This window comes from Lagopus muta, chromosome Z (genome assembly GCF_023343835.1).
Source record: "Lagopus muta isolate bLagMut1 chromosome Z, bLagMut1 primary, whole genome shotgun sequence".
In the NCBI taxonomy this organism is placed as follows: Eukaryota; Metazoa; Chordata; class Aves; order Galliformes; family Phasianidae; genus Lagopus; species Lagopus muta.
The window spans coordinates 27,530,184-27,672,616 of NC_064472.1; the positions used below are offsets into that span (position 1 = coordinate 27,530,184).

Below are 142,433 nucleotides of genomic sequence, written 5' to 3' on the forward strand. Positions count from 1 at the left end.
TACATTTCTTCCATGACAGTAGTATATTGATACCCTTCTTTACTAAACTCTGAATGTAAGCATGCCATTCCTTGCTGTTTCTTTGCATTAGTTATTTTTGTTTAGCTTTTTCTTTGGCTTTTTAACATGACAGTATGCCAGCTTTCCTTTCAAGCAGTCTTTTTAAATTTATTTATTTATTGATTTAATTATTTAATTAAACTAAAATGAAAATTATACTTCCTTTCTACCACTAGGCTTCCTTTTTTTTCTTTTTATTTTAATTTTTATTTTTAATTACATCTGCCTGATGGTGACAGAAGTAGACAAATTACTGCAAGTGTTCAAGACACTGGAAAAATAAGGCAATAAGATTAGGGTCAGTAGTGTCAGTGTAATGATATAAACTAATCTTTTGTTCTGTACTCTCTTTCTACCTGTTGGTACTCTTGTCATTTTTTTTTTTTTCCTTTCTCATTTAATTTACTAATTAATCTTCATGTTTGAAAATCAGAATCATCACTTTTATGAACAGATATTGAAGACCTTACTATAAAGTTCCCCACAGGGAACTGAGTCCCAATACAGTATGGACCAGTCATGCTTACGAGCTACAGGGTGCAGAAGACCATCACATAGAAATGAACACTTCTGGTATAAACCCCAGTGGCAAATCTTGAGAACCATTTCTATACTCCCCAGCCTCCATTTTCTCACCAGGAATACATGGCAGAACATTTCACCTGGCTATTTAACTAGAAGCTATCCCCAGAGACAGAGATGCCAGCTTTCCACCGGCCGCAGCGCAACACCCCCAGACACTTCTGCACGGAGACGCGGAGACTCCTCCGTCCGGGACGGTTCCAGGCACAGTGCTCCTCCCGCGGAACAAGCTCTCCTCTGCCGCGGGGGCCGGCTTGCCCGCCTCTTTGCCCTTCTCGCTGGGACGGAGGCTTCACTCTGCGCTGCGGGGTCAGAGAGGGACAGCGCTACAGACAGCGACCCCGCGGACTAAGCGAAAGGACCCGGCTCTCTGCTCTTCCTTCCCCGAGCCCTAAGCCGGCAGGAAGGCGCTGCGCCCGGGGCAGCACAGCGGGAACACCACGCCGCAGCCTAGCCGAACGGGCGGGGGGCGGCAGGGAAGACAGGGAAGGGGGCGGGAAGCAGCGTGGGCGGACCGTGGGCGGGCCGCGGGCCGGACTCCACTGTTGCCAGGTGAGCGCCCCGTCTCCGCCTCCCCGCTGTAAGCGCGGAGAAGGGCGGTTCGGCTCCGAACGGCGCGCCCCAGGCCCGGCGACCCTATCACTGCCACCACCATGGTGAAGGCAGGCAGGAAGGGATGCGGCTGCCTGGGCTTCCTGAGGAAGAACTGGCTCCTGCTCAGCACGCTGGTCGCCGTGCTGCTGGGTAAGTGAGGGAGCGAGAGGGGGAGCGCGGTGCCTTCGCCCTCCGCCCGGCCCTGCCTGGAACAAGCCAGACCGGAGCTCGAGCAGTGCCAGCGAGGAGCGCTCCGCGGCAGAGGGGTTGGACAGTGTGCGGTGTGGGGCGGCGACCCCCCGGCTCTCTTCACGGCCGGCGCTGATGGTTCTAACTGCAGGCACGGAATCGACCGCCCTCCCTTGGCGACGAGGTGCCGGGCGGGCTGAGGTGCGGTGCGCAGCCGGGGCGCAGTGTAGCTGTGCCTATGGAGAATAGGTCTGCAGTGACAGGGCGCCGCGGCGGCAGGCTGGGCCTGGTTCCCGTGCATCCATCTTCATAAAGTCTGGTGATTAGCAGGGTAAAACTGTATAGGGAAAACCCACGAGAGCACTACACCGACGGGAAAAATGGGAACTGTTTGTGCTGGGTTGCTGTGGGTGTCCTCAGCAGGCCTATGATGGGCTAAGCCTTGGGCTGCCTTTGTGTAGCTAGTGATAGAAGGCATGCTGGCCTTGCGAGCACGGTTGTGAGTGGCCTGTCAAAGAAAGCTGAAGGCCTGTGAATGGGGACTGCCCATGATGAGCTAGCTGGACTCATGGAATATAGCTGGGTTGACAATGCCTTCAGTTTGATACAGGTAGGAGCCTCACTGTAATTGGGGCTGCTGCAGGAAAGCATTATAACAGCTGCATGATGGTCTGAGGGGCCAGAAAAGCTTGGCAGTGGCACACAGTTCACAGTGAGGTTCTCTGGGATGTCCTTTTAAACATAGAGTTACTCTTCAGCTTGCTGGCAAGTTTCTGAAGGTGCTTTCTGATCAGTAGATGGGCAAAAGGGCACAGTTAATCTGACAAAAAAAATGACTAGGACAGAGACACGTTTTCTTATGGTGTAAGCTATATGCCTTCTTTGTTACTTTCTGGTGATTGTTTTTATGCTAAGCAAGGAGACCTTCCTTTACATAATTGCTTCTGTAGAGAAGGACTGCTTTAGATGCTTCATTAATGGCACTTGGTGGCTTTGGATGCTTCTCTTTCAGGTGATGTTTCTGCTGATTAGGGTTCTGTCTGGAACGTATTAATTTCTGAGTATGTTTGTTAAGGAGAGAATTATTGTTTAGGAATTCCACTCAGCCATTTATAAGCTATGATCAGAGGTGTATGTCTATGTATATAAGTGTTTTCCTCCACACATTTAGTATTCAAAAGACCTCCATTTATTTTCGCCTCTTCAGTGAGCGGAAGGATATCCGTAAGTTCTGAATACGAAGCACAAAGGGATTACATTGGAAATCTGTAACAAGTGGAGATGTCTATGTGTGTGCTTTTGTGTGCAATCACCTTTTCATATGCACTAGCCAGGTACTCTTTTGTAAGCTTACATGCTTACTTCCCAGTTAGTAGACTGGAAAGTAGACAAAATTTGCCTCTCACCCTCTTCAGTGGGTATGGGTAGAGTACCAAGCTGAGTACCACAGAGCCCAGTAATGTGGTAGCTCTGGCAGTAGTTTGCTTCTAATCCCACTAAGCTAATACCCAATGGACGTTTGTCTTGAGATAATGATGGGCATCCAAATTCATAATGTGTCTTTGAACATTTTAACTGCTACACCATAATTACAGTTCAGAACTCAGGGGAGCTTTATGATGTGGCAGAGTAAGTTTCTATAAAAATTCTTTGTCTTCTGGATCAAATTGCAGTGAGGTATATATTTGTGTATTTTCAGTATTTCTAGAACATGAAATAAGTTAAATCCTTACAAGGATGGCTTAGTTGCATTACATGTCACCTTTTACAGCTTCGGGGTTTATAATACACTCAGAGTCCACAAACACTTTCTAATTACATACTTGTGCTTTCTAAATATACATTGGGAAATTGCTCTGAGATTTATTGATCAGTGTAATTTGGAGCAACTACATTCATAGGCAGAAGAGTATAACTTACTGTTTTGGAAGCAGAAAATACATTCAGACTTTCCAAAAAAATTTGCATCAGTGAGAACTAGAAATACCAGACATACCATATTGCATAAGTGTAATGCAAAAGCTATCCAACTGTACTGCAAAGTGTCTGATAGTCCAGCACTTTGATGACATCATGCTCAGCATCCTAACAAGGTCTGTCTGTCCTTGCTAGTAGCTTTCCTATGTTGAAAAATTTTTCTGGTTACTTTTTGTCCTCATCTCTGAAGAGGCAGAGACCTCTCCTAACTCCAAGCAGTTATTCCTTTAGGAATAGTTACATTGTAATTACACTTGACACGTTTTACTGGATGCCTGCTATTTGTGTTTTTGAAAATACTGGACTTCATTTTACAAAGCTATCTGCAGGGGAAAATGATTTAAAATCTGTACAGAAAATATCTTAGCAGTGTCACATCTTTTTGGTGAAAGCACCTAAATACATTACTCAAAGAAAATACCACTTGAGATTTGATTGCATATTTCTCTTACCTCAGTAGAAATTCTGTTTCAGATCAACAAATTAAATCATGAGGGCCTTTGAAGTCATGTTTGGAGTTTGAAATTGACTGAATTTCAGATTCATGACTAATTCTGAGACTACCGTAATTCAGAGATTTGTATAATTTCAGTGAGAGATCTGCCTGAGTACTGGATCTCAGATATTCATTCGTGCTTAGTACAGAGTTGAGGTATGCATTGGATCCTCTTTATTGACTGGTGACTCAGGGATGAAGGTTGGGCTCACTTGCACTTTTTCTGTCTTAACCTTCTCTACGTGTCAGAAGGAGAGGTGCAGCAGAGTAGCAGCCTCATGTAGCTAACTGGAAAGGAGAGATGTCTTAATGTCTTTTTGTTCTATTGGCCTTACTGAAGCTAAGGCTATTGGGCTCATGAAAGCAATTTACAAGTCAGATTGCTTCAAGGCTTCCTCTAACAAATAAAGTTATATTGTTTCCAAATTATACAATCAAATCAGTGAAAAACATAAATATCACTGAAATTCACTCATTCTGAAACAGGTTTCTGAAAAATGATTGAAAAGGCACAGTTTAAGACACACTTCATAAGTTTCTCATCTATTTTTTTTTATTTTCACTTTGTTTCCAAGAGGTCACTGCTGAAGCACCACCAAACCAGTCATAATAAATAAATAAATAAATTAATAAATAAATAAATAAATAAATACAAGTTTGACATGTGAATATTGATTCATTAGTCTGTGGGACGTAGCCTAGAAGCGTGTATTGCTGAGTATTTTTCACCAGAACAGGATTATTTATTTGTTTGCTTGTTTTTGTCTATTTATTTATTGAGAAGATGGAAGTGTTGGGTACAGTAGAATTAAGCACTGAGTTGCAGCAGCACGCCGCTGCCATGTGGAGGTAACTGGATGGCACGGCTGGGAAGAGCGGAGGCGGGAGAGCCGGGAGCTGTCCAAGGTAGCTCACGTCTTCGGAAAGGGACGTCCGCTGAACGGGTGAAACTCAGAGCTGCAGAAATTAGGAAACGGGACGCGGTGGCGTTAGGCAGAGATGAAGTGATTGAAAGAGGGAGGAGGTCGGTGGACATCACCGAATATCTGCTTTTACATCTTTCAAAAAGCGGGGAAGCTTAGTCAGTGTTTGCAGCTCAGACTCCTTTGTGTAATTCCCATACTGGAAGATTGTGACAAGCGTCACACCTCATTTCTGCCTGCATTTAAGAGAGACTGAGATATATGTAGGTCTGATTTGTAACATAAGCAATGCAGAAAATGTGAGTGGTGTCACTATGCCTTTTTTCAGCACTTGATGGCACAGCCTCCACCTCTTACATCTCTGTATCACCCTAACATATGCCATTTTTTTTCTCATTTTAATTAAAATGATTATATTATCTTACAGTAATGAGTTGTAGCATCTCCCTACAGTAATATTTTTTTATCATTAAAATGTCTCTGTTAAATAAATAAACAACACTGGTGTATTTACACTGTAGCTAGATGGGATAGGCTTTCTTTGTAATCAGATGCAAAGGAATGTAGCAATTACTTTTAAAAACATTTTTAGTCCATTTAAAAGTCATCTGTGTCTGCATATATTAGTATTACTGGATGCTCATGAAAGTGAAGACAAGAACAGAATAATTAGTAACATATCACTCTGTTGATGATGTCTTGCACATGGAATGCTGTTCTAAGTGCAGAGACCATGCTGTATTCCTCAGGGGAAGAAGTTTCATGTACAAATGTGGCCTGGGAGCTCTGAACCTCATCAACCTATAGAATCTTTCAGTCTCTCTCAGTAAGCTCCTTCTGTCTCTTAACACAGGTGTAATTTAAACATAACAACCCCATTGTGAAAACAGAGTAATGTTTTGCTCATTTCATTTCCATCTCCTCATACCTTTACCAAAAACAAAACAAAACAAACAACAACAACAAAAAACCAAAAAAACCCAACAAAAACAAACAAACAAAAAACTGATAAACAAAAAAGAGGTGTGTTGTGTCAGGTTGGGCTTTCTACTGTACTGTTTCTCTCTGCTTACACTATGCAGTGTATTAAAAAGAAGCAGATTAACTAATTCAAGTTGCTCTAGCAAAGACAGATCTCTTTTGTCCATAGCAGAAAAGTGTAAATTAAGGAAATATACTGAAGCAAAGTAATTACTATCTTGTAGTTTTCTGACAAGTGTAGATGTAGAATTTGAATCTTTAAACAAAGGAAGCTTTGAAAGGAGTGAACTTCTGGTCAGTTTGCAGTCTACAGAGCTCCGAAGTTGATTAAGCTAATAAAGTAAGTGAAATATGCCTTTATATTTGAGGAAATAACACCACTACTAATACCTACAAATGATTTCTTGTTTCTGATTTCCCAATACCATTTATGGAAAAATGCTACCATTTAATTACAGGAATATTTTTTTTTGTGTTCTATTTACATCTTTACAAAATTTAAGAACAATGTTTCATAATATACCTCATGAACCGGCAATGTTGAGGTTACTCACAAACACTATTTTGTACTATTGCAAATCTATTTCTTTTACAGAAGACAAATTTAATGGAATGCCTGCTTTTTTCCTGCTATTTTACTGTCTAACTCTTGTTTCAAGTATTGTCCATTCCACAAGAACCCGATAGCATGTCAGAAGATTAAATGTGACTCATGATGACAATTTCACAGAATCACAGAATCACCCAGGTTGGAAGGGACCCCAAGGATCATGTAGTTCCAACCCCCCTGCCTAGCAGGGCCACCAAACATACACATTCAGATCAGGTTGCCCAGGACCCCGTCCAACCTGGCCTTGAACACGTCCAAGGACGGGGCATCCACAACCTCCCTGGGCAGCCCGTTCCAGGGCCTAACCACTCTCCTAGTAAGGAACTTCCCCCTAACATCCAACCTAAATCTTCCCTCCTTCAACTTAAAACCATTTCCCCTAGTCCTGCTGTTGTCAGCCCTTTTGAAGAGTTTACTCCCCTCCTGGGTGTAGGTTCCCTTCAGGTATTGATAGGCTGCAATGAGGTCACCCCACAGCCTTCTCTTCTCCAGGCTGAACAAGCCCAACTCCCTCAGCCTGTCCTCATAGGGGAGGTGCTCCAGCCCCCTGATCATCTTAGTCGCCCTCCTCTGGACCCTTTCCAAAATCTCAATGTCTTTCTTGTACTGAGGGCTCCACACCTGGACACAGTACTCCAGATGGGGCCTCACAAGAGCCAAGTAGAGAGGGACAATCACCTCCCTGTCCCTGCTGGCCACCCCTCTCCTGATGGAGCCCAGGATCCCATTTGCCTTTCGAGCTGCCAGAGCGCACTGCTGGCTCATATTCAGTCTCTCGTCCATCAGGACCCCCAGGTCCTTCTCTGCCGAGCTGCTCTCAAGGACCACTCCTCCCAGCCTGTACAGGTACCTGGGGTTCTTCCGGCCCAAATGCAAAACCTTGCACTTTGCCGTGTTGAACCTCATCAGGTTCACCCGAGCCCAGCCCTCCAGCCTGTCGAGGTCCCTCTGAATGGCATCCCTTCCTTCCACCGTATCAACCGCACCACTCAGCTTGGTGTCGTCAGCAAACTTGCTGAGGGTGCACTCAATTCCCTCATCGATGTCATTAATAAAGATGTTAAAGAGCACCGGTCCCAAGACAGACCCTTGGGGGACACCACTTGTTACCGGCCTCCACCTGGACATAGAGCCATTGACCACCACCCTCTGTCTGTGGCCTTTCAACTTAAATTCAATTAAAATTATTAATTTCAATTTAAAATTCAATTTCCATGAATTTTAAATAATCCAGCCCTAATTATTTTCACAATATATTTCAAAGTAGCCATTTCTCATTTCTTTAATGCTTTCAGAATAACAACCAACCTGGCCCTGCATAATATGAACTAACTTTTTAGATCATATCTCTGATATCTCAATACTTCAGTGTCTTCATGAATTTCTGAATAGTGATATTTCTGAATGTCGCTTTCTCTCTTTAGTACTGCTAAGTAGCCTTTCCAGCTATTTAGTTTGAATTATGACAGTCAGAACCATTCCACTGCCTTTCCAGTAAGAGAATAAGTAGAATGCTCAGTCCTATTTACTGCTGTAGCAGGAGAGATAGAGTGAGGAATTTATAATATTAGGATAGTAAATACTGTAATTAACTTCACATATTTAGTGAGTCACCAAGTTGGTTGAAAAGTTATGAAATAGCTAAATTATATTTCTATTCTAGCCTCATTGTCTCAAGAGGATTAAGGACTAATCAAGACAAGGAGCCCGGGACCACTATAACAGCAGAAGTCAATAGGGAGACTAAAGGAGAATGCTTCAAAGGAAATGAAAAGTTATCCTCCAGAAAGGTGACAAGGTGGGCTGCCCAGCTGAAGTGCCTGTAGGTTAATGCATGCAGCTTGGGAAACAGACAGGAGGAACTGTAGGCCATTGTGCTAATTGAAATCTCCCAATGTTGCTGTCACTGAGACCTGGTGGGATGATTCCTGTAACTGTAGAGTGGCTGTTGATGGGCACAAGCTGTTCAGAAGGGCGGGTCAGGAAGGAGGAATAGCTGTTACCTCTACATCGAGAAAGAAATAGAATTTGAAGAGCCCTCAAGAGTGGCCACAAAAAAGTTAAAAGCTTATGAGTGAGAGTTAAAAACCAAGGCAATGAAAGCTTGTGGTTAGTAGAGACTACAGGCCACCTGATCAAGTGGAACCTGCTGGTGAAGCCTTCTTTCTCCAGCTACAGCAGGCATTGAGTTTGCAGGCTCTTGTCCTTCTGGGGGACTTCAAACACCTTTACATCTGCTGGAAAAGTACCACAGTGAGTTACAGGCAATATAGAAGGATCTTAGAATGCACTAAGGATATTTTAATGAGACAAGCAATAGACAACCCCACTAGTGGGATGTGTAAATGAACCTGCTGCTCACCAACTCAACTGAACTTCTTGTTTACATCAAGAGTGGAGATTGCCTGGGTTGTAGCGATTGTGCAATGATCACTTCTTATTTGAAATTATGCTCCTGAGGGAAACGGGACAGGCAAAGAGTAAAATCAGGATGCTAAATCTTAAGAAAGCCAACTTCTGTCCCTTCAGGGAGTTAGTCAACAAAGCCCCTTGGAAAACTGTTCTCAAGGACAGGAGAGCAGAGCAGAGCTGGCAGATCTTTAAGGAAAATCTGTAGTGCACAATAGCTCTCCAACACAGGTGTAGGAGGTCAGGAAAGGCATGGCTGAAGTGGTCAAACTGGAGTGCAAGAAGAAAATGCATAGGCAGTGAAAGCATGGACAGGTACCCCTGGAGGACTACAGGAATGTTTCTAGGCTGTGTAGGGATGGTGTCAGGAAAGCCCAACTAGAACTGGACTTGGCAAGTCCAGTTCAGTCCATTCAGAGGGACCTCGACAGGCTGGAAAGCTGGGCTTGGGTGAACCTAATGAGGCTCAACACGGCAAAGTGCAAGGTTTTGCATTTGGGCCGGAAGAACCCCAGGCACCTGTACAGGCTGGGAGGAGTGGTCCTTGAGAGCAGCTCGGCAGAGAAGGACCTGGGGGTCCTGATGGACGAGGGACTGAACATGAGCCAGCAGTGCGCTCTGGCAGCTCGAAAGGCAAATGGGATCCTGGGCTCCATCAGGAGAGGGGTGGCCAGCAGGGACAGGGAGGTGATTGTCCCTCTCTACTTGGCTCTTGTGAAGCCCCATCTGGAGTACTGTGTCCAGGTGTGGAGCCCTCAGTACAAGAAAGACATTGAGATTTTGGAAAGGGTCCAGAGGAGGGCGACTAAGATGATCAGGGGGCTGGAGCACCTCCCCTATGAGGACAGGCTGAGGGAGTTGGGCTTGTTCAGCCTGGAGAAGAGAAGGCTGCGGGGTGACCTCATTGCAGCCTATCAATACCTGAAGGGAACCTACACCCAGGAGGGGAGTAAACTCTTCAAAAGGGCTGACAACAGCAGGACTAGGGGAAATGGTTTTAAGTTGAAGGAGGGAAGATTTAGGTTGGATGTTAGGGGGAAGTTCCTTACTAGGAGAGTGGTTAGGCCCTGGAACGGGCTGCCCAGGGAGGTTGTGGATGCCCCGTCCTTGGACGTGTTCAAGGCCAGGTTGGATGGGGTCCTGGGCAACCTGATCTAAATGTGGATATTTGGTGGCCCTGCTAGGCAGGGGGGTTGGAACTACATGATCCTTGAGGTCCCTTCCAACCCGGGTGATTCTGTGATTCTGGGATTGGCAAGAGGAGTGAAGAAGAACATGAAAGAGTTCTGCAGGTACAGCAAACAGAAAAGGAAAATCTGAGAAGTCATACCTGGCAACTGTGGACTAGGGGAAAGCTGAGTTACTCAACAACTTCTTTGCTTAGTCTTCCCTCTGTAAGTGAAGATCATGTTCACAACTGCCTTAGGAACTATACTGAGGTAAATGGAGACTTTCTGGTTATCATAGTGCTTTACAGTTTTGTGGGAACACTGATTCTGTAGAAATGTAGTCACTTGATAGCTAGTCTTCTGTGATTTAATTTTCCTTTTCCTGGTTGAATGAAATAGCCTCAAAATAAACGTATTTGGTTTGACTAATGTTGTGGTGACTCCTTTGTAGGTCTGCAGTGGAGGGTCTTGTCAATGTAATCATTGGCCTGAACTCAGGTTCCTGTGGAAAAGAAAATGGAGGTTTCATTACTTTGCTAGGAAGGTTTGTAGAGACCTTGCTACCTGCTGTGAATAGTGGAGGGCGGGGTGCGCCACAGTAGAGAAGCTGGTTATTCCCCTCTGGCAAGTACTTCATCTACTTCATTCCTTAAAGTCCATCATAGAGATTTACTGTCCACCTGAACTTTCCTTACTCTGTAGTCAGATTACATTGTGTCATTTGCATGAAGGAATTTACAGCTGCTGCACCCAAAGCAGGTTAATTAGCAAGAAGACCCAGTGGAGTCTCACCACAGCTGAGGAATGAGCATACCTTCCTCCAATACTTTCCTACAAAATACTTTTCAGTAGATCAAAGTCTCATTTTGGAACTGTATTCTTCTAGAAGGTTTTCTGAGAGGACTTTTCCTTACATGTATTTCTAATTAAGCTGATAGCCTTGGCAACAGCAATATTTGGAGAGTGAAGATTTGTTGCCATGCTATTAAGACTCAGCTACTCTGAAATATACCTCAGTAGTTGCCTTTACTTTTCTAAGAATATTTTTTTGTCAGTCAACATCGCTATGTTTATTAGAGTGTTAGTTGTAAAGTAAAATGTGAAACAGCAAACTGCATGAAATTATAAAAAGTTAAAAGTAATCAAAAGAGAGCTGAATCAATAGATTTATGGTAATATTCTCCATTTTGAAATTATGGAGTTTGCACTGTGTACTCTCTTGTAGGTAAGAAATAGCTGGTAATATTATAGAAACTCTATAGAGCAGAAACAAAATGCATGTTACAAAATATTTGTGAAGGATTCAGACTGCAAATATATTGCCTGCATGGACTACAACTTGATGTACTTATATTGAATTTTTTGTACTGTGTATGAAATCAAATCAGTGAACTTTCTTTGCAAGCTTTGCTGTCATGAGTCATCAGCTATAAAGATAACCCAATTAAGACACAGCAGTGTGATATAATTAATTGTATTTTTGTTTGTCCTTTGAACAGCAAAACTGAAAATATTAAAAGGTTAATCATTTTCTTGATAACATAATCCATGTTGCTTCAGAACAATTAAGTAATATAAGAATCACCCCATTATACTTGTCTGCATTTTTTTTTTTCAATGCCATTATCAGAGTTAAATACCCATAATTCCTCCACTACCTTATCAGTACTGGGCAGAATCACCAACTCTGCTAAAATGAGTTCCTACATGCCAGAATTACATCAAAACAGAAAAGAGTAGAACTGTGTCTTTGTTATGAAATGACCAGCATGGTTTCACCGAGGACAAGTCCTGCCTGACCAACCTAGCAGTCTTCTGTGGTGGTGTAACTGTATCAGTTGACAACAGGAGAGCCACTGATGTAATCTCTTTGGATTTCAACTAAGGCTTTTGGTATAGTCCCCCATAACATCCTTCTCTCTGCATCCAGATATGGACTCAGTAAAGGAGAGACATGGTCCTGTTGTAGTGTGTCCAGAGAAGGGCCACAAAAATGATCTAAGGGATGGAACACCTCTTGTACAAGAACAGGCTGAGAGAGTTGGGACAGTTCAGCCTGGAAAAGAGAAGGCTTCAGGGAGGTTTGATAGTGGCCTTTCCTTCTCTAGAGGGGAGCATTAAGGAAGAAGTGGTCAGGGTCTGTTATGGTAGGACACAGAGATCTTTTTGTAATTTTTTAATTTTTTTTTTAAAGGGTGATTTAAATTGAACATAAGGGGAAAAAAAATTGCAAGAAGGATAATGAAGCACTGGAATAAGTTTTTGAGAGAGGTGGTGAATGCCCCATCCTTGGATACTTGGAGATTCAATATCAGGCTGTACAGGACTTTAAACTACTAAATCTAGCTATGGATGTCCCTGTTCATTGTAGGGGAGTTGGTTTACATGACTTTTGAAAGTCTCTTCCATCTCAAATGATTCTATGGTTTTATGACTCTATATTTTTCAGAGAGGAGCATGGTGTTATTCAGAGTAGGTCATTTACAAAATGACTAGTTGTTCTCCAGTAATACATACTGAATTTGTTTTTCTTATCTTCTTATGGTTCATTCCTAAGGAACCTTCCCATAATAAACATAGTAGTAAAGATTGCTTGCATTTTCTGTGGAGTCAGCCCGGGTTGGTGGAGTGATAACTCCCTGCCAATTAACATTATGCAACCCTATGTCACAGTTGTCATCAATGAATGCAAATAACATTTTAGAGAATTTTAGGGAGTCCTGTTGATTACTAGGTATGTCTTTGTATGAGCATCACTTATTTCTTTCTAAGTTGCAAGTTGTTTGACCTGTTAGAGAAAGTAAATCCAAAAAGTGTTGCGTTGACTTGCTCTCTGAGGTATAATTATATTGTGAAGATTATCTAACCCACAATGAAAATTATATAAAGCAGTTGACTGTAGTCACTTTATACTGCAAGTCCTGGTCAGTTTTAATTACTTCAGCGGTTCTGAGCTTCTGGATGCAAGATATGACTTGCATCAACCCCACATTTTTATGCAGGAATACCCTCAGGATCTAACTATCACTGTCTGTAATGCAGAAAAAAACTGCAAATAGTCTCTACTTTTGGTTGCTCAGGTGGCTCCTGAGAGGACAGCACATTCTGACAAGTTTACTGTAACTGTAATAAAATCTGTGACATTCCCTATGTGTGCTAGTACAAATAAGCCCAGAGATGATTAATTATTATTATTATTTTTTTTATTAAATCACAGAATCACAGAATGGCCCAGGTTGGAAGGGACCTCAAGGATCATGAATCTCCACCCCTCCCCCCCCCCCCCCCCCCCACTACAGACAGGGCCACCAACCTCCCCATTTAATACTAAACCAGGTTGCCCAGGGTCTCTTCCAACCTGGCCTCAAATACCTCCAGAGACGGTATATTTCTTTTATTATTCATTTCCAAATCTTTGTAAAGAGTTGCAGCATGCTACTTAAAGAGAAACATTGTACTTCTGTAGTTGTTCCAGTGCAAATAATACGTATTTTTCCTTACAGAAAGTTTCAGAAGCAACAGCAGTATGGAAAAAGACATACTTTGGTGGTAATAAATGGCTTTTCACCTGGTGTCCAAATTCACAGAGTTAGATTGCAGATAAGCAGAACATATGACTTACTGATCTTCCAAGATACTTTTTACCAGATTATCACTCACTGACTGATGGTCAGCCAGTCCCCAGGCGTAGGCAGCCTCTGCAGCCAGCTACCCATTTCATTGTTCGCCATGACACCACCATGGTGCAGAATATTGCTTTGGTCAGTTTAGGTCAGCTGTCCTGGTTCGGCCTCCTTCCAGCAACTTGTGCACATCCAGCCCCCTACTGGTAGGAGGGTGTAAGAAGCTGAAAAGTCCTTCGCTATGTTTAAGTAAAAGTTGCTCTGCAGTAACTAAAAGATTGTGTGTTATCAGTATTGTTCTCATCCTATGTCCAAAATGCAGCATCATACCAGCTGCTAGGAAGGGAATTGACTGTCGCAGTTGAAAACGGGACACTGAGTATCACAACAGGAAAATGATGTACTATGCTTTAGAAATAAGAAGTAAATTATTCCATAAATGTAAAAGAGAAAAACAGAAAGAAAGGAAAAATCTTAGCAAAGAGTAGAGATGTTGCCTGCTGCAGGGTGTTTTGTGGTTGTTAGAACTGATTACATGTATAAGAATTATCTTCACAAACAGTGGACTATGACATTCTACCAGACTTTCATTGTAACTTGCTCAGGGCTGCTATAATTGAAATACATTTCTGCTGGCTCAAACTTTTTTTGTGTGTGTTATAGTTCCTAGGAAAAAAATTCGAGTGACTTGATTATTGAGATGAAGATCAGAAAGTTCTATACTCATCTGATTCCAGAATGTAAACAAATCTACTTCCTGACCCATCTCTTGTTACTATCACCAAAAAAAGTTTCTTCCTTTATTCTCATGCTAAATGGGAATAACAGATGACAGATGTCAGTTCCACTTAAAGGGTTAGCTACATTTTACAATACTTTGTCATCCTACACAAGTTAGCATGAATATCATTGCTGCTGCATCTAATAAAATAGCAGCATTAAAAATGAAGTGAGAGCAATAATGCAATTTGGAGGGTTTTTTTTTTTTTTTTTTTTTTTAGGAAGTCTGTTCTGTGTTACTGCCATTAGGTAAATAATACCCTGTCCAAAAATATACAAATACAGATACAAATATAAGCAAAAGAGCTTCAAAAAATCCTGCAATAATTTTGAGAGGGTGTGAAATGGTAATGGTTTCATAGTGAAATCCAAAGAAGTAGAAAAGAGGACTCTGAAGAATGAGAATGAGGGTAAAACTTTCTGTCTTTTAGTAATCCTGATAAATGATCAAACTTTCCAGCTAGTGAAACATAATTGTTGCTGCTTGTAAGGAAGGAATCATAATTAGAAAATGATCTGGTCACACTAGCTCAGAGTAATACTCCCAGCTGAAAGAAAGGAACAGAACATGCTGCCTCTTTAAATTTTCTTTCGAAGTGCAGTGGATCACAAATAATTTCCTTCTTTGATCCTGCTCAGAAACATGCAGGATCTCCCCCGAAGACACACACAATTTAGTTATCTGTGTTATTGCTGGAACACCTTCTATATATATATGTATAGATATACAGATATATATGTATATATATCTGCTCAGGGCTGGTGATATTCCTGTCTTCAGAGAAACACTTCTGTTGAGGGCATAGTTCTGACTCCTTTTGGCTAGATTTTCCTGTTTCTGTCATGAACAATGTATTGTGGATGTCCATCTTTGTTACTCTTTGAGGAATATGTCTAGCTTCAGGGGTCTTTATGTGTCATCATCTTGGCAGGATCAGAGCAGGAGTGGAGGAGTCTGGCGTTAGAATGAGGCTGGTACAGTTATGTCTGTGATCTTGTTATGGGGCATGGAAATCTTGTTTAGAGATATGCAAAATCTCTAAACAAGCATGTTTAAACCTCTAAATCTCTAAACAAAATCTTTAAACAAGCATCTCTTGCATGCTTCAGAAATACAGTAACATCTGTGCAGCAGCCTTTTAAGGCAGTATCTTGTATGTAAGGAGGAATGCTCTATACCCTATTATAAAATGGAATTGCACAACTTTTAGCAATTATATTGTCTAGTATTGCTGCAATTTAAGCATATGCCTGCCAATCATATGAACAGTCTGAAGACACAGAGAATGCTTATATGCTTATGTTCAGCTATTTACATTGGTATTTGCAGGATGAAAACCTTAGCAACTTCAATATGTGTGATCATTTACAAGCTGACTAATCTTACTTGGGCCTATCTCAAAGTTGACTAGTTGTTTTCAATACAGTGAACACAGTTTAGCCTCCAGGTGTAGAGATCATTGTGTCTTATCTGACAAAGGGCATTTATGTAATATTGCAAACATCTTCAAGACTATTAAGATGTTGCAAGGACTTTAAATTGTCTGTGTTTTCTGACACAGATAAAACCTACATCAGAGATCTTAATAGTTGTTTAGAGCAGCATCTTTGCTTGGAAAGGCTAACATTTTTGTTTTCTTTCTCCTTATTAACATTAGAGAGTTGATAGGAGTTTGTAATCTTCCTCTATTTTCCTTCAACTCGTTTCTGCAAGTGCAAGTGCAGAGAAAAGATGGCTCATAGTCTTTTTTCTGCTATCGGAGGCAAATTCTGTGAAAGTAGTTGACTTTTTTTTTTGTCAACTAACCTACAGACAGCAGAAAAAAGGAAAAAATCTTTAAGGAGGAATTTTTCAAAAATTCCCACTTTCCAGGTTAAAATGTTAATTATTTTCTTCTCTGATAGATTATTTGATATGGGATCCCTGTCTATTTTCTTTAGTACTAATAATGCAGACCGGGTTATCTACGGATTTGCCTAGATCTATTTCTGGCAAATGATCCTATAAGACTATTTACTCTATGCCAGCTTCTAGTGTAATGTCTAATTTAAATGCCTCGTTTAGCATTAAAATAAAACCAAGGGAAGAGGTTTGTTTGGCTTAGGCACTAGCAGTGTTACTAGGGCTCTGCAAGTTTACATGAGTCAATGAGGCTGGTGAAGGTAGGTTGAAAGTACTTAAGCTTTTGTGCTGCAAAATACACATCATTGATGTCATTAAAATAAAAAGGGACTGTAAACAATTACATTAACTTCAGTGAAACTGTTAATAACTTTGTTAAAGTTATTATATGAATAAAATCTTTCAGCACTCAGTGAGTAGTGAAAGCTTGTAAGTGACTTTTTTACTCGCTGAATCATCATGTTAGAAATTGGGTCTCTTAATATTCAGTTTACCCAGGACTATAGCATTTCAAAGTTCATATGTGATACTGATGTTTCCTTAAAAAAAAGACCTCTTAGCCTCACCTCTGTGTTGAGAAGATCATGAAGCAGATCCTCCTGGAAGTTATACTAAGGAACATGGAAAGAAGAAGGTTATGCAGGATAACTTGGCTTCACCAAGGGCAGGTCCTGCCTGTCTAACCTATAGCTTTTTTATGATGGTTTAACTTCATCAGTGTACAAAGGAAGAGCCACTGATGTCGTATATCTGGTCTTTGATACAGCTCCCTGTAATGTCTTTCTCTCTAAATTGGAAATATATTAATCCGCAGATTACACCAAGCTGTGTGGTACAGTTGACATGCCTCAGGGTTGAGAAGCCATCCAGGGAGACCTAGACAGTCTCAAGCAGTGCACCCAGGTGAACCTCATGAGGTTCAACAAAGACAAGAGCAAGGTCTTGCACATAGGCTGTGGCAACCAGTTCTATCAGTACAAGTTAGGGGACAAAAGGTTGGAGCAAAGCCCTGTCAAAAAAGACTTTAGGCTACTGATGGATGACAGGCTGGACATGAGCCAGCAATGTGCCCTCACAGCCCAGAATGCCAACTGTATACTGGGCTACATCAAAAGAAGTACAGTCAGCAGGTCAAGAGTAGTGATCCTGCCTCTCTACTCTGTGCTGGTAAGATCTCACCTGAAGTACTGTGTACTCAGTACAGGAGAAACTTGGAGCTGTGGAGCACATCCAGAGGAGGATCGCAAAAATGACCCAAGAATGAAACATCTCCCCTGTGAGAACAGATTGAGAGAGCTGGAGCTGGTTAGCTTGGAGAAGGCTCTGGGGAGACCTGATAGTGGCCTTTGAGTGTCCAGTGGAAGGGGACAGACTCTTTAGCTGTCTCTCTTATGATAGGACAAGGGAAATGGTTTCAAACTAAGTGAGGGAGGGTTTAGATTGGATATAAGGAAAGACAATACATTAAGGGTGATGAGACACTGGAACAGGTAGCTCAGAGATATGATGGATGCTTCATCCTTGAAGACATTCAAAGTCATGCTGAACAGGGCTCTGAGCAACCTGATCTGTGTAGATGTCCCTGTTCACTGCAGGGGAGTTGGACTAGATAACATTTAAAGGTTCCTTCCAGCTCAAATTATTCAGTGATTCTATGATTCTACTGATTGTAGTAATAGTTTGGTATTTCATAGATTGATCGTGCAGACAAATGAGTGTAAAATATGCTTAATGGTATTTTCATTGATTAATTTCTTGGAAATAACTAAATCAATTTAGTCATTATAGTCACACTTTTCTGATTATGTAGAGAGTCAATTACTGAAAGTGTTGCTGCTGAGTAGGTATATTTTCACCAATATTCAGTATATTTTATTCAGTATATTTTATCACTTCATTTCTTAAATGTGCAGTAAGAATGTATGTATAATACTATTTTTTAATGCTAGTTAAGGATTTTTGAGAACTGGAGAGAGCAGGTAGAGTGTCCGTGCTGAACTGAACTGATAATCAGAAGTGCAATCAAGGTTTTTCCAAAGATGCATCTAAAAAGTCATCCAACTTCACAATTATATGTATTTATTATTGTTACTGTAATCAATATATAGCACAAAAAAGGAATGACCAAAAGAAATGTCTCCAGTTTGCTTTAGAAGTTTCACCACAGCTGTAAAAATATGTCTATTCCTACCCTTTTTTGTTTTCTTTTACATTTCTTTCCTTTTCCCCATGAGTCTCTTATAAATTACTGCTAAATTTTGTCATGTTTTATGTGTTTTTTAGGTATTGGAGTTGGCATGCTGGTACGAGAATATGGCAAGCTGTCTAACCTGGATAAATTCTACTTTTCCTTTCCTGGGGAGGTGCTGATGAGAATGCTCAAACTTATCATTCTGCCATTAATCATATCAAGTATGATCACAGGTATGATTGGAAATGGGCTGTTAGTATATGGCATTATCACTGTGGCTTAGCTTTTCTTTCTCAATTAAATTATCTTTAAAAATAATTCAGTGGAACTACATAATGAAAACTACAGATGTATACATTTAGATTAGGCTTATTAATAATGAAAGTGAATTTGGAAAGGTTATCACTATTATTTGATAATTAAGTTAATAAAAACTATGAAGTAATAAATTCCAGGTTTATAGATTCTTCCTGTTTTCAGGAATGGGTTAAATGGTTGCAGACTGTAAGCTCAAAACTGCATATTTTCAGGTACAGGGTTAACTATTATAAGCTGTCTCATGTCATCATTTCATAAGGAGATGTGATCTCATACTTTATGGTCATAGAAAGAGTAGATTTCTCACCTTACTTTTTCTACTCTCTACAAACTTTCATGAAGGACCTTGCGTGAGATCTGGCATTTACTGAATCCCTCTGTATGTCAATTAAATTCATTAAAAAAAAAAAAAATCTGTTTGATATGGATGGCTCAAAGATGTTTTTGGGGAAATGCAAGAGAACAGAAATTTGCTCTCTTGGAAGTAGCAAGCAAGCTTTTGTCATAGTAAAATTTGCTAACAACTCATCCATTAGGAAATATTTCGAAAGATCTGAAGGAGCAAACTGAAAGTGAAGAGACAGAAATGTATGTCAAATAAACTTTCAGGCAAAAAAGTAAAGAAAGTCAAACAAACGTATCTGTATTCTTCAAATCTTTACTGAGGGAGCAAAGGTTGTGACTATTTTCTTTTAGCTTACTGCAGTGACTCAGGACATGTTTATCACTACCATGTTGTCTTTTGTCTCTCCAAGAACTGAATTTATTGCTAAAGCAAGATGCACACTTTCAAAAACTACTTATAAGATAAAAGAACCAGTGGAATGAAAAACTAAAGGAAGATTCAAGATGCGTCTTCATCTACACTTGTAAACAAGGCAGACAACACTAACAACAACACTAACCTCATTAGTGTTAACAGCACAGTCTGCTTTTGGCTGTGAACTTCCCAGGGAGTAAGAGAAAGTATTATCCTCAAAAGTAGCCTCACTATTATTGAATAAACACTGAATGTACAAGGATAGCACCTCACACTACATGCTGACTGCCTTTGGTGGGGCCAGAGGTCATCTGATTATGACCATTTCTTCAGGATCAGCACGTTATGCAGGCAGGAGAGTGTATGCTTTCAGAGCTCTGTTAGGTGTGTATCTGATGATCACAGCTGTACACTTGTACCAGTGTACAAGTTCGTATGCTTAGTGACAGCTGTTTAGTGCCCAAAACATATGAAGCTACTGCAGTAAATTAGTGACAGTAACGAAGTCTTCTCTGCACACATTTGTAGTTCATAAACTAAAGGGATGAAAGGTAGCTTACCAGGAGAGCAGCTTGAAGGTTACCAAGATATGTAGTTGCAGCAATCTGAAAGAGTGCACATAGATGCAATTGCAGCTGGCCATTTTGTGCATACTTCTAACTAGACCATGTAGCTGGGTCCTAGAAAGGCACCTAGAACGTTTTGATGCCTATAAAAGCAGGAATATATTTTGTGAATGTATGTTATGCCAAAATATAGGATTTTGGTGAGTAGTAACATTTTTTCAGAAGGTGTTATTGAAAATACAGTCTGTAGTTTTCTTTTTGAAAATTAGAATGTCTTTGTCTGTCAGTGTTAATCCTGAAAAGTGTCACCTTATACATATGCTTTTAGGACAGTGAATTGTCTACCAATCCATTTGTATATAGTGATGTAACTCATTTTGCACAGCAAAGGCGTTTATTGTGGAAATTACTCCTTGATATTCCAGAAATTTCTGCAGTTTTTAGTATCAATAATTTGTTAGGGGGAATTCCTGTGTTAGTGAAAAAAGCTCTCACTGGTTCTCAGTTAGAGCAAGAGCACAGTCAGGCTCTTTCCAAACTGAAGACAAAATTCTCCCTCTTGTGGTTAAATGGAAGGCTGTACAGAATGTGATTTTCATTCACAAACTGTTCCTCAGAATGTAAAGGATGGAAAGCATTATTTAATATTTATTTTACATGTACAGTTTGAAATTTGCAGAATTTTTTTCTACTTACTTGCATTGGAGGCTGAATTGTAGCCTTATAAAGAACTAGCATAAACACTAAACATTTGTTTGTTTGGAAACATTTTAAAGGAAAGCTTAATAGATCTTTTATTTGAGGACGCGAAACTCTGAGTGGTGGTATGCTCTTTTAAGTTAGTGTGGCTTAGAGACCAATTTGTAATAATTGACTTATGTAAGTTATTTTAATGGATGGCAGATACAGGTTTAATTTATTTTGACCATTAGCCCACACTAGTAATTCAGTCCAAAATATGTAGTCTTATTGAATCTCCCTTAGATTGCTGTCCCTCAAATTCACTAGTAGTATAATGATAGTATAGTACACCATTCATGTGAAGGAATAATTTGCATTTTCTATTTCCTTCTGTAGTGGCAAGACAAGATTCTAAATGAAGAGCCTAACACATTACTCAAGACAACTGCTATAATATACAGAACTATGCTTGTGCTGAGCATGATACCCAGCAATCCAGATCAGCTTATTTGAAGTACTGCTTTAAAAGAAGAAATGATTATTTGGAAAGTACCTATTTTTAGGTGCCCTTTAGGAAGAAGGAAAGAGGGGGAAATCTTCAACTTGCTTACTGGGAGTTTTGGGGCTTCAATCTAATTAGTCTAGACTCCTTAACTACTGGGAAGAGAATCTTGATTATAACTGATTGAAGATTATCTTGAAGAGGTGGTTTGTTCTTTTCCTTTGCTCACAATTGTACAGTTTTGTACCTTGGATCTACTTTTGGGAAGTTACCAGTTTGCTTTATCACAGTGCTGCTTAGTTTTGTGAAGGAAGACAAAATGTACTAAATAGGAGACAAAAGAGTTGGAATGCAGTGAGAAAAATCAGAGCATTAACAGGATTGTTCCACAATCTTAATAATTGCAGTTAAAATGCACAGTGGATCCCATAAGGTTTTTCTCAGAAATAGACCTGCCAGCTCCATTGGGTATAAAATGTCACGGATTTAAAATACTTTGAAGGAATGTAGGAGCAGGAATGGTAGGGGAAGAAAGCAATTTTCTTTTGGTATCATCATTCTTGGATGACGATTACCCCAGAAGTTTGCATTCATACTATTCTAGGAGGTGCAGCTATTGAGGGATGCTCTTCTACTAAGGCATTATTAACACACCTATGCTTTACCAGCAAACTGACTACTTTCCACCCACTGGGGAAGCTCTGATCTAGCTTAATATACTCAGAAACTGCCTGTTGAAATATCTCTGTTCTCTTCAGTTTCCTGTCTGTTTTTTGAAAGCCACAAGAATATTGATAAAATAGACACCATGACTTAGGCAGATAACTCACTTTGATACAAAGGGACACCAGGCAAAGGATAAAAGGTGTTGCACTACTGTTAATGAATTTTACTTTCAGTTGTACTGAGGGATGCGTGATGTCCTGTCCTCCTTGTTCATGTGCAGTCATTGAAGCAGGGAGGACTGCAGAGTCATGTGCTATTAAAGGACAAAGCTTTGTGCCCATTGCCTTTGGATTAGATCTGTAACAATTATCTACTCCTTTCCCATCACTATCATTGACCTTGCTGAGACAGCTTCTGTATTACTTAAGGCTTTAAGTTATGGTGACAAAACTATGATATATACTTAAGACACATGGAGCATGGTAACCACCAACTCTCAAGGGCAAAGAGCCCCAGCATAGCAGCCATTTTGTGGCACTGGCAGCCATTGCCTTCAGTCCTAGCTGTACCACTGTGGGGCTGCAAGTGGCTTCAGCGTGTGTGAATGTGAAGTGAGTCAGTATCTTCAGCTCTTCTGTTCTGGTGCTTAACAATTCCACTGTAAAACAAATTACCTTCATTTTTTAACTCCACTTCTGTATGTGTGGACATGATGATCAATTAAAGAATGTTTATGGTTTTTTTTTTTTTTTTTTTAAATGAGAGTCTGGAAAGTAAAGCTTGTTCACCTATGCCTTTTACCTGCAGTACTTTCAGAGTAATTCAAGTAGTTTCAGTACTCTTGAGTTTTCTGTATTTGTGGTATATGTATTTCACCTACAACACTGCAGCGGCTCTGTTTGCTGCATTTATGAACTGAACCTGATTTCTTATATGAATCTTGCTACTCTGTCCAGCCTGGCAGATTGATATGTTATCTTCACTCCTTATAGGCTTCTATTATATTCTGCTTGAGGAACATTATATCTCCTGAAAAGGCATTAACTTGAGTTTATATAAAATCTTTCTTTCTAGATGAAAATTAAGTTTTTCCTACAAGTGATACTGCTTGCAAATAAGAGGAATGGAAAGCAGTACTGATACCTTCCTTCTTGTGCATGTAGTACAATCAGATCTTTAGCAAATGATCATAATACAATACTGCAATTTTGATTTTGCCAGCTGCTCACAGATTGGCACAGCAGTCCCTTAACAAAGATGCCTAGGGTCAGAAATATTTCTGAACATCTTACCTGAACTGTTCCTTTTTATAATTATTTCATTCCTTTAATTGCCATAAACTATCAATACTCTATTTATTTTCCCCCTTTCTATTTGATGATTAGAAAGTTCATAACAACTTTTTCAAATCCTTGAATCATCCAGGATGCCCCATTTCAGTACCTGGACAATTCTTTGTAACTGTCACTGTATTCCATGCTTTGCTCTGTCTCTTGAGAACAAAAAAATACGTGCTTCTTCAGTGCCTTTTCGAAGTCAGAAGACGAATATTAATCTTGCTAATCCAGTGGTAGTTTCATTAGGTCATATAAGTAGGAAATAAAAAAATTCTGTTTCTGAATGTCTTTGTGGCATTTAAATAGCACTAACAGATGCTTATTCATTACCTACACACATTTGCTGCCCTTCCTCCTCCTCAGCCACTGACTTGCAAGATCACAGAATCACAGAATTGTAGGGGTTGGAAGGGACCTCCAGAGATCATCGAGTCCAACCCCCTGCCAAAGCAGGTTCCCTACAGCAGGTTGCACAGGTAGGCATCCAGGCAAGACTTGAACATCTCCAGAGAAGGAGACTCCACCACCTCCCTGGGCAGCCTGTTCCAGTGCTCCGTCGCCCTCACCATAAAGAAGTTCTTGCGCACATTTGTGTGGAACTTCCTATGCTGCAGCTTATGTCCGTTTCCCCTTGTCCTGTCTCCACTCACCACTGAAAAGAGACTGGCCTCACCACTATGGCCCCCATACCTCAGATATTTATAAACCTGGATTAGATCCCCTCTCAGTTGTCTTTTCTCAAGGCTAAATAGACCCTGTTCACTTAGCCTTTCTTCATAGGGGAGACGCTGCAGGCCCTTCACCATTTTTGTGGCCCTCCACTGGACTCTTTCCAAGAGGCCCCTTTTTTTTTTTTACTGGGGAGCCCAGAACTGGACACAGTACTCCAGATGAGGCCTTACCAGGGCAGAGTAGAGGGGGAGGATCACCTCCTTCAACCTGCTGGACATGCTCTTTTTAATGCACCCCAGGATGTCCAGCTGATTTATTAAGAAATTCTTGTATTACAATTATGCATCAGTACTAAGGGAAAAAATTACACTCTTAAGAAAAGAAAGAGATTAATTGTGTTTCTGTCAAGTTTATTAAAAGGGTAATTGCTACAAGCTGTCAAACAAGTGATTTTCCTTTCCAATAAATTTCAACAGACAGCAAAACTTCTGCTGTAGAGGGACTGGTAGAATAGAAATGGGAGACTTCTGGTAACAAACACGAAGACAGAGGTGGTAGGTCACCAAAAATTTCATTTGAGAAATTGCATACTACAGAATCTGGGTTTCTATTTGCCATGGATTCCTTGGTGATGAATGGTGAGAACTATCCTCTTAATGAGAATTAGCTATATATGTCATATTTTATTTGTGTCTAGTAGAAGACTAGGCACAAAGAAAAACACAAATCTATGGGGCTGGATGATGTGAGTTCCAGGGTCCTGAAGAGACTGGCTAATGTGATTGTCAAGCCACTTTCCATCATATTTGAAAAGTCATGACAAAGTCCCTGGTGACTGGAAAAAGGAAAACATCATTCCTATTTTAAAAAAATCGAGAAAGGAAGACCTGGAGAACTACAGGCTGAAGAGCTGCATGTCTGTATCTGGAAAGATCATTGAACAGACCCTTCTGGAAGCTATGTTAAGGCATGTGACAGATGAGGGGAAGTGATCTGAGACTGTCAGCACAGCTTTGCCAGGGGCAGATCATGCCTAACCCATCTGGTGGCCTTCTACAATGGAATGACAGCATATGTGGACAAAAAAAGGGTAACTGGTATAGTCTACCTGAACTTGTGCAAGGCTTTTGACATGGTCCCACACCACATCCTTATCTGTGGATTGGAGAGAAATGGATTTGAAGGGTGAACTATTTGACAGATAAATAATTACTTGAATGGTCATAGTCAGAGAGTTGTGGGTAACAACTATACACTGCGGTAGAGGCTGTTCTGAATGGTTTCTCTCAGAGGTTTGCTTTGGGACCAGAACTCTTTAACATCTTTACAGATGATATAGGCAGTGAAATTGATTGCACTGTCAGCAAGTTTGCTTACGACAATAAGCCGAGTGGTACAGTTGATACTATGGATGGAAGGGATCATTTCTAGTCGGACATGGACAGGCTTGAGAAATGAGCCCATTGGAACGTAGTGAGATCCAAGGAGACCAAGTACAAGGTGTTGTACTTGGGCCAAGGCAGTCCCAGGTGTGTATGCAGGCTGGGAAGAGAACTCCTTGAGAGCAGTCCTGTGAAGAAGGACATGGAGTTCTGGTGGACCATAAGGTTGACATGAGCCAGCAGTGTGTGAAAGGCCAACAGTATCTTGGGCTGCATCAAAAAAGGGGTGGCCAGCAGCCCAAGGAAGTTGATTGTCCCCATCTACTCTGTCCTTACAAGGTGCTATCTGTAGTACTGTGTCCATGTCTGAGGCCCCCAAGCAAGAATGATGTGGAACAGTTTCAGTGGGGTGAGAGGAGGTCCACAAGGATAATCAGAGGTCTTGAGCACCTCTCTTATGAAAAAAGGTCAAGGAAGCTGGAGTCATTCCATTTGCAAAAGAGAAGGCCTCAGGGAGACCTCATTGCAGCTTTCTAGTACTTGAAGGGAGCTGTCATGGTTTTCCTTAAGTATTCCATATTATGGCATTCTGCAGTGAACTAATGGAAAGGGGCAACTGCTGAGGGAAAACTACAGTTCTCAAAGTGCTCTGGTCCTTCCTACTTTGTTTCCATGAGGTAGATACAAAGTGACAGTCATGTAAGGATATCCCTTTTTGCTCCCCACCTCTGAATTTGCAGCGCAGGTGTCACTCATTTTCCTGCTTGTTTCATCTATTACTCTTGATTCCTTTTATATCGTATGATCTCACATTTCTTTACCATTTTTAGTATAATAGTGTTCTCTTTATCTCTGTCTAGCAGCATCTCCCCCTTCTCACTTCTCTGCTGGCTTCCTTGTGGGGAGAAGTGGGTGGAGAGAGTTAGGGGGCTAAGTTCTTGTTGCATGACAAAGAAAAAGAATTCAACCTGTGACTGTTATTGGTACCCAATGTGGGATATGATAGCAATGAAGATAATAGATTTGATCAGAGCATACCGTGATTTTGAACAGAAATCTTCATACTAAGCCAACTTGCTACTAATAGCTAAAAATAGCAAAAATAGGATTTTTCTCCTATTCAGCATAGTCTTTTAAGGAATTGCACACATCATGCTTCACACTGTGTTACTTAAAACCTATTGGAGCTTTTCTTAAGAAGATCACTCTATTTTTTTGGGGCTGTATATTTATACATATATATATGACAGCTTAAGAGAACTGATGGTGACACCCATCTGGTGTTTGTGTGCTATGTAGCACAGTTAAGCATTAAAAATTACACTCCCAAGAGTTAACATTTTAACTTCCTCCACTACCTTTTCAGTGAGTTTGCCAATGGAACAAGAGATATTTAAACCTGTTTTCAATTTTTACTCTTCTCACATTTTTCCTTTTCTCCCCCTTGAAATTTTCATACAGTTCTAGACTGTCCAAACTGGCATAACGATATTGTCATGTTTCCTGAATGCGTTCCTCCATATCAGTATTGGTCACAGATCTTCCCCACAGCTGAATAATACTGAGTGGCAGTGGATATGGAGGAATCAGGGAGAAAACTTAGAGAAGTGGGCATCCTGAAAATTGAGGCAAGTATTTAAGAGAGGATTATTGTAGCTCTGGCAAATCTAGGGAGGCACAAAATATGTGGGGCCTAGCTTATGCCTACTGAGCCCTATTGAACACTTAACAAGGGAAAGAGAGTGTCTCTGAACTTGCAATGGAGAAAAAACCTGTCCTGGTGTCGCCTCTATAGGAGAAAGAAAGTTGCAGTAAAGGTCATCTTGTCTGTAATGAAAAGAGGAAAAAGAAAGAGGAGACAGAAGTAGAGGAAGAGGAAGGGAATGGACCAATAAAAAAAAAAAAATTGTAAAAACACTGGCAAAACATCATCTGAAACACAGAAGGATGAGGAAGAGATGACAATGATCCAAATTCTAAGCCTGAATATCATGGTTTGGACTTGTTCAGCCTGGTTTTGTGACAAGGGTGAGAAGGGACCCATGGATCCATGCTCTGTGGAAATGTGAGGGGAAAAGGAAGAGGTAGGGAGATGTGCCTGTATGAGAAAGAACAGCAGCAGCAAGCTAAAGGGAGAAAAAATTCATTTACTAAATATAGTAACGGAATGTGAAATAATACAGTATAATACAATATAATTGAAATTGAAGCTAATAAATAAAATGCCAGAGTTTCCAAAACTGAAGTCTTTACTCTAATGCTGTTGGTGAAAGCCAGGGAGCAAATAGAGACGTCTCATGACTTCTAGTCCATTTTATCATTCTGTCTGAATGGAAAACAGAACTGGAAGAATGAAGTCTTCTAGGAGTTATAGTTCATTCTTCTCTTCTGTGACCATGCAACTGGATATATTGACAATCCATGGAACTTCAGGAATAACTGTTTAACTCCAACCACACTGCATGTTGTCGTGATGTGGAATACTGATGAAAAACCATAAAACCATGACGCTGACTGAGACTTAAGATATGTAACAAGATTTTAGCCGATATCCAAACGATCGCCGCTACAAAAAGCCCTCGAGAGGGCAGCGACACGTCGCTGCCCACCTAAGGCACTGCGGAGGAGGTAGTACAGCTCTCTCCCAGGCTGTCTTAACGTGGTGCTTTTGTAAGGTACCCCTGTCTGCACTCCCCTGCAAGGAGTCCTGTTATTGCTATTGGTGGTAAGTGCCAGGGCACTAAGCAAACCCGGCAATAGTGTGAGGGTAGGGGGCAGCAGGGCAGGGCTGATCACTTGCACCCGTATAGGACTTTCTTGTTGAGTTAGTGAGCCTGCTGGTAGCCATGGGTGCACCCCGGCAGAAGGCTTCAAACACAAAAACTGTGAGGAGCCATGCAGAGGTCCCAAGCACGCACAGCAGAAAGACAGTAGCCAAGAAGGCGGTCCAGAGCCAGACTGAGGTCTGGTGCATGCATAGAGAGGAGAACAAGGGTATGAAGTGTGTGGCGACTCAGACAGAGATAACATCACGAGATGCCAGTGTGCAGGTCACTGGCTGTGAGGAGTGCCACAGCCTGGCCTTTGCAGTGCCACAGGAAGAAGGCAGCACTTGTACAAGGTGCGAGCAATTGAATGACTTGCTCAGCCTTGTGATTAGCCTGAAGGAGGAAGTGGAGAGGCTGAGGACTATAAAAGAGTGTGAGAGGGAGATTGACTGGTGGTGTCAGTCCCTCTCAACCTCAGGTTCTCGGCACACAGACGAGGCTCCTCACGGAGCACGTCAGCCCCTGCCACCTTACAAACACCTGGTAAAGGAGAACCAGCCAGCTGACAGCGTTTCAGCGAGCCCCCTGTCCTCTCTTCCCCCTAACAGCAATTTGAGAAGGGAGGAGGAGTGGAAACGGGTACCTGCTCGGCGGAGGGGGCATCCCCCATCCCGACCATCCCCAGCTCCCCAGGTGCCTCTGCGTAACAGGTTTGAGGCCCTGGAAGTTGAGGGGGGGATGAGTGAGAGTGCGGAGACAGGTTCACCCGTGAGGTTGCCTCAGGCGAAGCGGTCGCCCCCAACCCTCAAGACTGCTTCTACCCGTAAGGACAGGAGGATGATTGTCATAGGCGACTCCCTTCTGCAAGGAACAGAAGGCCCTATATGCCGGCCCGACCCTACCCGCAGAGAGGTGTGCTGCCTTCCTGGAGCACGGGTCAGGGACATTTCAAAGAAAATTCCTGGGTTGATTCGGCCTTCAGATTATTACCCGCTTTTAATAATTCAGGCTGGCGGCGAGGAAGTTGATAAGGAAAGCCTGAGGTCTATCAAGAAAGACTTCAGGGGAATGGGGCGAATACTTGAAGGAGCTGGGGTGCAGGTGGTCTTTTCTTCTATGCCCGTGGTGTCAGGGAAAGGTACAGGGAGGATCCAAAATACCCAACTCTTCAATAGATGGCTTAAGAGCTGGTGCAGGCGCAAGAATTTCAGCTTTTTTGACCATGGGGCAATTTACACTGCACCTGGCATGATGGCTGCTGATGCATGCAGCCTGTCCCCGAGGGGTAAGAGGATCTTAGCTGAAGAATTAGCGGGACTCATTGACAGGTCTTTAAACTAGGAATGAAGGGGGAAGGGGACAAAATAAGGGCTACTGGAGTTGAATGGGTCATTCAAGGGCTTATACCAAACTCCATGGACAATGATGGCAGAGTGCATAGGGAAGGACTAGGGCAGGGGGATGCTGGGGATGCTGCTGTTCTAGGGGATCCTAGATCCCTTATAAAGGTGGCGAGACGGATAGCCCGGCTGAAGTGCCTTTATACCAACGCACGCAGCCTGAGTAACAAGCAGGAGGAACTGGAAACTGTGATGCACTCGGGAAGTTATGACCTTGTTGCTATCACAGAAACATGGTGGGATGACTCCCACAATTGGGATACTGCCATCGACGGCTATAGACTCTTTAGGAGAGATAGGCGAGGTAGGAGGGGTGGGGAAGTTGCTCTCTATGTCAGAGATTGGATAAACTGTGAGGAGCTCCCTACGAGAAGCAGTCAGGAACAGGTTGAGAGCCTGTGGGTTAGGATTAGAGATGGGACAAATATAGGTCAGCTGGTGTTAGGGGTATACTACAGACCACCTGATCAAGGGGAGGCTGTTGACGAGGCTTTCTTGCTCCAGATGCGTGAGATGTCTGGCTCACAGGCTATTGTCCTGGTGGGGGACTTCAACCATCCGGACATCTGCTGGGAAAACCACACGGCGAGCTGCAAGAGCTCCAGAAGGCTCTTGGAATCCATTGATGATAGCTTTCTGGTTCAGGTATTGGACAGACCGACCAGAGGCGAAGCGTTGCTGGACCTGCTGCTCACCAACGCCGAGGAGATCATCAAAGGCGTCAAGGTTGGAGGCTGCCTGGGCTCCAGCAACCACGCCCTGGTTGAGTTTGTGATCTCAAGCAATGTGGGCCTGGCAAAGAGCAGGACCAGGACACTGAACTTCAGAAGAGCAGACTTCAAGCTACTCAATGGATTGCTGGCCAAGATCCCCTGGCGCGCTGCCCTCAAAGACAAGGATGTTGAGGAGAGCTGGCGGCTCTTCAAAGATGCCCTCCTGGAAGCACAAGAGGTCTCCATTCCTCTGAATAAGAAAGTGGGCAGGCGAGGTAGGAAACCGGCATGGCTCAGCAAGGACCTGCTGAGAGAACTGAGGGTGAAGAAAGGGGTGTACAAGCTCTGGAAACAAGGCTGTGTCACCTGGGAAGAGTACAGGAATGCCGTCCGGACTTGCAGACGTGGGATCAGGGAAGCCAAGGCGCAGGCAGAACTGAACTTGGCAAGGGACGTGAAAAACAATAAGAAAACCTTCTACAGGTACATTGCCCAGAAGAGACAGGCCAAAACGGGCGTACCTACTTTGGTAAATTTAAAAGGAGAACTGGCTTCAACAGATGAAGAGAAAGCCGAGGTGCTGAATGAGTTCTTCACCTCGGTCTTCACTGGTGGCCAGGATTCTAGTCTTTTTCACGTCCCTGAACCCTGCATCCCCAAACCTCTATGTGGGGACCAAGGAGGTAAATCCCTCCCCACTGTAAGGGCAGAGCAAGTCCGAGAGTGCCTCCTTAGACTGAATGAATACAAGTCTATGGGGCCGGATGGCGTGCATCCCAGGGTCCTGAAGGAGCTGGCTGAGGTGGTTGCCGAGCCGCTCTCCATCATATTTGAGAAGTCGTGGCTGTCAGGTGAGGTCCCGGACGACTGGAGGAAGGGTCATGTCACTCCCATATACAAGAAGGGGAGCAGGGAGGACCCGGGGAACTACAGGCCGGTGAGTCTCACCTCCGTGCCTGGGAAGATCATGGAACAGATCCTCCTGGACAACATGCTCGGTCACATAAAGAATGAGCATGTGATCCGAGACAGCCAGCACAGCTTCACCAAAGGAAGGTCATGGCTAACTAATCTTGTGGCCTTCTATGATGGAATGACGGCATTGGTGGACAAAGGGAAGGCGACCGATGTCATTTACCTGGACCTGAGCAAGGCCTTTGACATGGTCCCCCACCACATCCTCATCTCCAAATTGGAGGGAAGTGGATTTGATGGGTGGACGACCCGATGGATAAGCAATTGGTTGAAAGGCCCCAGACAGAGGGTGGTGGTCAATGGCTCTATGTCCAGGTGGAGGCCGGTAACAAGTGGTGTCCCCCAAGGGTCTGTCTTGGGACCGGTGCTCTTTAACATCTTTATTAATGACATCGATGAGGGAATTGAGTGCACCCTCAGCAAGTTTGCTGACAACACCAAGCTGAGTGGTGCGGTTGATACGGTGGAAGGAAGGGATGCCATTCAGAGGGACCTCGACAGGCTGGAGGGCTGGGCTTGGGTGAACCTAATGAGGCTCAACACGGCAAAGTGCAAGGTTTTGCATTTGGGCCGGAAGAACCCCAGGCACCTGTACAGGCTGGGAGGAGTGGTCCTTGAGAGCAGCTCGGCAGAGAAGGACCTGGGGGTCCTGATGGACGAGAGACTGAACATGAGCCAGCAGTGCGCTCTGGCAGCTCGAAAGGCAAATGGGATCCTGGGCTCCATCAGGAGAGGGGTGGCCAGCAGGGACAGGGAGGTGATTGTCCCTCTCTACTCGGCTCTTGTGAGGCCCCATCTGGAGTACTGTGTCCAGGTGTGGAGCCCTCAGTACAAGAAAGACATAGAGATTTTGGAAAGGGTCCAGAGGAGGGCGACTAAGATGATCAGGGGGCTGGAGCACCTCCCCTATGAGGACAGGCTGAGGGAGTTGGGCTTGTTCAGCCTGGAGAAGAGAAGGCTGCGGGGTGACCTCATTGCAGCCTATCAATACCTGAAGGGAACCTACACCCAGGAGGGGAGTAAACTCTTCAAAAGGGCTGACGACAGCAGGACTAGGGGAAATGGTTTTAAGTTGAAGGAGGGAAGATTTAGGTTGGATGTTAGGGGGAGGTTCTTTACTAGGAGAGTGGTTAGGCCCTGGAACGGGCTGCCCAGGGAGGTTGTGGATGCCCCGTCCTTGGACGTGTTTAAGGCCAGGTTGGACGGGGTCCTGGGCAACCTGATCTGAATGTGTATGTTTGGTGGCCTTGCTAGGCAGGGGGGTTGGAACTACATGATCCTTGGGGTCCCTTCCAACCCGGGTGATTCTGTGATTCTGTGATTCTGTGTGTGAAAGTGTTGTCATCTGGTAGCTCCAGTGCTGAGACAATGGAGCGTATAGTGAGAGTCTGGAGAATCTGAAGCCTGCCAGCTGGGATCTCTTGTTGAGGACCCAGTCATTAACAGAACAATTGAAACAGAAAAATGAGTGTTGGATGCAATAATCAGAATGAGAGGGGCCCTGCCTCCAGTCAGGAGGAGGTAGGGAATAATTGAGTGTGTTAGGCTGTGTAGATTAGATGGCCTAGCACATCAGAACCAGAATCAAGAAGTATTAAGCTGATGTCTGCCAGATTTAAATTATTTCTCAACGTAGATATTATTAGCTATGAAAGAGAAGAAAAAAATAAAAGTGTCAAGGAAGAAGCTATGATGTGGCTGGCAACTGTATGAAAGCCTTTTAGCTGGACTTTTCCTTCCAGCACTCAGTAACATTTAAAGAGAAAGACCTGCCAATAGTGCTAGAAGCTGCACAAGTGGTATTGATCTCTGTACAGGGAAAACTCAGATCTTGGTAATAAAGAGCAGTGCCGTTAACAAAAGGAGATAAGCAGCCCAGACTTTTGCTAATTATACTTAATGATTAATGTGTTGTGGAGATGAAGTAATATGGTGAAAGGAACAGATTCTGTCAGCTGATATTCACTTGATTTCTTCTGGCCTTGTTAGTAGCTGTGATTACAGCTAGGAAGTACTGCAGGAGATGACACTAGAATTTTTAGAGCAGAAAAAAAAGGCTAAGGGACAAGGTATGATTGTTGCTGTTGAACAGAGAAAATCACAGCACTCACCTATATATGCAGTTTCTTATGTTGTATGGGTAAAGAATATCTGGAAGCATTGTACTCTGTTAAGGCAAGTCTGCAGTTGTATGTCAAACTCTTAGGGATGTAAGTATTATCTCTTAGGCATCTGGTATGATTGTAAGCACTAGAAATCAAAGAGCCTTGGTATTGTTTCTAGTATTTAATGCAACCCTGTTCACTTCCAGATCATAGAATATCTGCATATAATACCCAAAGTGCATGCCTCTCTTGTTCAGTTGAGGTTCCTGTGACATCCCTTATTCCTGTTGTGTTTCGGTTCTGTCTAATAATACCTTATCAGACAAAATTATCATTATTTGTGTAATTTTTCCCATTCTTTTCTTAAGTAAGTTTCATAGGAAGTGCAACATTTGATTTTGGTTGGATCTTGAGGTTCTGGAACAAGAAAGAGAAGATAAGGGAGAATTCATTTCACTCTGTGTTTCCTTTTTTTTTTTTTTTTTTTACTTTTTTTACAGCTGTTATGTTTTGTAAAGTAGATAACACTGGGGGAAGAAAAAGAGATTAAACTAACACAGATAATTTTGAATTGGAGGTATAGAAAACATGGAAGCTGAGGTGCAGAAGATTGGGCAATTGATTTCCAACTTTGGCTTCAGTTATTAAAGATTTTTTATTCTGTTCAACTGAAAACATATCGATAAGATTTAGATAGACTACTAGATTTTAACATCAGTTAATGTAACTTTGTGATCATCTCTCTTAAGACTTGTGTTTTATAGCCACAAAATTGCATTCCATGCTTCAGTTTCTGTGGCTAAATTAGAATATCTATTGAACGAAAATGTAAGGAACTAATTTGAAATACAAGAATTTTGAAATGCCCAAGTATGAACGAGAATCCATCATTCATAATAAAATTCTGTAAACTACATTTATAGTCAATCTTCTCAAACTTACTTAAACAATATAAAACTCAGGGATAGGCCAAGGGAAGGAAAGTTCAAATAAAATAGATGTAAAAGTTCAGTGACAATCCACAGTATATACAGAAGTTGTTAACTATAGTTGTTTTGTAGTCTTTATTTACAACACTTCAGGCTTTCCATTTTGAGTAGGGTATGTGCCATCTTAATTAGAGGAAGAAGTTTTCATATGGGCTGAGTCAGCTGTATGTTTTGTTTGTTCTCATCAAACTGTTCAGTTATTTGCAAATAAATTACAAAGCCCTGATGTGTTTTCAATGGAAATTATATTCTTAATTGGTTTGAGAAGAAGTCCCTGTAATCATCAGTTAAAGAATACTGTCAATTACTCACTCATGGCAGTGAGATATGTCAGGAAAAATAGCTACTTTTGTATACTGTGTTTTCCTATACATTAACAAAATAAACTTGTGCAGACTTGTCTATACAATGGATGCTACTTCAGTCTCAAATGCAATTATAAACCTGAATGCAGTTTTGTTGCAGAATACAGCTGTCTTCCTAAAAAATGCCACAACTGTCATACTAAGAGCACACTTGTGCTTAGTCATGTCTGCCTGAATTATTTGCGTGTTTTTATGGCTTTCAGGAAAACAACACCAACGTGGCAGTGTAAGCACAAGCTAGATTGTAGAAGTGCTCACTCACTAACAGAGTTATTATCCAGTTCAAAAATGCAAGGGCAAAGATTACTCTTAATTACGCCCCTGTACCTCCAGTGAATATAACAATTTGCTACGGATTTCATTTGGAGCCATAGAATTGCTGTCACAGGGATTTGGTACCTTGCTAATTGTAGAATCCTTGTAAGTGAGTACTCCAGGAAAATAACCCTGCATTATTATTAGGCTGTAGGCTGGTTCAACAAGACTATCGGGCACAGTATTTTAAAGCAAGCTTTTTAAGAAATCCTGCCTGTATTATCTTACTTCTGCTGGCTATCTAATCAATACCGACAATATATACAGCAAGCTTTAGTTTAGAAATCAATTATTTATTATAAAATATGGATCTTTGGCAGTAACAGTTTGCTATTCTTTATACACAATACGATATCTTCTAAGTTAATGGAGAAGATGTGAAAAGTTTCAGCATGGACAGTCATTGAAATCAGTTCTTCTATTGTCCACAGAATCCATTATTTATTATTATTAATCTAAAGACTTCTTATTATCATAATTGCCACAGCTTAGCTCGCCACAATGTGAATGTCCTCCTTTCCACTTGGTTTTACCTAATTGCCAACATGAGAATTGAAAATAATGGCCCTGATTGTATGTCCACTGTGTTGTTTGCACCTCAAACAAGCTGACAGCCTCCTATAATAGCTGTGGCAGTGCTTTTTTCTGTGCGCTGATCTGTGTTCCATTGCAATATTATTACATTTTTTAAAATTATTATTTGCTATACAAGTGTGATAGTCTTTACATCATGGTTTCTGAATATATACGTAGTTCTTCTGCAATCAATCTAGCTATATATACTGTCTGTGGAAAACCCCCAAATCATCAAATAAATAATAAAATAACCTTCATTCTTCCCTCCCAGGGTTGTTTGCATTTTCAGTAACAATTAACAATACAAGTAAGGCATTATATGAGTGCTCTAGGCACAAGTTGTTACTGCTGTAGTATATCTTTTGAAACAGGTTTTAACACACAGTTAAAGTATGCTTGCTGCAATCCCTTCTCAGCTCAAAGATCAGAAAGTTTATCATTGGAAATTGTCAGTGTTTTCCTCCATAGCTTCTGAAACTTCATTCTTAACACAAAGTTATGCATTTCTGGGACTAAATATCCTCATGGTATTTTTGCTTTCCTATAAAAGAGAATATGGCCAGTGTTTGATAATCTGACTCAATAAACATAAAAATATAAAAGGATCACAAATGTGTAATAAAAATATAGTAGTGAATTATTAACTAGTGTGATTATAGTCGGTCAAGTTTTACAGTCACAATGCTCATTTTGCCCTGATTATTGAGTTGTATGCCTACAGACAGTACTGTAAATCTTCTAACAATTAAAAGGTATTTCCCAAGCAGTCTTATATAATATTTTTACCAGAAGCTGAACTGACCACAGAGCAACACCTTTCTCAGCACTTTCCCTGACTCCTTTAACAAAAGCTGCTCACAATTTCCAGTGAAGAGTGGGTACTGCCTGCCTGCAGAAGAATCTTAGAAGAAAAAAAAAGTAACTAAACCTGTTAACACAGGCAAACCTGCTAGGAATAAGCCTGACATGTATGTCTGTGTGTGCGTTTGAGCAGCCTGTGACAACAGTCCTCAGCAGCTCCCTTCTTTCTGCCTTTAGTTTTAAAACTGAAACATTACAGATTTGATGAAAGTGAACTTATTTAAGTGACAAATAGATTGCAGTGTAATTTTGTTAAACAGAAGTCTAATTCCTCAACAACATCAAGGAATCAGAAAATACTCATTAACTTTCCTAGAAAAAATCCAGTAAACCACTGCTAAGAAGCAGAAGCCTGTTACAGTGATTCTTCAGAAATGCAACTGGCAATTAACGGTTAAGAAATATCTAGAATAAGGAAATATTTACTGAATAGAATTTAGCTTCCACAAAAGTATTGAATTTCTTCTTAGACTATTTTTTTATCATTTTGTTTTGTGGTTCTTTTTTCAGGAGTTGCTGCTTTGGATTCCAGTGTTTCAGGGAAGATTGGTTTGCGAGCCGTTGTATATTACTTCTGCACTACAGTCATTGCTGTAATATTAGGTACTCTGTGATGCTTATATGTTAAGATCCTCAGCATTGCCTAACTAGAAGTATATGATACTGTGACAGTACTAATTTGCCAAGACAGCCTGGTGAGGAGAGACAGGAATTACGCAGACATTATTATACACACTTGTAGCCAGATGCACGGAAAATTTAGTGCTGCTATTCATGGTGGAACTGTGTTCATATCCAACAGGTATATTGCAGGCAGTTTTGCTTTTAATTTCAGGCAAGATTAAAAGCTGTCTAGTTAGGTAAACAGTGACCAGCAGTGGAAATAGGAGTGAACATCTTGCCCTTTTTAAGGCCTTCCCTAACTACAAAGTAAATTTCCTCAGTAGCAGTATGATAGATTCTCACATGCAAGAAAGTATTATCTGTATCTGTATTTTCTGCCTGAAAAAGTGAGAGAAAATATTGCTGTCTTTGTCACTCTGTTCCCTTCTTAAAATGTTGTTACCTTTTCTGCCAGTTCCAGGCTCCACCTTGACAACTCTGAAGTCCATATCTCTTGCAGAAAGTTCATTCCCTACAAGAAGCCTTGAAATCTTATATATTTACATAATTAGACATCTTCAGGCTGTGTTTTTAAATAGCAAATAGAATTAAACTCTCTGCTGTCAGCTACCATGTCACTTATGGCTTATCATTGTGTTCTGATGAGCCTGAGTGAATACTGTGCACAGGTATCACACTACCTACTGAAAATAAACTGTTGTATAGTTATTTGAAGGACAATATGTGCATTGTATGTTGTCTGCAAAGCAATATTTAACTATAGAAAAAAAATCACGTACTGATGTGATACAGACATTTAGACTTGAATCATCCCTCGGTGTTACATTCATAGAGAATAATATGTCACTGAGTAGGATAGTATCTCATTTGTCTGGAAATTACAAATGAATACACAGTGAGGAAGGCTTAATAAAGACTGACATGGATCTTTGGAATTGTGCCAGCCCTGGAAGAGGGATTAAACTAGACAACCTCCAGAGGTTAAATATTACTTGTTTTACTGTACAAAGTTACACGAATGAAATTCTGCTTTTATTTATGGCTGTTATTAGAAAGTTTTATATTTATATCTTGCTGAAGGACATCTAGATACCTTGTCCTTGCTGCAGTGAGATTTAGTAGTTTGATTTACTTTTGGTTTGTTTGGATTAAAAAACAAACAAACAAAAAAAGTGTATGTCTGGAAAAGACTAGTATTTCATGTAACATTAAAAATGCCTAAAATGAAGCCACTAATGTAAATTAAAAGTTAGTTCCTGATTTCTATAGTCACAAGGTTAGACCTAACATTTTCTGCCAATAAATTTTTTATTCTGCTTCGAAGTAAAACATAAGTTTCTTAGGTTACATTATAGATGTATATACATTATACATTACTAGCTATAGACTAGTTTTACTGAAACAAATAGAATTTGATGAATTTAACTCATGAAGAATTTGCTATACAGGATGCTTTACATTAGCAAGAGGCACCACTGTCTCTGCTTGCAATGTGAGCTCTTCCCCTACTTCTCCTTCTGTAGGGATTGTCTTAGTTGTGACCATTAAACCTGGAGTACCTCAAACAGCAGATGAAATAGACAGAGTGGGCAGCACCCCGGAGGTCAGTACTGTTGATGCCATGCTGGATCTGATCAGGTGAGTTTTTTTTTGTGGTTGTTGTTTCCATGTTTTGGGGTATGGAATAATGTAATTGTGTGTAAAATTGTTTACTATAGTAGTAATTAAAAGCATATAAATAATAAATAAATAATAAATAAATAATAATAAAAAAGTCATAATGCATAATACAATAAACATGCTTTCCAATGATGTTGGAATGAATGAGAGAATAACTTGTTTGCTAGCAGGTTTGACATTTTAGAGCAACTTTCAAGTGGTTTGTTAAAATATGTCGCATCAACATTTTCTAAGGGAACTTTATCACAAGTCTTTTCTCTGTAATGTCCTGGTATATAATAGATATGTAAAATGGTTAGAATGAAGCATCCCCTAGAAAACTCTGGAAAAGATTTGAGCAGATTTTCAGGATTGATTGGAACTAAACAAATTCTAATTTATTTAAGGAATTTGGTAAAATCAACAAGAACAGTAATAGTGGCTAAGTACTCACTGTTTCCTCACAAATGTTTCTGAGGATTATTTTCTTTTTCCAACTGCCACTGTTCTCTATTCTATATCGCTATTCCTACTCTCTAGAATTTTTACATAATCTATCACATAAGATTAACTGCATTCTATCTAACAGTAACCTTAGCATTCTTAATTTCATGAAATGTGACTGACATTTGTAGATACAATTCCAGATTCACAGTTGTTCGACATTTGTTGTATGTACGTATAAACCCATGTATAGGTGTATGTATGTACATGGCTTGAAAGAATCGTATTTAATAGCAAATGTTTGTGGCCCTTTGGTGCATATGTCCCAGCGCAGGTCAAGGTATACCTCTGTGGCATGAACAGATCTCAATCCCATAGCCACACATCTGACAATCCACAGTTGTCCCAGGTTCTATCTCATCCTGCAGTTCCTTGGAAGGTTCACTTAATTCCTTGTGATCATTTGCAGCAGGAATAAATTGGGGTGCTGTGTGATCAACTGCTTAAGAAAACCAAATGCAGTCTGTTATCAGTAACTTCCACATTAATATGTCCATGCACGTTAAAAGAACTGATGAAAATCATTGCATAAAAACATCCTTCTATAACAAGAAGCAGAGTGAACCATAATTTAGTCTACTTTGGGTTTTTACTACAATTTATACTAAACAAATGTAAGACTGTAAATTAGAAGTCACAGTTGAGATTTAAAATTGTTTAAAGGGAATGACAATTATTTTTTCTACATATTATTCAGATTTAAGATCCAAATCCAAACTATCATGTAAAGACTGGTGAAAATCCCAAGCTTGTAAAAACTACTCTTGCTTTCAATTAAATTTTACTTTAAAAACTTAAAAAATAAAGCTAAAGAGTTTGTACAAGATCTTAAAAAGACGTAAAAAAGTCTCCTGCATTATAGAAATGGACTTTCTCTGTACCAGATTGGTTATTCAATAAACACCTGTTTTCTGCAATTGTTTGATTGTTGAAATTGGGCACCGGAAAGGAGACATGCAACTGATCTAATTTCCTTACATTTCAGTGAAAAATTGATGTTGGAATAACAAATGGAAATCTTTCATCACCGAGATTAATTTATGATTTCAAAACTACAATAGAACATTAAATATGTGGTGCTTCCATATTGTTTTTCTCCAACATACATTTTACAAGTCACCTGAAAGACTTCAAACTGTCTCCTGTATTCCTTGAACAATTGCTGGAGGTGACACAGCAGAAAAAAAAAAAAAAAAAAAAAAAAAGTAGTAGCTAGCTAGCAAGCAGAAAAACAAAATATTGAAAAATAAGCTCAAAAACTTCAAAGTACAGAAACAGACTGATCATTAGAAGTCCTGAATCTTTGATTTTTCAGGATTGAATCTGTCAGTGCAAGCTACATTTTTCTCTGGGTAAAGAAGCACAATCTGATCTGTCAAGCAGCAGATTTTATCATTTTATTTAGATAAGCAGTGTTTGTAGTCTAATGTTAAAGTACCTCTACTTTTAAAATAGGAATATGTTCCCAGAAAATCTTGTCCAGGCCTGTTTTCAACAGGTAAGTTTAAATACCGTTTTTTTGTTACCATAATTTTCGTTGCTGACTACAAATTTTTCTTTTATGTCTCCCAAAATTATGTAATACGAGAATTCTTAGAATGCCAGGATTAACATAGTCTCCCATATAAATACTTTTTTTAAGGCATCTTGGTTTTGTTTCCATTATGATAAAAAATCTGTTGTCAGCTCCAGATCAACCTTTGCAAAAATATCCTTCTTAGGACTTGAATGCAGAAATCAGCCATTGTGTTAATATATTTTTCCATTCTGGGATGGGCAGAATTACAAGAACCATGTTGTGAGAATTTACGTCTTCTTAAAAATTCTCTATTATTGATGAAATTTGAGTAACTAAGCCCTCACACCACTTTATCTCACATGTAATGTCCATTTCTAGAACTGATGATTGATCTTGAGAGAAAGGAGACACCTCTTTTGGAAGCAGTGAGATTTGGAAGATGAAAAAGGAAACCCTTGTCTGTATAGTCTTACTTCAGATTCAGTCATCTTAATCCATAAACATATCCAACTGTGTTTTGTGATTATCTCTGTTTTTCCTTTTTGTCTTCCCTAGTGGCTACCTACCAGTTACTTGTAGTTTGTATGTGAGATAGTTTGCCTTCCCCATCAGATAATGATATTAACTGTCCTTCTGCTCACAACACTGAGTGTCTTCCAGTTTACAAAACTTCTCCATGCAGATGATTTCATATGTTAACAACTTTAAGGACAAATCTTGTGCCTCACTGAGCTATAAAACCTTGTACTAAACCTTTTAGAAAAAACAAAAGTAGTTCATCTTTTTACAGGCCACATAACAGCAATATTGGTGTAACTATCCTGATAGTGGAATGCTGTAAGCATCCTTTATAGACAGTGAGACTATCACACCTGCTCCATTGGTGTAGAAGATGAAAGCAGTGTGGGTTGAATCAGGTGCATCAACACAACAACCAGTTCTAGAGTGGCTAAGTTTCCATAGTGTTTCCATAGAGCTTCCATACTTGGAAAGAATGTTGATGAGACTACATCTCAGCAAAAAAAGGCTTTGTCTTTGACTGGAGCTATGTCTTATCCTCTGCAAGACTGCAGCAGATCCACCAGATGCCTAGGAATCTGGAGAGCAAAATTTATAGCAGATTACTGTGAATCACTTGTTTCATACACAGAATCCAAAGAAAAAAGAAAATGGTGGCTCACATTAATTGGGAAATAATGTATGTGTATGTCAGGTTGCTTCATTTTCCCCTTATTTTTAGTGAGCAGCTATGCCTTTGTTTGTTCTTCAGTTTCCTCATATTTCTAAATCACCTCTTGTTTTTGAAACAACTTTTTCAGTATAAAACCAAACGTGAAAAAGTGGAAGATACAACTGGTGTGGATAAAAATGGCTCCACATTTACAGAAGAACTTGTTACAACTGCTACGACAGCAGAAGTTTTGGAGGTGCGACTTTTATTGTTATATTTCATAGTAATATGGGAAGTGAGAAGGAAGAATATAGATTAAATCTGATGTAATTGCTATCATAGAACTACAAGATGGCTTGGGCTGGAAGGGGTGTTAAAGACTATTCAGTTCCAACCTTCCTGTCATGAGCAGAGTTGCCATTCACTAGATCAGACTGCCCAGGACTCATCCAAACTGGCCTTCCACATTTCCGGGGATGGGGCATCCACAGCTTCCCTGGGCAGCCTGTGCCAGTGCTTCACCATTCTGTGAGTAAAGAATATCCTCCTAATATCTAATCTTAATCTCCCTTCTTTTAGGTTTAAAATGTTCCTTCCTGTCCTATCCTTATCAGACCATGTAAAAGACAATCTCCATCTTTTTTAGAAGCTCAGTTTAAGTACTGATATTGAAGTTAGTGATTGAGATAAGTAAGGACATGGTTGACATGCGGTTGACATGGTAGAAGGAAGGAATGCTATTCAGAGAGACATCAACAGGCTTGAAAGGTGGGTCCGGGTGAACCTGATGAGGTTCAGCATGGCGAAGTGCAGAGTTTTGCACTAGGGCCGGAGGAATCCCAGGCATCCATACAGACTGGAAGGAACAGTCCTTGAGAGCAGCCCTGTGGAGAAGGACCTGGGTGTCTTGATGGATGAAAAACTTAACATGAGCCAGGAGTGTGTCCTTGTGGCTCAGAAGGCAAATGGTATCCTGGGCTCCATCAAAAGAGGGGTGGCCAGCAGGGACTGGGATGTGATTGTCCCCCTCTACTCTGCTCTTGTGAGGCCCCATCTGGAGTAGTTGTCCAGGTATGGAGCCCCCAGTACAAAAAACACAGAGAGAAGGTCCAGAGGAGAGGGTCCAGAGGAGAGCCACAAAGATGATCAGTGGGCTAGAGCAACTCCCCTATGAAGACAGGCTGAGGGAGCTGGGCTTATTCAGTCTGGAGAAAAGAAGGCTGCAGGGTGACCTCATTGCAGCCTTTCAGTACCTAAATGGAGCCTACAAACAGGAGGGGAATCTACTCTTTGAAAGGATAGACAACAGCAGGACAAGGGGAAATTTAAGTTGAGGGAGGGAAGATTTAGGTTGGATGTCAGGGGGAAATTCTTTGCAGAGTGAGTGGTGAGGTGCTGGAAAAGGCTACCCAAAGAGGTTGTGGGTGCCTTGTCTTTGGACGTGTTCAAGGCCAGATTGGATGGGGCCCTGGGCAGCTTAGTCTAGTATTAAATGTGGAGGTTGGTGGCCCTGCATGTGGCAGGGGGTTGAAGATTCATGATCCTTGAGGTCCCTTACAACCCTGGTCATTCTGTGGTTCTGTGATTCTGTGATGGTACATAGATATATTTTAGGAAGGGCATAACATGAAGTAAATTCTAGTGGTGATTTTGAGGATTTTCAAGTAGGCTTAAGAAAACGTGAGGGCTCCATTTGTTAATAAGCAATATTAAGTTTAGTGTATTATATAAGGAAACAGTGGATTTATATCCTCCATTAAATGTATATGCAAATTAATTGTCAATTTGCTGAGAAATTAAGGAGAACACTTATTATTGGAAGTCTGTATATATATCAGCAGTGTGCTTAAGCAGCAGTGAAGTAACTGAGTATCCCATAAAGAAATAAACAGAAAATCATAATAAAATTTTGTGAAATGAAAAGTAGAAAACATTTATTATATCATAGCTTGCTATTCTAGAAAGAATAATAAAAAGACAAAAGTAAAGAAGATGTCTAGCAAGTTTCTGATTTGAGGTCTGAAATGCTTATGGGTTTTGAAAGTTTGTAAATCCTTTAATTACATTAGAGTAAGAAAGGAATTCAATATTCTGTAAACATAGAACTGTGAATAATAGCAGGTCAATGTTCTTTTTACTGTACCTTTTCCAAATTTCATCTCATATGTATTAAGATCATGAGAATATGGGCTATATGAAAGGACATGAATTAAATCTTGAATGCAGTAAGCAATTCTGTCTTTCATATATGAATATTACACAAACTGAGGAGTGTGCAAATGCCTACCTAGGTAGTGTGTTTTTTATGATACATGCTTCTGATTCTTCTATAAATTATGCAATTTCACTGATTTCAGCTGAAAAATAGATTTCTAACTGAAGGCAAAAGTGCACAGCATCATCCCAGTTCTTACATAACTGACTGTTTTAATAAATCTGGGCAAAAGACTTTGACTTGCATGGAAGTGACCACAGGGATTCTATGTCAGTTGGGTTTTGTTCCCCATAGCAGGAAGTAAGTCTTGAATATATTGAAGGCATGACTGAGTATACCAGACCTTACTATTTGTGTCGGAAGTCTATAGAGAGTTGCTTTACTCTCACCTAAGATTTGGTTGGATTGCTGCATGGGTCTAAAATACACAACTTTTAAAGGCTCCCAGAGTAGAGTGATTGGGGTAAAACTCTATGTCTTTTCAAAAGTCTAACTATGTTTTCATCTAAGAATACTTTAAACTCAGTGTTTTCAGATTGTAACTTTTCTCCCTTGAATCTGATATATAGAATAAAACTCAAGAATATAAGATCGTGGGTGCGTATTCTGATGGCATCAATGTTCTTGGCTTGATCGTCTTTTGTCTTGTTTTTGGAATGGTTATTGGAAAAATGGGAGACAAAGGACAAGTTCTAGTGGATTTTTTCAATGCACTGAATGAAGCTACAATGAGGATAGTTCAGATAATTATGTGGTAAGTCCAAGGACATACTGGCATGTTCTAACAATTTATTTAAGTGAATTTTGTCTTTAAGTGAAAATATAGGAGTGGACTTATACTTCATATTTGCTTTTGTATATGTGCTTTACAGCAAGCAGCTTTAAAGGAAGGCTGGTAAGCAGTTTCATTCTACATATTTTGATCCTTTTCAGGAAACTAGAAACAAGGCTTCTACTTACTGTATACTAAAAGAACAGTGCCACTAGTACACAAGTTTTTCAGACATTCTCACTGGAAGATCAAATCAAGACTGTGCATCTGTGCTGATGATTGGAGGGCTGTAAATCAGTACCAACATGGCCTCTTCAGTCTTGAACACTATTGTGTTCACAGAGTAACTGTTCTTGGAGTTAAGTTCATTTAGAAATATAAATTAATGTACAAGCCACACAACTGAGCAAAATGTGCAGTGATATGCAAGATACAGCTGGCATCATTTACCTTGTACTTGTAAGCTTTGTGAGACAACATTCTCAAAATATTCTCACATAATGTTCCCAGATAGAAATAATAATAATTAAAAAAGTGCAGCACCTCATCTGATAGTATTTGATTGGACTTCATAGCAATTTACAAAACTTGTGTCTCTACAGTAGTTGCTGAGCAGATCACAATTACAGGACGAGCATCATAAAAGCACTCTCTTCTTTCCAGATTTTGATCCTACATGCAAGCACATTATGCCATTTTACTATGGTTCTCTGCTCATACTTGCCTGTTTCACTCTGAAAGTAACTTAGCAGAACTCTTCCTTTCATGGATCTTCTCTCCATTCCAGCACACTGAAGTTTCTGCAAAACAGTAAGCATATTGAAAGCTAAGCTGCACACTTCTACCTTTAGAGAGAGGTAGTTCTATGTCTGCAGTTTGCTCTGAGCTATATAGCTCATCCAGTTCCCAACTGAGTTAAAGCTCTGTGGAACAGGCTGCCTCACTCTGCAACTAACAATGCTCTAGAGTTAGCATAGGATACAGATAAAGGTTTCTCCCCATATGCTGACTATCCTTTGTTTTTCATGTGCTCAAGTTGGTAGCTATAGGCTTTGTATGTCTCTAGAATGGGAGCTGCTGCTGTAAATAAAGTAACCTTGGACACTGACAATGTGAGGAACTAGTTCTGCTTTCACCCTTTCGGAGCTCAGCAGAAGCCAGGAATCCACATTTGCATCCCCCATTACAGGGGGAAAGTACTACTACATTCATGAAGTGAAGCACAGACATTTTTATTAATTAGCAATTAAAAATTTTAAATATATACTTTTCATAAATTCACAAATTTATAGGTTAATTGGAAATTTTCATCTTGTCTGTGTCACAGCCTTCTCTGTGGTGCTAAAAGAAATGAAGCAGAGCCGGTGCTAGTGTAAGCCCTTTGATTTTGCCTTTGAATCTGTCTGTTGCAGGCCACAGCCCATGCAGCTATTCATTACTGCTAGAAATGGCTCTGTGCACTCACTGTGGAAAGAAGCCCTCCATCAGGAAACGCACTGATTATGTGCTATCCCAACATATTAAAATCATTCCCTTATGCAAGTGATTCACACATGGCTTCTAGTGCTATAGGACAACTCCTGGAAGAGCAAGAGTCCTACACATCTCTGTGATTTCAGAGAGCACTTTGGCTTCAGCCCTGAAAACATTGACTTTCAAATAAGGTTAAACCACTCATTTTCTTCTGTAGGACAAAACTCACTCTTTTTCCCAACTTCTGTGTATTCTGCGACACCATGCCATGCAGTCAGACTATATACAGAGCTAAATTTATTCTTTCTCAGTATTTTTTCTTCACCTCTAATATAATTTTGTTTCAAGCAAGCAAAATCAGATGTATAATACAGTATCAGAGGAAATTCTTCAGACTGTTTTAAAAAGTTACACTGCACAAGACATTATTATTTAATGAGCATGAAGTATTTCTGAGAATAGAATTTTAATTGTTCTGTTTTTGCTCTCTAGGTATATGCCAATTGGTATTGTGTTTTTAATTGCTGGGAAGATAATAGAAGTTGAGGACTGGGAAATCTTTCGTAAACTGGGTCTTTATATGGCTACAGTATTAAGTGGGTATGTCATATTCTAAAAATGATATTAAATATATACAATTTTGGGGATTCAGTTGATTACAGTTTAATTTTCCACAATAACCGGTGTTTTCTAGGTCAAATACAAAAATTCCCGACAGTGAAAATCATGTTTTGTTTTTAAAAATGAGTATTTTTTATCTATTGTTGTATTCATTATTTTATCTTCTCACCTTGATGCTGGAATAGATTATGTCATTGCATTTTTGAAAGTAAAAATGTTTCTTTTAGAAACTAGAAGTTGGGAAAGAGTTAGAAGTTGGGAAAAAGGGGCTTTGTAGGCTATTCAACATACAAGAATATCAGAATGAAGTTGGGAATCAGTATGGGACCTCAGAATCCACTGTGTGTCAGTTCTGCTTCCCTATACAGATGCATTGTGAATGCAATACTCAGTAAATTATGCTAAGCCCAAATGACTTTGAGCACTTCTCACCTTGACATAGAGCAGATTGCTGATACTGACAGATCATGCTGTCAGTTTATCTTTCAACACAAAAGTAGCTGTTGAAACTGCAAAACCAGCAGTTGTTAACTGCATAACGTAGCCAAGCATCAAAACACCTTTGCTATTCTTTCTGTAGACCTCTGACTGTGGAGAGCAATACTAGGCAGAGGCACTGACAGAAAACATTTGCAGATTTGAAAATTGAGAAGGGGCAGCTTAACTGCTTTAAGTGATATAGATTGTAACACTAGATCATTATATTCTCTGAAGAATATTACTGCAAAAAAACAACAACAAAAAACCTCTTTGGAAAGATAAATAGTTATTACAGACCTAATAAATCAAATGTATTTAAATTGCTATTTTCAGTTCAGTGAAGCATAGATTCTAGGCTGCCTTGGTTCATTGCCCTAGCATTCATTCCTATAATTCCTTCACTATACAGTATCCTTCACTATACAGTAACTTATTCATGTTCTGTCTAGAAGCTCTATCCAAAGTTGTTCAGTAGCTTCTATCTCCTGCATGCTATTTTCTTCAAAAGTTGTTCACAAGCTTTCTGACAACCAAAGAAAGAGAAGGGGAATATATTAATCTTAAATTCAATAAATTCATTAAAAAATCAAGAAGGATCTCTTTTCTGCATAATTTTCTGCTAGATAATATTTAATTCAAAGTTGTTGTGTTTACATTTAAGCATAAGCCAGCATTTCGAAAAATCAGTTGAGATGTGCGACTTCCTAAGAAGCTTTAAAAATATCACTGAATCTCCACTTTACCAAACTGTTACAGAAATGAGTGCAATTTATGTTTGTGTTACACATAATGCTGCTTTATTTAAGTTTCCATTTAATGTTTGCTTGTTGCTGAACAATGGGTGCGTGTTTGGGGCTGTACCAGCCTGTTCAGTGGGGAAGAGCCACTGCCATGATGTTGCAGGGCAAAGGGCAGCTCCAGGATGGGCTGTGATAAGCTGCATGTAGCCTGCAGGTCCCAGGTTGGACTTGCCTGCTCTAATGCCTTTGCTCCAGTTGGCCACTAAGTATCTTCAGCCTATCAATTTTCTATCATAGCAGCGTCATAAGCAGGATGTGTTAGCAGTCACAAAGGAGAAAAATCAAAGTAGGAGGCATTTGCCAAGGTCTCTTAATCTGAGGAATTAATAAAACAAGGAAGCTACAGCAAGCAAACTCATGTTTGTTTGTCTCATCTGAAAGCAGCCAGGCAGATACATTTCTTGAGTGCTGTAATGTATGTCAATCTGAGAAACAAAAACTTCTGCTTCTTGCTGTCAGTTGCATTTCATACATGCAAATAAATATTACTTCTAATTTTTTTTTTTTTTTCATGATAATCTGTAGTATTGGAACTAATATGCACAAACATTGCTTTGGGTAATGTCAAGTTCATGCTGGCAGTAGTAAAGTGAGAATCTGAAATTTAAAAAGTACATTTGTTTGGAAATTTTTGTTTCTGGAAATAAATATTACTTGAAAAGTTTTTCATCAGCAGTTTTGTTAAGACACCCAACAGCATTCATGCCTATATAGTTTTTCTATGTTCTGAAGAATTCAGTTTGTTCTCAGGAACCACTGTATGAATCAGTAGGTTTCATATTGTAACTTTTTAGCAAAATTTTACTGATGCATATTGTATGCTCTCATTTACATTTCACTGAATAAACCCTTTCGTGAATACAGGATGCATAGTTAGATTTCAAGGTGATGTGATTGTTGTTGTTTGCTTGTTTTTTTATGGAGTTGAGGATTTCTATACTATAGCTACAGCTTTGTTAACTCCCTGATGTTGGCAGAACAGGTAGTACCATGATATATTTCTGTCTTTATCAAATACTCTAAAATCATAAAGTGTTATTACAACATAGTATTGTTCACAGGAACATCTTGTGAGGACAGAATAAAAAACCAAAGGTCATACATGCCACAATTCTGGGCATTGTATTTCCATGCTATGATAACTTATCTTCAAGAAGAGCTGATGTTGCCATTATTTGTGACCCTGGAATACAGAAAGTATTTCACAACGTTTTGTGTATATTTCATTTCAAATATACTTGTAGCAGGCTGTTTACCTCTAATGTTAATACTCATGAATTAAGACACACTTAATATCCAAGCAAATAAACCTGAATAATGTATAAAGCCAAGAGGACAGTTTGATCTTTTGCATATCAACAGAATTAATTCATAATGAAAAGTAATTGTTTCAAAAGACAGTATTTCAGCACCTTGCAACATGAAAGATGGTAGAGTGATATGTATTTCATTTGTAGTGTCTGAACTATCACAGAATAACAGAGTAGTTGAGACTGGAAGGAAACTTTGAGATCAACTAGTCAAACCTCCCTTCTCAAGTGGAGTCCCCTAGAGCATGTTATCCAGGATTGTGTCCAGACAGCTTTTGAATAATATCTCCAGGGAAGCAGACTACATAACTTCTCTGGGCATTCCCTTCCAGTGCTTGGTTACCTGCACAGTAGCTTTTCCTCATGTTCAGATGAACTTCTTGTATTTCAGTTTGTTCCCACTGCCTCTTGTTTGCTTGGCACCACTCTGAAGATTCTAGCCCCATTCTCTTAATACCTCTCCTTCAGATACTTACACACATTGACCAAGTACCTTCTGAGCCTTTGCTTCTCCAAAGTGTAGTGGCCCAGATGCCTCTATCTTTCCTCGCATGCTCCAATCCCATTAATGACTTTCATAGACCTTTATTGGACTCACTCCAGAAGCTGTGTGTCTCTTTTACTAGGGGGTCCAGCACTATTTATAGTACTCTAGGTGAGACTTCACCAGAGCTGATGGAGGAGATGTTTTACCTCATTTGATCTGCTGGCAGTACTCTTTCTAATATAACCTAGTATACTATTGGCTTTCCTGAGCACTAGGGCACATTACTAGCTCATGGTCAACTTGATGTCAAGCACAATTCACAGGTCCTTCTCTGCAGGGCTGCTTTCCAGTAGTCCAGCCCCCAGTCTGTATTTCTGCATGGAATTATTCCTCCCCAGCTGCAGAACCCTATAATTGCCTGTACAGAATTTCAAGAGAAATTCTGTCCACCCATCTCTCTAACCTGTTGAGATCGTTGTGAATGGCAGCACAGTCTTCTGTGCTATCAGCCCTCTTCCCAGCTTTGCATCATCAGCAAACTTGTTGAGGATGCAATCTACCCTACCAATCTACCCTTTACCCAAGTCTCTGATGAATAAAATAAACAATACTGGACCCAGTTCTCTATGCTGAACAATCCCAGCTTTGTCAGCCTGGCTAAAGAGAGATGCCTCAGCACTCCGATAATCTTTGTGGCCTCCACTAGACCCACTCCAATAACTCCATGTTTTTCCTGTGCTGGGGGCCCCACACCCAGATTCAATATTTCAGATGAGGCCTCACGAGAACAGAGTATATGGGGGCAGTCACCTCCCATACCTTGCTAGCAGGTCCTCCTTTGTTACAGCCCAGTATACAGTTGGCCTTCCGGACTGCAAGTGCACACTGCTGGCTCATGTCTAGCTTTTCACACACAAGGACCCACAAGTCCTTCTCCATAGGATTGTTCTCAGTAAGTTCTTCTCCTAGTCTACACACATATCTGGGAATGCCCCAACCCAAGTGCAATATTTTGTTGAACCTTATTAGGTTCAACATGGACCCCTTTCTCAAGATTCTTCAGATCATCTTGAATGACATCCCTTCCTTCTACTGTATCAGCTGCACAACTCAGCTTAGTGTTATCTGCAAACTTGCTTGAATGACCTCAATTCCACTGTCTATGTCACTTGTACAGATGGTAAAGAGGACTGGTCCCAAAACAGTCTCTCAGGGAGTGCCACCTATGACTAGCTTCTACCTGAACATAGAGCCATTGAACACAACCTTCTGGGTGTGACAATCCAACCAATTCTTCATCCATCAAATAGTCCATGCTCAAATCCATCTCTTTCCAATTTAGAGATAATGTTGTGGTGCAAAACCATGTCAAAAACCTTGCAGAAGTTTGGATAGACAACACCAGTTACTTCTTTTCTGTCCACAGATCCCATCATTCCATCTTATAGTGAAATCATAGAATAGTAGAATCATTAAGACTGGAAAAGACCACTGAGATCATCTAGTCAACTGCTAACCCATCACTACCATGCCCATTAAACCATGTCATAGAAATCTGCCAGATTGGTCAGTCATGATCTTCCCTTTGTGATGCTGTACTGGCTGTCTTAAGTCACCTCCTCATCTCATATGTGCCTTAACATGGCTTCCAGGAATATCTGCTACATGATCTTCCCAGGCAGAGACATGAGGCTTACTGGCCTATAGATTGCCAGGTCTTCCATTCTTCCTTTCTGAAAAAATGGGAGTGATGTTTCCCTTTTTCCATTCACTGGGGACTTCATCTGACAGTCATAACTTTTCAAATATGATGGAAAGTGACTTGGCAAGCACACTAGCTAGCTCCTTCAAGACCCTGGGGTGCTTGTTGCAAGGATTTTCAAGAGAAGATAATGGCAGGACATGGGAAAATGGTTTTAAGTTGAACAAGAGAAGATTTGGATATCAGAGATATAAGATTTGGAAGGTTGGATATCAGTGGGAAGCTCTTTACCGAGAGAACGGTGAGATGCTGGAATTGGCTGCCCAGAGAGGTTGTGGGTACCCCATCCCCAGAGGTGTTCAAGGCCAGGTCAGATGGGGGCCTGGGCAGCCTGGTCCATATTAGATATGAAGGTTAGCAGCCCTGCCTGTGGTGGGGGAGTTGGAGCTTGAAGGCCCTTGAAGTCCCTTCCAACCCAAGCCTTTCTGTGATTCTATGATTTTATGTTATCTAGCCTCATAGACTGTACACATTCTGCCTCATGAGGCAGTCTTGGATTTACTCTGCTCTTACAGAAGGAGGGACTCTGTTCTACTGACTCCCACCCAAAGGTGATATCTACTAGCTCCACTTAGTTCTCGTGAGTACAACTCATCAAGGCCCACATAATTGTGGATGTCAAGTTTGCATAAATGAGCCCTAGCCCAATAATCCTCAGTCTGGGGAAAGTCTTTCCAGACTTTCACTCTTCTTGCCCTTGACATCCCTAGTCAGATTCAATTCCAAATTGGCCTTAGCCTTCTTTGTTGTATTTCTGCATATTCTGACAACATCAATGTGTTCATCCCAAGCGTCTTGGCCCTACTTCCACTTATTCTCCTGTACACCTTATGCTTCTGTTTGAGTTTTGTCAGGAGTTCCTTGATTCATACAGGTCTCCTGTCCCCTTTTCTTGATTTCTTATTGATAGGAATGCATCATTCTTGAGAATGGAGAAAGTGTTGCTTGAATACTAATGAACTCTCTTGGACTCCTTTTTCTTTTAGGGCCCATTTCCTTTAAATTCTTCCACTATGGTCCCTGGACAGATCAAAGTTAGTTCTCCTGAAATCCCGGGTTGTGATCTTAATGTATTGCTCCACTTCCTCTTCACAGGATACTGAATTCCACAATCCGATGGTCACTGCAGCCAGGGATGTCCCAAGCCTTCACATTTCCAATCAGTGCTTCCTTGTTTGCTAGTACAAGGTCCAGCAGCACATCTTTCCTCATTGGCTCCTCCATCTGTATGTCAGTTTTGTATATAGAGCCAGTGTAATAAAAACAAACAAATGTTTTATCATATTTGAAATTGCTGTATAAATATTGGTTTAAATATTATTTGTTACTTTACTTTTCTTCAGCAGTTTAAAAGTATTTCAAATATATTGATTAATCCTTGCTGTACCTTGGAAAGAGATACAAATAATAATCTCTTTCTCCTTACAAAAAAGTGAAAGAACCTCATTTTTTTTTTTTTTTTGACAGTCTTACTCTCTAAATTGTAAAATTTTAAATCATAAATCTAAAGAACTCAATCTGTTTAACTAGTCCATCTTCTTTTCCAGACTTGCAATCCATTCCACTATAATTCTGCCACTGATCTACTTAATAATAGTAAGGAAAAATCCTTTTCGATTTGCCATGGGGATGGCTCAGGCACTTCTGACAGCCCTCATGATTTCTTCCAGGTAAACAAAAAGATTTATCTTCTGTAATGTTCTTAGTAGTAATTGCATTATTTGTACTCTGATTTTATTACCACTTTGTTAGACAACCTGATTTCACCTGGACAATTGTAAATTCCATGGAAGTTGAAATGCTACGTTTCTGCAGTACCCAAAATGGCAGTACAGATTGCAGTAAAGCTCTGCTGGCCTTTTACAAAACTAGAATCTGCCCTTTGCAACATATCTTCAGGAAATAGTTTTTTTTGCCATTCGATATTCACAAATCTTGATGTCAAGCAGAATTCACAGGTCCTTCTCTGCAGGGCTACTTTTCAGTAGTCCAGCCCCCAGCCTATACTTGTGCATGGGATTATTCCTTCCCAGATGTAGAACCCTGTAGTCTACTTCAAAGTTACATACATAGTGAATATTTTAATGCTTAATTAAGACTTTGTTATTTCCTCCCACAATTAGAAGAAAGAGCAAAGCTTACATTGCTTTAAAACTCAACTCTTAAGTTTCATAATGCAGCCTTCCTATCTGATGTAGATCTCCTTTTGTTTCTTAGAGCAAATCAGGCTCTCAGAAAAAGGAAAGATAAAGGATATGGTACACCCCTACTTGCATTTACTTTTTGTGTTTATTTATGTGCCAGTTCAGCAACTTTGCCCGTCACCTTCCGCTGTGCAGAAGAAAAAAACTTCATTGACAAAAGAATTACCAGATTTGTACTTCCAGTTGGAGCTACTATCAACATGGATGGCACAGCTCTCTACGAGGCAGTAGCAGCTGTATTTATTGCACAACTGAATGACTTGGACCTAGATATTGGCCAGATAGTTACCATTAGGTAAGTCTAAGCTTATCACATAAATTTTGTTGATGTTGTGTTGCTGCGGGTTTTTTATTTTTTTATTTTTTTTTTATTTTTTTAGTAATGAATTCTATATTTACTTTGGATAGCTCATGGAAAAAGTTGAAACTATCACTCAAACCATAGTAAAATCCAGAAACATTGTCTTTTCTTATTCCATGACCTTGCCTATGTGACCTGATGAGGAGGTGGGATGGGCCAGGATGTGCAGCATTGTTCTGGATACTGCCATTAGTTTCAAACAAAACACTTGGAAACCTAACTCTTCCTGGGATCTATCTAATTTGTGGGTTAGACATGCATTTACCTATGTATTAACATTTGTTACTGTAACAACTGATTGCCTGCCCAATGAGATATGTGTTCTCCTACATAGTGTCTGAGATGGCACTGATTTCCCCTGTACTCAGCACTAGTGAGGCCACACCTTGAGTACTGTGTCCAGTTTTGGGCCCCTCACTGCAAGAAAGACATTGAGGCCCTGGAACATGTTCAAAGGAGGGCAACAAAGCTGGTGAGGGGTCCAGAACAGAGGCCATATGAGGAGAGGCTGAAGGAGCTGGGAATGTTCAGCCTGGAGAAGAGGAGGCTCAGGGGAGACCTCATTGCTCTCTATAACTTCCTGAAGGGAGGTTGTAGTGAGCTGGGGTCAGCCTCTTTTCTCGTGTCATTAGTGATAGGACCAGAGGGAATGGCTTCAAGCTACGGCAGGGGAGATTCAGGCTGGACATGAGGAAGTATTACTTTTCAGAAAGGGTGGTCAGGCACTGGAATGGACTGCCCAGGGAGGTGGTGGAGTCACCGACCCTGGGGGTGTTCAAGGAAAGACTGGATGTTGTGTTGAGGGACATGGTTTAGTGCGAGCTATTGGTAATAGGTGAACAGTTGGACTGGATGATCTTTTAGGTCTTTTCCAACCTTGCTGATTCTATGATTCTATGATTCTATGATTCTATGATTCTATGATTCTATGATTCTATGATTCTATGATTCTATGATTCTATGATTCAAACACGCCTCATAGTGTTTTTCCCGAACCAGGTAGATAATGCTCCACAGAAAAACTAGAACATAAGAACAGCTTTCTGGTAGTGAAATATATCTATTTGTGTCAGAAAATAGAGTTTCTGTAAGCAACACTTACTCTGAATGTTTTTTTCCTGGCTTTATTTGGGATTTAGTGTCACAGCTACAGCAGCCAGCATTGGAGCTGCTGGTGTTCCCCAAGCTGGACTTGTCACCATGGTGATTGTTCTGAGCGCTGTTGGCCTGCCAGCTGAAGACGTTACTCTGATCATTGCAGTTGACTGGCTTCTGTAAGTTTAAAGCACTTAGTATTAGATTATTATTTTTTTTAAATGTTTACACAAGCATGTGGGTCTGCATGAGAAGACAGTAAATCATGTCCTGTAGGTCTGCAGTAGAAATTGAATGAATATGCTTCTTATGGTTGGTTATAACAGTAGCTTTAATTCTGACAGAAATCCTGCAGCATGAAATGGCAGATATTAATCTCACATCCAGAGGTGCTGTTTAACCAGTGGACACAGCATATTTAAATGATTAGTAGTAGATTAGTAGTACTTACTACCTCTGGAGTTTCTCAACTTCTGCCAAATTACACTAAAGCAGATGCACCATTAATAAAAATCAAATGCAGCCGCAAACGGTACATTTCAGCTGATTTCCATAAAATCCAAGAAGTGGTGAAGAATGGAGCATGTGAACTAAGCAAAGGTGGTCTTTGATTCTATATGTACACACACTGCAGACTGTATGTCTATTCTGCCAGAATTACTTTGCTAGGGCTCTTCTATACCGAGCCCCATAACCAGCAGGTGCACACTTGCAAACTTGGAAAGCGTTTGTTATACCTGATCCCAACTACTTCACTGGAGCACATAAAGAGCACATAAAAACCTCTCAGTTGCATTAAGCCCTTTCTGAAGGGAGGCATTTAACCTAAAATTTTCTGTGTTCAACTTAGACATTTTTATGCTACTTCTGCAAAAAGAAATCAGTGTCCAGCTTTCTCCCATGATTTACTGGGAAAGAATAACAAGATTTCTTATTTTAGGACTATAGTTTATAATAAAGCTTTTTTTCTCTCCCAAAGTGTCTGTGCTATAATGCTCAGAATGAGATCTCATTAATTTGCATTAACTCAACATTAACTCATCAGTACCAGTGCAGAGATAAAAATCATTTTGTGTCTTTGCACTTCCTTTTCTTATACTTACATTTACCTTCAAAGTAAACCCATCTATTTTCCCTATCCACATTTTCTAATAATTTTCTTGAAGGATTTGTTGGCCTGCAGCCTATGTATTTCACAGGTATACTTATTTGATTTGATTGTTTAACTCAGTTTCACAAGATGTGGGGAGAAGCCTTGATCTCCAGTAGAGCAAGACTGAAAAGAATTCAAGAATCAACACAATTGCAGTATAACATTATTTCTCAAGAAAACCCAAAAAATCAAACAGCTCCAATTACAGTGCATTCTCTCCATGAGCTGTCTGCAACAATGTCTAATAGGTTCGTTTGCCATACTGCACAGTCATTTAGTTTTCTCAAGCTTTTTTCTAGTCATTTAGTTTGGCTAAGGATAGGGAAGATCTGTACAAGCCAGTGGCTTAGAGAAGGTATAAAAAAGAAAAGTGAGAACAGAAAAATTGTGTGTTGATACTATTCCCCAGCCTCAAGGAAGCTGTTACTCAGAGTTCTTAAGATAGAAGTTTTTTTTTTTTTTTTTTTTTTTTTTAAACAGTTCTCATTAGATTTCTTTTTACGTTAAATTTTCTTATTGCACTTTGAAACATCCATAAGTTTTGTGAAGATGAATTCCACAGTCTTTCAGCGTGTTGTACAGAATGTATTTTGCTTTGTTTGTTTCAGCACACTTCCCAATCATTTTATTTGATACCCTCTAATTCCTTTATGGAAGTGAGATTGACAGAAAAAGAGAATAGTCATTCCTAAATTCCACCACAGATATAATATTATGGACCCTTTCTTTTCTCTAGGTTAGAAGTTTGAAGTTCTTAGACACATTTAGGTGTTCCATGAATGAACTACCTGTTCCACCACGACACAGATGAATAATTGGAACCATCTCTTAATTCCAACTGAGATATTTTTTCAGATGAGAGTGTTTTGCTGTACAAAGAAAATTAAAGATTAATTACATGTATCAAGGGTCATTGGCAGTGCATTTGCACCTCAGCAGACAGAATGCGTTTCTTGATGCCATGTAGATTATTAACACTTGCCTTTCGTACTTCATGCCTAAAATGTATTATTTTGAAACCTGCTAGTAGTGTCTCATTAACAGTCCTCTAGTTAATTCTGAACTTACCAAAGTTTTATTACATAACCTTGAAGACATCTTCCACATTTTTAATAAAGAGGTAGAATAGAAATATTACGCAAGATGAGTTTCCACTGTGGCTCACTTGTCACAGTACTCCTACCAGAATTTTTTTTCACTTCCTTTCCTTATCAGTTACTTCCCTTCCGTATGGAGAATACACGTGGGGATGTATACATGGTGTTGTTCAGCAGCTGTTGTAGAAAAACATGTTTTGGACTGCTTCACTTCAGTGTTGTTTTTGACAAATCCCATGGCAATTTACAAACTTTACTATCTTGCATGATTTTCAGGCTTTTCTGCCAAGTAGTGGCAGATTATTTTTTCTCCTGATAGAAAAAATTAGAAGTAGAAAAGTATCACATTCCTTAACGTATCAAGAAAACTTTGTACTTCAACCCTTTAACAAGGCTTTGGGCCAGAACACTAAGCACTCCTCTGGCTGAGGAAATGACTGTCAAAAAGACAGAACACACAATGTGGGCTCTTCTGTTTTTTTTACCGCAGTCTTTCCTCCCATCAAAAGTGGCCTCATCACAAAGTGACCAACTGTGCAGCATACTTAGGGGCCTGAGAAGGACTCCCCATAAGACCCTTCAAGACTGTGCACAGCCCTTTGGTTGCTGCTGTTAATAGACCAGTGACGTGACTTAAAATTTTACACATCCTGTACAAAGCCCTTAATTTGGGAAGTCACTCCTCATTCTACAACATTTTTTATTTTAGTTCTAGAATTATACAGCATCTGTTTTGCGGGGAAAAAAAAAGCTATTGTAGAAAGTTAGCCACTTTCTACAATAACTTACATTTACTAAAAGGATTTTCTAAGTAATACACAGAATGATTTGCCTGAGCTTTTTATTCCATAGAGATCGATTCAGAACAATGGTGAATGTCTTGGGAGATGCCTTTGGTACTGGGATAGTGGAGAAGCTCTCTAAAAAGGAACTGGAACAGATGGATGTTTCCTCTGATGTCAACATAGTCAACCCTTTTGCCTTGGAAACTACAATACTTGATAATGATGAAACAGAGACCAAGAAATCATACATCAATGGAGGCTTTGCTGTAGATAAATCTGACACCATATCCTTCACGCAGACATCTCAATTCTAAAGCCAGTAGCTTTCAGATGAAAGAGAAGCACTACAGGACATGGCTATATGCAAGATCTTTAAAAGCTTGAAGGAATATTGAGAATGAATTATGTCTCGCACATACATGATTTACTGTAGAGACTCTGATCCTCATCACCAATTCTGCCCCCTTCTGATCACCTCTCCCAGCAATTTGAATTCACTACTTTTGATCCTTGTAGAAGACAAAGACAGATTTTTTTTTTTTTTTAAGTATATACTATTGCTGAGGATATGAAATGCCTCTTTGGATTCAGCATGCTCATAAGTGGGGATTAATAGCTGGAATAGCCAAATGTGTTTTTCTCAGGAGTAGCACAGCATTCCACATCTCACCTGCATTATGAAACACCTGTATGAAGACTGTTTTAACATCTTTGCCTTCTAAAAGCATCGCACAAGACACCTACTGTATCTTGATCACATGCCAAAAGACTCATTTCTGCAGCTGAGAGGTCACCACTAGGGCAGATTGATTTAGAAAAAATTCAGAAACCCGCGAGGCTGTGTAATAAGGATTGTATTGCAAACAAGGTTTCATTTTTTAATCATTAAATAATTGGGCACAGAAAAGTTTCCATTGTTTATATAACCACGTTTCTCCATGTCTTTCATGTAAATGCCATCCACTGGCACTGGCTTTCAGAGGTGAACCAAAATGCTGTGGGCTTAACATTCTTGTATTTGAATGGGTTTAAAAAAGTGAAACTTCTCAAGTTTAGGTGCTTTAGTGACAGTCTGATACGTTTCCATTAGAAACAATAGTAAGTTAGATTACCTTTGACCATTACCAAATATTAAAAAGCCCAAAGTAGGCAGAGTTCTCAAAGATAAAAATAGACTATAAAGTAATATGGAATGCGGAGACTAAAGCTTTACTCCTCAGAACAAAAATAATTATAGTATGAAGAGTTTAGAAGGCATGCCTTGTTATAGAAAGCAGCCACTGTCAGTAAGCTTTTTACACAGTTTGTGTAAACATCAAGTTTGCAGCTGCAACTTTACTACAGTGCCAACATATCAGACAAATTGTATCTCATGAAACCTATCTTAACCCAGGAAGTCATGTGTTCTCATGGCTTTCTGTAGGAAAATAAGCACTAAGAATTTCCTCATGAGAAATCTCTGTTTTCTAACACATTTTATACAAGATTTCCATGGTGCAAAGACCACTCTCTCTAGGGGAGATCCTGTATCAAATGTTTTGCCTTGCATATTACAGTTTGTTAGCAAGTTTATTTGTAAACTGAATTCTTTGTAAGTAAGGTTGTGGTAAGCCTGTGAGTGTATGCTAACAAAAACCTTTCAGGTACCTGCAGTGTTATATACTCAAGTCAGGCCTAGCTCTTGTATTTAAGTAAATCAGAAGTGTGCCAAAGAGAACTGATTAAGAAGAAAATATTTACTGTAGGTTTTCATAAATTGCACCTTAAAACAACAAGTCAATAAGATGTAATGCTGTATTTAAATTAAGTATTGTAACCGATAAAGAAAAGTACTAGTTTATACATTAAAAGGAAAATTTACAGACTGAGTACATTATACTTTTTACCAGTGCATAAATAGTTTGAAACAGTCTTCATTTGTGCAGCTTTGCTTACAAAAAGAAAGAAAACACCAGTATCCACAAAGTGTACAATCTTTGTCTTGTCTTTGCTTTTTAAAGTTACCTTTCTACAATCACCCCATTATGTAGTCATCTATTAACATGTACTGTGAATTGTGTTCCTAACATGCTTTAAATAAATAATTTTCTCCTTCACTGTTGCTTTATACTCCAATCCTCTATGCACTGCAGAGTACTGAGTTTCTTTAGCTAGGGCAGGAAAGACAAAATTGGGTGAATCTGTGATCTCTGGAATTGTCATTGGTGACTCAGCTGTAGTTTTGGCATGAGTTAGTAGCATTTTTCAGTAAAATAATTACATTGCTCTTGGAAAAATACAGCACTGAACAAGCAAACTCATCTACTATGGAGGATATAAGCTGGGGGTACTTTTTTAAACACATGCTAAGTAACAGATTATTTATTTATATGGATCAGATTAAGGACTGCTGGTGCTTTGTTGCCATTCATTCTCTACTTGGGCACCCTGAAAATACTGTTAAGTCTGAAGATATTTCTCCCAACATGATTTTGATTATATACCTTTCTGCAAAGCAGGAGATACCCTTCACAGGCTTTTCTCCACAGCCTTCTGGCCTGGAGCTATCAAAGAGCAGTCCTACCAGAAAAGCATCTTCAGATTGAAGGCCTTTCAGGCATGGTTTGCAACAAAGATTGTAACAGGATCTTCGAGGCTCATGAAGCTATGGCAGGACTGAACGTGTCACTTTAAACAATGTAAGACAAGATTACCCACTCATGCGTCAGTGTTAAAATACTTTGGGATTTGTAGTTGACTTTCTAACACTGAGCAAAGAAAGCACCTGGAGATCCCTATCAGCACCACAGCAGTTCACCTGCTGTTTACCAGCTGTTCACCAGTGCAAACACAGTCAGGGTGTGCAGGTCACTTGTTCTCTCACCTTCCTGGTTAAGAGCAGGAATGGCCCATCTGGCCACCTAGAAAGCAGCCAACAGCTACGTCTCCAGAATGGCTGCTAGCCGTGGTCCTGCCCACCAACTTCTCGTTTTCATGCTGATCTGACTACCTGAAATGGACAGCAGAGCACCCCATACCACTTGGCTGGCAAGATGCTGAGCAGTGTGAAGTGCGCACCTGCTGCTCAGCTGCTGCTGCTGCTGGAGGTGGTGGACTGCTGAGGAGTGCCTTCATACTGCAACTCGTCCTAGCTACCTGCTGGAGGTGCTGTGCAGAGTGCATGCCAGAGCAAGGAATGTTTTGGGAGTGAAGGACAGAAAAAAATTGCTAGGACAGAAAACCCCTCCCCTCTACCTACCTAGGGAGATGACTTTTTGTTTCAATCTGTGTTTCACATTGGAAAGCTGCTGCATTGTGAAACTTAGTAACCTATATATTTTTGGACTGCTCTGCGATAGTCTTTGTGGTCAACTGTTTTAGAGGCTGTCATCAGGTATTCCACTGCCCCCTTTGGAGAGGTACGTGCTCAGATGACAATATATATATATTTCTGTACAGTTTTACTGAGTATAGATGCTGTGATAAAGAAGGCTTGTGAACAAGGTGTGCTTGCAGACAAGTGATGCAATGGCTTCCAAATTCCTCTCTGATTGATGTTTGTACTTTGTAAACTCTCACCAAATAAGGCTTTGGTTACAAAGATCACTCGATAATTTTAACTTAGGAATTTTGGACTTAGTGTGCAGGCATAATAGGCTAATCAATACAAACTTCTCTGCCCTGAGCGGCATAAAGCTGGAGTTAGTTGCACATCCAATTCATGATACAAAAGGGAGTCGCATACAAGGCAGAACATATGTTAGGCAGATCGTGAAGTTGTAACCTCCAAAAGCTTCAGCCAATGAGGGAAGGAGGAGGGACCATGCTGTCGGGATATAGGAATAAAAAAGGAGGCTGTGCCCTCTGATATTTTGAGACTTTGGAGACTGTCCTTGTGGACGCTTCTTTTATTTGAATAAAGAAAACTGAAGACTCTCCTCTGTCTCTTTTTGGGATAAAGATAATTGAGCAAGCTTATTTGAGCAAAATTTTTCCTAGCAGTTTGGGAGCTTGTTCGGGATCATTTCACCCTCTGAGGTTGGTTATCATTTGGGTGAACTGATGGATGCCTTCACTGATTTATGGCGATTGGCTCACTATGGGGGCCACTTGGGGATTGATTGGGTTCTCAGGACCATCCCAGAAACAGATGGAACAATGGACTGGGAAGTCTGTGAAGAGAGAAGAAAAAGATAAAGGAGGAGCTGAAGACTCTGAAAAGAAGTATACCGGTGAGTTGAAATGGGAACTGTGGGGAACAAAAAGGGAGAGAGTGGTAGTAAGTTGAAGAAAGGCAAGAGGGATGACAATCCCTCAGTACTCCTGGATAAACCCTTAGGAATTATGTCAAAGTTCTGGAGTAGCCAGAGACATAGTACAGGACAAGGAAAAAATATAAACAAAGGCTGGAGCAATGGTTCAGTTACTACAGCCTCTTTGGGGAGGAGTGCAGGGCCAGTAAGACTGCAAGGCAAAGGGGTTGGGAGACTCCTGAGGGCTAGAGGAGTAGAACATCCTGCAAGGTGGGAATCTCCTTGACCTAAGCTAGAAAGGGATCAGTGTTGGAGACATGATTTCAGAAACTATCTGCAAAGGCAGGCCGATCTAGAGAAAAACCATAATCAGGAAGCAGTCCAGATCATTATGCAAGCATGTCCAACATACAGCCTGCTGTCCACATGCAGCCTAGCATGCAATGCAGCCCATCCCTGCACCATCATTGATTTGTGCATTGGTGGCTCTGCTCTGGGTGTATCCTTGTTTGACAACAATCAAATCACTGGTTTGTGATCAGGACTCAACCAGGGCATGGGAGAACACAGTGCAATGCTGACTCTGCTTCTCATGGCAGTCGCACACACACTGAGCACCATGTGTTACTACACATGGCATGTGCTTGCACTGCTTGTTAAGAAAAGCACTTTGATTGCTGATACTAATAATTCAACCTGCCTCACAGCATCTCAGAAGAGAACAGAATTCAGAAAAAGGAAAAACATGAATGATGGAAGAGTGTTCAAAGAGAAATGGGAAGATGAGCACTTCTTTGTTAAAACGAATAATATGGCACTATGCTTAATTTTTAAGGAAACTTTGTCAGTTTTTGAATATTACAATTTAAAAAGACATTGTCTGCATAAACATGCTGCCGAATTTGATGCATATCAAGGAATGTTTCATAAAGACAAAATAATGGAATTGAAAAAATGTCTGCCATCTCAACAAAATCTTTTTTAAAAAGTTATAAAAGCTAGTCATAAAAGCTAGTTATGTGATAGAAAATCTGATTCCAAGAAAATTCAAATCTGTTTATCAATGGAGAATTTATTAAGCAGTATTTGGAAAGTGTGGCAGATATAATATATCTTGATTAAAAAAAAAAGAAAAGGATTTTTCTAAAATCAGTTCATCTCAACAGACTGTAGTCAGAAGAACTGAAGAAACAGAAAAATCTTTTGAAAGAAATTTGAGGAGTAGAGCTGCTAATTACAAAATTATGCTTTGACGATAGATTAAAGTACTGATGCTACAGATTCAGCTCAACTTGCCATTTTCTGGCAAGATATTGATATTGATGGAGATATTGATGATGAATATAATGCCACTGAAGAAATGGTTTCTTTGGTGTTATTGAAAGACACAGCTAAATCTCTTATATCTCATATATATGAAGCAGAAAGAATTGTATCAAAGCAATTTTCTCACCCTTGTCAACATATCTAGTATAGCTACTGATGGTTTGTAAAAAAGAGGAATTTGCTTATTAAATGAATAGAATATGATGCAATTGTCACTGGCAACTTATGCTTGATGAAATATCACTTCATCATACATCAAGAAATCTTATGTGCTAAAGCCTTAAAAGAGGATAATGTCACATGATTTGTCACCAAACCTGTGGATTTCATAAGGTCTAATAGGCTGAATCATCATCAGTTCCAGGAATTCCTTAAAAGTGTGGATGCTGATTATGAGGATATTTACTTTTCTGAAAGAAGATAGTTAAGCTAAGGTCATGTGCTAAAAGGTTTTACGATTTGTGAAACGAAATCAGTTCATTTATGGAATCAGAGGGAAAATTTGTGCCAGAACTTCAAGATGAAAAATGTCTCACATGTATAGCATTTTTGGTAGATTTGAGTGCTTATTTAAATGAATGAAACAATGTGAATATAAACTTATCTTTGCTATTTTCCAAACTGTAACAACATTCAAAATGAAGTTTAAATTATGGCAAGTAATTTCATGCATTTTGATACATTGGCTAAACACAAACCTGTGAATAGCAAAGAACATGCGGCTGTGCTTTCAGTTTTGGAAACTTATTTTAGAGTAGGTTTCAAGATTTAAATTTATATATATATATATATATATACATATATTTTTTAATATATATTTGTGACTTCCTTTTCAGTTGACATGAATCACCTACACATTTTTAAATGTAATGAAAAGAGTTGCAATCAAACACGAAAAAATTGATCATGTCTCTTTACTAGACTTTTGTAAGACATATCTTAACAGAGAAAAAATCCCATGCTTCACAATTGTGTCTTATTCATCTTATTGCTTTTTGGCAGTATGTACATTTGTGAGCAACTATTTTCAAGGATGAATCACAGAATTGTAGGAATTGAAAGGGACCTTTAGAGATTATCGAGTCCAACGCCCCTGCCAAAGCATGCTCCCTACAGCAGGCTGCACAGATTGGCATCCAGATGGGTCTTGAATATCTCCAGAGGAGACTCCAGAACCTCCTTGGGCAGCCTGTTCCAGTGCTCTATCACCCTCACCATGAAGAATTTTTACATTTGTTTTATGTTTTTGTTGCTGTTTTTAAAGTCTTAATTAAAAATACGTGTAAAAATAAGTTTTGTTTCTCATACAGATTAACTCAGTTATATATTGTATATGCAACTCAAGATAATTTCTCTCAATGCATCCCAGACAAGCCAAAGTTGGACACACATGACTTAATGGAAATGGATTGCTTGGAAAGGGGATCACTTTGTTTCAGGACCCAGAAATACAGATCCCTTGATGATCTGTAGGGTCAGTATGGGTCGAGAGGAAATACATTTTCTAGCTGACACCAGAGCCTCCCAATCCTTTTTAAAATTTCTTCCCAGAAAATGAGGAGGAGATCATTCTCAGGTGTATCTTAAGTAATTCAGGTGTTCAGTGGGTATGAAGAAGGGGTACAATTCCTTCAACTACTATTAATAGATGTGGGAAATAAATTTGAGATGCATGAGTTTTTGAATGTACCAAATTGCAATTGTAATCTATCGGGAAGGGATTTAAGGGCTGAATCAAGAATGCAAATTAATATGACCAAGGGAGAAATTTAATCTAATACTGTAGTAATCCTCATAAATTATTGGAAAATACCTATGCTGAAGTTGGCCCTAGGGTTTGGGCTACACCTGGAAATTGTGGAAAGTTGGAAATTGAACCCCTACAGATTACACTGAAATAACCAAGACAAATAGATTCCAGAAAACAACACCCTATCTCACAAGAAGGAAGGAAGTAGCAAGAGAGATCCGATGTAACGGAGGGAGAGAGAGGGAGGGAGAGAGGAAGAGGGATGATCTAAGTATAAAGGGTGCTTTTGAGGCAAATGCTAGGACTTAATGGCAGTGACAGATTTGAAGGAAGCATACAAAGAGGATCCAAATAAAATACCTAAGGTAATGAATTGTAGCTGTCAGATAACGAAAGAAGAAAAAAGATAGGCTGAAGAGAAGGGAACAAAAATGGTGCAATTTTCGTAGCTGTATTAGTTCAAGTACAAACCTTATCTTGAGGAGGAAGTTTCATGTTTTCCCCAAGAATGAGGAGGAGAAATGCAGGTAATGAGACAGTTAAAACTCTTAGTTTATGCAGGGGCAATGTACTGCATGTTAAATCGTTGAAACAAATTTTCTGTCAGCAATTAGTGCCATAGGAAAACACAAGGTTGGACCTTTCTTTCAAACAATTAAGACTAAGTGAAAAAATGGAAAATAGAACATAATGCAATATGGCTGGAAGATTAGAATAACCAAGCTGAAGCAGACATCACAGTTGATAACGCAAGTCCTCCAGTTAATAAACTCATTTTATTTAGTATCTTTTGTACACTGGCATCAGACATAAGTTTAGAGAAAGAAGAACAAGTCATATGAATGTGGTGATCGCTTGGTATTGAAGGAAAATGGGCCTAGTCTATTCCATTACACTTAAACCAAAACTTGTTTGTGAAGAGAGCAGATTAATAAATATGTCTGGCCATATGTTTGATCATAAAACTTCAGTATTCAGTTTTGATTTAAGAGCTATAGTGTTTTGTTTGTTTATTTATTTATTTTTAAATGAGTGTAATCCAAATGGTTCCAAAGGTAAGAGGGTTATTAACTTGCAGAGGAAAAGCGTTAGTCTATGAAGATGTAATTATTTGCCTATTGAAAATGAATCATAACAACAGCTTTTCTATATTTTGAGAACAGCTTTACACATACTTTGAACAGATATAAGCTGAAGGGACAGAAGGTTTGCATAAGTGTAAGCTCAATAACAGAATGCTGCAGAGGAGGCTGCAGAGCTTGTTGTCAAGTGAAGACAAGAAAGTAGAATAGATGTCCTGTTGTTGAAGATAAGATGGCAAAAGAAATGCCTCAGCTCAGTGTAACATCAGTGGGAACCTGTTTGGTCTACCTCCTCTTAAAATGTTAAAATTTGCAGTGTGAATGATAATTAGCCTTCATCCCATGATGACCAGAGATGTTAATTATTTCTTGGAGCTTCTGCCCATATTCTTGGAATGTAATGAATATGTATGCCCTACACCTTTAAATATGCTTCTCTTGGTGTGCACGTTGGTGGAGAAATCCCCCATGCACCCAGTGCTGTAATAAAGGGAATAGCTGCTTGACATAATTCATTGGCACATCAAGTTACTTTGTTGGTTTTCTCAGCTTCGAAGAATGTACCATAAGAATAGGCTGTAAGACATGTCAGGGAATATCAGGCAGGGTTTTTGGTGGAGAATTTAGGTAATTGATTGACAGATGAAGAAGCTCAAAGAACAGCAATTCTGCCAGAAGTATTGAAGATCCTCCCCCTACTCCCAGTGGTCCGGCTATGGCTGGATAAAATGTGTTTCCCACCGGAGTAGCTAGAGCTGATAAAAATAGTGGAGCAGAAGAGAGAGAATAAGTGGCTTACCAGAGATGGCAAACAGTAGCTGCCCAAGTCATTGATCCTACAAGTTTTGAAACAACCTAATGAGGAAAGCCATCTGGTCTTCAAAGGATTAGTGGATGCCTTTATGAAAAATTTTGCTATGGGTGCTAAAGTAAATAATGAACAAATTAAATGGCAAATGGAGTCTGACTCTGAGCAAGGCAGATCAGTCATATCAGGCAAATTTTACTGAGATGCCTAAGGCTGAGTGATTCAGATACTTCCTAGTAGTAGTATACTAGCTTATGGAATGGCTGAAAGCATATCCCATAGCCTCATCAACTTCCAGCTCTGTCATAAAGATATTCCTGTAACAAATCATTCCAAGGTATGGGATAATAGAGGTGATAGACTCAGATAGAGGAACTCAATTCACTGGGAAGGTGTTACAGGGAGTCATGACTGCATTAGGTATAACATGGGACTTTCATGCCCTCTAGTGCCTTCATTGTTCTGGAAAGGTGGAAAAAATAAATGGAGCAATAAAGAAACTTATTCTGAAACTGGTGGTGAAAACTGGCTTACCTTGGGTCAAATTGCTACCTTTGGCCCTGGCCAGAATAAAGGCAAAACCTAGGGGAGATAGGTTTATCCTTCTATGAGTTGCTGTTTGGAATGACTTACTCAAGTAACCCCCCAACCTGGAGGGGAGAAGGAAATAAATAGTATTTACCTAAGACAATTATATGGGCAAGATACTGTTTCTTGTCAAATGTCTTTGTCAGGAAGTCCAGCTAGCACAAAATCTATCCTTGCACTTTGAGGCTCATGATATTCAACCTGGAGATTTGATCGTGATTAAAGATTGGAAGGAATCATCATTGACTCCTAAATAGAATGGACCTTTTCAGGTGCTACTCACTACAGAAACTGCAGTGAAAGCAGGGGAACATGGGGATTGTCCGCTTGGGCTCTCCCTTCATTTGAATAAAGAAAGCTAAAGACTCTCCTGTCTTTTTCTGGGATAAAGATAATTGACCAAGTCTAGTTGAGCAAAATTTTTCCCAGCAGGTGACCAGGTGCTGGCTCTGGGGGTTGACAGCAGTTTCTGAGGAAAGTCTCTTGAGGCTGCCCTGTACAGGACACAACAAACTTCTGCTAGTTCCACAGGCACTGCTGAAGGGCAAAGGTGAGTCCAGCAACCAAGAGGATGGTACTTAGGGGAAAGCATTCTCTAAGAAGTGCAAAAAGGAGGCTAGTAGAAAAAAAAACTGAGAAAAAGATGAATGAACTCTGTGGTGAGGGTAGGAGGAGATGGAGGATTGAAGCAGGAAGATTAAGAAATGAAGGCAAATGTAGAAAAGGAAAAGAAGGTTCTCTGGTTACTGGAGCAAATATTTCCTCATGTGCCCATGGAGAACATGCTAAAGAAAACTGATGTACCCCAATGGAAACTGCAGCCCACAGAGAGCTCGTATGTTAGCAGGGGAAAAGTGTGAGGATGAAAGAACAGCAGAGAAGAGCTGTGAAAGAGTGCTACAGCCCTGATCCCTACACCACTGGGGCTGTGAGCAGATCAGGGAATCATCAATGAAGGAGCAAGGCTGCGGCTGGGAAAAGGGATGAGGAAGTGATGTGGAAAGAGCACTTGTCACAATCCAAGTCTATTTCTAATTTGGAAAAAAAAAAAAAAAATTAAAAAAAGTTTAGTCCACATTTAGACATTTTACCTGTGATATTGATTGGTAAGTGAGCTCCTTGTCCAAACTTTACCCCACAAGATTTCCAGACTTATTGTCCACTCAATCCTGTTGAGGACAAAGAGCTCCTCATAAGAGAGACTCATAAGATCCCTCACTGGTTTCATTGCTCTTCTCTGGACACGTTCCAGGGACTCAATGTCTTTTTCGTAGTAAGGGGACCAAAACTGAACACAGTACTCAAGGTGCAGCCTCAGCAGTGCTGAGTACAGAGGGATGATTACCTCCCTGCTCCTGCTGGCCACACTATTTCTGATGCAGACCAGAAATGCCATTGGCCCTCTTGGCCACCTGGGCTCACTGTTGGCTCATGTTCAGCCGAGCGTCAACCAACACCCCTAGGTTCCTTTCCTCTTCACAGTCATCCAGCCACTCAGCCTGAACCCTATATTGCCACATGGGGTTATTGTAGCCAAAGTGCAGGACCTGGCACTTGGCTTTGTTGAACCTCATCTCATTCACTTCAGCCCAGTGATCCAGCTTATCTAGATCCCTCTGAAAGGGCCTCTCTACCCTCAGGCAGATCAACACTCCCAAGATGGCAAGAGGAGTAGTGGGATGGTAGTCTATATTAGGAGGTATTTTGATGTTGTAGAACCCAATATTTGGAATGATAATGTCAACCTTACCAGTAAGGATCAGGGAAAAGGCCAATGATGCTGATATTTTTGTGAGAGTCTGTTACAAACCACCTAAGCAGGATGAAGAGATAGATGAAATGTTCTTCTAACAGCTGGCATCAGTCATGCAGTTGTCCCCCCTTGTTCTCAGGGGGGACTTCAACTTATTTGATGCCTGCTGGAGTTATAGTACAGCAGAGAAGAAGCAGTCTAGGAGGTTCCTGGAGTGTATGGAAGATAACCTCCTGACACAGCTAGTAAGACAGCTTACAAGGGAAAGTACTCCTTAAGACTTGCTGTTTACAGACAGAGAAGGAAGCTTGGAAAATGTGGTTGCTGAAAGCTGTCTTGGGCATAGCAAACATGAAATAGTAGAGTTCTCTTTTCCATCTTTGGTGAGATTAGGAGGGGAGTCAGCAAAACTCCTACCCTGAACTTCCATGAGGTTAAACTTTGAACTGTATAGATCACTGGTTGGCAGAATTCCTTGGGAGTCAGTTCTGAGTGCAGTGAGGCCCAGGAAACCTAGGCTTTCCTCAGGAAAGCAACCTTAAAGACACAAAAGCACTCTGTCTGACTGTGCTATATGATGATCTGGCAGGGAATAGAACCAGCCTGACTGAACAGGAAGTTTTTGCTGAGACACTGTCAAAAAAGGAGAATTCATGATATTTGTAAGAAGAGTCAGGCAACTCAGGAAGAGTAGAAGAATGTCCTTGAGGTAAGCAGAGAGAAAATCAGAAAAGCAAAAGCCCAGCAAGAACTTAATCTGGCCTTCATTGTTAATAGTAAAAAAATGCTTTTACAAATATATTAACAGCAAGAGGAAGGCCAAGGAGAATTTGTGTCCTTTAAGAGATGCAGCAGGGAACATCATCTCCAAAGATGACGGAAAAGCTGAGGCTCTCAATGACTTCTTGACTTGTACTTTTTATAGTCAGGCCAGTTAGCTTCAGGGGACTCAACTCCCTGGCAGACTGGAATGAGGAGCAGAATAAAACACCCACCATTCAGGAGGAAACACTTAGTGACCTGATACTCCACCTGGACAGTAACATCCATAAGACTGGAAGACATCCACCCCAGAGTTTGCAGAAGTGATTGCCAAGCTGCTTTCTGTCATTCGGAAGTAGTCCTAGTCTAGCAGGGACAACCCAGGCAACTGGATACTTGCTAAAGTGACATCATTTACATGAAGGGCTGGAAAGAGGATCCAAGGAATTATGGCCTGTAGTTTTTGTCCTTGAAGACGGTTTCCCAGGGAGCTATATTGAGTATCTCCCTGATGAGGTGGAAGTTGTCCTTGCTAGAATTTATCATCCTGATTTTACTCTTTGTCTCATGTAACTGAGGAGTGTAAACTCTATCGTTGTATGGTTGTTATGGCCCAGGCAATCTCCATTCTTAATGTTACCAAGCAGTTCACTTGAATTGGTGAGAAAGGAAAACACTGATCCCGTTTTTAAGAAAGGGAGAAAGGATGACCTGGGAACTACAGGCCAGGGAGCCTCGCCTAGCCTGGGAAGATCATGGAGCAGATGCTTCTGGTTACTATGTTAAGGCACATACAGATGAAGAAGTGATCTGAGACAGCCATCATGGCTTCACCGAGTGCAGATCTTGCCTGACAAATTTGGTGGCCTTCTATGATGGAGTGACAGCATCAGTGGACAAGGGGAAGGGTAATGGACGTCATCTACCTGGACTTCTGCAAAGCCTTTGACATAGTCCCTCACCACACCCTTCTCACTAATTAGGAGAGATATGGATTTGAAAGACTGTTCGATGGATTAGGAATTGGTTGGCTGGGTAAAGCCAAAGGGCTGTGATTGATGGTTCTGTGTCAGAGTGGAGGCTGATCATGAGTGGTTTCACCCAAGGCTCGGTCTTGGGACTTGTGCTTTTCAACATCTTTATCAGTGACATAAACAATAGAATCAAGTGCACCCTCAGCAAGTTTGCAGCAAGCTGAGCGGTGCAGTTGATGCACTTGTAGGGAAGGGAAGCAGTCCAAAGGGACCTGGACAGGCTGGAGAACAGGGCCCATGAGAATCTAATGAAATTCAACAAGGCCAAGTACAGGGTGTTGCACATGGGACAGGGCAATCTCAAGTATTTATATAAACTGAAAGAACTTCTTGAGAGCAGACCTGCAGATAAAGACTTGGGGATCCTGGCAGACAAGAAACTGAATAGCAGTGTAGGCCAACAGTGTGCACTTACAGCCTGGAAAGCCGACTATATCCTGGACTGCATTAAAAAAGTAGTGGCCAGCAGGGAGAGGGAGCTGATTGTCTCCCTCTACTCAGGGGACAATCTTGTGAGATCCCATCTGGAGTAGTGCCTGGAGCCTCCAGCACAAGAAGAATGTTGATCTCTTGGACCACGTCTGTCCAGAGGAGGGCCACTAAGATGATCAGAAGGCTGGAGCACCTCTCCTATGAGGAAAGGTCAAGGGAACTGGGATTGTTTAGCTAGGAGAAGGCTCTGGGGAGACCTCATTGTGCCCTTCTAGTACTTGAAGGGAGCATATAACAAGAGCGGGAACAACTGTTTACACGGGCTGATAGTGATAGGACAAGGGGGAATTGTTTTAAACTAAGACGGGGAGGTTTAGGTTGGATATTAGGAGGAAGTTTTTCATCTGGAGAGTGGTGACACACTGGAACAGGTTGCCCAGAATGTTATGGATACCCCACCCCTGGTGGCATCCAAGGCCAGGCTAGATATAGCTCTGGACATCTTGTGTGGTTGGAGTCTAGTGGTTGGAGACCCTGCCAATGGCAGGTTTGACTGTTTTGCTTTGTTTTGTTTTGTTTTGTTTTGCTTTGTTTTAATCCTGTAGTCTCACCACCAGTCTGAGTAGGTCATATGATTGCTCACACCTCACACAACTGTTCTTGCTGCTGTTAGGTGATGCTAGTGGAAGGCTCCATCACTCTGCTGCCAAAAATCTGGACAGCTCCATTTTGCCAGGGAATTTGGACTGGTTTTCAGCATCCTTTCAAACAAGTGCAGATGCCCCAGATCTCCATTGAGTGGATGCCATGAATAGGGTCTATACTCACAAAGGGAGATAATCCTGTATTTAGAGGATGATGATTCAGTACTTAGTGGGTGACAATCACCTTTGAATTTAATGCCTAAATCTGAAGGATCCTCCCACTTCTTGCGCTCCCTTTCATGAGAACATGTCACATTTCAATATCTTTCTGCTGCTCTTGGCCCTACCCATGTTGCATTGGAAACTCTTCTCAGGACAGAGAGCCCTGGGCAGATCCAGGAAGATTTCTCCTAGACCTGGGGTCTTTTCCATTTCAGGACGTAAGTCAAAGATAGTGATTCCACACTTGAAAGTAGAATGCTCCTTCACTGGAGATGATCACCTCAGAAAATGATTGTACCTGGAGCGAAACACCACAAAAAGTGAGATCTAAAAGAAGGCAATGTCCCATTTTATATTATGTTGAACAATGACATTAGAGGCAGGTAGCAGTATGACAGTAGAAACTGAACCAGCCCACTAAAATATCAGCAATTTACAAATCTAAGACAGATGGCAGAAGAGAGAAGTCTGACAAAATGCGATAAGAAAAACAAAAGTGCAAACAAAGAAAGGATGTGTAATGAATAATAAAATGCAGAAGACAAACAAACAAAAAAACAAACAAAACCACATTCACAGAAAATGAATGTAAATTTCAGGAGAAAAAAAGTGGATGATAAAACAGTGAGGAAATGAAGGCATGTAAAGGATCTGACAATAGCAAAAAAAAAAAAACAAAGTGGAAAAGGAAATACAGAAACAAAAACATAAAATATATGTAAAAAATGAAAAAAATTAGAAAACAAGAAAAAAAGATAAAAAACAGAAGATTATAATTCATAAATAGATATAAGAAAAAGGAGTAAAGAGCAGTATATAAAATATGAAAAATCCATGAAGAAAAAAGAATTTCGAACAAAAAGGAAAAAAAGAAAAAGATAAAAAATAAAAATAATAAAAAAAGGAAGTAAGTAACAAAATAAATAGAATGACTATAACTCACAAAGAGTAAAAAGGTAAATCAAGCAAGGTACACAAAGCAAAGACTGCTTTGGTTGGAGGAGGTCCTCAGCAGCAGAAAGAAAGTGGTGGCTACACCTGCCCCAGCCTTTGTGCTGAAAGCTCCGGTGGCTCCTGCAGTGTGCTTAAGGCACGCTGAAGCGTAGCTTGCACACATCACTTTGCAGCCCGTGGACAAAATGGGCACTAGAGTGTTCAACCAGCTGAATTTGTTTTTGCAACGGCTGGGTTTACTTGCCCGCTACGGGGCTTGTAATGCCGAGAAAAGGAAGCTCCTGGACACAGGCGGCCACAGCAGTTGCAATGGCACAAACACAGTCAGGGGGTGCAGGACACTTGTTCTCTCACCGTCCCGGTCAGGACAGGAACAGCCCTCCTGGCCAAGCAGAAAGGGGCCACCAACCCCCTCCCCAAACTCACTGCTAGCCATGCTCGTCCTCACGGACTTCACAGTTTCAGGAGCACTGGCTGCACGCAATAGGCACCAGAGCACCCCCTACCGCTTGGCCGGTGAGACGCCGAGCGGTGTGGATCGTGCAGCTGCTGCTGCTGCTGCTGCTGCTGGTGCTCCGCCAGGCGGCGCCTCCATCCTGCAGCTCTTGCCAGCTACCAGCTGGCGGCGCTGCGCAGAGTGCATGCCAGGGCAAGGAATGTTTTGGGAAGGAAGGGGAGGTGCCAGCGCTACTGGGCCAGCCCAGCGGCAGGAGTGGCCAGGACCGGAAATGCCTGCCCTCTACCTACACTGGGAGGCGCCATTTTGTTTCAGTCGGCATTCCAGAGTGAGCTGCCGCCATTTCGTGAAGCTTCAGGGGCGCCATTTGGTTTCAGTCCACAAGCCATAGGGAGGAGCCTCCATTTTGTGACACTGGGTAAGCCACGTGTTACCAGAGCGCTCAGTGATTGGCTTAGCAGCCCTTGTTTTAGCAGCTGTCATTTTCTCCGAAATGGCTCGGAGCGCTCGGATGCTTCCTCTGGAGCAGGAGGTGCTCAGATGTGACAAGACGCATGCTCCTTCCTATGCACGTGTACGGGGTGCAGGTGCCCAGGTGCTGTCACTGGAGGCTGAAGGTGGCCTGTGAGGAGAAAGCGGGGCAGCCCTAGGGCAGGTGCAGTGCGTTGGATGCGCCTGCGGTGGCAGTGCCAGAGGGCAAAAGTGAGCCCAGCACGTGAGTTGGAGGGGCCCCGGGGCCACGTATCCAGATGGGAACACCAAGAGGAGAGCAGATACGGTCAGGCAGTTGGGAGAGAGGGAGGAAAAGTGTCAGAAACGGGCCCGCAAAAGTCAAGATGAGCAGAGGAGGAGCAGGAGGAGGAGCGAGAGGAGGGGCAGGCTGAGATGGAGAAAGATGAGGAATGGGAGGAGCCAGAGAGGGGGCAGCGGGAGGAGGTGGGGTGCTCCGGGAGCTGGGGCAGAGCTTCCCCTGCAGCTCCTGCAGCCCGAGGAGGAGAGCATGGCAGAGGAGGCTGATGTGTGCCGAGGGAAGCAGCAGCGCTGCGTTTACCCGCGTGGGTGCAGGGGAGAAGTGTTAGGAGGAAGGAGCGTCAGGAGAGGAGCTGTGACGGACCGCCTGTGACGGCTGTGGGTCCCGAGGCAAGTGCAGAGGTGAGGTCCGGGCACTGAGTATTGAGGAGAGAGAGCGAGCCTGGGAAGGAGCGAGAGAGAGGGGGAGAGGTGGAAAACCTTTATGTACCTTGCAGTCCACCGCTGTTTGCAACTGGCAATAAAATAAACGCACTCACTACACGTTGAGATTGTTTTGCGTGGGAAGGTGGTTGGTGAGTGAGCTCCCCGTGTCAGTGTTTGCGCTGGACATTTCCCATCTTATTCTTCACCCTCTCCTGCTGAGGACAGAGGGTGCGAGAGTGGCTGTGTGGGCATGGGGCTGCTGGCCAAGGTCAGGCCCGCGCAGCAAAATGTGCTCACATCGACACCTAGGGAACGCACCTGATACGCGGCAGTCAATCTATTGCATTTCCTTAGAAGTAGGTGCTCCAGAGACTGTCCTACACTCTGCAGTACTGCAGTACTCTAAGTGTTGTGCTTTGGCCTGGGATGGAGGGTCTGGGCCTTGCAGAGTCTCCCAGGTGCTGGTGATTGGATTCTTTTCACGAGAACACGGGTGCCTAAGACACGCACGTTTCTAGCTGTTGCAGAACAGTGCTTGCACAGAGCCACGGACTTTTCTGCTTCTCGTGCGGTTCATCCAGTTTGAGGAGGCAGGGGACAGAGCAGAAGCTGGGAGCGGCCCCAGCCAGGAGACAGAGCCAGACAGCTGGCGGCCCAGCCTGGCCGGGATGTCACGCTCAGCAAGGAAAGCTGGAGGTGTCAAGCAGCAGGCATGGGTGAAGGTGGGATGGATGCTGTTGCCTTCCCAAGAGATTGTCCCGTGCCATGAGCCGCCTGTTCCTGGATGTGGCTGAATATTGGCCTGCCTGCGGATGGGAAGCAGCCTTTGTATTGCCCGTTTTCCTTGTCGTGCGGGCCGGGCTTTTGCTTTCCCCGATAAAATGTCTGGCTCTCAGCCCCAGGAGTCCTCGCACCCTCACCTTGCCTCCTTTATCCCGGCTCCTGGCCTGGGGCCAGTGAGGGAGGGATGTTTTTCTGTCTGCCGGCTTAAACCACGACAGCACTAGGCAATAGACGCACGTGCATCAAGATAACAACAGTAGTACGGTACGTGCACGTACTCCTAAAAGCGTGGACGCCAAAGGGGCCATCTGATCTTTTTAGTTCATGCTTTGGTGGCACTGTGTGGATGTTGAAATCAAGCAAGGTACACAAAGCAAAGACTGCTTTGGTTGGAGGAGGTCCTCAGCAGCAGAAAGAAAGTGGTGGCTACACCTGCCCCAGCCTTTGTGCTGAAAGCTCCGGTGGCTCCTGCAGTGTGCTTAAGGCACGCTGAAGCGTAGCTTGCACACATCACTTTGCAGCCCGTGGACAAAATGGGCACTAGAGTGTTCAACCAGCTGAATTTGTTTTTGCAACGGCTGGGTTTACTTGCCCGCTACGGGGCTTGTAATGCCGAGAAAAGGAAGCTCCTGGACACAGGCGGCCACAGCAGTTGCAATGGCACAAACACAGTCAGGGGGTGCAGGACACTTGTTCTCTCACCGTCCCGGTCAGGACAGGAACAGCCCTCCTGGCCAAGCAGAAAGGGGCCACCAACCCCCTCCCCAAACTCACTGCTAGCCATGCTCGTCCTCACGGACTTCACAGTTTCAGGAGCACTGGCTGCACGCAATAGGCACCAGAGCACCCCCTACCGCTTGGCCGGTGAGACGCCGAGCGGTGTGGATCGTGCAGCTGCTGCTGCTGCTGCTGCTGCTGGTGCTCCGCCAGGCGGCGCCTCCATCCTGCAGCTCTTGCCAGCTACCAGCTGGCGGCGCTGCGCAGAGTGCATGCCAGGGCAAGGAATGTTTTGGGAAGGAAGGGGAGGTGCCAGCGCTACTGGGCCAGCCCAGCGGCAGGAGTGGCCAGGACCGGAAATGCCTGCCCTCTACCTACACTGGGAGGCGCCATTTTGTTTCAGTCGGCATTCCAGAGTGAGCTGCCGCCATTTCGTGAAGCTTCAGGGGCGCCATTTGGTTTCAGTCCACAAGCCATAGGGAGGAGCCTCCATTTTGTGACACTGGGTAAGCCACGTGTTACCAGAGCGCTCAGTGATTGGCTTAGCAGCCCTTGTTTTAGCAGCTGTCATTTTCTCCGAAATGGCTCGGAGCGCTCGGATGCTTCCTCTGGAGCAGGAGGTGCTCAGATGTGACAAGACGCGTGCTCCTTCCTATGCACGTGTACGGGGTGCAGGTGCCCAGGTGCTGTCACTGGAGGCTGAAGGTGGCCTGTGAGGAGAAAGCGGGGCAGCCCTAGGGCAGGTGCAGTGCGTTGGATGCGCCTGCGGTGGCAGTGCCAGAGGGCAAAAGTGAGCCCAGCACGTGAGTTGGAGGGGCCCCGGGGCCACGTATCCAGATGGGAACACCAAGAGGAGAGCAGATACGGTCAGGCAGTTGGGAGAGAGGGAGGAAAAGTGTCAGAAACGGGCCCGCAAAAGTCAAGATGAGCAGAGGAGGAGCAGGAGGAGGAGCGAGAGGAGGGGCAGGCTGAGATGGAGAAAGATGAGGAATGGGAGGAGCCAGAGAGGGGGCAGCGGGAGGAGGTGGGGTGCTCCGGGAGCTGGGGCAGAGCTTCCCCTGCAGCTCCTGCAGCCCGAGGAGGAGAGCATGGCAGAGGAGGCTGATGTGTGCCGAGGGAAGCAGCAGCGCTGCGTTTACCCGCGTGGGTGCAGGGGAGAAGTGTTAGGAGGAAGGAGCGTCAGGAGAGGAGCTGTGACGGACCGCCTGTGACGGCTGTGGGTCCCGAGGCAAGTGCAGAGGTGAGGTCCGGGCACTGAGTATTGAGGAGAGAGAGCGAGCCTGGGAAGGAGCGAGAGAGAGGGGGAGAGGTGGAAAACCTTTATGTACCTTGCAGTCCACCGCTGTTTGCAACTGGCAATAAAATAAACGCACTCACTACACGTTGAGATTGTTTTGCGTGGGAAGGTGGTTGGTGAGTGAGCTCCCCGTGTCAGTGTTTGCGCTGGACATTTCCCATCTTATTCTTCACCCTCTCCTGCTGAGGACAGAGGGTGCGAGAGTGGCTGTGTGGGCATGGGGCTGCTGGCCAAGGTCAGGCCCGCGCAGCAAAATGTGCTCACATCGACACCTAGGGAACGCACCTGATACGCGGCAGTCAATCTATTGCATTTCCTTAGAAGTAGGTGCTCCAGAGACTGTCCTACACTCTGCAGTACTGCAGTACTCTAAGTGTTGTGCTTTGGCCTGGGATGGAGGGTCTGGGCCTTGCAGAGTCTCCCGGGTGCTGGTGATTGGATTCTTTTCACGAGAACACGGGTGCCTAAGACACGCACGTTTCTAGCTGTTGCAGAACAGTGCTTGCACAGAGCCACGGACTTTTCTGCTTCTCGTGCGGTTCATCCAGTTTGAGGAGGCAGGGGACAGAGCAGAAGCTGGGAGTGGCCCCAGCCAGGAGACAGAGCCAGACAGCTGGCGGCCCAGCCTGGCCGGGATGTCACGCTCAGCAAGGAAAGCTGGAGGTGTCAAGCAGCAGGCATGGGTGAAGGTGGGATGGATGCTGTTGCCTTCCCAAGAGATTGTCCCGTGCCATGAGCCGCCTGTTCCTGGATGTGGCTGAATATTGGCCTGCCTGCGGATGGGAAGCAGCCTTTGTATTGCCCGTTTTCCTTGTCGTGCGGGCCGGGCTTTTGCTTTCCCCGATAAAATGTCTGGCTCTCAGCCCCAGGAGTCCTCGCACCCTCACCTTGCCTCCTTTATCCCGGCTCCTGGCCTGGGGCCAGTGAGGGAGGGATGTTTTTCTGTCTGCCGGCTTAAACCACGACAGCACTAGGCAATAGACGCACGTGCATCAAGATAACAACAGTAGTACGGTACGTGCACGTACTCCTAAAAGCGTGGACGCCAAAGGGGCCATCTGATCTTTTTAGTTCATGCTTTGGTGGCACTGTGTGGATGTTGAAATCAAGCAAGGTACACAAAGCAAAGACTGCTTTGGTTGGAGGAGGTCCTCAGCAGCAGAAAGAAAGTGGTGGCTACACCTGCCCCAGCCTTTGTGCTGAAAGCTCCGGTGGCTCCTGCAGTGTGCTTAAGGCACGCTGAAGCGTAGCTTGCACACATCACTTTGCAGCCCGTGGACAAAATGGGCACTAGAGTGTTCAACCAGCTGAATTTGTTTTTGCAACGGCTGGGTTTACTTGCCCGCTACGGGGCTTGTAATGCCGAGAAAAGGAAGCTCCTGGACACAGGCGGCCACAGCAGTTGCAATGGCACAAACACAGTCAGGGGGTGCAGGACACTTGTTCTCTCACCGTCCCGGTTAAGGACAGGAACAGCCCTCCTGGCCAAGCAGAACGGGGCCACCAACCCCCTCCCCAAACTCACTGCTAGCCATGCTCGTCCTCACGGACTTCACAGTTTCAGGAGCACTGGCTGCACGCAATAGGCACCAGAGCACCCCCTACCGCTTGGCCGGTGAGACGCCGAGCGGTGTGGATCGTGCAGCTGCTGCTGCTGCTGCTGCTGCTGCTGCTGGTGCTCCGCCAGGCGGCGCCTCCATCCTGCAGCTCTTGCCAGCTACCAGCTGGCGGCGCTGCGCAGAGTGCATGCCAGGGCAAGGAATGTTTTGGGAAGGAAGGGGAGGTGCCAGCGCTACTGGGCCAGCCCAGCGGCAGGAGTGGCCAGGACCGGAAATGCCTGCCCTCTACCTACACTGGGAGGCGCCATTTTGTTTCAGTCGGCATTCCAGAGTGAGCTGCCGCCATTTCGTGAAGCTTCAGGGGCGCCATTTGGTTTCAGTCCACAAGCCATAGGGAGGAGCCTCCATTTTGTGACACTGGGTAAGCCACGTGTTACCAGAGCGCTCAGTGATTGGCTTAGCAGCCCTTGTTTTAGCAGCTGTCATTTTCTCCGAAATGGCTCGGAGCGCTCGGATGCTTCCTCTGGAGCAGGAGGTGCTCAGATGTGACAAGACGCGTGCTCCTTCCTATGCACGTGTACGGGGTGCAGGTGCCCAGGTGCTGTCACTGGAGGCTGAAGGTGGCCTGTGAGGAGAAAGCGGGGCAGCCCTAGGGCAGGTGCAGTGCGTTGGATGCGCCTGCGGTGGCAGTGCCAGAGGGCAAAAGTGAGCCCAGCACGTGAGTTGGAGGGGCCCCGGGGCCACGTATCCAGATGGGAACACCAAGAGGAGAGCAGATACGGTCAGGCAGTTGGGAGAGAGGGAGGAAAAGTGTCAGAAACGGGCCCGCAAAAGTCAAGATGAGCAGAGGAGGAGCAGGAGGAGGAGTGAGAGGAGGGGCAGGCTGAGATGGAGAAAGATGAGGAATGGGAGGAGCCAGAGAGGGGGCAGCGGGAGGAGGTGGGGTGCTCCGGGAGCTGGGGCAGAGCTTCCCCTGCAGCTCCTGCAGCCCGAGGAGGAGAGCATGGCAGAGGAGGCTGATGTGTGCCGAGGGAAGCAGCAGCGCTGCGTTTACCCGCGTGGGTGCAGGGGAGAAGTGTTAGGAGGAAGGAGCGTCAGGAGAGGAGCTGTGACGGACCGCCTGTGACGGCTGTGGGTCCCGAGGCAAGTGCAGAGGTGAGGTCCGGGCACTGAGTATTGAGGAGAGAGAGCGAGCCTGGGAAGGAGCGAGAGAGAGGGGGAGAGGTGGAAAACCTTTATGTACCTTGCAGTCCACCGCTGTTTGCAACTGGCAATAAAATAAACGCACTCACTACACGTTGAGATTGTTTTGCGTGGGAAGGTGGTTGGTGAGTGAGCTCCCCGTGTCAGTGTTTGCGCTGGACATTTCCCATCTTATTCTTCACCCTCTCCTGCTGAGGACAGAGGGTGCGAGAGTGGCTGTGTGGGCATGGGGCTGCTGGCCAAGGTCAGGCCCGCGCAGCAAAATGTGCTCACATCGACACCTAGGGAACGCACCTGATACGCGGCAGTCAATCTATTGCATTTCCTTAGAAGTAGGTGCTCCAGAGACTGTCCTACACTCTGCAGTACTGCAGTACTCTAAGTGTTGTGCTTTGGCCTGGGATGGAGGGTCTGGGCCTTGCAGAGTCTCCCGGGTGCTGGTGATTGGATTCTTTTCACGAGAACACGGGTGCCTAAGACACGCACGTTTCTAGCTGTTGCAGAACAGTGCTTGCACAGAGCCACGGACTTTTCTGCTTCTCGTGCGGTTCATCCAGTTTGAGGAGGCAGGGGACAGAGCAGAAGCTGGGAGCGGCCCCAGCCAGGAGACAGAGCCAGACAGCTGGCGGCCCAGCCTGGCCGGGATGTCACGCTCAGCAAGGAAAGCTGGAGGTGTCAAGCAGCAGGCATGGGTGAAGGTGGGATGGATGCTGTTGCCTTCCCAAGAGATTGTCCCGTGCCATGAGCCGCCTGTTCCTGGATGTGGCTGAATATTGGCCTGCCTGCGGATGGGAAGCAGCCTTTGTATTGCCCGTTTTCCTTGTCGTGCGGGCCGGGCTTTTGCTTTCCCCGATAAAATGTCTGGCTCTCAGCCCCAGGAGTCCTCGCACCCTCACCTTGCCTCCTTTATCCCGGCTCCTGGCCTGGGGCCAGTGAGGGAGGGATGTTTTTCTGTCTGCCGGCTTAAACCACGACAGCACTAGGCAATAGACGCACGTGCATCAAGATAACAACAGTAGTACGGTACGTGCACGTACTCCTAAAAGCGTGGACGCCAAAGGGGCCATCTGATCTTTTTAGTTCATGCTTTGGTGGCACTGTGTGGATGTTGAAATCAAGCAAGGTACACAAAGCAAAGACTGCTTTGGTTGGAGGAGGTCCTCAGCAGCAGAAAGAAAGTGGTGGCTACACCTGCCCCAGCCTTTGTGCTGAAAGCTCCGGTGGCTCCTGCAGTGTGCTTAAGGCACGCTGAAGCGTAGCTTGCACACATCACTTTGCAGCCCGTGGACAAAATGGGCACTAGAGTGTTCAACCAGCTGAATTTGTTTTTGCAACGGCTGGGTTTACTTGCCCGCTACGGGGCTTGTAATGCCGAGAAAAGGAAGCTCCTGGACACAGGCGGCCACAGCAGTTGCAATGGCACAAACACAGTCAGGGGGTGCAGGACACTTGTTCTCTCACCGTCCCGGTTAAGGACAGGAACAGCCCTCCTGGCCAAGCAGAACGGGGCCACCAACCCCCTCCCCAAACTCACTGCTAGCCATGCTCGTCCTCACGGACTTCACAGTTTCAGGAGCACTGGCTGCACGCAATAGGCACCAGAGCACCCCCTACCGCTTGGCCGGTGAGACGCCGAGCGGTGTGGATCGTGCAGCTGCTGCTGCTGCTGCTGCTGCTGGTGCTCCGCCAGGCGGCGCCTCCATCCTGCAGCTCTTGCCAGCTACCAGCTGGCGGCGCTGCGCAGAGTGCATGCCAGGGCAAGGAATGTTTTGGGAAGGAAGGGGAGGTGCCAGCGCTACTGGGCCAGCCCAGCGGCAGGAGTGGCCAGGACCGGAAATGCCTGCCCTCTACCTACACTGGGAGGCGCCATTTTGTTTCAGTCGGCGTTCCAGAGTGAGCTGCCGCCATTTCGTGAAGCTTCAGGGGCGCCATTTGGTTTCAGTCCACAAGCCATAGGGAGGAGCCTCCATTTTGTGACACTGGGTAAGCCACGTGTTACCAGAGCGCTCAGTGATTGGCTTAGCAGCCCTTGTTTTAGCAGCTGTCATTTTCTCCGAAATGGCTCGGAGCGCTCGGATGCTTCCTCTGGAGCAGGAGGTGCTCAGATGTGACAAGACGCGTGCTCCTTCCTATGCACGTGTACGGGGTGCAGGTGCCCAGGTGCTGTCACTGGAGGCTGAAGGTGGCCTGTGAGGAGAAAGCGGGGCAGCCCTAGGGCAGGTGCAGTGCGTTGGATGCGCCTGCGGTGGCAGTGCCAGAGGGCAAAAGTGAGCCCAACACGTGAGTTGGAGGGGCCCCGGGGCCACGTATCCAGATGGGAACACCAAGAGGAGAGCAGATACGGTCAGGCAGTTGGGAGAGAGGGAGGAAAAGTGTCAGAAACGGGCCCGCAAAAGTCAAGATGAGCAGAGGAGGAGCAGGAGGAGGAGCGAGAGGAGGGGCAGGCTGAGATGGAGAAAGATGAGGAATGGGAGGAGCCAGAGAGGGGGCAGCGGGAGGAGGTGGGGTGCTCCGGGAGCTGGGGCAGAGCTTCCCCTGCAGCTCCTGCAGCCCGAGGAGGAGAGCATGGCAGAGGAGGCTGATGTGTGCCGAGGGAAGCAGCAGCGCTGCGTTTACCCGCGTGGGTGCAGGGGAGAAGTGTTAGGAGGAAGGAGCGTCAGGAGAGGAGCTGTGACGGACCGCCTGTGACGGCTGTGGGTCCCGAGGCAAGTGCAGAGGTGAGGTCCGGGCACTGAGTATTGAGGAGAGAGAGCGAGCCTGGGAAGGAGCGAGAGAGAGGGGGAGAGGTGGAAAACCTTTATGTACCTTGCAGTCCACCGCTGTTTGCAACTGGCAATAAAATAAACGCACTCACTACACGTTGAGATTGTTTTGCGTGGGAAGGTGGTTGGTGAGTGAGCTCCCCGTGTCAGTGTTTGCGCTGGACATTTCCCATCTTATTCTTCACCCTCTCCTGCTGAGGACAGAGGGTGCGAGAGTGGCTGTGTGGGCATGGGGCTGCTGGCCAAGGTCAGGCCCGCGCAGCAAAATGTGCTCACATCGACACCTAGGGAACGCACCTGATACGCGGCAGTCAATCTATTGCATTTCCTTAGAAGTAGGTGCTCCAGAGACTGTCCTACACTCTGCAGTACTGCAGTACTCTAAGTGTTGTGCTTTGGCCTGGGATGGAGGGTCTGGGCCTTGCAGAGTCTCCCGGGTGCTGGTGATTGGATTCTTTTCACGAGAACACGGGTGCCTAAGACACGCACGTTTCTAGCTGTTGCAGAACAGTGCTTGCACAGAGCCACGGACTTTTCTGCTTCTCGTGCGGTTCATCCAGTTTGAGGAGGCAGGGGACAGAGCAGAAGCTGGGAGTGGCCCCAGCCAGGAGACAGAGCCAGACAGCTGGCGGCCCAGCCTGGCCGGGATGTCACGCTCAGCAAGGAAAGCTGGAGGTGTCAAGCAGCAGGCATGGGTGAAGGTGGGATGGATGCTGTTGCCTTCCCAAGAGATTGTCCCGTGCCATGAGCCGCCTGTTCCTGGATGTGGCTGAATATTGGCCTGCCTGCGGATGGGAAGCAGCCTTTGTATTGCCCGTTTTCCTTGTCGTGCGGGCCGGGCTTTTGCTTTCCCCGATAAAATGTCTGGCTCTCAGCCCCAGGAGTCCTCGCACCCTCACCTTGCCTCCTTTATCCCGGCTCCTGGCCTGGGGCCAGTGAGGGAGGGATGTTTTTCTGTCTGCCGGCTTAAACCACGACAGCACTAGGCAATAGACGCACGTGCATCAAGATAACAACAGTAGTACGGTACGTGCACGTACTCCTAAAAGCGTGGACGCCAAAGGGGCCATCTGATCTTTTTAGTTCATGCTTTGGTGGCACTGTGTGGATGTTGAAATCAAGCAAGGTACACAAAGCAAAGACTGCTTTGGTTGGAGGAGGTCCTCAGCAGCAGAAAGAAAGTGGTGGCTACACCTGCCCCAGCCTTTGTGCTGAAAGCTCCGGTGGCTCCTGCAGTGTGCTTAAGGCACGCTGAAGCGTAGCTTGCACACATCACTTTGCAGCCCGTGGACAAAATGGGCACTAGAGTGTTCAACCAGCTGAATTTGTTTTTGCAACGGCTGGGTTTACTTGCCCGCTACGGGGCTTGTAATGCCGAGAAAAGGAAGCTCCTGGACACAGGCGGCCACAGCAGTTGCAATGGCACAAACACAGTCAGGGGGTGCAGGACACTTGTTCTCTCACCGTCCCGGTTAAGGACAGGAACAGCCCTCCTGGCCAAGCAGAACGGGGCCACCAACCCCCTCCCCAAACTCACTGCTAGCCATGCTCGTCCTCACGGACTTCACAGTTTCAGGAGCACTGGCTGCACGCAATAGGCACCAGAGCACCCCCTACCGCTTGGCCGGTGAGACGCCGAGCGGTGTGGATCGTGCAGCTGCTGCTGCTGCTGCTGCTGCTGCTGCTGGTGCTCCGCCAGGCGGCGCCTCCATCCTGCAGCTCTTGCCAGCTACCAGCTGGCGGCGCTGCGCAGAGTGCATGCCAGGGCAAGGAATGTTTTGGGAAGGAAGGGGAGGTGCCAGCGCTACTGGGCCAGCCCAGCGGCAGGAGTGGCCAGGACCGGAAATGCCTGCCCTCTACCTACACTGGGAGGCGCCATTTTGTTTCAGTCGGCATTCCAGAGTGAGCTGCCGCCATTTCGTGAAGCTTCAGGGGCGCCATTTGGTTTCAGTCCACAAGCCATAGGGAGGAGCCTCCATTTTGTGACACTGGGTAAGCCACGTGTTACCAGAGCGCTCAGTGATTGGCTTAGCAGCCCTTGTTTTAGCAGCTGTCATTTTCTCCGAAATGGCTCGGAGCGCTCGGATGCTTCCTCTGGAGCAGGAGGTGCTCAGATGTGACAAGACGCGTGCTCCTTCCTATGCACGTGTACGGGGTGCAGGTGCCCAGGTGCTGTCACTGGAGGCTGAAGGTGGCCTGTGAGGAGAAAGCGGGGCAGCCCTAGGGCAGGTGCAGTGCGTTGGATGCGCCTGCGGTGGCAGTGCCAGAGGGCAAAAGTGAGCCCAGCACGTGAGTTGGAGGGGCCCCGGGGCCACGTATCCAGATGGGAACACCAAGAGGAGAGCAGATACGGTCAGGCAGTTGGGAGAGAGGGAGGAAAAGTGTCAGAAACGGGCCCGCAAAAGTCAAGATGAGCAGAGGAGGAGCAGGAGGAGGAGTGAGAGGAGGGGCAGGCTGAGATGGAGAAAGATGAGGAATGGGAGGAGCCAGAGAGGGGGCAGCGGGAGGAGGTGGGGTGCTCCGGGAGCTGGGGCAGAGCTTCCCCTGCAGCTCCTGCAGCCCGAGGAGGAGAGCATGGCAGAGGAGGCTGATGTGTGCCGAGGGAAGCAGCAGCGCTGCGTTTACCCGCGTGGGTGCAGGGGAGAAGTGTTAGGAGGAAGGAGCGTCAGGAGAGGAGCTGTGACGGACCGCCTGTGACGGCTGTGGGTCCCGAGGCAAGTGCAGAGGTGAGGTCCGGGCACTGAGTATTGAGGAGAGAGAGCGAGCCTGGGAAGGAGCGAGAGAGAGGGGGAGAGGTGGAAAACCTTTATGTACCTTGCAGTCCACCGCTGTTTGCAACTGGCAATAAAATAAACGCACTCACTACACGTTGAGATTGTTTTGCGTGGGAAGGTGGTTGGTGAGTGAGCTCCCCGTGTCAGTGTTTGCGCTGGACATTTCCCATCTTATTCTTCACCCTCTCCTGCTGAGGACAGAGGGTGCGAGAGTGGCTGTGTGGGCATGGGGCTGCTGGCCAAGGTCAGGCCCGCGCAGCAAAATGTGCTCACATCGACACCTAGGGAACGCACCTGATACGCGGCAGTCAATCTATTGCATTTCCTTAGAAGTAGGTGCTCCAGAGACTGTCCTACACTCTGCAGTACTGCAGTACTCTAAGTGTTGTGCTTTGGCCTGGGATGGAGGGTCTGGGCCTTGCAGAGTCTCCCGGGTGCTGGTGATTGGATTCTTTTCACGAGAACACGGGTGCCTAAGACACGCACGTTTCTAGCTGTTGCAGAACAGTGCTTGCACAGAGCCACGGACTTTTCTGCTTCTCGTGCGGTTCATCCAGTTTGAGGAGGCAGGGGACAGAGCAGAAGCTGGGAGCGGCCCCAGCCAGGAGACAGAGCCAGACAGCTGGCGGCCCAGCCTGGCCGGGATGTCACGCTCAGCAAGGAAAGCTGGAGGTGTCAAGCAGCAGGCATGGGTGAAGGTGGGATGGATGCTGTTGCCTTCCCAAGAGATTGTCCCGTGCCATGAGCCGCCTGTTCCTGGATGTGGCTGAATATTGGCCTGCCTGCGGATGGGAAGCAGCCTTTGTATTGCCCGTTTTCCTTGTCGTGCGGGCCGGGCTTTTGCTTTCCCCGATAAAATGTCTGGCTCTCAGCCCCAGGAGTCCTCGCACCCTCACCTTGCCTCCTTTATCCCGGCTCCTGGCCTGGGGCCAGTGAGGGAGGGATGTTTTTCTGTCTGCCGGCTTAAACCACGACAGCACTAGGCAATAGACGCACGTGCATCAAGATAACAACAGTAGTACGGTACGTGCACGTACTCCTAAAAGCGTGGACGCCAAAGGGGCCATCTGATCTTTTTAGTTCATGCTTTGGTGGCACTGTGTGGATGTTGAAATCAAGCAAGGTACACAAAGCAAAGACTGCTTTGGTTGGAGGAGGTCCTCAGCAGCAGAAAGAAAGTGGTGGCTACACCTGCCCCAGCCTTTGTGCTGAAAGCTCCGGTGGCTCCTGCAGTGTGCTTAAGGCACGCTGAAGCGTAGCTTGCACACATCACTTTGCAGCCCGTGGACAAAATGGGCACTAGAGTGTTCAACCAGCTGAATTTGTTTTTGCAACGGCTGGGTTTACTTGCCCGCTACGGGGCTTGTAATGCCGAGAAAAGGAAGCTCCTGGACACAGGCGGCCACAGCAGTTGCAATGGCACAAACACAGTCAGGGGGTGCAGGACACTTGTTCTCTCACCGTCCCGGTTAAGGACAGGAACAGCCCTCCTGGCCAAGCAGAACGGGGCCACCAACCCCCTCCCCAAACTCACTGCTAGCCATGCTCGTCCTCACGGACTTCACAGTTTCAGGAGCACTGGCTGCACGCAATAGGCACCAGAGCACCCCCTACCGCTTGGCCGGTGAGACGCCGAGCGGTGTGGATCGTGCAGCTGCTGCTGCTGCTGCTGCTGCTGGTGCTCCGCCAGGCGGCGCCTCCATCCTGCAGCTCTTGCCAGCTACCAGCTGGCGGCGCTGCGCAGAGTGCATGCCAGGGCAAGGAATGTTTTGGGAAGGAAGGGGAGGTGCCAGCGCTACTGGGCCAGCCCAGCGGCAGGAGTGGCCAGGACCAGAAATGCCTGCCCTCTACCTACACTGGGAGGCGCCATTTTGTTTCAGTCGGCGTTCCAGAGTGAGCTGCCGCCATTTCGTGAAGCTTCAGGGGCGCCATTTGGTTTCAGTCCACAAGCCATAGGGAGGAGCCTCCATTTTGTGACACTGGGTAAGCCACGTGTTACCAGAGCGCTCAGTGATTGGCTTAGCAGCCCTTGTTTTAGCAGCTGTCATTTTCTCCGAAATGGCTCGGAGCGCTCGGATGCTTCCTCTGGAGCAGGAGGTGCTCAGATGTGACAAGACGCGTGCTCCTTCCTATGCACGTGTACGGGGTGCAGGTGCCCAGGTGCTGTCACTGGAGGCTGAAGGTGGCCTGTGAGGAGAAAGCGGGGCAGCCCTAGGGCAGGTGCAGTGCGTTGGATGCGCCTGCGGTGGCAGTGCCAGAGGGCAAAAGTGAGCCCAGCACGTGAGTTGGAGGGGCCCCGGGGCCACGTATCCAGATGGGAACACCAAGAGGAGAGCAGATACGGTCAGGCAGTTGGGAGAGAGGGAGGAAAAGTGTCAGAAACGGGCCCGCAAAAGTCAAGATGAGCAGAGGAGGAGCAGGAGGAGGAGCGAGAGGAGGGGCAGGCTGAGATGGAGAAAGATGAGGAATGGGAGGAGCCAGAGAGGGGGCAGCGGGAGGAGGTGGGGTGCTCCGGGAGCTGGGGCAGAGCTTCCCCTGCAGCTCCTGCAGCCCGAGGAGGAGAGCATGGCAGAGGAGGCTGATGTGTGCCGAGGGAAGCAGCAGCGCTGCGTTTACCCGCGTGGGTGCAGGGGAGAAGTGTTAGGAGGAAGGAGCGTCAGGAGAGGAGCTGTGACGGACCACCTGTGACGGCTGTGGGTCCCGAGGCAAGTGCAGAGGTGAGGTCCGGGCACTGAGTATTGAGGAGAGAGAGCGAGCCTGGGAAGGAGCGAGAGAGAGGGGGAGAGGTGGAAAACCTTTATGTACCTTGCAGTCCACCGCTGTTTGCAACTGGCAATAAAATAAACGCACTCACTACACGTTGAGATTGTTTTGCGTGGGAAGGTGGTTGGTGAGTGAGCTCCCCGTGTCAGTGTTTGCGCTGGACATTTCCCATCTTATTCTTCACCCTCTCCTGCTGAGGACAGAGGGTGCGAGAGTGGCTGTGTGGGCATGGGGCTGCTGGCCAAGGTCAGGCCCGCGCAGCAAAATGTGCTCACATCGACACCTAGGGAACGCACCTGATACGCGGCAGTCAATCTATTGCATTTCCTTAGAAGTAGGTGCTCCAGAGACTGTCCTACACTCTGCAGTACTGCAGTACTCTAAGTGTTGTGCTTTGGCCTGGGATGGAGGGTCTGGGCCTTGCAGAGTCTCCCGGGTGCTGGTGATTGGATTCTTTTCACGAGAACACGGGTGCCTAAGACACGCACGTTTCTAGCTGTTGCAGAACAGTGCTTGCACAGAGCCACGGACTTTTCTGCTTCTCGTGCGGTTCATCCAGTTTGAGGAGGCAGGGGACAGAGCAGAAGCTGGGAGCGGCCCCAGCCAGGAGACAGAGCCAGACAGCTGGCGGCCCAGCCTGGCCGGGATGTCACGCTCAGCAAGGAAAGCTGGAGGTGTCAAGCAGCAGGCATGGGTGAAGGTGGGATGGATGCTGTTGCCTTCCCAAGAGATTGTCCCGTGCCATGAGCCGCCTGTTCCTGGATGTGGCTGAATATTGGCCTGCCTGCGGATGGGAAGCAGCCTTTGTATTGCCCGTTTTCCTTGTCGTGCGGGCCGGGCTTTTGCTTTCCCCGATAAAATGTCTGGCTCTCAGCCCCAGGAGTCCTCGCACCCTCACCTTGCCTCCTTTATCCCGGCTCCTGGCCTGGGGCCAGTGAGGGAGGGATGTTTTTCTGTCTGCCGGCTTAAACCACGACAGCACTAGGCAATAGACGCACGTGCATCAAGATAACAACAGTAGTACGGTACGTGCACGTACTCCTAAAAGCGTGGACGCCAAAGGGGCCATCTGATCTTTTTAGTTCATGCTTTGGTGGCACTGTGTGGATGTTGAAATCAAGCAAGGTACACAAAGCAAAGACTGCTTTGGTTGGAGGAGGTCCTCAGCAGCAGAAAGAAAGTGGTGGCTACACCTGCCCCAGCCTTTGTGCTGAAAGCTCCGGTGGCTCCTGCAGTGTGCTTAAGGCACGCTGAAGCGTAGCTTGCACACATCACTTTGCAGCCCGTGGACAAAATGGGCACTAGAGTGTTCAACCAGCTGAATTTGTTTTTGCAACGGCTGGGTTTACTTGCCCGCTACGGGGCTTGTAATGCCGAGAAAAGGAAGCTCCTGGACACAGGCGGCCACAGCAGTTGCAATGGCACAAACACAGTCAGGGGGTGCAGGACACTTGTTCTCTCACCGTCCCGGTTAAGGACAGGAACAGCCCTCCTGGCCAAGCAGAAAGGGGCCACCAACCCCCTCCCCAAACTCACTGCTAGCCATGCTCGTCCTCACGGACTTCACAGTTTCAGGAGCACTGGCTGCACGCAATAGGCACCAGAGCACCCCCTACCGCTTGGCCGGTGAGACGCCGAGCGGTGTGGATCGTGCAGCTGCTGCTGCTGCTGCTGCTGCTGCTGCTCCGCCAGGCGGCGCCTCCATCCTGCAGCTCTTGCCAGCTACCAGCTGGCGGCGCTGCGCAGAGTGCATGCCAGGGCAAGGAATGTTTTGGGAAGGAAGGGGAGGTGCCAGCGCTACTGGGCCAGCCCAGCGGCAGGAGTGGCCAGGACCAGAAATGCCTGCCCTCTACCTACACTGGGAGGCGCCATTTTGTTTCAGTCGGCGTTCCAGAGTGAGCTGCCGCCATTTCGTGAAGCTTCAGGGGCGCCATTTGGTTTCAGTCCACAAGCCATAGGGAGGAGCCTCCATTTTGTGACACTGGGTAAGCCACGTGTTACCAGAGCGCTCAGTGATTGGCTTAGCAGCCCTTGTTTTAGCAGCTGTCATTTTCTCCGAAATGGCTCGGAGCGCTCGGATGCTTCCTCTGGAGCAGGAGGTGCTCAGATGTGACAAGACGCGTGCTCCTTCCTATGCACGTGTACGGGGTGCAGGTGCCCAGGTGCTGTCACTGGAGGCTGAAGGTGGCCTGTGAGGAGAAAGCGGGGCAGCCCTAGGGCAGGTGCAGTGCGTTGGATGCGCCTGCGGTGGCAGTGCCAGAGGGCAAAAGTGAGCCCAGCACGTGAGTTGGAGGGGCCCCGGGGCCACGTATCCAGATGGGAACACCAAGAGGAGAGCAGATACGGTCAGGCAGTTGGGAGAGAGGGAGGAAAAGTGTCAGAAACGGGCCCGCAAAAGTCAAGATGAGCAGAGGAGGAGCAGGAGGAGGAGCGAGAGGAGGGGCAGGCTGAGATGGAGAAAGATGAGGAATGGGAGGAGCCAGAGAGGGGGCAGCGGGAGGAGGTGGGGTGCTCCGGGAGCTGGGGCAGAGCTTCCCCTGCAGCTCCTGCAGCCCGAGGAGGAGAGCATGGCAGAGGAGGCTGATGTGTGCCGAGGGAAGCAGCAGCGCTGCGTTTACCCGCGTGGGTGCAGGGGAGAAGTGTTAGGAGGAAGGAGCGTCAGGAGAGGAGCTGTGACGGACCACCTGTGACGGCTGTGGGTCCCGAGGCAAGTGCAGAGGTGAGGTCCGGGCACTGAGTATTGAGGAGAGAGAGCGAGCCTGGGAAGGAGCGAGAGAGAGGGGGAGAGGTGGAAAACCTTTATGTACCTTGCAGTCCACCGCTGTTTGCAACTGGCAATAAAATAAACGCACTCACTACACGTTGAGATTGTTTTGCGTGGGAAGGTGGTTGGTGAGTGAGCTCCCCGTGTCAGTGTTTGCGCTGGACATTTCCCATCTTATTCTTCACCCTCTCCTGCTGAGGACAGAGGGTGCGAGAGTGGCTGTGTGGGCATGGGGCTGCTGGCCAAGGTCAGGCCCGCGCAGCAAAATGTGCTCACATCGACACCTAGGGAACGCACCTGATACGCGGCAGTCAATCTATTGCATTTCCTTAGAAGTAGGTGCTCCAGAGACTGTCCTACACTCTGCAGTACTGCAGTACTCTAAGTGTTGTGCTTTGGCCTGGGATGGAGGGTCTGGGCCTTGCAGAGTCTCCCGGGTGCTGGTGATTGGATTCTTTTCACGAGAACACGGGTGCCTAAGACACGCACGTTTCTAGCTGTTGCAGAACAGTGCTTGCACAGAGCCACGGACTTTTCTGCTTCTCGTGCGGTTCATCCAGTTTGAGGAGGCAGGGGACAGAGCAGAAGCTGGGAGCGGCCCCAGCCAGGAGACAGAGCCAGACAGCTGGCGGCCCAGCCTGGCCGGGATGTCACGCTCAGCAAGGAAAGCTGGAGGTGTCAAGCAGCAGGCATGGGTGAAGGTGGGATGGATGCTGTTGCCTTCCCAAGAGATTGTCCCGTGCCATGAGCCGCCTGTTCCTGGATGTGGCTGAATATTGGCCTGCCTGCGGATGGGAAGCAGCCTTTGTATTGCCCGTTTTCCTTGTTGTGCGGGCCGGGCTTTTGCTTTCCCCGAAAAAATGTCTGGCTCTCAGCCCCAGGAGTCCTCGCACCCTCACCTTGCCTCCTTTATCCCGGTTCCTGGCCTGGGGCCAGTGAGGGAGGGATGTTTTTCTGTCTGCCGGCTTAAACCACGACAGCACTAGGCAATAGACGCACGTGCATCAAGATAACAACAGTAGTACGGTACGTGCACGTACTCCTAAAAGCGTGGACGCCAAAGGGGCCATCTGATCTTTTTAGTTCATGCTTTGGTGGCACTGTGTGGATGTTGAAATCAAGCAAGGTACACAAAGCAAAGACTGCTTTGGTTGGAGGAGGTCCTCAGCAGCAGAAAGAAAGTGGTGGCTACACCTGCCCCAGCCTTTGTGCTGAAAGCTCCGGTGGCTCCTGCAGTGTGCTTAAGGCACGCTGAAGCGTAGCTTGCACACATCACTTTGCAGCCCGTGGACAAAATGGGCACTAGAGTGTTCAACCAGCTGAATTTGTTTTTGCAACGGCTGGGTTTACTTGCCCGCTACGGGGCTTGTAATGCCGAGAAAAGGAAGCTCCTGGACACAGGCGGCCACAGCAGTTGCAATGGCACAAACACAGTCAGGGGGTGCAGGACACTTGTTCTCTCACCGTCCCGGTTAAGGACAGGAACAGCCCTCCTGGCCAAGCAGAAAGGGGCCACCAACCCCCTCCCCAAACTCACTGCTAGCCATGCTCGTCCTCACGGACTTCACAGTTTCAGGAGCACTGGCTGCACGCAATAGGCACCAGAGCACCCCCTACCGCTTGGCCGGTGAGACGCCGAGCGGTGTGGATCGTGCAGCTGCTGCTGCTGCTGCTGCTGCTGGTGCTCCGCCAGGCGGCGCCTCCATCCTGCAGCTCTTGCCAGCTACCAGCTGGCGGCGCTGCGCAGAGTGCATGCCAGGGCAAGGAATGTTTTGGGAAGGAAGGGGAGGTGCCAGCGCTACTGGGCCAGCCCAGCGGCAGGAGTGGCCAGGACCGGAAATGCCTGCCCTCTACCTACACTGGGAGGCGCCATTTTGTTTCAGTCGGCGTTCCAGAGTGAGCTGCCGCCATTTCGTGAAGCTTCAGGGGCGCCATTTGGTTTCAGTCCACAAGCCATAGGGAGGAGCCTCCATTTTGTGACACTGGGTAAGCCACGTGTTACCAGAGCGCTCAGTGATTGGCTTAGCAGCCCTTGTTTTAGCAGCTGTCATTTTCTCCGAAATGGCTCGGAGCGCTCGGATGCTTCCTCTGGAGCAGGAGGTGCTCAGATGTGACAAGACGCGTGCTCCTTCCTATGCACGTGTACGGGGTGCAGGTGCCCAGGTGCTGTCACTGGAGGCTGAAGGTGGCCTGTGAGGAGAAAGCGGGGCAGCCCTAGGGCAGGTGCAGTGCGTTGGATGCGCCTGCGGTGGCAGTGCCAGAGGGCAAAAGTGAGCCCAGCACGTGAGTTGGAGGGGCCCCGGGGCCACGTATCCAGATGGGAACACCAAGAGGAGAGCAGATACGGTCAGGCAGTTGGGAGAGAGGGAGGAAAAGTGTCAGAAACGGGCCCGCAAAAGTCAAGATGAGCAGAGGAGGAGCAGGAGGAGGAGCGAGAGGAGGGGCAGGCTGAGATGGAGAAAGATGAGGAATGGGAGGAGCCAGAGAGGGGGCAGCGGGAGGAGGTGGGGTGCTCCGGGAGCTGGGGCAGAGCTTCCCCTGCAGCTCCTGCAGCCCGAGGAGGAGAGCATGGCAGAGGAGGCTGATGTGTGCCGAGGGAAGCAGCAGCGCTGCGTTTACCCGCGTGGGTGCAGGGGAGAAGTGTTAGGAGGAAGGAGCGTCAGGAGAGGAGCTGTGACGGACCGCCTGTGACGGCTGTGGGTCCCGAGGCAAGTGCAGAGGTGAGGTCCGGGCACTGAGTATTGAGGAGAGAGAGCGAGCCTGGGAAGGAGCGAGAGAGAGGGGGAGAGGTGGAAAACCTTTATGTACCTTGCAGTCCACCGCTGTTTGCAACTGGCAATAAAATAAACGCACTCACTACACGTTGAGATTGTTTTGCGTGGGAAGGTGGTTGGTGAGTGAGCTCCCCGTGTCAGTGTTTGCGCTGGACATTTCCCATCTTATTCTTCACCCTCTCCTGCTGAGGACAGAGGGTGCGAGAGTGGCTGTGTGGGCATGGGGCTGCTGGCCAAGGTCAGGCCCGCGCAGCAAAATGTGCTCACATCGACACCTAGGGAACGCACCTGATACGCGGCAGTCAATCTATTGCATTTCCTTAGAAGTAGGTGCTCCAGAGACTGTCCTACACTCTGCAGTACTGCAGTACTCTAAGTGTTGTGCTTTGGCCTGGGATGGAGGGTCTGGGCCTTGCAGAGTCTCCCGGGTGCTGGTGATTGGATTCTTTTCACGAGAACACGGGTGCCTAAGACACGCACGTTTCTAGCTGTTGCAGAACAGTGCTTGCACAGAGCCACGGACTTTTCTGCTTCTCGTGCGGTTCATCCAGTTTGAGGAGGCAGGGGACAGAGCAGAAGCTGGGAGCGGCCCCAGCCAGGAGACAGAGCCAGACAGCTGGCGGCCCAGCCTGGCCGGGATGTCACGCTCAGCAAGGAAAGCTGGAGGTGTCAAGCAGCAGGCATGGGTGAAGGTGGGATGGATGCTGTTGCCTTCCCAAGAGATTGTCCCGTGCCATGAGCCGCCTGTTCCTGGATGTGGCTGAATATTGGCCTGCCTGCGGATGGGAAGCAGCCTTTGTATTGCCCGTTTTCCTTGTTGTGCGGGCCGGGCTTTTGCTTTCCCCGAAAAAATGTCTGGCTCTCAGCCCCAGGAGTCCTCGCACCCTCACCTTGCCTCCTTTATCCCGGTTCCTGGCCTGGGGCCAGTGAGGGAGGGATGTTTTTCTGTCTGCCGGCTTAAACCACGACAGCACTAGGCAATAGACGCACGTGCATCAAGATAACAACAGTAGTACGGTACGTGCACGTACTCCTAAAAGCGTGGACGCCAAAGGGGCCATCTGATCTTTTTAGTTCATGCTTTGGTGGCACTGTGTGGATGTTGAAATCAAGCAAGGTACACAAAGCAAAGACTGCTTTGGTTGGAGGAGGTCCTCAGCAGCAGAAAGAAAGTGGTGGCTACACCTGCCCCAGCCTTTGTGCTGAAAGCTCCGGTGGCTCCTGCAGTGTGCTTAAGGCACGCTGAAGCGTAGCTTGCACACATCACTTTGCAGCCCGTGGACAAAATGGGCACTAGAGTGTTCAACCAGCTGAATTTGTTTTTGCAACGGCTGGGTTTACTTGCCCGCTACGGGGCTTGTAATGCCGAGAAAAGGAAGCTCCTGGACACAGGCGGCCACAGCAGTTGCAATGGCACAAACACAGTCAGGGGGTGCAGGACACTTGTTCTCTCACCGTCCCGGTTAGGACAGGAACAGCCCTCCTGGCCAAGCAGAAAGGGGCCACCAACCCCCTCCCCAAACTCACTGCTAGCCATGCTCGTCCTCACGGACTTCACAGTTTCAGGAGCACTGGCTGCACGCAATAGGCACCAGAGCACCCCCTACCGCTTGGCCGGTGAGACGCCGAGCGGTGTGGATCGTGCAGCTGCTGCTGCTGCTGCTGCTGCTGGTGCTCCGCCAGGCGGCGCCTCCATCCTGCAGCTCTTGCCAGCTACCAGCTGGCGGCGCTGCGCAGAGTGCATGCCAGGGCAAGGAATGTTTTGGGAAGGAAGGGGAGGTGCCAGCGCTACTGGGCCAGCCCAGCGGCAGGAGTGGCCAGGACCGGAAATGCCTGCCCTCTACCTACACTGGGAGGCGCCATTTTGTTTCAGTCGGCATTCCAGAGTGAGCTGCCGCCATTTCGTGAAGCTTCAGGGGCGCCATTTGGTTTCAGTCCACAAGCCATAGGGAGGAGCCTCCATTTTGTGACACTGGGTAAGCCACGTGTTACCAGAGCGCTCAGTGATTGGCTTAGCAGCCCTTGTTTTAGCAGCTGTCATTTTCTCCGAAATGGCTCGGAGCGCTCGGATGCTTCCTCTGGAGCAGGAGGTGCTCAGATGTGACAAGACGCGTGCTCCTTCCTATGCACGTGTACGGGGTGCAGGTGCCCAGGTGCTGTCACTGGAGGCTGAAGGTGGCCTGTGAGGAGAAAGCGGGGCAGCCCTAGGGCAGGTGCAGTGCGTTGGATGCGCCTGCGGTGGCAGTGCCAGAGGGCAAAAGTGAGCCCAGCACGTGAGTTGGAGGGGCCCCGGGGCCACGTATCCAGATGGGAACACCAAGAGGAGAGCAGATACGGTCAGGCAGTTGGGAGAGAGGGAGGAAAAGTGTCAGAAACGGGCCCGCAAAAGTCAAGATGAGCAGAGGAGGAGCAGGAGGAGGAGCGAGAGGAGGGGCAGGCTGAGATGGAGAAAGATGAGGAATGGGAGGAGCCAGAGAGGGGGCAGCGGGAGGAGGTGGGGTGCTCCGGGAGCTGGGGCAGAGCTTCCCCTGCAGCTCCTGCAGCCCGAGGAGGAGAGCATGGCAGAGGAGGCTGATGTGTGCCGAGGGAAGCAGCAGCGCTGCGTTTACCCGCGTGGGTGCAGGGGAGAAGTGTTAGGAGGAAGGAGCGTCAGGAGAGGAGCTGTGACGGACCACCTGTGACGGCTGTGGGTCCCGAGGCAAGTGCAGAGGTGAGGTCCGGGCACTGAGTATTGAGGAGAGAGAGCGAGCCTGGGAAGGAGCGAGAGAGAGGGGGAGAGGTGGAAAACCTTTATGTACCTTGCAGTCCACCGCTGTTTGCAACTGGCAATAAAATAAACGCACTCACTACACGTTGAGATTGTTTTGCGTGGGAAGGTGGTTGGTGAGTGAGCTCCCCGTGTCAGTGTTTGCGCTGGACATTTCCCATCTTATTCTTCACCCTCTCCTGCTGAGGACAGAGGGTGCGAGAGTGGCTGTGTGGGCATGGGGCTGCTGGCCAAGGTCAGGCCCGCGCAGCAAAATGTGCTCACATCGACACCTAGGGAACGCACCTGATACGCGGCAGTCAATCTATTGCATTTCCTTAGAAGTAGGTGCTCCAGAGACTGTCCTACACTCTGCAGTACTGCAGTACTCTAAGTGTTGTGCTTTGGCCTGGGATGGAGGGTCTGGGCCTTGCAGAGTCTCCCGGGTGCTGGTGATTGGATTCTTTTCACGAGAACACGGGTGCCTAAGACACGCACGTTTCTAGCTGTTGCAGAACAGTGCTTGCACAGAGCCACGGACTTTTCTGCTTCTCGTGCGGTTCATCCAGTTTGAGGAGGCAGGGGACAGAGCAGAAGCTGGGAGCGGCCCCAGCCAGGAGACAGAGCCAGACAGCTGGCGGCCCAGCCTGGCCGGGATGTCACGCTCAGCAAGGAAAGCTGGAGGTGTCAAGCAGCAGGCATGGGTGAAGGTGGGATGGATGCTGTTGCCTTCCCAAGAGATTGTCCCGTGCCATGAGCCGCCTGTTCCTGGATGTGGCTGAATATTGGCCTGCCTGCGGATGGGAAGCAGCCTTTGTATTGCCCGTTTTCCTTGTTGTGCGGGCCGGGCTTTTGCTTTCCCCGAAAAAATGTCTGGCTCTCAGCCCCAGGAGTCCTCGCACCCTCACCTTGCCTCCTTTATCCCGGTTCCTGGCCTGGGGCCAGTGAGGGAGGGATGTTTTTCTGTCTGCCGGCTTAAACCACGACAGCACTAGGCAATAGACGCACGTGCATCAAGATAACAACAGTAGTACGGTACGTGCACGTACTCCTAAAAGCGTGGACGCCAAAGGGGCCATCTGATCTTTTTAGTTCATGCTTTGGTGGCACTGTGTGGATGTTGAAATCAAGCAAGGTACACAAAGCAAAGACTGCTTTGGTTGGAGGAGGTCCTCAGCAGCAGAAAGAAAGTGGTGGCTACACCTGCCCCAGCCTTTGTGCTGAAAGCTCCGGTGGCTCCTGCAGTGTGCTTAAGGCACGCTGAAGCGTAGCTTGCACACATCACTTTGCAGCCCGTGGACAAAATGGGCACTAGAGTGTTCAACCAGCTGAATTTGTTTTTGCAACGGCTGGGTTTACTTGCCCGCTACGGGGCTTGTAATGCCGAGAAAAGGAAGCTCCTGGACACAGGCGGCCACAGCAGTTGCAATGGCACAAACACAGTCAGGGGGTGCAGGACACTTGTTCTCTCACCGTCCCGGTTAGGACAGGAACAGCCCTCCTGGCCAAGCAGAAAGGGGCCACCAACCCCCTCCCCAAACTCACTGCTAGCCATGCTCGTCCTCACGGACTTCACAGTTTCAGGAGCACTGGCTGCACGCAATAGGCACCAGAGCACCCCCTACCGCTTGGCCGGTGAGACGCCGAGCGGTGTGGATCGTGCAGCTGCTGCTGCTGCTGCTGCTGCTGCTGGTGCTCCGCCAGGCGGCGCCTCCATCCTGCAGCTCTTGCCAGCTACCAGCTGGCGGCGCTGCGCAGAGTGCATGCCAGGGCAAGGAATGTTTTGGGAAGGAAGGGGAGGTGCCAGCGCTACTGGGCCAGCCCAGCGGCAGGAGTGGCCAGGACCGGAAATGCCTGCCCTCTACCTACACTGGGAGGCGCCATTTTGTTTCAGTCGGCATTCCAGAGTGAGCTGCCGCCATTTCGTGAAGCTTCAGGGGCGCCATTTGGTTTCAGTCCACAAGCCATAGGGAGGAGCCTCCATTTTGTGACACTGGGTAAGCCACGTGTTACCAGAGCGCTCAGTGATTGGCTTAGCAGCCCTTGTTTTAGCAGCTGTCATTTTCTCCGAAATGGCTCGGAGCGCTCGGATGCTTCCTCTGGAGCAGGAGGTGCTCAGATGTGACAAGACGCGTGCTCCTTCCTATGCACGTGTACGGGGTGCAGGTGCCCAGGTGCTGTCACTGGAGGCTGAAGGTGGCCTGTGAGGAGAAAGCGGGGCAGCCCTAGGGCAGGTGCAGTGCGTTGGATGCGCCTGCGGTGGCAGTGCCAGAGGGCAAAAGTGAGCCCAGCACGTGAGTTGGAGGGGCCCCGGGGCCACGTATCCAGATGGGAACACCAAGAGGAGAGCAGATACGGTCAGGCAGTTGGGAGAGAGGGAGGAAAAGTGTCAGAAACGGGCCCGCAAAAGTCAAGATGAGCAGAGGAGGAGCAGGAGGAGGAGCGAGAGGAGGGGCAGGCTGAGATGGAGAAAGATGAGGAATGGGAGGAGCCAGAGAGGGGGCAGCGGGAGGAGGTGGGGTGCTCCGGGAGCTGGGGCAGAGCTTCCCCTGCAGCTCCTGCAGCCCGAGGAGGAGAGCATGGCAGAGGAGGCTGATGTGTGCCGAGGGAAGCAGCAGCGCTGCGTTTACCCGCGTGGGTGCAGGGGAGAAGTGTTAGGAGGAAGGAGCGTCAGGAGAGGAGCTGTGACGGACCACCTGTGACGGCTGTGGGTCCCGAGGCAAGTGCAGAGGTGAGGTCCGGGCACTGAGTATTGAGGAGAGAGAGCGAGCCTGGGAAGGAGCGAGAGAGAGGGGGAGAGGTGGAAAACCTTTATGTACCTTGCAGTCCACCGCTGTTTGCAACTGGCAATAAAATAAACGCACTCACTACACGTTGAGATTGTTTTGCGTGGGAAGGTGGTTGGTGAGTGAGCTCCCCGTGTCAGTGTTTGCGCTGGACATTTCCCATCTTATTCTTCACCCTCTCCTGCTGAGGACAGAGGGTGCGAGAGTGGCTGTGTGGGCATGGGGCTGCTGGCCAAGGTCAGGCCCGCGCAGCAAAATGTGCTCACATCGACACCTAGGGAACGCACCTGATACGCGGCAGTCAATCTATTGCATTTCCTTAGAAGTAGGTGCTCCAGAGACTGTCCTACACTCTGCAGTACTGCAGTACTCTAAGTGTTGTGCTTTGGCCTGGGATGGAGGGTCTGGGCCTTGCAGAGTCTCCCGGGTGCTGGTGATTGGATTCTTTTCACGAGAACACGGGTGCCTAAGACACGCACGTTTCTAGCTGTTGCAGAACAGTGCTTGCACAGAGCCACGGACTTTTCTGCTTCTCGTGCGGTTCATCCAGTTTGAGGAGGCAGGGGACAGAGCAGAAGCTGGGAGCGGCCCCAGCCAGGAGACAGAGCCACACAGCTGGCGGCCCAGCCTGGCCGGGATGTCACGCTCAGCAAGGAAAGCTGGAGGTGTCAAGCAGCAGGCATGGGTGAAGGTGGGATGGATGCTGTTGCCTTCCCAAGAGATTGTCCCGTGCCATGAGCCGCCTGTTCCTGGATGTGGCTGAATATTGGCCTGCCTGCGGATGGGAAGCAGCCTTTGTATTGCCCGTTTTCCTTGTTGTGCGGGCCGGGCTTTTGCTTTCCCCGAAAAAATGTCTGGCTCTCAGCCCCAGGAGTCCTCGCACCCTCACCTTGCCTCCTTTATCCCGGCTCCTGGCCTGGGGCCAGTGAGGGAGGGATGTTTTTCTGTCTGCCGGCTTAAACCACGACAGCACTAGGCAATAGACGCACGTGCATCAAGATAACAACAGTAGTACGGTACGTGCACGTACTCCTAAAAGCGTGGACGCCAAAGGGGCCATCTGATCTTTTTAGTTCATGCTTTGGTGGCACTGTGTGGATGTTGAAATCAAGCAAGGTACACAAAGCAAAGACTGCTTTGGTTGGAGGAGGTCCTCAGCAGCAGAAAGAAAGTGGTGGCTACACCTGCCCCAGCCTTTGTGCTGAAAGCTCCGGTGGCTCCTGCAGTGTGCTTAAGGCACGCTGAAGCGTAGCTTGCACACATCACTTTGCAGCCCGTGGACAAAATGGGCACTAGAGTGTTCAACCAGCTGAATTTGTTTTTGCAACGGCTGGGTTTACTTGCCCGCTACGGGGCTTGTAATGCCGAGAAAAGGAAGCTCCTGGACACAGGCGGCCACAGCAGTTGCAATGGCACAAACACAGTCAGGGGGTGCAGGACACTTGTTCTCTCACCGTCCCGGTTAGGACAGGAACAGCCCTCCTGGCCAAGCAGAAAGGGGCCACCAACCCCCTCCCCAAACTCACTGCTAGCCATGCTCGTCCTCACGGACTTCACAGTTTCAGGAGCACTGGCTGCACGCAATAGGCACCAGAGCACCCCCTACCGCTTGGCCGGTGAGACGCCGAGCGGTGTGGATCGTGCAGCTGCTGCTGCTGCTGCTGCTGCTGGTGCTCCGCCAGGCGGCGCCTCCATCCTGCAGCTCTTGCCAGCTACCAGCTGGCGGCGCTGCGCAGAGTGCATGCCAGGGCAAGGAATGTTTTGGGAAGGAAGGGGAGGTGCCAGCGCTACTGGGCCAGCCCAGCGGCAGGAGTGGCCAGGACCGGAAATGCCTGCCCTCTACCTACACTGGGAGGCGCCATTTTGTTTCAGTCGGCATTCCAGAGTGAGCTGCCGCCATTTCGTGAAGCTTCAGGGGCGCCATTTGGTTTCAGTCCACAAGCCATAGGGAGGAGCCTCCATTTTGTGACACTGGGTAAGCCACGTGTTACCAGAGCGCTCAGTGATTGGCTTAGCAGCCCTTGTTTTAGCAGCTGTCATTTTCTCCGAAATGGCTCGGAGCGCTCGGATGCTTCCTCTGGAGCAGGAGGTGCTCAGATGTGACAAGACGCGTGCTCCTTCCTATGCACGTGTACGGGGTGCAGGTGCCCAGGTGCTGTCACTGGAGGCTGAAGGTGGCCTGTGAGGAGAAAGCGGGGCAGCCCTAGGGCAGGTGCAGTGCGTTGGATGCGCCTGCGGTGGCAGTGCCAGAGGGCAAAAGTGAGCCCAGCACGTGAGTTGGAGGGGCCCCGGGGCCACGTATCCAGATGGGAACACCAAGAGGAGAGCAGATACGGTCAGGCAGTTGGGAGAGAGGGAGGAAAAGTGTCAGAAACGGGCCCGCAAAAGTCAAGATGAGCAGAGGAGGAGCAGGAGGAGGAGCGAGAGGAGGGGCAGGCTGAGATGGAGAAAGATGAGGAATGGGAGGAGCCAGAGAGGGGGCAGCGGGAGGAGGTGCGGTGCTCCGGGAGCTGGGGCAGAGCTTCCCCTGCAGCTCCTGCAGCCCGAGGAGGAGAGCATGGCAGAGGAGGCTGATGTGTGCCGAGGGAAGCAGCAGCGCTGCGTTTACCCGCGTGGGTGCAGGGGAGAAGTGTTAGGAGGAAGGAGCGTCAGGAGAGGAGCTGTGACGGACCACCTGTGACGGCTGTGGGTCCCGAGGCAAGTGCAGAGGTGAGGTCCGGGCACTGAGTATTGAGGAGAGAGAGCGAGCCTGGGAAGGAGCGAGAGAGAGGGGGAGAGGTGGAAAACCTTTATGTACCTTGCAGTCCACCGCTGTTTGCAACTGGCAATAAAATAAACGCACTCACTACACGTTGAGATTGTTTTGCGTGGGAAGGTGGTTGGTGAGTGAGCTCCCTGTGTCAGTGTTTGCGCTGGACATTTCCCATCTTATTCTTCACCCTCTCCTGCTGAGGACAGAGGGTGCGAGAGTGGCTGTGTGGGCATGGGGCTGCTGGCCAAGGTCAGGCCCGCGCAGCAAAATGTGCTCACATCGACACCTAGGGAACGCACCTGATACGCGGCAGTCAATCTATTGCACTTCCTTAGAAGTAGGTGCTCCAGAGACTGTCCTACACTCTGCAGTACTGCAGTACTCTAAGTGTTGTGCTTTGGCCTGGGATGGAGGGTCTGGGCCTTGCAGAGTCTCCCGGGTGCTGGTGATTGGATTCTTTTCACGAGAACACGGGTGCCTAAGACACGCACGTTTCTAGCTGTTGCAGAACAGTGCTTGCACAGAGCCACGGACTTTTCTGCTTCTCGTGCGGTTCATCCAGTTTGAGGAGGCAGGGGACAGAGCAGAAGCTGGGAGCGGCCCCAGCCAGGAGACAGAGCCAGACAGCTGGCGGCCCAGCCTGGCCGGGATGTCACGCTCAGCAAGGAAAGCTGGAGGTGTCAAGCAGCAGGCATGGGTGAAGGTGGGATGGATGCTGTTGCCTTCCCAAGAGATTGTCCCGTGCCATGAGCCGCCTGTTCCTGGATGTGGCTGAATATTGGCCTGCCTGCGGATGGGAAGCAGCCTTTGTATTGCCCGTTTTCCTTGTTGTGCGGGCCGGGCTTTTGCTTTCCCCGAAAAAATGTCTGGCTCTCAGCCCCAGGAGTCCTCGCACCCTCACCTTGCCTCCTTTATCCCAGTTCCTGGCCTGGGGCCAGTGAGGGAGGGATGTTTTTCTGTCTGCCGGCTTAAACCACGACAGCACTAGGCAATAGACGCACGTGCATCAAGATAACAACAGTAGTACGGTACGTGCACGTACTCCTAAAAGCGTGGACGCCAAAGGGGCCATCTGATCTTTTTAGTTCATGCTTTGGTGGCACTGTGTGGATGTTGAAATCAAGCAAGGTACACAAAGCAAAGACTGCTTTGGTTGGAGGAGGTCCTCAGCAGCAGAAAGAAAGTGGTGGCTACACCTGCCCCAGCCTTTGTGCTGAAAGCTCCGGTGGCTCCTGCAGTGTGCTTAAGGCACGCTGAAGCGTAGCTTGCACACATCACTTTGCAGCCCGTGGACAAAATGGGCACTAGAGTGTTCAACCAGCTGAATTTGTTTTTGCAACGGCTGGGTTTACTTGCCCGCTACGGGGCTTGTAATGCCGAGAAAAGGAAGCTCCTGGACACAGGCGGCCACAGCAGTTGCAATGGCACAAACACAGTCAGGGGGTGCAGGACACTTGTTCTCTCACCGTCCCGGTTAGGACAGGAACAGCCCTCCTGGCCAAGCAGAAAGGGGCCACCAACCCCCTCCCCAAACTCACTGCTAGCCATGCTCGTCCTCACGGACTTCACAGTTTCAGGAGCACTGGCTGCACGCAATAGGCACCAGAGCACCCCCTACCGCTTGGCCGGTGAGACGCCGAGCGGTGTGGATCGTGCAGCTGCTGCTGCTGCTGCTGCTGCTGGTGCTCCGCCAGGCGGCGCCTCCATCCTGCAGCTCTTGCCAGCTACCAGCTGGCGGCGCTGCGCAGAGTGCATGCCAGGGCAAGGAATGTTTTGGGAAGGAAGGGGAGGTGCCAGCGCTACTGGGCCAGCCCAGCGGCAGGAGTGGCCAGGACCGGAAATGCCTGCCCTCTACCTACACTGGGAGGCGCCATTTTGTTTCAGTCGGCATTCCAGAGTGAGCTGCCGCCATTTCGTGAAGCTTCAGGGGCGCCATTTGGTTTCAGTCCACAAGCCATAGGGAGGAGCCTCCATTTTGTGACACTGGGTAAGCCACGTGTTACCAGAGCGCTCAGTGATTGGCTTAGCAGCCCTTGTTTTAGCAGCTGTCATTTTCTCCGAAATGGCTCGGAGCGCTCGGATGCTTCCTCTGGAGCAGGAGGTGCTCAGATGTGACAAGACGCGTGCTCCTTCCTATGCACGTGTACGGGGTGCAGGTGCCCAGGTGCTGTCACTGGAGGCTGAAGGTGGCCTGTGAGGAGAAAGCGGGGCAGCCCTAGGGCAGGTGCAGTGCGTTGGATGCGCCTGCGGTGGCAGTGCCAGAGGGCAAAAGTGAGCCCAGCACGTGAGTTGGAGGGGCCCCGGGGCCACGTATCCAGATGGGAACACCAAGAGGAGAGCAGATACGGTCAGGCAGTTGGGAGAGAGGGAGGAAAAGTGTCAGAAACGGGCCCGCAAAAGTCAAGATGAGCAGAGGAGGAGCAGGAGGAGGAGCGAGAGGAGGGGCAGGCTGAGATGGAGAAAGATGAGGAATGGGAGGAGCCAGAGAGGGGGCAGCGGGAGGAGGTGCGGTGCTCCGGGAGCTGGGGCAGAGCTTCCCCTGCAGCTCCTGCAGCCCGAGGAGGAGAGCATGGCAGAGGAGGCTGATGTGTGCCGAGGGAAGCAGCAGCGCTGCGTTTACCCGCGTGGGTGCAGGGGAGAAGTGTTAGGAGGAAGGAGCGTCAGGAGAGGAGCTGTGACGGACCACCTGTGACGGCTGTGGGTCCCGAGGCAAGTGCAGAGGTGAGGTCCGGGCACTGAGTATTGAGGAGAGAGAGCGAGCCTGGGAAGGAGCGAGAGAGAGGGGGAGAGGTGGAAAACCTTTATGTACCTTGCAGTCCACCGCTGTTTGCAACTGGCAATAAAATAAACGCACTCACTACACGTTGAGATTGTTTTGCGTGGGAAGGTGGTTGGTGAGTGAGCTCCCTGTGTCAGTGTTTGCGCTGGACATTTCCCATCTTATTCTTCACCCTCTCCTGCTGAGGACAGAGGGTGCGAGAGTGGCTGTGTGGGCATGGGGCTGCTGGCCAAGGTCAGGCCCGCGCAGCAAAATGTGCTCACATCGACACCTAGGGAACGCACCTGATACGCGGCAGTCAATCTATTGCACTTCCTTAGAAGTAGGTGCTCCAGAGACTGTCCTACACTCTGCAGTACTGCAGTACTCTAAGTGTTGTGCTTTGGCCTGGGATGGAGGGTCTGGGCCTTGCAGAGTCTCCCGGGTGCTGGTGATTGGATTCTTTTCACGAGAACACGGGTGCCTAAGACACGCACGTTTCTAGCTGTTGCAGAACAGTGCTTGCACAGAGCCACGGACTTTTCTGCTTCTCGTGCGGTTCATCCAGTTTGAGGAGGCAGGGGACAGAGCAGAAGCTGGGAGCGGCCCCAGCCAGGAGACAGAGCCAGACAGCTGGCGGCCCAGCCTGGCCGGGATGTCACGCTCAGCAAGGAAAGCTGGAGGTGTCAAGCAGCAGGCATGGGTGAAGGTGGGATGGATGCTGTTGCCTTCCCAAGAGATTGTCCCGTGCCATGAGCCGCCTGTTCCTGGATGTGGCTGAATATTGGCCTGCCTGCGGATGGGAAGCAGCCTTTGTATTGCCCGTTTTCCTTGTTGTGCGGGCCGGGCTTTTGCTTTCCCCGAAAAAATGTCTGGCTCTCAGCCCCAGGAGTCCTCGCACCCTCACCTTGCCTCCTTTATCCCAGTTCCTGGCCTGGGGCCAGTGAGGGAGGGATGTTTTTCTGTCTGCCGGCTTAAACCACGACAGCACTAGGCAATAGACGCACGTGCATCAAGATAACAACAGTAGTACGGTACGTGCACGTACTCCTAAAAGCGTGGACGCCAAAGGGGCCATCTGATCTTTTTAGTTCATGCTTTGGTGGCACTGTGTGGATGTTGAAATCAAGCAAGGTACACAAAGCAAAGACTGCTTTGGTTGGAGGAGGTCCTCAGCAGCAGAAAGAAAGTGGTGGCTACACCTGCCCCAGCCTTTGTGCTGAAAGCTCCGGTGGCTCCTGCAGTGTGCTTAAGGCACGCTGAAGCGTAGCTTGCACACATCACTTTGCAGCCCGTGGACAAAATGGGCACTAGAGTGTTCAACCAGCTGAATTTGTTTTTGCAACGGCTGGGTTTACTTGCCCGCTACGGGGCTTGTAATGCCGAGAAAAGGAAGCTCCTGGACACAGGCGGCCACAGCAGTTGCAATGGCACAAACACAGTCAGGGGGTGCAGGACACTTGTTCTCTCACCGTCCCGGTTAGGACAGGAACAGCCCTCCTGGCCAAGCAGAAAGGGGCCACCAACCCCCTCCCCAAACTCACTGCTAGCCATGCTCGTCCTCACGGACTTCACAGTTTCAGGAGCACTGGCTGCACGCAATAGGCACCAGAGCACCCCCTACCGCTTGGCCGGTGAGACGCCGAGCGGTGTGGATCGTGCAGCTGCTGCTGCTGCTGCTGCTGCTGGTGCTCCGCCAGGCGGCGCCTCCATCCTGCAGCTCTTGCCAGCTACCAGCTGGCGGCGCTGCGCAGAGTGCATGCCAGGGCAAGGAATGTTTTGGGAAGGAAGGGGAGGTGCCAGCGCTACTGGGCCAGCCCAGCGGCAGGAGTGGCCAGGACCGGAAATGCCTGCCCTCTACCTACACTGGGAGGCGCCATTTTGTTTCAGTCGGCATTCCAGAGTGAGCTGCCGCCATTTCGTGAAGCTTCAGGGGCGCCATTTGGTTTCAGTCCACAAGCCATAGGGAGGAGCCTCCATTTTGTGACACTGGGTAAGCCACGTGTTACCAGAGCGCTCAGTGATTGGCTTAGCAGCCCTTGTTTTAGCAGCTGTCATTTTCTCCGAAATGGCTCGGAGCGCTCGGATGCTTCCTCTGGAGCAGGAGGTGCTCAGATGTGACAAGACGCGTGCTCCTTCCTATGCACGTGTACGGGGTGCAGGTGCCCAGGTGCTGTCACTGGAGGCTGAAGGTGGCCTGTGAGGAGAAAGCGGGGCAGCCCTAGGGCAGGTGCAGTGCGTTGGATGCGCCTGCGGTGGCAGTGCCAGAGGGCAAAAGTGAGCCCAGCACGTGAGTTGGAGGGGCCCCGGGGCCACGTATCCAGATGGGAACACCAAGAGGAGAGCAGATACGGTCAGGCAGTTGGGAGAGAGGGAGGAAAAGTGTCAGAAACGGGCCCGCAAAAGTCAAGATGAGCAGAGGAGGAGCAGGAGGAGGAGCGAGAGGAGGGGCAGGCTGAGATGGAGAAAGATGAGGAATGGGAGGAGCCAGAGAGGGGGCAGCGGGAGGAGGTGCGGTGCTCCGGGAGCTGGGGCAGAGCTTCCCCTGCAGCTCCTGCAGCCCGAGGAGGAGAGCATGGCAGAGGAGGCTGATGTGTGCCGAGGGAAGCAGCAGCGCTGCGTTTACCCGCGTGGGTGCAGGGGAGAAGTGTTAGGAGGAAGGAGCGTCAGGAGAGGAGCTGTGACGGACCACCTGTGACGGCTGTGGGTCCCGAGGCAAGTGCAGAGGTGAGGTCCGGGCACTGAGTATTGAGGAGAGAGAGCGAGCCTGGGAAGGAGCGAGAGAGAGGGGGAGAGGTGGAAAACCTTTATGTACCTTGCAGTCCACCGCTGTTTGCAACTGGCAATAAAATAAACGCACTCACTACACGTTGAGATTGTTTTGCGTGGGAAGGTGGTTGGTGAGTGAGCTCCCCGTGTCAGTGTTTGCGCTGGACATTTCCCATCTTATTCTTCACCCTCTCCTGCTGAGGACAGAGGGTGCGAGAGTGGCTGTGTGGGCATGGGGCTGCTGGCCAAGGTCAGGCCCGCGCAGCAAAATGTGCTCACATCGACACCTAGGGAACGCACCTGATACGCGGCAGTCAATCTATTGCACTTCCTTAGAAGTAGGTGCTCCAGAGACTGTCCTACACTCTGCAGTACTGCAGTACTCTAAGTGTTGTGCTTTGGCCTGGGATGGAGGGTCTGGGCCTTGCAGAGTCTCCCGGGTGCTGGTGATTGGATTCTTTTCACGAGAACACGGGTGCCTAAGACACGCACGTTTCTAGCTGTTGCAGAACAGTGCTTGCACAGAGCCACGGACTTTTCTGCTTCTCGTGCGGTTCATCCAGTTTGAGGAGGCAGGGGACAGAGCAGAAGCTGGGAGCGGCCCCAGCCAGGAGACAGAGCCAGACAGCTGGCGGCCCAGCCTGGCCGGGATGTCACGCTCAGCAAGGAAAGCTGGAGGTGTCAAGCAGCAGGCATGGGTGAAGGTGGGATGGATGCTGTTGCCTTCCCAAGAGATTGTCCCGTGCCATGAGCCGCCTGTTCCTGGATGTGGCTGAATATTGGCCTGCCTGCGGATGGGAAGCAGCCTTTGTATTGCCCGTTTTCCTTGTTGTGCGGGCCGGGCTTTTGCTTTCCCCGAAAAAATGTCTGGCTCTCAGCCCCAGGAGTCCTCGCACCCTCACCTTGCCTCCTTTATCCCAGTTCCTGGCCTGGGGCCAGTGAGGGAGGGATGTTTTTCTGTCTGCCGGCTTAAACCACGACAGCACTAGGCAATAGACGCACGTGCATCAAGATAACAACAGTAGTACGGTACGTGCACGTACTCCTAAAAGCGTGGACGCCAAAGGGGCCATCTGATCTTTTTAGTTCATGCTTTGGTGGCACTGTGTGGATGTTGAAATCAAGCAAGGTACACAAAGCAAAGACTGCTTTGGTTGGAGGAGGTCCTCAGCAGCAGAAAGAAAGTGGTGGCTACACCTGCCCCAGCCTTTGTGCTGAAAGCTCCGGTGGCTCCTGCAGTGTGCTTAAGGCACGCTGAAGCGTAGCTTGCACACATCACTTTGCAGCCCGTGGACAAAATGGGCACTAGAGTGTTCAACCAGCTGAATTTGTTTTTGCAACGGCTGGGTTTACTTGCCCGCTACGGGGCTTGTAATGCCGAGAAAAGGAAGCTCCTGGACACAGGCGGCCACAGCAGTTGCAATGGCACAAACACAGTCAGGGGGTGCAGGACACTTGTTCTCTCACCGTCCCGGTTAGGACAGGAACAGCCCTCCTGGCCAAGCAGAAAGGGGCCACCAACCCCCTCCCCAAACTCACTGCTAGCCATGCTCGTCCTCACGGACTTCACAGTTTCAGGAGCACTGGCTGCACGCAATAGGCACCAGAGCACCCCCTACCGCTTGGCCGGTGAGACGCCGAGCGGTGTGGATCGTGCAGCTGCTGCTGCTGCTGCTGCTGCTGGTGCTCCGCCAGGCGGCGCCTCCATCCTGCAGCTCTTGCCAGCTACCAGCTGGCGGCGCTGCGCAGAGTGCATGCCAGGGCAAGGAATGTTTTGGGAAGGAAGGGGAGGTGCCAGCGCTACTGGGCCAGCCCAGCGGCAGGAGTGGCCAGGACCGGAAATGCCTGCCCTCTACCTACACTGGGAGGCGCCATTTTGTTTCAGTCGGCATTCCAGAGTGAGCTGCCGCCATTTCGTGAAGCTTCAGGGGCGCCATTTGGTTTCAGTCCACAAGCCATAGGGAGGAGCCTCCATTTTGTGACACTGGGTAAGCCACGTGTTACCAGAGCGCTCAGTGATTGGCTTAGCAGCCCTTGTTTTAGCAGCTGTCATTTTCTCCGAAATGGCTCGGAGCGCTCGGATGCTTCCTCTGGAGCAGGAGGTGCTCAGATGTGACAAGACGCGTGCTCCTTCCTATGCACGTGTACGGGGTGCAGGTGCCCAGGTGCTGTCACTGGAGGCTGAAGGTGGCCTGTGAGGAGAAAGCGGGGCAGCCCTAGGGCAGGTGCAGTGCGCTGGATGCGCCTGCGGTGGCAGTGCCGGAGGGCAAAAGTGAGCCCAGCACGTGAGTTGGAGGGGCCCCGGGGCCACGTATCCAGATGGGAACACCAAGAGGAGAGCAGATACGGTCAGGCAGTTGGGAGAGAGGGAGGAAAAGTGTCAGAAACGGGCCCGCAAAAGTCAAGATGAGCAGAGGAGGAGCAGGAGGAGGAGCGAGAGGAGGGGCAGGCTGAGATGGAGAAAGATGAGGAATGGGAGGAGCCAGAGAGGGGGCAGCGGGAGGAGGTGGGGTGCTCTGGGAGCTGGGGCAGAGCTTCCCCTGCAGCTCCTGCAGCCCGAGGAGGAGAGCATGGCAGAGGAGGCTGATGTGTGCCGAGGGAAGCAGCAGCGCTGCGTTTACCCGCGTGGGTGCAGGGGAGAAGTGTTAGGAGGAAGGAGCGTCAGGAGAGGAGCTGTGACGGACCACCTGTGACGGCTGTGGGTCCCGAGGCAAGTGCAGAGGTGAGGTCCGGGCACTGAGTATTGAGGAGAGAGAGCGAGCCTGGGAAGGAGCGAGAGAGAGGGGGAGAGGTGGAAAACCTTTATGTACCTTGCAGTCCACCGCTGTTTGCAACTGGCAATAAAATAAACGCACTCACTACACGTTGAGATTGTTTTGCGTGGGAAGGTGGTTGGTGAGTGAGCTCCCCGTGTCAGTGTTTGCGCTGGACATTTCCCATCTTATTCTTCACCCTCTCCTGCTGAGGACAGAGGGTGCGAGAGTGGCTGTGTGGGCATGGGGCTGCTGGCCAAGGTCAGGCCCGCGCAGCAAAATGTGCTCACATCGACACCTAGGGAACGCACCTGATACGCGGCAGTCAATCTATTGCATTTCCTTAGAAGTAGGTGCTCCAGAGACTGTCCTACACTCTGCAGTACTGCAGTACTCTAAGTGTTGTGCTTTGGCCTGGGATGGAGGGTCTGGGCCTTGCAGAGTCTCCCGGGTGCTGGTGATTGGATTCTTTTCACGAGAACACGGGTGCCTAAGACACGCACGTTTCTAGCTGTTGCAGAACAGTGCTTGCACAGAGCCACGGACTTTTCTGCTTCTCGTGCGGTTCATCCAGTTTGAGGAGGCAGGGGACAGAGCAGAAGCTGGGAGCGGCCCCAGCCAGGAGACAGAGCCAGACAGCTGGCGGCCCAGCCTGGCCGGGATGTCACGCTCAGCAAGGAAAGCTGGAGGTGTCAAGCAGCAGGCATGGGTGAAGGTGGGATGGATGCTGTTGCCTTCCCAAGAGATTGTCCCGTGCCATGAGCCGCCTGTTCCTGGATGTGGCTGAATATTGGCCTGCCTGCGGATGGGAAGCAGCCTTTGTATTGCCCGTTTTCCTTGTTGTGCGGGCCGGGCTTTTGCTTTCCCCGAAAAAATGTCTGGCTCTCAGCCCCAGGAGTCCTCGCACCCTCACCTTGCCTCCTTTATCCCGGTTCCTGGCCTGGGGCCAGTGAGGGAGGGATGTTTTTCTGTCTGCCGGCTTAAACCACGACAGCACTAGGCAATAGACGCACGTGCATCAAGATAACAACAGTAGTACGGTACGTGCACGTACTCCTAAAAGCGTGGACGCCAAAGGGGCCATCTGATCTTTTTAGTTCATGCTTTGGTGGCACTGTGTGGATGTTGAAATCAAGCAAGGTACACAAAGCAAAGACTGCTTTGGTTGGAGGAGGTCCTCAGCAGCAGAAAGAAAGTGGTGGCTACACCTGCCCCAGCCTTTGTGCTGAAAGCTCCGGTGGCTCCTGCAGTGTGCTTAAGGCACGCTGAAGCGTAGCTTGCACACATCACTTTGCAGCCCGTGGACAAAATGGGCACTAGAGTGTTCAACCAGCTGAATTTGTTTTTGCAACGGCTGGGTTTACTTGCCCGCTACGGGGCTTGTAATGCCGAGAAAAGGAAGCTCCTGGACACAGGCGGCCACAGCAGTTGCAATGGCACAAACACAGTCAGGGGGTGCAGGACACTTGTTCTCTCACCGTCCCGGTTAGGACAGGAACAGCCCTCCTGGCCAAGCAGAAAGGGGCCACCAACCCCCTCCCCAAACTCACTGCTAGCCATGCTCGTCCTCACGGACTTCACAGTTTCAGGAGCACTGGCTGCACGCAATAGGCACCAGAGCACCCCCTACCGCTTGGCCGGTGAGACGCCGAGCGGTGTGGATCGTGCAGCTGCTGCTGCTGCTGCTGCTGCTGCTGGTGCTCCGCCAGGCGGCGCCTCCATCCTGCAGCTCTTGCCAGCTACCAGCTGGCGGCGCTGCGCAGAGTGCATGCCAGGGCAAGGAATGTTTTGGGAAGGAAGGGGAGGTGCCAGCGCTACTGGGCCAGCCCAGCGGCAGGAGTGGCCAGGACCGGAAATGCCTGCCCTCTACCTACACTGGGAGGCGCCATTTTGTTTCAGTCGGCATTCCAGAGTGAGCTGCCGCCATTTCGTGAAGCTTCAGGGGTGCCATTTGGTTTCAGTCCACAAGCCATAGGGAGGAGCCTCCATTTTGTGACACTGGGTAAGCCACGTGTTACCAGAGCGCTCAGTGATTGGCTTAGCAGCCCTTGTTTTAGCAGCTGTCATTTTCTCCGAAATGGCTCGGAGCGCTCGGATGCTTCCTCTGGAGCAGGAGGTGCTCAGATGTGACAAGACGCGTGCTCCTTCCTATGCACGTGTACGGGGTGCAGGTGCCCAGGTGCTGTCACTGGAGGCTGAAGGTGGCCTGTGAGGAGAAAGCGGGGCAGCCCTAGGGCAGGTGCAGTGCGCTGGATGCGCCTGCGGTGGCAGTGCCGGAGGGCAAAAGTGAGCCCAGCACGTGAGTTGGAGGGGCCCCGGGGCCACGTATCCAGATGGGAACACCAAGAGGAGAGCAGATACGGTCAGGCAGTTGGGAGAGAGGGAGGAAAAGTGTCAGAAACGGGCCCGCAAAAGTCAAGATGAGCAGAGGAGGAGCAGGAGGAGGAGCGAGAGGAGGGGCAGGCTGAGATGGAGAAAGATGAGGAATGGGAGGAGCCAGAGAGGGGGCAGCGGGAGGAGGTGGGGTGCTCCGGGAGCTGGGGCAGAGCTTCCCCTGCAGCTCCTGCAGCCCGAGGAGGAGAGCATGGCAGAGGAGGCTGATGTGTGCCGAGGGAAGCAGCAGCGCTGCATTTACCCGCGTGGGTGCAGGGGAGAAGTGTTAGGAGGAAGGAGCGTCAGGAGAGGAGCTGTGACGGACCGCCTGTGACGGCTGTGGGTCCCGAGGCAAGTGCAGAGGTGAGGTCCGGGCACTGAGTATTGAGGAGAGAGAGCGAGCCTGGGAAGGAGCGAGAGAGAGGGGGAGAGGTGGAAAACCTTTATGTACCTTGCAGTCCACCGCTGTTTGCAACTGGCAATAAAATAAACGCACTCACTACACGTTGAGATTGTTTTGCGTGGGAAGGTGGTTGGTGAGTGAGCTCCCCGTGTCAGTGTTTGCGCTGGACATTTCCCATCTTATTCTTCACCCTCTCCTGCTGAGGACAGAGGGTGCGAGAGTGGCTGTGTGGGCATGGGGCTGCTGGCCAAGGTCAGGCCCGCGCAGCAAAATGTGCTCACATCGACACCTAGGGAACGCACCTGATACGCGGCAGTCAATCTATTGCATTTCCTTAGAAGTAGGTGCTCCAGAGACTGTCCTACACTCTGCAGTACTGCAGTACTCTAAGTGTTGTGCTTTGGCCTGGGATGGAGGGTCTGGGCCTTGCAGAGTCTCCCGGGTGCTGGTGATTGGATTCTTTTCACGAGAACACGGGTGCCTAAGACACGCACGTTTCTAGCTGTTGCAGAACAGTGCTTGCACAGAGCCACGGACTTTTCTGCTTCTCGTGCGGTTCATCCAGTTTGAGGAGGCAGGGGACAGAGCAGAAGCTGGGAGCGGCCCCAGCCAGGAGACAGAGCCAGACAGCTGGCGGCCCAGCCTGGCCGGGATGTCACGCTCAGCAAGGAAAGCTGGAGGTGTCAAGCAGCAGGCATGGGTGAAGGTGGGATGGATGCTGTTGCCTTCCCAAGAGATTGTCCCGTGCCATGAGCCGCCTGTTCCTGGATGTGGCTGAATATTGGCCTGCCTGCGGATGGGAAGCAGCCTTTGTATTGCCCGTTTTCCTTGTTGTGCGGGCCGGGCTTTTGCTTTCCCCGAAAAAATGTCTGGCTCTCAGCCCCAGGAGTCCTCGCACCCTCACCTTGCCTCCTTTATCCCGGTTCCTGGCCTGGGGCCAGTGAGGGAGGGATGTTTTTCTGTCTGCCGGCTTAAACCACGACAGCACTAGGCAATAGACGCACGTGCATCAAGATAACAACAGTAGTACGGTACGTGCACGTACTCCTAAAAGCGTGGACGCCAAAGGGGCCATCTGATCTTTTTAGTTCATGCTTTGGTGGCACTGTGTGGATGTTGAAATCAAGCAAGGTACACAAAGCAAAGACTGCTTTGGTTGGAGGAGGTCCTCAGCAGCAGAAAGAAAGTGGTGGCTACACCTGCCCCAGCCTTTGTGCTGAAAGCTCCGGTGGCTCCTGCAGTGTGCTTAAGGCACGCTGAAGCGTAGCTTGCACACATCACTTTGCAGCCCGTGGACAAAATGGGCACTAGAGTGTTCAACCAGCTGAATTTGTTTTTGCAACGGCTGGGTTTACTTGCCCGCTACGGGGCTTGTAATGCCGAGAAAAGGAAGCTCCTGGACACAGGCGGCCACAGCAGTTGCAATGGCACAAACACAGTCAGGGGGTGCAGGACACTTGTTCTCTCACCGTCCCGGTTAGGACAGGAACAGCCCTCCTGGCCAAGCAGAAAGGGGCCACCAACCCCCTCCCCAAACTCACTGCTAGCCATGCTCGTCCTCACGGACTTCACAGTTTCAGGAGCACTGGCTGCACGCAATAGGCACCAGAGCACCCCCTACCGCTTGGCCGGTGAGACGCCGAGCGGTGTGGATCGTGCAGCTGCTGCTGCTGCTGCTGCTGCTGCTGGTGCTCCGCCAGGCGGCGCCTCCATCCTGCAGCTCTTGCCAGCTACCAGCTGGCGGCGCTGCGCAGAGTGCATGCCAGGGCAAGGAATGTTTTGGGAAGGAAGGGGAGGTGCCAGCGCTACTGGGCCAGCCCAGCGGCAGGAGTGGCCAGGACCGGAAATGCCTGCCCTCTACCTACACTGGGAGGCGCCATTTTGTTTCAGTCGGCATTCCAGAGTGAGCTGCCGCCATTTCGTGAAGCTTCAGGGGTGCCATTTGGTTTCAGTCCACAAGCCATAGGGAGGAGCCTCCATTTTGTGACACTGGGTAAGCCACGTGTTACCAGAGCGCTCAGTGATTGGCTTAGCAGCCCTTGTTTTAGCAGCTGTCATTTTCTCCGAAATGGCTCGGAGCGCTCGGATGCTTCCTCTGGAGCAGGAGGTGCTCAGATGTGACAAGACGCGTGCTCCTTCCTATGCACGTGTACGGGGTGCAGGTGCCCAGGTGCTGTCACTGGAGGCTGAAGGTGGCCTGTGAGGAGAAAGCGGGGCAGCCCTAGGGCAGGTGCAGTGCGCTGGATGCGCCTGCGGTGGCAGTGCCGGAGGGCAAAAGTGAGCCCAGCACGTGAGTTGGAGGGGCCCCGGGGCCACGTATCCAGATGGGAACACCAAGAGGAGAGCAGATACGGTCAGGCAGTTGGGAGAGAGGGAGGAAAAGTGTCAGAAACGGGCCCGCAAAAGTCAAGATGAGCAGAGGAGGAGCAGGAGGAGGAGCGAGAGGAGGGGCAGGCTGAGATGGAGAAAGATGAGGAATGGGAGGAGCCAGAGAGGGGGCAGCGGGAGGAGGTGGGGTGCTCCGGGAGCTGGGGCAGAGCTTCCCCTGCAGCTCCTGCAGCCCGAGGAGGAGAGCATGGCAGAGGAGGCTGATGTGTGCCGAGGGAAGCAGCAGCGCTGCATTTACCCGCGTGGGTGCAGGGGAGAAGTGTTAGGAGGAAGGAGCGTCAGGAGAGGAGCTGTGACGGACCGCCTGTGACGGCTGTGGGTCCCGAGGCAAGTGCAGAGGTGAGGTCCGGGCACTGAGTATTGAGGAGAGAGAGCGAGCCTGGGAAGGAGCGAGAGAGAGGGGGAGAGGTGGAAAACCTTTATGTACCTTGCAGTCCACCGCTGTTTGCAACTGGCAATAAAATAAACGCACTCACTACACGTTGAGATTGTTTTGCGTGGGAAGGTGGTTGGTGAGTGAGCTCCCCGTGTCAGTGTTTGCGCTGGACATTTCCCATCTTATTCTTCACCCTCTCCTGCTGAGGACAGAGGGTGCGAGAGTGGCTGTGTGGGCATGGGGCTGCTGGCCAAGGTCAGGCCCGCGCAGCAAAATGTGCTCACATCGACACCTAGGGAACGCACCTGATACGCGGCAGTCAATCTATTGCATTTCCTTAGAAGTAGGTGCTCCAGAGACTGTCCTACACTCTGCAGTACTGCAGTACTCTAAGTGTTGTGCTTTGGCCTGGGATGGAGGGTCTGGGCCTTGCAGAGTCTCCCGGGTGCTGGTGATTGGATTCTTTTCACGAGAACACGGGTGCCTAAGACACGCACGTTTCTAGCTGTTGCAGAACAGTGCTTGCACAGAGCCACGGACTTTTCTGCTTCTCGTGCGGTTCATCCAGTTTGAGGAGGCAGGGGACAGAGCAGAAGCTGGGAGCGGCCCCAGCCAGGAGACAGAGCCAGACAGCTGGCGGCCCAGCCTGGCCGGGATGTCACGCTCAGCAAGGAAAGCTGGAGGTGTCAAGCAGCAGGCATGGGTGAAGGTGGGATGGATGCTGTTGCCTTCCCAAGAGATTGTCCCGTGCCATGAGCCGCCTGTTCCTGGATGTGGCTGAATATTGGCCTGCCTGCGGATGGGAAGCAGCCTTTGTATTGCCCGTTTTCCTTGTTGTGCGGGCCGGGCTTTTGCTTTCCCCGAAAAAATGTCTGGCTCTCAGCCCCAGGAGTCCTCGCACCCTCACCTTGCCTCCTTTATCCCGGTTCCTGGCCTGGGGCCAGTGAGGGAGGGATGTTTTTCTGTCTGCCGGCTTAAACCACGACAGCACTAGGCAATAGACGCACGTGCATCAAGATAACAACAGTAGTACGGTACGTGCACGTACTCCTAAAAGCGTGGACGCCAAAGGGGCCATCTGATCTTTTTAGTTCATGCTTTGGTGGCACTGTGTGGATGTTGAAATCAAGCAAGGTACACAAAGCAAAGACTGCTTTGGTTGGAGGAGGTCCTCAGCAGCAGAAAGAAAGTGGTGGCTACACCTGCCCCAGCCTTTGTGCTGAAAGCTCCGGTGGCTCCTGCAGTGTGCTTAAGGCACGCTGAAGCGTAGCTTGCACACATCACTTTGCAGCCCGTGGACAAAATGGGCACTAGAGTGTTCAACCAGCTGAATTTGTTTTTGCAACGGCTGGGTTTACTTGCCCGCTACGGGGCTTGTAATGCCGAGAAAAGGAAGCTCCTGGACACAGGCGGCCACAGCAGTTGCAATGGCACAAACACAGTCAGGGGGTGCAGGACACTTGTTCTCTCACCGTCCCGGTTAGGACAGGAACAGCCCTCCTGGCCAAGCAGAAAGGGGCCACCAACCCCCTCCCCAAACTCACTGCTAGCCATGCTCGTCCTCACGGACTTCACAGTTTCAGGAGCACTGGCTGCACGCAATAGGCACCAGAGCACCCCCTACCGCTTGGCCGGTGAGACGCCGAGCGGTGTGGATCGTGCAGCTGCTGCTGCTGCTGCTGCTGCTGGTGCTCCGCCAGGCGGCGCCTCCATCCTGCAGCTCTTGCCAGCTACCAGCTGGCGGCGCTGCGCAGAGTGCATGCCAGGGCAAGGAATGTTTTGGGAAGGAAGGGGAGGTGCCAGCGCTACTGGGCCAGCCCAGCGGCAGGAGTGGCCAGGACCGGAAATGCCTGCCCTCTACCTACACTGGGAGGCGCCATTTTGTTTCAGTCGGCATTCCAGAGTGAGCTGCCGCCATTTCGTGAAGCTTCAGGGGCGCCATTTGGTTTCAGTCCACAAGCCATAGGGAGGAGCCTCCATTTTGTGACACTGGGTAAGCCACGTGTTACCAGAGCGCTCAGTGATTGGCTTAGCAGCCCTTGTTTTAGCAGCTGTCATTTTCTCCGAAATGGCTCGGAGCGCTCGGATGCTTCCTCTGGAGCAGGAGGTGCTCAGATGTGACAAGACGCGTGCTCCTTCCTATGCACGTGTACGGGGTGCAGGTGCCCAGGTGCTGTCACTGGAGGCTGAAGGTGGCCTGTGAGGAGAAAGCGGGGCAGCCCTAGGGCAGGTGCAGTGCGTTGGATGCGCCTGCGGTGGCAGTGCCAGAGGGCAAAAGTGAGCCCAGCACGTGAGTTGGAGGGGCCCCGGGGCCACGTATCCAGATGGGAACACCAAGAGGAGAGCAGATACGGTCAGGCAGTTGGGAGAGAGGGAGGAAAAGTGTCAGAAACGGGCCCGCAAAAGTCAAGATGAGCAGAGGAGGAGCAGGAGGAGGAGCAAGAGGAGGGGCAGGCTGAGATGGAGAAAGATGAGGAATGGGAGGAGCCAGAGAGGGGGCAGCGGGAGGAGGTGGGGTGCTCCGGGAGCTGGGGCAGAGCTTCCCCTGCAGCTCCTGCAGCCCGAGGAGGAGAGCATGGCAGAGGAGGCTGATGTGTGCCGAGGGAAGCAGCAGCGCTGCGTTTACCCGCGTGGGTGCAGGGGAGAAGTGTTAGGAGGAAGGAGCGTCAGGAGAGGAGCTGTGACGGACCGCCTGTGACGGCTGTGGGTCCCGAGGCAAGTGCAGAGGTGAGGTCCGGGCACTGAGTATTGAGGAGAGAGAGCGAGCCTGGGAAGGAGCGAGAGAGAGGGGGAGAGGTGGAAAACCTTTATGTACCTTGCAGTCCACCGCTGTTTGCAACTGGCAATAAAATAAACGCACTCACTACACGTTGAGATTGTTTTGCGTGGGAAGGTGGTTGGTGAGTGAGCTCCCCGTGTCAGTGTTTGCACTGGACATTTCCCATCTTATTCTTCACCCTCTCCTGCTGAGGACAGAGAGTGCGAGAGTGGCTGTGTGGGCATGGGTCTGCTGGCCAAGGTCAGGCCCGCACAGCAAAATGTGCTCACATCGACACCTAGGGAACGCACCTGATACACGGCAGTCAATCTATTGCATTTCCTTAGAAGTAGGTGCTCCAGAGACTGTCCTACACTCTGCAGTACTGCAGTACTCTAAGTGTTGTGCTTTGGCCTGGGATGGAGGGTCTGGGCCTTGCAGAGTCTCCCGGGTGCTGGTGATTGGATTCTTTTCACGAGAACACGGGTGCCTAAGACACGCACGTTTCTAGCTGTTGCAGAACAGTGCTTGCACAGAGCCACGGACTTTTCTGCTTCTCGTGCGGTTCATCCAGTTTGAGGAGGCAGGGGACAGAGCAGAAGCTGGGAGCGGCCCCAGCCAGGAGACAGAGCCAGACAGCTGGCGGCCCAGCCTGGCCGGGATGTCACGCTCAGCAAGGAAAGCTGGAGGTGTCAAGCAGCAGGCATGGGTGAAGGTGGGATGGATGCTGTTGCCTTCCCAAGAGATTGTCCCGTGCCATGAGCCGCCTGTTCCTGGATGTGGCTGAATATTGGCCTGCCTGCGGATGGGAAGCAGCCATTGTCTTGCCCGTTTTCCTTGTTGTGCGGGCCGGGCTTTTGCTTTCCCCGAAAAAATGTCTGGCTCTCAGCCCCAGGAGTCCTCGCACCCTCACCTTGCCTCCTTTATCCCGGCTCCTGGCCTGGGGCCAGTGAGGGAGGGATGTTTTTCTGTCTGCCGGCTTAAACCACGACAGCACTAGGCAATAGACGCACGTGCATCAAGATAACAACAGTAGTACGGTACGTGCACGTACTCCTAAAAGCGTGGACGCCAAAGGGGCCATCTGATCTTTTTAGTTCATGCTTTGGTGGCACTGTGTGGATGTTGAAATCAAGCAAGGTACACAAAGCAAAGACTGCTTTGGTTGGAGGAGGTCCTCAGCAGCAGAAAGAAAGTGGTGGCTACACCTGCCCCAGCCTTTGTGCTGAAAGCTCCGGTGGCTCCTGCAGTGTGCTTAAGGCACGCTGAAGCGTAGCTTGCACACATCACTTTGCAGCCCGTGGACAAAATGGGCACTAGAGTGTTCAACCAGCTGAATTTGTTTTTGCAACGGCTGGGTTTACTTGCCCGCTACGGGGCTTGTAATGCCGAGAAAAGGAAGCTCCTGGACACAGGCGGCCACAGCAGTTGCAATGGCACAAACACAGTCAGGGGGTGCAGGACACTTGTTCTCTCACCGTCCCGGTTAAGGACAGGAACAGCCCTCCTGGCCAAGCAGAACGGGGCCACCAACCCCCTCCCCAAACTCACTGCTAGCCATGCTCGTCCTCACGGACTTCACAGTTTCAGGAGCACTGGCTGCACGCAATAGGCACCAGAGCACCCCCTACCGCTTGGCCGGTGAGACGCCGAGCGGTGTGGATCGTGCAGCTGCTGCTGCTGCTGCTGCTGCTGGTGCTCCGCCAGGCGGCGCCTCCATCCTGCAGCTCTTGCCAGCTACCAGCTGGCGGCGCTGCGCAGAGTGCATGCCAGGGCAAGGAATGTTTTGGGAAGGAAGGGGAGGTGCCAGCGCTACTGGGCCAGCCCAGCGGCAGGAGTGGCCAGGACCGGAAATGCCTGCCCTCTACCTACACTGGGAGGCGCCATTTTGTTTCAGTCGGCATTCCAGAGTGAGCTGCCGCCATTTCGTGAAGCTTCAGGGGCGCCATTTGGTTTCAGTCCACAAGCCATAGGGAGGAGCCTCCATTTTGTGACACTGGGTAAGCCACGTGTTACCAGAGCGCTCAGTGATTGGCTTAGCAGCCCTTGTTTTAGCAGCTGTCATTTTCTCCGAAATGGCTCGGAGCGCTTGGATGCTTCCTCTGGAGCAGGAGGTGCTCAGATGTGACAAGACGCGTGCTCCTTCCTATGCACGTGTACGGGGTGCAGGTGCCCAGGTGCTGTCACTGGAGGCTGAAGGTGGCCTGTGAGGAGAAAGCGGGGCAGCCCTAGGGCAGGTGCAGTGCGTTGGATGCGCCTGCGGTGGCAGTGCCAGAGGGCAAAAGTGAGCCCAGCACGTGAGTTGGAGGGGCCCCGGGGCCACGTATCCAGATGGGAACACCAAGAGGAGAGCAGATACGGTCAGGCAGTTGGGAGAGAGGGAGGAAAAGTGTCAGAAACGGGCCCGCAAAAGTCAAGATGAGCAGAGGAGGAGCAGGAGGAGGAGCGAGAGGAGGGGCAGGCTGAGATGGAGAAAGATGAGGAATGGGAGGAGCCAGAGAGGGGGCAGCGGGAGGAGGTGGGGTGCTCCGGGAGCTGGGGCAGAGCTTCCCCTGCAGCTCCTGCAGCCCGAGGAGGAGAGCATGGCAGAGGAGGCTGATGTGTGCCGAGGGAAGCAGCAGCGCTGCGTTTACCCGCGTGGGTGCAGGGGAGAAGTGTTAGGAGGAAGGAGCGTCAGGAGAGGAGCTGTGACGGACCGCCTGTGACGGCTGTGGGTCCCGAGGCAAGTGCAGAGGTGAGGTCCGGGCACTGAGTATTGAGGAGAGAGAGCGAGCCTGGGAAGGAGCGAGAGAGAGGGGGAGAGGTGGAAAACCTTTATGTACCTTGCAGTCCACCGCTGTTTGCAACTGGCAATAAAATAAACGCACTCACTACACGTTGAGATTGTTTTGCGTGGGAAGGTGGTTGGTGAGTGAGCTCCCCGTGTCAGTGTTTGCACTGGACATTTCCCATCTTATTCTTCACCCTCTCCTGCTGAGGACAGAGAGTGCGAGAGTGGCTGTGTGGGCATGGGGCTGCTGGCCAAGGTCAGGCCCGCACAGCAAAATGTGCTCACATCGACACCTAGGGAACGCACCTGATACGCGGCAGTCAATCTATTGCATTTCCTTAGAAGTAGGTGCTCCAGAGACTGTCCTACACTCTGCAGTACTGCAGTACTCTAAGTGTTGTGCTTTGGCCTGGGATGGAGGGTCTGGGCCTTGCAGAGTCTCCCGGGTGCTGGTGATTGGATTCTTTTCACGAGAACACGGGTGCCTAAGACACGCACGTTTCTAGCTGTTGCAGAACAGTGCTTGCACAGAGCCACGGACTTTTCTGCTTCTCGTGCGGTTCATCCAGTTTGAGGAGGCAGGGGACAGAGCAGAAGCTGGGAGCGGCCCCAGCCAGGAGACAGAGCCAGACAGCTGGCGGCCCAGCCTGGCCGGGATGTCACGCTCAGCAAGGAAAGCTGGAGGTGTCAAGCAGCAGGCATGGGTGAAGGTGGGATGGATGCTGTTGCCTTCCCAAGAGATTGTCCCGTGCCATGAGCCGCCTGTTCCTGGATGTGGCTGAATATTGGCCTGCCTGCGGATGGGAAGCAGCCATTGTGTTGCCCGTTTTCCTTGTTGTGCGGGCCGGGCTTTTGCTTTCCCCGAAAAAATGTCTGGCTCTCAGCCCCAGGAGTCCTCGCACCCTCACCTTGCCTCCTTTATCCCGGCTCCTGGCCTGGGGCCAGTGAGGGAGGGATGTTTTTCTGTCTGCCGGCTTAAACCACGACAGCACTAGGCAATAGACGCACGTGCATCAAGATAACAACAGTAGTACGGTACGTGCACCTACTCCTAAAAGCGTGGACGCCAAAGGGGCCATCTGATCTTTTTAGTTCATGCTTTGGTGGCACTGTGTGGATGTTGAAATCAAGCAAGGTACACAAAGCAAAGACTGCTTTGGTTGGAGGAGGTCCTCAGCAGCAGAAAGAAAGTGGTGGCTACACCTGCCCCAGCCTTTGTGCTGAAAGCTCCGGTGGCTCCTGCAGTGTGCTTAAGGCACGCTGAAGCGTAGCTTGCACACATCACTTTGCAGCCCGTGGACAAAATGGGCACTAGAGTGTTCAACCAGCTGAATTTGTTTTTGCAACGGCTGGGTTTACTTGCCCGCTACGGGGCTTGTAATGCCGAGAAAAGGAAGCTCCTGGACACAGGCGGCCACAGCAGTTGCAATGGCACAAACACAGTCAGGGGGTGCAGGACACTTGTTCTCTCACCGTCCCGGTTAAGGACAGGAACAGCCCTCCTGGCCAAGCAGAACGGGGCCACCAACCCCCTCCCCAAACTCACTGCTAGCCATGCTCGTCCTCACGGACTTCACAGTTTCAGGAGCACTGGCTGCACGCAATAGGCACCAGAGCACCCCCTACCGCTTGGCCGGTGAGACGCCGAGCGGTGTGGATCGTGCAGCTGCTGCTGCTGCTGCTGCTGCTGGTGCTCCGCCAGGCGGCGCCTCCATCCTGCAGCTCTTGCCAGCTACCGGCTGGCGGCGCTGCGCAGAGTGCATGCCAGGGCAAGGAATGTTTTGGGAAGGAAGGGGAGGTGCCAGCGCTACTGGGCCAGCCCAGCGGCAGGAGTGGCCAGGACCGGAAATGCCTGCCCTCTACCTACACTGGGAGGCGCCATTTTGTTTCAGTCGGCATTCCAGAGTGAGCTGCCGCCATTTCGTGAAGCTTCAGGGGCGCCATTTGGTTTCAGTCCACAAGCCATAGGGAGGAGCCTCCATTTTGTGACACTGGGTAAGCCACGTGTTACCAGAGCGCTCAGTGATTGGCTTAGCAGCCCTTGTTTTAGCAGCTGTCATTTTCTCCGAAATGGCTCGGAGCGCTCGGATGCTTCCTCTGGAGCAGGAGGTGCTCAGATGTGACAAGACGCGTGCTCCTTCCTATGCACGTGTACGGGGTGCAGGTGCCCAGGTGCTGTCACTGGAGGCTGAAGGTGGCCTGTGAGGAGAAAGCGGGGCAGCCCTAGGGCAGGTGCAGTGCGTTGGATGCGCCTGCGGTGGCAGTGCCAGAGGGCAAAAGTGAGCCCAGCACGTGAGTTGGAGGGGCCCCGGGGCCACGTATCCAGATGGGAACACCAAGAGGAGAGCAGATACGGTCAGGCAGTTGGGAGAGAGGGAGGAAAAGTGTCAGAAACGGGCCCGCAAAAGTCAAGATGAGCAGAGGAGGAGCAGGAGGAGGAGCGAGAGGAGGGGCAGGCTGAGATGGAGAAAGATGAGGAATGGGAGGAGCCAGAGAGGGGGCAGCGGGAGGAGGTGGGGTGCTCTGGGAGCTGGGGCAGAGCTTCCCCTGCAGCTCCTGCAGCCCGAGGAGGAGAGCATGGCAGAGGAGGCTGATGTGTGCCGAGGGAAGCAGCAGCGCTGCGTTTACCCACGTGGGTGCAGGGGAGAAGTGTTAGGAGGAAGGAGCGTCAGGAGAGGAGCTGTGACGGACCGCCTGTGACGGCTGTGGGTCCCGAGGCAAGTGCAGAGGTGAGGTCCGGGCACTGAGTATTGAGGAGAGAGAGCGAGCCTGGGAAGGAGCGAGAGAGAGGGGGAGAGGTGGAAAACCTTTATGTACCTTGCAGTCCACCGCTGTTTGCAACTGGCAATAAAATAAACGCACTCACTACACGTTGAGATTGTTTTGCGTGGGAAGGTGGTTGGTGAGTGAGCTCCCCGTGTCAGTGTTTGCGCTGGACATTTCCCATCTTATTCTTCACCCTCTCCTGCTGAGGACAGAGGGTGCGAGAGTGGCTGTGTGGGCATGGGGCTGCTGGCCAAGGTCAGGCCCGCGCAGCAAAATGTGCTCACATCGACACCTAGGGAACGCACCTGATACGCGGCAGTCAATCTATTGCATTTCCTTAGAAGTAGGTGCTCCAGAGACTGTCCTACACTCTGCAGTACTGCAGTACTCTAAGTGTTGTGCTTTGGCCTGGGATGGAGGGTCTGGGCCTTGCAGAGTCTCCCGGGTGCTGGTGATTGGATTCTTTTCACGAGAACACGGGTGCCTAAGACACGCACGTTTCTAGCTGTTGCAGAACAGTGCTTGCACAGAGCCACGGACTTTTCTGCTTCTCGTGCGGTTCATCCAGTTTGAGGAGGCAGGGGACAGAGCAGAAGCTGGGAGCGGCCCCAGCCAGGAGACAGAGCCAGACAGCTGGCGGCCCAGCCTGGCCGGGATGTCACGCTCAGCAAGGAAAGCTGGAGGTGTCAAGCAGCAGGCATGGGTGAAGGTGGGATGGATGCTGTTGCCTTCCCAAGAGATTGTCCCGTGCCATGAGCCGCCTGTTCCTGGATGTGGCTGAATATTGGCCTGCCTGCGGATGGGAAGCAGCCATTGTGTTGCCCGTTTTCCTTGTTGTGCGGGCCGGGCTTTTGCTTTCCCCGAAAAAATGTCTGGCTCTCAGCCCCAGGAGTCCTCGCACCCTCACCTTGCCTCCTTTATCCCGGCTCCTGGCCTGGGGCCAGTGAGGGAGGGATGTTTTTCTGTCTGCCGGCTTAAACCACGACAGCACTAGGCAATAGACGCACGTGCATCAAGATAACAACAGTAGTACGGTACGTGCACGTACTCCTAAAAGCGTGGACGCCAAAGGGGCCATCTGATCTTTTTAGTTCATGCTTTGGTGGCACTGTGTGGATGTTGAAATCAAGCAAGGTACACAAAGCAAAGACTGCTTTGGTTGGAGGAGGTCCTCAGCAGCAGAAAGAAAGTGGTGGCTACACCTGCCCCAGCCTTTGTGCTGAAAGCTCCGGTGGCTCCTGCAGTGTGCTTAAGGCACGCTGAAGCGTAGCTTGCACACATCACTTTGCAGCCCGTGGACAAAATGGGCACTAGAGTGTTCAACCAGCTGAATTTGTTTTTGCAACGGCTGGGTTTACTTGCCCGCTACGGGGCTTGTAATGCCGAGAAAAGGAAGCTCCTGGACACAGGCGGCCACAGCAGTTGCAATGGCACAAACACAGTCAGGGGGTGCAGGACACTTGTTCTCTCACCGTCCCGGTTAGGACAGGAACAGCCCTCCTGGCCAAGCAGAAAGGGGCCACCAACCCCCTCCCCAAACTCACTGCTAGCCATGCTCGTCCTCACGGACTTCACAGTTTCAGGAGCACTGGCTGCACGCAATAGGCACCAGAGCACCCCCTACCGCTTGGCCGGTGAGACGCCGAGCGGTGTGGATCGTGCAGCTGCTGCTGCTGCTGCTGCTGCTGGTGCTCCGCCAGGCGGCGCCTCCATCCTGCAGCTCTTGCCAGCTACCAGCTGGCGGCGCTGCGCAGAGTGCATGCCAGGGCAAGGAATGTTTTGGGAAGGAAGGGGAGGTGCCAGCGCTACTGGGCCAGCCCAGCGGCAGGAGTGGCCAGGACCGGAAATGCCTGCCCTCTACCTACACTGGGAGGCGCCATTTTGTTTCAGTCGGCATTCCAGAGTGAGCTGCCGCCATTTCGTGAAGCTTCAGGGGCGCCATTTGGTTTCAGTCCACAAGCCATAGGGAGGAGCCTCCATTTTGTGACACTGGGTAAGCCACGTGTTACCAGAGCGCTCAGTGATTGGCTTAGCAGCCCTTGTTTTAGCAGCTGTCATTTTCTCCGAAATGGCTCGGAGCGCTCGGATGCTTCCTCTGGAGCAGGAGGTGCTCAGATGTGACAAGACGCGTGCTCCTTCCTATGCACGTGTACGGGGTGCAGGTGCCCAGGTGCTGTCACTGGAGGCTGAAGGTGGCCTGTGAGGAGAAAGCGGGGCAGCCCTAGGGCAGGTGCAGTGCGTTGGATGCGCCTGCGGTGGCAGTGCCAGAGGGCAAAAGTGAGCCCAGCACGTGAGTTGGAGGGGCCCCGGGGCCACGTATCCAGATGGGAACACCAAGAGGAGAGCAGATACGGTCAGGCAGTTGGGAGAGAGGGAGGAAAAGTGTCAGAAACGGGCCCGCAAAAGTCAAGATGAGCAGAGGAGGAGCAGGAGGAGGAGCGAGAGGAGGGGCAGGCTGAGATGGAGAAAGATGAGGAATGGGAGGAGCCAGAGAGGGGGCAGCGGGAGGAGGTGGGGTGCTCCGGGAGCTGGGGCAGAGCTTCCCCTGCAGCTCCTGCAGCCCGAGGAGGAGAGCATGGCAGAGGAGGCTGATGTGTGCCGAGGGAAGCAGCAGCGCTGCGTTTACCCGCGTGGGTGCAGGGGAGAAGTGTTAGGAGGAAGGAGCGTCAGGAGAGGAGCTGTGACGGACCGCCTGTGACAGCTGTGGGTCCCGAGGCAAGTGCAGAGGTGAGGTCCGGGCACTGAGTATTGAGGAGAGAGAGCGAGCCTGGGAAGGAGCGAGAGAGAGGGGGAGAGGTGGAAAACCTTTATGTACCTTGCAGTCCACCGCTGTTTGCAACTGGCAATAAAATAAACGCACTCACTACACGTTGAGATTGTTTTGCGTGGGAAGGTGGTTGGTGAGTGAGCTCCCCGTGTCAGTGTTTGCGCTGGACATTTCCCATCTTATTCTTCACCCTCTCCTGCTGAGGACAGAGGGTGCGAGAGTGGCTGTGTGGGCATGGGGCTGCTGGCCAAGGTCAGGCCCGCGCAGCAAAATGTGCTCACATCGACACCTAGGGAACGCACCTGATACGCGGCAGTCAATCTATTGCATTTCCTTAGAAGTAGGTGCTCCAGAGACTGTCCTACACTCTGCAGTACTGCAGTACTCTAAGTGTTGTGCTTTGGCCTGGGATGGAGGGTCTGGGCCTTGCAGAGTCTCCCGGGTGCTGGTGATTGGATTCTTTTCACGAGAACACGGGTGCCTAAGACACGCACGTTTCTAGCTGTTGCAGAACAGTGCTTGCACAGAGCCACGGACTTTTCTGCTTCTCGTGCGGTTCATCCAGTTTGAGGAGGCAGGGGACAGAGCAGAAGCTGGGAGCGGCCCCAGCCAGGAGACAGAGCCAGACAGCTGGCGGCCCAGCCTGGCCGGGATGTCACGCTCAGCAAGGAAAGCTGGAGGTGTCAAGCAGCAGGCATGGGTGAAGGTGGGATGGATGCTGTTGCCTTCCCAAGAGATTGTCCCGTGCCATGAGCCGCCTGTTCCTGGATGTGGCTGAATATTGGCCTGCCTGCGGATGGGAAGCAGCCATTGTGTTGCCCGTTTTCCTTGTTGTGCGGGCCGGGCTTTTGCTTTCCCCGAAAAAATGTCTGGCTCTCAGCCCCAGGAGTCCTCGCACCCTCACCTTGCCTCCTTTATCCCGGCTCCTGGCCTGGGGCCAGTGAGGGAGGGATGTTTTTCTGTCTGCCGGCTTAAACCACGACAGCACTAGGCAATAGACGCACGTGCATCAAGATAACAACAGTAGTACGGTACGTGCACCTACTCCTAAAAGCGTGGACGCCAAAGGGGCCATCTGATCTTTTTAGTTCATGCTTTGGTGGCACTGTGTGGATGTTGAAATCAAGCAAGGTACACAAAGCAAAGACTGCTTTGGTTGGAGGAGGTCCTCAGCAGCAGAAAGAAAGTGGTGGCTACACCTGCCCCAGCCTTTGTGCTGAAAGCTCCGGTGGCTCCTGCAGTGTGCTTAAGGCACGCTGAAGCGTAGCTTGCACACATCACTTTGCAGCCCGTGGACAAAATGGGCACTAGAGTGTTCAACCAGCTGAATTTGTTTTTGCAACGGCTGGGTTTACTTGCCCGCTACGGGGCTTGTAATGCCGAGAAAAGGAAGCTCCTGGACACAGGCGGCCACAGCAGTTGCAATGGCACAAACACAGTCAGGGGGTGCAGGACACTTGTTCTCTCACCGTCCCGGTTAGGACAGGAACAGCCCTCCTGGCCAAGCAGAAAGGGGCCACCAACCCCCTCCCCAAACTCACTGCTAGCCATGCTCGTCCTCACGGACTTCACAGTTTCAGGAGCACTGGCTGCACGCAATAGGCACCAGAGCACCCCCTACCGCTTGGCCGGTGAGACGCCGAGCGGTGTGGATCGTGCAGCTGCTGCTGCTGCTGCTGCTGCTGGTGCTCCGCCAGGCGGCGCCTCCATCCTGCAGCTCTTGCCAGCTACCAGCTGGCGGCGCTGCGCAGAGTGCATGCCAGGGCAAGGAATGTTTTGGGAAGGAAGGGGAGGTGCCAGCGCTACTGGGCCAGCCCAGCGGCAGGAGTGGCCAGGACCGGAAATGCCTGCCCTCTACCTACACTGGGAGGCGCCATTTTGTTTCAGTCGGCATTCCAGAGTGAGCTGCCGCCATTTCGTGAAGCTTCAGGGGCGCCATTTGGTTTCAGTCCACAAGCCATAGGGAGGAGCCTCCATTTTGTGACACTGGGTAAGCCACGTGTTACCAGAGCGCTCAGTGATTGGCTTAGCAGCCCTTGTTTTAGCAGCTGTCATTTTCTCCGAAATGGCTCGGAGCGCTTGGATGCTTCCTCTGGAGCAGGAGGTGCTCAGATGTGACAAGACGCGTGCTCCTTCCTATGCACGTGTACGGGGTGCAGGTGCCCAGGTGCTGTCACTGGAGGCTGAAGGTGGCCTGTGAGGAGAAAGCGGGGCAGCCCTAGGGCAGGTGCAGTGCGTTGGATGCGCCTGCGGTGGCAGTGCCAGAGGGCAAAAGTGAGCCCAGCATGTGAGTTGGAGGGGCCCCGGGGCCACGTATCCAGATGGGAACACCAAGAGGAGAGCAGATACGGTCAGGCAGTTGGGAGAGAGGGAGGAAAAGTGTCAGAAACGGGCCCGCAAAAGTCAAGATGAGCAGAGGAGGAGCAGGAGGAGGAGCGAGAGGAGGGGCAGGCTGAGATGGAGAAAGATGAGGAATGGGAGGAGCCAGAGAGGGGGCAGCGGGAGGAGGTGGGGTGCTCCGGGAGCTGGGGCAGAGCTTCCCCTGCAGCTCCTGCAGCCCGAGGAGGAGAGCATGGCAGAGGAGGCTGATGTGTGCCGAGGGAAGCAGCAGCGCTGCGTTTACCCGCGTGGGTGCAGGGGAGAAGTGTTAGGAGGAAGGAGCGTCAGGAGAGGAGCTGTGACGGACCGCCTGTGACAGCTGTGGGTCCCGAGGCAAGTGCAGAGGTGAGGTCCGGGCACTGAGTATTGAGGAGAGAGAGCGAGCCTGGGAAGGAGCGAGAGAGAGGGGGAGAGGTGGAAAACCTTTATGTACCTTGCAGTCCACCGCTGTTTGCAACTGGCAATAAAATAAACGCACTCACTACACGTTGAGATTGTTTTGCGTGGGAAGGTGGTTGGTGAGTGAGCTCCCCGTGTCAGTGTTTGCGCTGGACATTTCCCATCTTATTCTTCACCCTCTCCTGCTGAGGACAGAGGGTGCGAGAGTGGCTGTGTGGGCATGGGGCTGCTGGCCAAGGTCAGGCCCGCGCAGCAAAATGTGCTCACATCGACACCTAGGGAACGCACCTGATACGCGGCAGTCAATCTATTGCATTTCCTTAGAAGTAGGTGCTCCAGAGACTGTCCTACACTCTGCAGTACTGCAGTACTCTAAGTGTTGTGCTTTGGCCTGGGATGGAGGGTCTGGGCCTTGCAGAGTCTCCCGGGTGCTGGTGATTGGATTCTTTTCACGAGAACACGGGTGCCTAAGACACGCACGTTTCTAGCTGTTGCAGAACAGTGCTTGCACAGAGCCACGGACTTTTCTGCTTCTCGTGCGGTTCATCCAGTTTGAGGAGGCAGGGGACAGAGCAGAAGCTGGGAGCGGCCCCAGCCAGGAGACAGAGCCAGACAGCTGGCGGCCCAGCCTGGCCGGGATGTCACGCTCAGCAAGGAAAGCTGGAGGTGTCAAGCAGCAGGCATGGGTGAAGGTGGGATGGATGCTGTTGCCTTCCCAAGAGATTGTCCCGTGCCATGAGCCGCCTGTTCCTGGATGTGGCTGAATATTGGCCTGCCTGCGGATGGGAAGCAGCCATTGTGTTGCCCGTTTTCCTTGTTGTGCGGGCCGGGCTTTTGCTTTCCCCGAAAAAATGTCTGGCTCTCAGCCCCAGGAGTCCTCGCACCCTCACCTTGCCTCCTTTATCCCGGCTCCTGGCCTGGGGCCAGTGAGGGAGGGATGTTTTTCTGTCTGCCGGCTTAAACCACGACAGCACTAGGCAATAGACGCACGTGCATCAAGATAACAACAGTAGTACGGTACGTGCACGTACTCCTAAAAGCGTGGACGCCAAAGGGGCCATCTGATCTTTTTAGTTCATGCTTTGGTGGCACTGTGTGGATGTTGAAATCAAGCAAGGTACACAAAGCAAAGACTGCTTTGGTTGGAGGAGGTCCTCAGCAGCAGAAAGAAAGTGGTGGCTACACCTGCCCCAGCCTTTGTGCTGAAAGCTCCGGTGGCTCCTGCAGTGTGCTTAAGGCACGCTGAAGCGTAGCTTGCACACATCACTTTGCAGCCCGTGGACAAAATGGGCACTAGAGTGTTCAACCAGCTGAATTTGTTTTTGCAACGGCTGGGTTTACTTGCCCGCTACGGGGCTTGTAATGCCGAGAAAAGGAAGCTCCTGGACACAGGCGGCCACAGCAGTTGCAATGGCACAAACACAGTCAGGGGGTGCAGGACACTTGTTCTCTCACCGTCCCGGTTAAGGACAGGAACAGCCCTCCTGGCCAAGCAGAACGGGGCCACCAACCCCCTCCCCAAACTCACTGCTAGCCATGCTCGTCCTCACGGACTTCACAGTTTCAGGAGCACTGGCTGCACGCAATAGGCACCAGAGCACCCCCTACCGCTTGGCCGGTGAGACGCCGAGCGGTGTGGATCGTGCAGCTGCTGCTGCTGCTGCTGCTGCTGGTGCTCCGCCAGGCGGCGCCTCCATCCTGCAGCTCTTGCCAGCTACCGGCTGGCGGCGCTGCGCAGAGTGCATGCCAGGGCAAGGAATGTTTTGGGAAGGAAGGGGAGGTGCCAGTGCTACTGGGCCAGCCCAGCGGCAGGAGTGGCCAGGACCGGAAATGCCTGCCCTCTACCTACACTGGGAGGCGCCATTTTGTTTCAGTCGGCATTCCAGAGTGAGCTGCCGCCATTTCGTGAAGCTTCAGGGGCGCCATTTGGTTTCAGTCCACAAGCCATAGGGAGGAGCCTCCATTTTGTGACACTGGGTAAGCCACGTGTTACCAGAGCGCTCAGTGATTGGCTTAGCAGCCCTTGTTTTAGCAGCTGTCATTTTCTCCGAAATGGCTCGGAGCGCTCGGATGCTTCCTCTGGAGCAGGAGGTGCTCAGATGTGACAAGACGCGTGCTCCTTCCTATGCACGTGTACGGGGTGCAGGTGCCCAGGTGCTGTCACTGGAGGCTGAAGGTGGCCTGTGAGGAGAAAGCGGGGCAGCCCTAGGGCAGGTGCAGTGCGTTGGATGCGCCTGCGGTGGCAGTGCCAGAGGGCAAAAGTGAGCCCAGCACGTGAGTTGGAGGGGCCCCGGGGCCACGTATCCAGATGGGAACACCAAGAGGAGAGCAGATACGGTCAGGCAGTTGGGAGAGAGGGAGGAAAAGTGTCAGAAACGGGCCCGCAAAAGTCAAGATGAGCAGAGGAGGAGCAGGAGGAGGAGCGAGAGGAGGGGCAGGCTGAGATGGAGAAAGATGAGGAATGGGAGGAGCCAGAGAGGGGGCAGCGGGAGGAGGTGGGGTGCTCTGGGAGCTGGGGCAGAGCTTCCCCTGCAGCTCCTGCAGCCCGAGGAGGAGAGCATGGCAGAGGAGGCTGATGTGTGCCGAGGGAAGCAGCAGCGCTGCGTTTACCCGCGTGGGTGCAGGGGAGAAGTGTTAGGAGGAAGGAGCGTCAGGAGAGGAGCTGTGACGGACCGCCTGTGACAGCTGTGGGTCCCGAGGCAAGTGCAGAGGTGAGGTCCGGGCACTGAGTATTGAGGAGAGAGAGCGAGCCTGGGAAGGAGCGAGAGAGAGGGGGAGAGGTGGAAAACCTTTATGTACCTTGCAGTCCACCGCTGTTTGCAACTGGCAATAAAATAAACGCACTCACTACACGTTGAGATTGTTTTGCGTGGGAAGGTGGTTGGTGAGTGAGCTCCCCGTGTCAGTGTTTGCGCTGGACATTTCCCATCTTATTCTTCACCCTCTCCTGCTGAGGACAGAGGGTGCGAGAGTGGCTGTGTGGGCATGGGGCTGCTGGCCAAGGTCAGGCCCGCGCAGCAAAATGTGCTCACATCGACACCTAGGGAACGCACCTGATACGCGGCAGTCAATCTATTGCATTTCCTTAGAAGTAGGTGCTCCAGAGACTGTCCTACACTCTGCAGTACTGCAGTACTCTAAGTGTTGTGCTTTGGCCTGGGATGGAGGGTCTGGGCCTTGCAGAGTCTCCCGGGTGCTGGTGATTGGATTCTTTTCACGAGAACACGGGTGCCTAAGACACGCACGTTTCTAGCTGTTGCAGAACAGTGCTTGCACAGAGCCACGGACTTTTCTGCTTCTCGTGCGGTTCATCCAGTTTGAGGAGGCAGGGGACAGAGCAGAAGCTGGGAGCGGCCCCAGCCAGGAGACAGAGCCAGACAGCTGGCGGCCCAGCCTGGCCGGGATGTCACGCTCAGCAAGGAAAGCTGGAGGTGTCAAGCAGCAGGCATGGGTGAAGGTGGGATGGATGCTGTTGCCTTCCCAAGAGATTGTCCCGTGCCATGAGCCGCCTGTTCCTGGATGTGGCTGAATATTGGCCTGCCTGCGGATGGGAAGCAGCCATTGTCTTGCCCGTTTTCCTTGTTGTGCGGGCCGGGCTTTTGCTTTCCCCGAAAAAATGTCTGGCTCTCAGCCCCAGGAGTCCTCGCACCCTCACCTTGCCTCCTTTATCCCGGCTCCTGGCCTGGGGCCAGTGAGGGAGGGATGTTTTTCTGTCTGCCGGCTTAAACCACGACAGCACTAGGCAATAGACGCACGTGCATCAAGATAACAACAGTAGTACGGTACGTGCACGTACTCCTAAAAGCGTGGACGCCAAAGGGGCCATCTGATCTTTTTAGTTCATGCTTTGGTGGCACTGTGTGGATGTTGAAATCAAGCAAGGTACACAAAGCAAAGACTGCTTTGGTTGGAGGAGGTCCTCAGCAGCAGAAAGAAAGTGGTGGCTACACCTGCCCCAGCCTTTGTGCTGAAAGCTCCGGTGGCTCCTGCAGTGTGCTTAAGGCACGCTGAAGCGTAGCTTGCACACATCACTTTGCAGCCCGTGGACAAAATGGGCACTAGAGTGTTCAACCAGCTGAATTTGTTTTTGCAACGGCTGGGTTTACTTGCCCGCTACGGGGCTTGTAATGCCGAGAAAAGGAAGCTCCTGGACACAGGCGGCCACAGCAGTTGCAATGGCACAAACACAGTCAGGGGGTGCAGGACACTTGTTCTCTCACCGTCCCGGTTAAGGACAGGAACAGCCCTCCTGGCCAAGCAGAACGGGGCCACCAACCCCCTCCCCAAACTCACTGCTAGCCATGCTCGTCCTCACGGACTTCACAGTTTCAGGAGCACTGGCTGCACGCAATAGGCACCAGAGCACCCCCTACCGCTTGGCCGGTGAGACGCCGAGCGGTGTGGATCGTGCAGCTGCTGCTGCTGCTGCTGCTGCTGGTGCTCCGCCAGGCGGCGCCTCCATCCTGCAGCTCTTGCCAGCTACCGGCTGGCGGCGCTGCGCAGAGTGCATGCCAGGGCAAGGAATGTTTTGGGAAGGAAGGGGAGGTGCCAGTGCTACTGGGCCAGCCCAGCGGCAGGAGTGGCCAGGACCGGAAATGCCTGCCCTCTACCTACACTGGGAGGCGCCATTTTGTTTCAGTCGGCATTCCAGAGTGAGCTGCCGCCATTTCGTGAAGCTTCAGGGGCGCCATTTGGTTTCAGTCCACAAGCCATAGGGAGGAGCCTCCATTTTGTGACACTGGGTAAGCCACGTGTTACCAGAGCGCTCAGTGATTGGCTTAGCAGCCCTTGTTTTAGCAGCTGTCATTTTCTCCGAAATGGCTCGGAGCGCTCGGATGCTTCCTCTGGAGCAGGAGGTGCTCAGATGTGACAAGACGCGTGCTCCTTCCTATGCACGTGTACGGGGTGCAGGTGCCCAGGTGCTGTCACTGGAGGCTGAAGGTGGCCTGTGAGGAGAAAGCGGGGCAGCCCTAGGGCAGGTGCAGTGCGTTGGATGCGCCTGCGGTGGCAGTGCCAGAGGGCAAAAGTGAGCCCAGCACGTGAGTTGGAGGGGCCCCGGGGCCACGTATCCAGATGGGAACACCAAGAGGAGAGCAGATACGGTCAGGCAGTTGGGAGAGAGGGAGGAAAAGTGTCAGAAACGGGCCCGCAAAAGTCAAGATGAGCAGAGGAGGAGCAGGAGGAGGAGCGAGAGGAGGGGCAGGCTGAGATGGAGAAAGATGAGGAATGGGAGGAGCCAGAGAGGGGGCAGCGGGAGGAGGTGGGGTGCTCTGGGAGCTGGGGCAGAGCTTCCCCTGCAGCTCCTGCAGCCCGAGGAGGAGAGCATGGCAGAGGAGGCTGATGTGTGCCGAGGGAAGCAGCAGCGCTGCGTTTACCCACGTGGGTGCAGGGGAGAAGTGTTAGGAGGAAGGAGCGTCAGGAGAGGAGCTGTGACGGACCGCCTGTGACGGCTGTGGGTCCCGAGGCAAGTGCAGAGGTGAGGTCCGGGCACTGAGTATTGAGGAGAGAGAGCGAGCCTGGGAAGGAGCGAGAGAGAGGGGGAGAGGTGGAAAACCTTTATGTACCTTGCAGTCCACCGCTGTTTGCAACTGGCAATAAAATAAACGCACTCACTACACGTTGAGATTGTTTTGCGTGGGAAGGTGGTTGGTGAGTGAGCTCCCCGTGTCAGTGTTTGCGCTGGACATTTCCCATCTTATTCTTCACCCTCTCCTGCTGAGGACAGAGGGTGCGAGAGTGGCTGTGTGGGCATGGGGCTGCTGGCCAAGGTCAGGCCCGCGCAGCAAAATGTGCTCACATCGACACCTAGGGAACGCACCTGATACGCGGCAGTCAATCTATTGCATTTCCTTAGAAGTAGGTGCTCCAGAGACTGTCCTACACTCTGCAGTACTGCAGTACTCTAAGTGTTGTGCTTTGGCCTGGGATGGAGGGTCTGGGCCTTGCAGAGTCTCCCGGGTGCTGGTGATTGGATTCTTTTCACGAGAACACGGGTGCCTAAGACACGCACGTTTCTAGCTGTTGCAGAACAGTGCTTGCACAGAGCCACGGACTTTTCTGCTTCTCGTGCGGTTCATCCAGTTTGAGGAGGCAGGGGACAGAGCAGAAGCTGGGAGCGGCCCCAGCCAGGAGACAGAGCCAGACAGCTGGCGGCCCAGCCTGGCCGGGATGTCACGCTCAGCAAGGAAAGCTGGAGGTGTCAAGCAGCAGGCATGGGTGAAGGTGGGATGGATGCTGTTGCCTTCCCAAGAGATTGTCCCGTGCCATGAGCCGCCTGTTCCTGGATGTGGCTGAATATTGGCCTGCCTGCGGATGGGAAGCAGCCTTTGTATTGCCCGTTTTCCTTGTTGTGCGGGCCGGGCTTTTGCTTTCCCCGAAAAAATGTCTGGCTCTCAGCCCCAGGAGTCCTTGCACCCTCACCTTGCCTCCTTTATCCCGGCTCCTGGCCTGGGGCCAGTGAGGGAGGGATGTTTTTCTGTCTGCCGGCTTAAACCACGACAGCACTATGCAATAGACGCACGTGCATCAAGATAACAACAGTAGTACGGTACGTGCACGTACTCCTAAAAGCGTGGACGCCAAAGGGGCCATCTGATCTTTTTAGTTCATGCTTTGGTGGCACTGTGTGGATGTTGAAATCAAGCAAGGTACACAAAGCAAAGACTGCTTTGGTTGGAGGAGGTCCTCAGCAGCAGAAAGAAAGTGGTGGCTACACCTGCCCCAGCCTTTGTGCTGAAAGCTCCGGTGGCTCCTGCAGTGTGCTTAAGGCACGCTGAAGCGTAGCTTGCACACATCACTTTGCAGCCCGTGGACAAAATGGGCACTAGAGTGTTCAACCAGCTGAATTTGTTTTTGCAACGGCTGGGTTTACTTGCCCGCTACGGGGCTTGTAATGCCGAGAAAAGGAAGCTCCTGGACACAGGCGGCCACAGCAGTTGCAATGGCACAAACACAGTCAGGGGGTGCAGGACACTTGTTCTCTCACCGTCCCGGTTAGGACAGGAACAGCCCTCCTGGCCAAGCAGAAAGGGGCCACCAACCCCCTCCCCAAACTCACTGCTAGCCATGCTCGTCCTCACGGACTTCACAGTTTCAGGAGCACTGGCTGCACGCAATAGGCACCAGAGCACCCCCTACCGCTTGGCCGGTGAGACGCCGAGCGGTGTGGATCGTGCAGCTGCTGCTGCTGCTGCTGCTGCTGGTGCTCCGCCAGGCGGCGCCTCCATCCTGCAGCTCTTGCCAGCTACCAGCTGGCGGCGCTGCGCAGAGTGCATGCCAGGGCAAGGAATGTTTTGGGAAGGAAGGGGAGGTGCCAGCGCTACTGGGCCAGCCCAGCGGCAGGAGTGGCCAGGACCGGAAATGCCTGCCCTCTACCTACACTGGGAGGCGCCATTTTGTTTCAGTCGGCATTCCAGAGTGAGCTGCCGCCATTTCGTGAAGCTTCAGGGGCGCCATTTGGTTTCAGTCCACAAGCCATAGGGAGGAGCCTCCATTTTGTGACACTGGGTAAGCCACGTGTTACCAGAGCGCTCAGTGATTGGCTTAGCAGCCCTTGTTTTAGCAGCTGTCATTTTCTCCGAAATGGCTCGGAGCGCTCGGATGCTTCCTCTGGAGCAGGAGGTGCTCAGATGTGACAAGACGCGTGCTCCTTCCTATGCACGTGTACGGGGTGCAGGTGCCCAGGTGCTGTCACTGGAGGCTGAAGGTGGCCTGTGAGGAGAAAGCGGGGCAGCCCTAGGGCAGGTGCAGTGCGTTGGATGCGCCTGCGGTGGCAGTGCCAGAGGGCAAAAGTGAGCCCAGCACGTGAGTTGGAGGGGCCCCGGGGCCACGTATCCAGATGGGAACACCAAGAGGAGAGCAGATACGGTCAGGCAGTTGGGAGAGAGGGAGGAAAAGTGTCAGAAACGGGCCCGCAAAAGTCAAGATGAGCAGAGGAGGAGCAGGAGGAGGAGCGAGAGGAGGGGCAGGCTGAGATGGAGAAAGATGAGGAATGGGAGGAGCCAGAGAGGGGGCAGCGGGAGGAGGTGGGGTGCTCCGGGAGCTGGGGCAGAGCTTCCCCTGCAGCTCCTGCAGCCCGAGGAGGAGAGCATGGCAGAGGAGGCTGATGTGTGCCGAGGGAAGCAGCAGCGCTGCGTTTACCCGCGTGGGTGCAGGGGAGAAGTGTTAGGAGGAAGGAGCGTCAGGAGAGGAGCTGTGACGGACCGCCTGTGACGGCTGTGGGTCCCGAGGCAAGTGCAGAGGTGAGGTCCGGGCACTGAGTATTGAGGAGAGAGAGCGAGCCTGGGAAGGAGCGAGAGAGAGGGGGAGAGGTGGAAAACCTTTATGTACCTTGCAGTCCACCGCTGTTTGCAACTGGCAATAAAATAAACGCACTCACTACACGTTGAGATTGTTTTGCGTGGGAAGGTGGTTGGTGAGTGAGCTCCCCGTGTCAGTGTTTGCGCTGGACATTTCCCATCTTATTCTTCACCCTCTCCTGCTGAGGACAGAGGGTGCGAGAGTGGCTGTGTGGGTATGGGTCTGCTGGCCAAGGTCAGGCCCGCGCAGCAAAATGTGCTCACATCGACACCTAGGGAACGCACCTGATACACGGCAGTCAATCTATTGCATTTCCTTAGAAGTAGGTGCTCCAGAGACTGTCCTACACTCTGCAGTACTGCAGTACTCTAAGTGTTGTGCTTTGGCCTGGGATGGAGGGTCTGGGCCTTGCAGAGTCTCCCGGGTGCTGGTGATTGGATTCTTTTCACGAGAACACGGGTGCCTAAGACACGCACGTTTCTAGCTGTTGCAGAACAGTGCTTGCACAGAGCCACGGACTTTTCTGCTTCTCGTGCGGTTCATCCAGTTTGAGGAGGCAGGGGACAGAGCAGAAGCTGGGAGCGGCCCCAGCCAGGAGACAGAGCCAGACAGCTGGCGGCCCAGCCTGGCCGGGATGTCACGCTCAGCAAGGAAAGCTGGAGGTGTCAAGCAGCAGGCATGGGTGAAGGTGGGATGGATGCTGTTGCCTTCCCAAGAGATTGTCCCGTGCCATGAGCCGCCTGTTCCTGGATGTGGCTGAATATTGGCCTGCCTGCGGATGGGAAGCAGCCTTTGTATTGCCCGTTTTCCTTGTTGTGCGGGCCGGGCTTTTGCTTTCCCCGAAAAAATGTCTGGCTCTCAGCCCCAGGAGTCCTCGCACCCTCACCTTACCTCCTTTATCCCGGCTCCTGGCCTGGGGCCAGTGAGGGAGGGATGTTTTTCTGTCTGCCGGCTTAAACCACGACAGCACTAGGCAATAGACGCACGTGCATCAAGATAACAACAGTAGTACGGTACGTGCACGTACTCCTAAAAGCGTGGACGCCAAAGGGGCCATCTGATCTTTTTAGTTCATGCTTTGGTGGCACTGTGTGGATGTTGAAATCAAGCAAGGTACACAAAGCAAAGACTGCTTTGGTTGGAGGAGGTCCTCAGCAGCAGAAAGAAAGTGGTGGCTACACCTGCCCCAGCCTTTGTGCTGAAAGCTCCGGTGGCTCCTGCAGTGTGCTTAAGGCACGCTGAAGCGTAGCTTGCACACATCACTTTGCAGCCCGTGGACAAAATGGGCACTAGAGTGTTCAACCAGCTGAATTTGTTTTTGCAACGGCTGGGTTTACTTGCCCGCTACGGGGCTTGTAATGCCGAGAAAAGGAAGCTCCTGGACACAGGCGGCCACAGCAGTTGCAATGGCACAAACACAGTCAGGGGGTGCAGGACACTTGTTCTCTCACCGTCCCGGTTAGGACAGGAACAGCCCTCCTGGCCAAGCAGAAAGGGGCCACCAACCCCCTCCCCAAACTCACTGCTAGCCATGCTCATCCTCACGGACTTCACAGTTTCAGGAGCACTGGCTGCACGCAATAGGCACCAGAGCACCCCCTACCGCTTGGCCGGTGAGACGCCGAGCGGTGTGGATCGTGCAGCTGCTGCTGCTGCTGCTGCTGCTGGTGCTCCGCCAGGCGGCGCCTCCATCCTGCAGCTCTTGCCAGCTACCAGCTGGCGGCGCTGCGCAGAGTGCATGCCAGGGCAAGGAATGTTTTGGGAAGGAAGGGGAGGTGCCAGCGCTACTGGGCCAGCCCAGCGGCAGGAGTGGCCAGGACCGGAAATGCCTGCCCTCTACCTACACTGGGAGGCGCCATTTTGTTTCAGTCGGCATTCCAGAGTGAGCTGCCGCCATTTCGTGAAGCTTCAGGGGCGCCATTTGGTTTCAGTCCACAAGCCATAGGGAGGAGCCTCCATTTTGTGACACTGGGTAAGCCACGTGTTACCAGAGCGCTCAGTGATTGGCTTAGCAGCCCTTGTTTTAGCAGCTGTCATTTTCTCCGAAATGGCTCGGAGCGCTCGGATGCTTCCTCTGGAGCAGGAGGTGCTCAGATGTGACAAGACGCGTGCTCCTTCCTATGCACATGTACGGGGTGCAGGTGCCCAGGTGCTGTCACTGGAGGCTGATGGTGGCCTGTGAGGAGAAAGCGGGGCAGCCCTAGGGCAGGTGCAGTGCGTTGGATGCGCCTGCGGTGGCAGTGCCAGAGGGCAAAAGTGAGCCCAGCACGTGAGTTGGAGGGGCCCCGGGGCCACGTATCCAGATGGGAACACCAAGAGGAGAGCAGATACGGTCAGGCAGTTGGGAGAGAGGGAGGAAAAGTGTCAGAAACGGGCCCGCAAAAGTCAAGATGAGCAGAGGAGGAGCAGGAGGTGGATGGGGAGGAGGAGCAGGAGGAGGAGCGAGAGGAGGAGCAGGCTGAGATGGAGAAAGATGAGGAATGGGAGGAGCCAGAGAGGGGGCAGTGGGAGGAGGTGGGGTGCTCCGGGAGCTGGGGCAGAGCTTCCCCTGCAGCTCCTGCAGCCCGAGGAGGAGAGCATGGCAGAGGAGGCTGATGTGTGCCGAGGGAAGCAGCAGCGCTGCGTTTACCCGCGTGGGTGCAGGGGAGAAGTGTTAGGAGGAAGGAGCGTCAGGAGAGGAGCTGTGACAGACCGCCTGTGACGGCTGTGGGTCCCGAGGCAAGTGCAGAGGTGAGGTCCGGGCACTGAGTATTGAGGAGAGAGAGCGAGCCTGGGAAGGAGCAAGAGAGAGGGGGAGAGGTGGAAAACCTTTATGTACCTTGCAGTCCACCGCTGTTTGCAACTGGCAATAAAATAAACGCACTCACTACACGTTGAGATTGTTTTGCGTGGGAAGGTGGTTGGTGAGTGAGCTCCCCGTGTCAGTGTTTGCGCTGGACATTTCCCATCTTATTCTTCACCCTCTCCTGCTGAGGACAGAGAGTGCGAGAGTGGCTGTGTGGGTATGGGTCTGCTGGCCAAGGTCAGGCCCGCGCAGCAAAATGTG

At 48.9% G+C, this 142,433-nt stretch overlaps 1 protein-coding gene across 2 annotated transcripts; it reads left to right on the forward strand.

The window, feature by feature from the left end:
- The first annotated feature begins 1,182 nt into the window (after window positions 1-1,182).
- Window positions 1,183-60,626, forward strand: SLC1A1 (solute carrier family 1 member 1). Of its 2 annotated transcripts, none has more exons than XM_048931742.1 (12): window positions 1,183-1,386; window positions 18,580-18,720; window positions 36,949-37,041; window positions 38,586-38,700; window positions 40,681-40,723; window positions 42,064-42,171; window positions 44,700-44,884; window positions 46,868-46,975; window positions 53,383-53,505; window positions 54,140-54,334; window positions 55,540-55,674; window positions 57,385-58,567. In XM_048931742.1, exons 1-12 carry the CDS (start codon window positions 1,296-1,298, stop codon window positions 57,395-57,397), a joined length of 1,350 nt encoding a protein of 449 aa, XP_048787699.1. In that variant the 5' UTR covers window positions 1,183-1,295; the 3' UTR covers window positions 57,398-58,567. The 2 variants fall into 2 exon arrangements, with proteins under 2 accessions (XP_048787699.1, XP_048787698.1); XM_048931741.1 differs by lacking the exon at window positions 57,385-58,567 and adding an exon at window positions 58,598-60,626 and having other exon boundaries at window positions 1,184-1,386.
- The last annotated feature ends 81,807 nt before the right edge of the window (window positions 60,627-142,433 follow it).

Coding starts and splice junctions, on each gene's coding strand:
- SLC1A1 (XM_048931741.1), top strand. CDS start 1,296: ATGGTGAAGGCAGGCAGGAAGGGATGCGGCTGCCTGGGCTTCCTGAGG. Junction 38,701..40,680: donor GCCATGCTGGATCTGATCAG/GTGAGTTTTTTT, acceptor CTTTTAAAATAG/GAATATGTTCCCAGAAAATC. Junction 44,885..46,867: donor ATAGTTCAGATAATTATGTG/GTAAGTCCAAGG, acceptor TTTGCTCTCTAG/GTATATGCCAATTGGTATTG.